The 114015-nt window shown below is 40.5% G+C and overlaps 3 protein-coding genes and 1 long non-coding RNA gene across 14 annotated transcripts; 3 read left to right on the top strand and 1 right to left on the bottom strand.

Annotated features, from left to right (window-relative positions):
• The first annotated feature begins 5266 nt into the window (after positions 1-5266).
• On the top strand, positions 5267-23876 carry c9orf72 (C9orf72-SMCR8 complex subunit). The gene is made up of 10 exons (XM_062995076.1): positions 5267-5344; positions 8328-8893; positions 10916-11011; positions 11091-11155; positions 12097-12169; positions 13512-13628; positions 14604-14836; positions 18323-18380; positions 18471-18580; positions 22258-23876. The coding sequence occupies exons 2-10, from the start codon at positions 8447-8449 to the stop codon at positions 22442-22444; spliced, it is 1386 nt and encodes a 461-aa protein (XP_062851146.1). The 5' UTR covers positions 5267-5344; positions 8328-8446; the 3' UTR covers positions 22445-23876.
• Positions 23877-26327: 2451 nt separating this feature from the next.
• Positions 26328-27243, top strand: LOC134315274 (phospholipase A and acyltransferase 3-like). Its single transcript, XM_062996360.1, is given in 3 exon segments — positions 26328-26460; positions 26695-26963; positions 27121-27243. Coding segments are annotated over 3 exon segments (525 nt in total).
• Positions 27244-32945: 5702 nt separating this feature from the next.
• On the top strand, positions 32946-103393 carry kiaa1109 (KIAA1109 ortholog). 11 transcript variants are annotated; one of them, XM_062996037.1, is made up of 87 exons: positions 32946-33024; positions 37365-37480; positions 38271-38387; positions 38475-38553; positions 38639-38703; positions 39669-39843; positions 40850-40931; positions 41125-41318; positions 42575-42654; positions 42745-42892; positions 42991-43147; positions 43238-43316; positions 43428-43519; positions 45117-45234; positions 45502-45657; positions 46689-46786; positions 46899-47080; positions 47170-47276; positions 47502-47692; positions 49808-50017; positions 50116-50253; positions 50342-50518; positions 50623-50751; positions 51393-51512; positions 51650-51930; positions 53638-53882; positions 54005-54200; positions 54430-55225; positions 55423-55493; positions 56554-56727; positions 56826-56946; positions 58152-58289; positions 58369-58490; positions 59514-59698; positions 59831-60052; positions 60157-60365; positions 60919-61070; positions 61165-61315; positions 61420-61572; positions 62893-63133; positions 63249-63394; positions 63483-63708; positions 64239-64403; positions 64503-64681; positions 65148-65323; positions 66366-67090; positions 68532-68777; positions 68866-68959; positions 69334-69384; positions 71628-71834; positions 72999-73234; positions 74132-74376; positions 75185-75290; positions 75403-75500; positions 76355-76540; positions 76627-76795; positions 77485-77696; positions 77801-77999; positions 78696-78755; positions 79754-79980; positions 80197-80424; positions 81307-81437; positions 83017-83140; positions 83221-83330; positions 83434-83521; positions 85435-85509; positions 87277-87512; positions 88390-88593; positions 88696-88876; positions 90194-90386; positions 92081-92242; positions 92339-92478; positions 93037-93235; positions 93326-93535; positions 94173-94349; positions 94473-94610; positions 94718-94936; positions 96366-96516; positions 96613-96770; positions 97122-97308; positions 97945-98162; positions 98601-98852; positions 99118-99321; positions 99451-99651; positions 100317-100451; positions 101062-101233; positions 102293-103393. In XM_062996037.1, the coding sequence occupies exons 2-87, from the start codon at positions 37390-37392 to the stop codon at positions 102510-102512; spliced, it is 15108 nt and encodes a 5035-aa protein (XP_062852107.1). In that variant the 5' UTR covers positions 32946-33024; positions 37365-37389; the 3' UTR covers positions 102513-103393. The 11 variants fall into 11 exon arrangements, with proteins under 11 accessions (XP_062852107.1, XP_062852113.1, XP_062852109.1 ...); XM_062996043.1 differs by having other exon boundaries at positions 90194-90290; XM_062996039.1 differs by having other exon boundaries at positions 58155-58289.
• Positions 86927-94225, bottom strand: LOC134315097 (uncharacterized). Its single transcript, XR_010012465.1, has 3 exons — positions 94151-94225; positions 92351-92497; positions 86927-87445 (listed from the first exon to the last, which is right to left on the bottom strand). It is a non-coding gene; the product is annotated as an uncharacterized LOC134315097 (long non-coding RNA).
• Positions 103394-114015: the final 10622 nt, after the last annotated feature.

The following is a 114015-nucleotide window of genomic DNA, read 5'->3' on the forward strand; positions in this document are numbered from 1 at the left end:
CCAAAATATTACTATTGAATGTATTTTAATAATAATTTCTACAAATCATAATTTTTTATTTTGCCAGGACTGTGATATCAAGTCTAGCATTTATGTTGCCTTCTTTAAAAGATAACAAGCTTTTTCTTCATTCAATGCTTTAACATTAGTGAAGAAACATCCTTTTGGTCCCAAGACCTTCCAGTACTGGAGTTTCTTTTAAATGTATTTGTTAACTTTTGCCATTCACAATTAAGATTCATTTAGTTATTATACTTTTTTGTCCTTTATTGAAGGTTATAGTCCTTGACCATATTTTGGTTGGTGGACTATTCTCAGTCCAGCAGTGACAGTGAGGTGTTTAAAAACTCCATCAGCGCTGCTGTGTTTTATCCACTCATACCAGCACAACACACACTAACACACCACCCCCATGTCAGTGTCACTGCAGTGCTGAGAATGATCCACCACCCAAATAATACCTACTCTGTGGTGGTCCTGTGGGGGTCCTGACCATTGAAGAACAGGGTGAAAGCAGGTTAAAAAGTATGTAGAGAAACAGATGGACTGCAGTCAGTAATTGTAGAACTACAAAGTGCTTCTAAATGGTAAGTAGAGCTGATAAAATGGACAGTAAGTGTAGAAACAAAGAGGTGGTTTTAATGTTATGGCTGATCAGTGTATATCGCTCTGTCTTCTTGTCACATGAACTGCTTTTCTTACATGTCCTCTGAAGACTATCACAGAAGATTACCACATGATCTTTAGCCTATTTAGTACATTTGGGACACATACAACATTGTGTCAATGTTGATATCCTTCAAGCACTGTAATTGTCACTCTGAATAACAAAACATTTTTTTCCTGTAAATGCGCTGCACAGCTGCCAGAGCATCACAAGTCAATTTAGTGGTGATGAATGTCTATTGCTTGTGTTCATACACTTTTTCAGAAGATATATTTACCACAGATGAAAAAATATATATTTCATTAGCTACTTATTTACTGTTATCAGAATAGAAGTATCTGAAATATCAAGAGGGTTGGGGGGTGGGGGGTATTTGTTTTATGTTGTTGTTTTGTGTTGTTGCATATTACTACCCAGTTGTTGAAGAGAGCTGTAAATTACACAATGACAATATAGTGACAATATAGCGAGAGAAAGAGACAAAACGAGAGACAGAGAGAGAGAGCCTAAATGGACCATTTCTCGTCTCGTCTACTCGCCTTTGCTTCAACTATTTGTCACGTCTTTAATAAAGTTGCAGTTGCGCAAGCCAGGAAGGGCACTGTATGTTAATGTAAGTAGATATCTAGCTTGTTTAATACTCTTTATTGCTGTCTGAGTTTCTGAATTACATTGTGTCAGCTGCTTATTAGTGAATCCTAACATGTGAATGCTAATTTCTAAGTTCTTTTTACCTCTTTTTGGGGATCCAAGTATCAGTTAGAAGGATCAGACCAACACCCCCTCCCCTACATGTAATTCAAACCATGCTCAGTCCATTCTATCAGTTTACTAAAGAGAAGCATTGGTTTGTGATTTGCTGGGCATTTAATTGGTGGACTGAGTAAGTAATGTTACTTACCAGTTCAACCTAGCTCTTCATGCCTACTACCTGGGGTTATTTATTTATTTATTTTTTTAATGCATTTTCTCCCCATTTTCCTCCCGATTTAGCACACTCAATTTTGTCTTCCGCTGCTGAGAGATACCAGATTGCATCCGAGGAGAGCACGTCGCTGTACACGCCTCCTCCTCCAATCAGGGTCCTTACACAGCATATGAAGACCCACCCACTCACACATAGTCCGGCCCCCACCCTGCAGATATGGTGGCCAATTAGTATCTGCTGCAGGCACTGCCAATTATGCCCGCCAGTTGGCGCCCAGCCAACCGGTGGCAACACTGAGTTTCGAACCGAGGAGTTCAGCAGAATATCCCGATGCGCCACCTTGGGGTTATTTTTTTAGTTTTTAGTTTCAGTAAAACAATTAGATTTTTTACTACAGTGTTTGTTTTCTCACCTTTCTGGTTAGAAGCCCATTTATCTATTTAGTGTTCCTTCTTGACACTCTATAGCATTGTATCCTGCCTTAGGTGCTTGGAATTAAACTTTTGCTTACAGTGAGTTTGAGCATTGTTTCGAATTCCAGCTTGGATGATAGAATTTTCTTTCTTTTAAAGTCATGCTATAACTTAGTTTTGTACTCTTTGTCTTCCTTTGTTCTGGTTCTTTTTAGCCACTGCACATGGATCCAGAATTAGATTGGTGGTGAGTCATCTTTTTCTTCACCTTTTCTACACATTTTCTCACCATTCTTGTTAGAGAAAGACTCAGCCAGTTATGAACCCAGGAGATCTGGATGGAATCAGGAAAGTCATGGAGTGGTAGGGTGCCGTTTTTGGGCAGCATGAGCATGTGCTCAACCAGATCCTGGACCAGCTGCAGACTCTGGTTTAGACCCACACTGCAGCACTATCAGTGAGTGCCTTACTCTACCATCCAGAGCCCCATTTGCCTACACCTGAACAATACGTTGGGAATTGAGCCATTGCAGGGGGTTCCTGTTACCGTGTTTACTGACATTTGAGCATTAGCCCTCATGCTCCCCCACTGTAGGGTCAACATTTTACATTTTCAGCATTTGGCAGACTCCTTTATCTAAAGCTACTTACAGTACTGTGACAGTATATTGTCTAGGGTGCCACATTCATAGTCACAAAAAGGAGGACATTACACCCCAAAAGGAGGACGTCATACCAGGAACAGGGGGACATGATACTGCAACACACAGAATGAAACCATAACCCATATGACAGAGTTTTTGACTAATTTAAGCAAGAATTCTATAACAAATTACTGTTTTACTCACCATGTTGTGTCTACTTTTGATATTTAAGTCTGTTCCTCACAAAAGTTTACTAATTGACTCAAGTAGAGGTGTGTGCAGAACAGAGCAAGCAGGCGAAATTCAACCACCCAATCACAGATTAGCATTTAGAGGGCGGACCTTCTGCGATTGGCCAGTGGTGGGCGAGCATTTGTTTTGACATGTACCTGAGCCAATGACAGATAATATTGATCAAAAATGTAACCACTTCACTCCAAAAGGAGGATTTTTAAGTGTCCGTCCTAGCGTTGCATGGGCGGAGGACTGGCAGCTGAAAAACCGGACTGTCCGACCTAAAGCCGGACGGCTGGCCACCCTAATATTGTCTAAGTATTTGAGAATTAAGGGCCTTGCTCAAGTGCCCAACATTGGCAACCTTGCCTGAACCAGCGACCTTTTGATTTTTAGTCCAGTACCTTAACCCCCAGGCTACAACTGCTCTGGGTCAAAGGTAGCTCTGCTAGCTTGGGCCACCAACATCTGAACAAACCGACCAGATCTGTGCTCATCTATTGACTGGTTCACCACAGAGCTATGACAGACCTTCAACTGCCCAGCTGGGGAGAAAGAGTCTACCTCCTCAGCTTGCTGTTTGGGAGATGCTTCAACCAAGTTGTCTGGTCCTTACAATTTAAAATTAAATCCTTATCAAAGTTACTTAGGTCTGTATGCTTGCTTATATATGCTTCATTTGACATGTGTACTACAAGCAACTACAACTAGCAGATCATTTATACAACCCCTGGCAAAAATTATGGAATCACCACTCTTGGAAGATGTTCTTTCAATTGTTTAATTTTGTAGAAAAAAAATAAATCACAGACATGCCACAAAACTATCATTTCTCAAACTGTCAACCCTCTGGCATTAAGAAACAATAAAAAAAGAAACAAATATAATAGTTGTGGTCAGTCACAATTGCTTTTTTTTTAGATCAAGTAGAGGAAAAAAATATGGAATCACTCAAATCTGAGGAAAAAATTATGGAATCATTAGAAAACACTGCACCATTATTACTTTGTTGCACCACCTCTGGCTTTTATAATGGTTTAAACTCTCTGAGGCATGGAGTTAACTAATGACAAACAGTATTCTTCATCAATCTGCCTTCAACTGTCTCTTGCTGTTGCCAGATCAGCTTTGCAGGTTGGAACCTTGTCATTGACCATTTTCTTCAATTTCCACCAGAGATTTTCAAATGGATTGAGATCCGGACTATTTGCAGGCCATGCCATTGACATTATATGTTTTCTTGAAGGAAAGTTTTCACGTCCTTTGCCCTATGGCAAGATGCATTATCATCTTGAAAAATGAAGTCATCATCACCAAACATCCTTTCAACTGATGGAATAAGAAAAGCGTCCAAAATTTCAATGTGGACTTTGCCATTTATTGAAGACCATCTCCCCTGTGCCTTTACCCGACATGCAGGCCCATATCATCAACAACTGTGGAAATTAACATGTTTTCTTTAGGCAGTTATCTTCATAAATTTCATTGGACAGACACCAAACAAAAGTTCCAGCATCATCACCTTGCCCAATGCAGATTCGCGATTCATCACTGAAGATCACTTTTATCCAGTCACCCACAGTCCACGATTGCTTTTCTTTAGCCTTCTTTTAAACACAGCTTACTGGGAACAACCAACATCTTTTGCGACATTCCACAATGATTTATCTTCTTGAAGGAGTTTTATAATCCTCTCATTTGTTTCAACTGACATATCTTGTGTTGGAACCATGATTCATGACAATCTGCTTTGTGCAACAGCTCTCCGAGGTGTAAGCACTCTTTTTAAACTGAAGAATAATTAGCAAATCTAATCTGCTGCAGATGTTTTGTTTTTAAACTGCAAATTACAGAGTGATTCCATAATTTTTTCCTCAGATTTGAGTGATTCCATATTTTTTTCCTCTACTTGATCTAAAAAAAAGCAATTGTGACTGACCACAACTATTATATTTGTTTCTTTTTTTTATTGTTTCTTAATGCCAGAAGGTTGACATTTTGAAAAATGATAGTTTTGTGGCATGTCTGTGATTTTTTTTTTTTCTACAAAATTAAACAATTGACAGAACATCTTCCAAGAGTGGTGATTCCATAATTTTTGCCAGGGGTTGTATATCCCAAAATGTAAAATGCCCAATTGTTACTGATACTGTTATGCACATTTTGAGTGATCCTAATGTTTTGGCTGGTGAGTGTAAGGGTATTAACAGCTTAACATAAAATAGTGGTTTATATAAACCTGGTAGGTGTGTATTATGTGTGTTTACGTAGCTTGGACTGTGATGTTCGACTTTAATTATTACAATTTCATGAATAAACGAAAACAGAAACTAACCACTAGAGGGGGGCAATGTTTTAACTTCATCAACTCCTACCTCTTCTTCACTAATGCTAGCAAAACAGGAAGAGCAGGGCATGAATTTGGTGTCTTTTTTTTTATAGGAGCGCACGATAACGGGTAAGAAATGTCTGGTTTTAAGATGTAGCACATGTAGAAAATGTAAATAATTGAAACATTAAGCAAAAAGTATCATTTTTAGACAAGAAACGTCTAATAAACATGTCAAACTAAAGCTGACGATAATGGTTACGTTCCAAACAGCACAGTATAGTTCTAAATAGTGTACTAAAGCAGCCCGACGCTAATAGGAAGCTAGCATACTGTGTAGTGTGGTAGCATGCGATTTGAGACACAGCACTAAAATGAGATCAATAGCTATTTAAGCATTATTGCTAAATAACCTAGCTAAGCGTAGCTTGAGATTTTCCTTTTAAATACTAGATTAAATGTTAAAGCACTATCAAAGCCAGCAGGTAGTATTGGTGCCGCACAGCTCAAAACCGTTAATACTGTGCGTCCAGTGTTTCATGGACGAACCGCGACCCTGATCCTGATGAAACGGTTACTTAAGATAAATAAACCAAGTTTTGGCTAAGCTCATTTTAATTTAGTTGAGAGAGAAAACGCATCAAACTGTTAAAACAGCCCTTTGTGTTGTTATTATGGGCTCACACGTTGGCCTTTCATAGTGGAATTCAACAGTAAGGTTTTAAGTAGGGTTGCCAACTTTCAGAAATGGAAATAAGGAACACCCTGTTTACCTGAGCGGGGGGGGGGGGGGGGATCTACTCAAACAGTGAAGTATTTATAGTGGTGGTAAATTCGGTTCATTAAACTCGGGTTAATCTGAGTCACTTAGTAATGTGATCCGGTTTACTTGGGTCACTTGAGTCAGTTGAGTCACTTGTCTTCCATGCACTCATCTTCTGTAAATAAATCCTTCTCTCTTAATTCTCTTGGGGGGGGGGGGGGGGTTAGGGGGGTTAGAGGGGTTAGAGAGGAGGGTGGACTCACCTACCAATCAGATGGGTATATTAATGGGTCAAGGGTTTAAAATTACCATGGGGGCTGTGATACTCCTTAAGCAGTACAGTGCTAAAGTAGCCTGTAAGCATTTGCATTTTAATAATAATATAATTATATTATGTTCTTTTGCTTACAAGAAAATATGCTGCATTACTAATCTATACCACTACTACTACTACTAATAATAATAATAATAATAATAATAATAATAATAATAATAGCATGTGCATAAAATCAGCCACATAACGAACACCAGTGTGTGTAATCGCTGTTTATTGGAATATTTAACTTATTACTTAGATTCATAGACTGGAGTGAAGCCGGTTCAGCCAAATCATCAGAGTCAGAGGTGTTTCCAGTGAGTCGGCTCACTCGCCTTGTATACTTAGCAGCAGCCAGTCAGAGGACTCGTAGGATTCGGGTTAATTAAGATTTCGGACTCGTGATTCCTGATTCAGTACAAAGATTCGAATCATTAACCCGGGTGATTCAGGAACCGCTCAACTCTAGTATTGACCAGTCTAATTATCTGCAGCGTTTCTCTCCCATTGATAAAAATACGGAACAAAGCGCGTCCCGTATCTGTTCAATACGGAACGCGACATTTAGTTTCCAAATACGGAACGATTCCGTATTTTACGGGACGGTTGGCAACCCTAGTTTTAAGGTAAAAATTGCATTTTTTGCCATATACACGTTTTTTCCTGGATTTAAAAACACTTTGGTGGTGGGTGGCTGGCAAGAGAGGGTTAATAGAGGTGCAATATGTCTCTCACACTTTAAAATCCTAGTTAAATAAAAACAACAAACCTAGCTTTCTACTAAACAAGTTACAGCTATTGATTCAGGCTTTAACCATTATTTTCTATACAGCTAAACTTCACATTATGCAATTAAACTAAAGACAGTAACTATTGCAATTAACCCCCCATTGTAGTAGTATCCAACCTATACTACTACAACCTATGACCTAGTGTAGAAACAGTGGGTGTTGCAATAGCAAACGTTAAGATGGTGTATTGGCCTACTTTGTAAAGGTGAAGGTATGTGACAAACATGCCCACATGTAACTTGTTTTAAATTTCTTATTTATCGTAGAGAAGATTGATTTGATAGGGCAGTGGTTCTTAACCAGGGGGGCCGCAGTAAGCTGAGAGGGGGGTTCAATTGAGAAGAGTAAAAAAGAATCACTTGTGATGGGACAGGAAAATCAATAGGCTTTGGCATATGACATATTGCCTACGTTGGTTGTTGGAGAATGGACACATTTGATTTGCTCACCACAAAAGTGCAAAGATCAACAGACAGTGAATACACAAGATTCCACTGTCATCCTTTCTGAAAGTGTAAGAATAATATCTTAACCTGTGTCAAGGGGGTCCCAGAATCTTTTTGAACACAGGGGAGTCCAAGAGCAAAAGGGCGGCACGGTGGCTAAGTGGGTAGCACTGTCGCCTCACAGAAAGAAGGTCCTGGGTTCGATCCCCACCTAGGGCGGTCTGGGTCCTTTCTGTGTGTTCTCCCTGTGTCCGCGTGGGTTTTTCTCCGGGTGCTCCAGTTTCCTCCCACGGTCCAAAGACATGCAAGTGAGGTGAATTGGAGACACAAATTATCCAAGACTGTGTTCGATATAACCTTGTGAACTGATGAATCTTGTGTAATGAGTAACTACCGTTTCTGTCATTAATGTAACCAAAAGTGTAAAACATGACATTAAAATCCTAATAAACAAACAAACAAACAAACTAAGAGAAAAAAGGTTGAGGATTGCTGTGATAGGGTTTTTTATAGTGAAGTGAAAAACGTTGAGGTGACTGGAAAAAACCCTCAATACAGAATTAGATCATTAGATTTTTAGGAGAATTTTAGAGGAGCATTTTGGCTCTAGTTATTACAAGGTAGGAAACATCTGCCTATTCAATCTTGAGATTCTTACCATTTAGCAAAGGAGTCTGGAATAGGGATGGTTGATTAAGCCAATATAGTCTCTGTACATGTAATTATTTATCATTGTATTTATCACTTATAGGAAAAAAAAAACCCATAGAAAATAATGTCTGTGGTCTTTGTGCAGGATTTCCCACAGGTGGCTAATAAAACACCAGTACACAGAGCTAATGGTCGGTCTGTCATTGCTGAATCTAATTGCTGCGTTGTAAGAGAGCCGCTGGGAGGAAATTGGATTGAGACATCATGTCTGCTGGTTGCCCACCACAATCTCCTGCTGTGGCTAAAACAGAAGTAGCATTGGAAGGATTGTGCCCTCTCCTGGCAGCCACCTTTGCGTACTGGGACAATATCTTGGGACCCCGTGTATGGCACATTTGGTCCCCGAAGGAACAAGATTCTTTGTTGCTCAGTGATGATGAGGTGACCTTTCTGGCAAACCACACGTTGAACGGCGAGATATTGCGGAGTGCAGAGAGCGGGGCTGTGGATGTGAAATTCTTTGTCTTGGCAGAGAAAGGTGTGATCATTGTATCACTTATTTTTGATGGAGAACTGAAAGGTGACAAGAATACCTGTGCACTGTCAATCATTCTGCCACAATCAGAGCTGGACTTCTACCTGCCATTGCACAGAGTGTGTGTGGAGAGGCTCAAGCATGTTGTCCGGAAAGGACGCATCTATATGCAGAAGGTTTGTAGTCTTATTCAGTATCAGTTGCTACATTATATATACTTACTCCAGAAACTAGCTTTTTTCAATATTATGCACATTTACCCAATAGTCACAATAATTTAAGCTCATACGGAGCTTCTTAGGCGTCACTAACGAGAAAAAATATGTTAAGAGCAAAATCTGTACCCACAGTTTAGTAATCTGTACTCTCAGTTTATAAACTGTACCCACGGATTTGTAAGCTGTACCCACAATTTAGCTAAACTTTACCCACAGATTTGTAAACTGTACCCACAATTTAGCAAAACTTTACCCACAGATTTGTAAACTGTACCCATGAATTTGTAAACTGCACCCTCAACTTAGATACCCCTGCACTAATCATACTGTTCTTTTTAAAACGTGTCACCAGTCCTAAGGTTCGCATGGTGGTTACAGTGAGTGACCTCACTGTCACTGCTGGACTGAGAATAGTCCACCAATCCTACATCCAAAAATATATCCAGCCAACTGCTCCCCATGGGCAGTGTCCTGTGACCACTGATGAAGGTCTAGAAGATGACCGACTCAAACACCAGCAATTGATGAGCGATCGTCTCTGACTTTACATCTACAAGGTGGACCAACTAGATAGGAGTGTCTAATAGAGTGGACAGTGAGTGGACACGGTATTAAAAAAAAAAGTCCAGCAGCGCTGCTGTGTCTTATCCACTCATACCAGCACAACACACACTAACACACCACCACCATGTTAGTGTCACTGCAGTGCTGAGAATGATCCACTGCCTAAATAATACCTGCTCTGTAGTGGTCCTGTGGGGGTCCTGACCATTGAAGAACAGGGTGAAAGCAGGCTAAAAATGTATGTAAAAAAATAGATGAACTACAGTCGGTAATTGTTCAACTTCAAAGTGCTTCTATATGGTAAGTGGAGCTGATAAAATGGACAGTAAGTGTTAAAACAAGGAGGTGGTTTTAATGTTATGGCTGATTATTATTATTATATTATAATTATTATATTATATTATTATTATTATACGTATGTATGTGGCCGCGGATGCACTGAAATCTTAGAAGAACCAGCTGTTTATGGTCACATATTTTAAATCTGAGAGTACGACTGACAAAACCGTGAGCACTGTTTTGCTAAGTTGAGGGTACAGTTTACAATCCATGGGTACAGTTTACAAATCTGTGGGTACAGTTTACAAATCTGTGTAGCGGTACGCTAGCTCACCAGAGTTGGGGTTTCGAAAACATCGTATCGTATCGAATCTCAGCTCTGCCTTTCCGACTAGGCTGGGTGGCAGTATGAACAGCGATTGGCTGTTGTTCAGGGTTAGAGGGTAAGGAAGTCGGATCATAGGTCCTCATAACTGGTGCGACTGCGGCCCCTGCTGGCTGACTGATGGCGCCTGCACGGGGCTGAGGAATAATGCTGATGGGGGTGCGGCCCTCCGTGCACAGTGCCCGTCAAGTATATGAACTCGACTCGTGCAGGTGAAAAATGGACTATCTGTACTGACTGTGCGTATCGGAGGGGGCGCATGTCAGTTGAGAGGCGTCCTCAGTCAGCAGTGAAGGGTCGAATCAGTATAGAGGACGCATTCAGGGTAATTGGACACGACTAGACTGGAGGATAAAAATTGGGGGGGAAAAAGAGGGGAGAAAATATTTAAAAAAATATATATATGACCTCTGCTGGCTGATTAATGGCACCTGCACAGAGTCGAGGAATAATTCTAATCAAGGTGTGGATCTCTGTGCACAAGGCTGATCCACATATGAACTCGTATCGTGCAGGTGAAAAGAGGCAGTCGGTACTGCACACGTGTCGGAGGGGGCATGTGTCAGTTGCGAAGCTCCTCAGTCAGCATTGGAGGGTTGTATTGGTAGAGGTGAAGCGTAACGCAGCCAGGGTAATTGGATACGACTAGATTAGGGGAGAAAATTAGGGGAAAAACCAGAGAAAAAGAGAAAAAAGGTGTGATAGTTACAGCTATGCTTTCTGATTTGGTGTGTGTGCTATGTGTACTGCAGGGTTGCAGCATTATCTCTGTGTTAACGTCTGAAATCGTTCCCATCATGAAGCTTCTCACCTCCATGAAAACACACAGCGTTCCGGAAGAAGTTCATGTAAGTACCGTCATCTTTTTTTCTTACTGGTTTTACCATCTTATCAAATGTGATACTTAAACGTTATCTTTTGCCACAGATTAAAGACACATTGTTGAATGATGATGATATTGGAGACAGCTGTAGTGAAGACTTTTTGCACAAGTAAGTGCTGAGAGACCCCTGACTGTCTGGGTGTTGAGAAATGCCACATAACTTCTGTTGACTCTACACACACTGCCCATGTAAACAGCTCCACTTACCATATAGAAGCACTTTGTAGTTCTACAATTACTGATTGTAGTCCATCTGTTTCTCTGCATGCTTTGTTAGCCTCCTTTCATGCTGTTCTTCAATGGTCAGGACCACTACAGAGCAGGTATTATTTGGGTGGTGGATCATTCTCAGCACTGCAGTGACACTGACATGGTGGTGGTGTGTTAGTGTGTGTTGTGCTGGTATGAGTGGATAAGACACAGCAGTGCTGATGGAGTTTTTAAACACCTCACTGTCACTGCTGGACTGTGTATAGTCCACCAACCAAAATATCCAGCCAACAGCACCCCGTGGTCAGTGTCCTTTGACCACTGATGAAGGTCTGGAAGATGACCAACTCAAACAGCAGCAATAGATGAGCGATCGTCTCTGACTTTACATCTACAAGGTGGACCAACTAGGTAGGAGTGTCTAATAGAGTGGACAGTGAGTGGACACAGTATTTAAAAACTCCAGCAGCGCTGCTGTGTCTGATCCACTCATACCAGCACAATACACACTAACACACCTCCACCATGTCATTGTCACTGCAGTGCTGAGAATGATCCACCACCTAAATAATACCTGCTCTGTGATGGCCCTGTGGGGGTCCTGACCATTAAAGAACAGGGTAAAAGCAGGTTTAAAAAGTATGTAGAGAAACGGATGGAACTGTAATTGTAGAACTACAAAGTGCTTCTATATGGTAAGTGGAGCTGATAAAATGGACAATGTGTGTAGAAACAAGGAGGTGGTTTTAATGTTATGGCTGATCGGTGTATATTCTTAACATTTGTCTGTGTAATGTTTAATATAAAAAATCTTCTCTACTTGTTTCTCGTATGTTTTAGAGCCATCAGCTCTCATTTACAGACATGCGGCTGCTCTGTTGTTGTTGGCAGCAATCCAGACAAAGTCAATAAGGTACACACACATTAGCATGCGCAGTACTACACTGTACAAAACTGGTTAAATTGTAGTTTAAATGGTATCAGCATTTAGCATTCATAACACTCATACAAGCAAAGCTGTGTGGGTTACAAAAGGCTTAAAGACTTGTTCTCTGTAAAGTCTTTAATTCTTTATTTATCTTACTCACCCTCATTTTTAACTCATTTCACCACTACTCACACAACACACACACACACACAAACACAAACACCCTCATTCACACACTGGGCATGTGCAATATCACTGATGGCTGTAAATATAGAGCTTATAATGGCGATAAAACACAAAAAACACAAAATCACTGTCATTTCACTTCAAATTACAGTTGGACTATAAGTTCTTCTATAGTATTATTTATCAGTCATGATAGAAATGGTTGCACAATAGCTGTTTAAATCTTAGTCATTGTTCACATTTAATAATAATAATTTTTGCACTTTTCAATGTTTAAATGTACGAGGGATCTTCAAAAAGTTTCCACACTTTTATATTTAGTTGGAAGCGATGAGGGTGGTAGGAGTAGTAATTGAGAGACTGAGAGAGAGCTTATAGTCCAGATCAGATTTTTACCTTTTTGTACACTTAAGTGGAAGAAGATTTTCATGTGATGATGATGTGAAAGCAGCAGTGCATCAGTAGCTACACGCTCAACCAAAAACATTTTTGTCTGATAGCATTAAAAAGTTGGTACAACGCTGGGAAAAATGCATCGGAAGGTGACTGTGTAGAAAAGTGATGTAATTTGTTTTTGAAATTCTTAATAAATAGAGTTTATAAAGTGCAGACAAGTGCATATATACAATTGTAGAGTTCTCAAGCCTCCCAAGACACATTTCAATGTACAATTGCTGCTAACATTTGTGCAAATGACCCTTGAAACTTGAACTTGTCAGTTTAGGATGTAACAAACATTTTAGGAAAATAAATGTAAAATTGCACATAAAGGTATAAGAATAGCGCATCAACTGTCTTTTATAATATTAGTCCACTGAGAACAGAGGCCTTTTTTAAGCTTGGGTCTACGTAAATACATTTAAGGCATTTAGCAGACTGAACAAATACAATGCAAGCAATTTGAGGTTAAGACCCTTGCTAATATGCCCAACAGAACTGGCAAATTGGCTGTCGTCTTGCTTGAACCAAAGACCTTCTTATCTATCTACATAAACTGCTGAGTTACCATATTACCATATTTGTAATAATGAATATGTTAATGAATGAATGCCTGTTGAAGCTACCCTTCACAGTGGTACCAAATAATGTTTCTTAGTTTTAACTGTCTATTGGTGTTAACTGGTTGGGTTTTGTGCTGTAGATCGTGCTGACGTTGTCTTTGTTCCTCACTCCAAACGAGAGGAAGTGCTCGCGACAGTGCCGAGCCGACGTCTCCTTTCAGTATGATACTGGCCTGTTTGTTCAGGGGCTGCTCAAGGTAAACAGCACCATTCTCCTGCTGCTGGTCTACCAAACAAAGTTTCCTTATGAATGAATAGCTGAATGTCCTGAACTCATGTAATCACATCGAAAATAGAAATGAAGACTAGAGGCACATGAAAAACTTTTTAGTTTTTGTTAACATTTAAAATTCATCTGAAATTACACTTAGAATAAATAAGGTATTACAGTAAAAAATTGGACTGTCTAAAAGTGTAACAGAAGTATAGTGGTACCTTGAAACTGGAGTTCATTTGGTTCTGGGAGTGGCGCTGAGTTTAAAGGTCATCGAGTTTCAAGGTATTTTCTTCCATGAGGATGTATGGGAAACCTGTTAATGCGTTCCATGGTTCCGTGGAACTGCATATATTATAGACTAATGTAAAATAATGGGGTTGTTTATGACATTTATACACTGAAAATAACACAAATATAATATGAAAACACTGAAATACAATTGAAAACAGTAAAAAAAATCAATAAAAATACAATAAAACCTGCACTTTATCATTACTTTATTGTTTCCTTGTTTCTTAATCATGGAGATGCTTGATCTTAGAATACCTTATTCCATTCAGTAAAGGCACATCCACATGAGAAGCAGCAAAAAAGCAGCTGTTCATTGTTAATTTGAAATGAAATAAATACTTTTTTTTTTTAAAGCGAGGAGTTTAAGGTAAGCGTTGAATTTAAGGGTACAAATGTCTCGACGAAGGGCATCGAGTTTCAAAGATCTTAAGTTTAAGAACGTCGAGTTACAAAGTACCACTCTACAATTTTATTGGTCAGCTGGTAATTATTGCAATTCATTTCTTAGTATTTCTGTTATTTAACATGTGTGGAGCTCAGTAAAACCCTCTAGTGAGGGGGCCCCAACCACCACCAGCATCCCGTAATCTAACAGCTGTGCTTGTATTTCTCAAGTGTTGCATTGTTTGATGTAAGTGGATTTGTGTCCCTTTTCTTCATGCAGGACTCCACAGGGAGCTTTGTGTTGCCTTACAAGCAGGTACTCTATTCTCCCTATCCATCCACTCACATTGATGTGGACATTAACACAGTGCAGCAGATGCCTCCCTGCCACGAACACATGTACCACCAGCACCGTTACATGCAGGCCGAGCTCAGCAAACTCTGGAAGACTGTTAGCGAGGATGACATCAGCCCTGAAAACCTCAACATCCAGGACTCCTTCACCCCAGACTTGTATGACCTTTTTTCAATTCTACAGTTACTACAGGGTGTCCGCGAGTTCTTAAAACTTCTTTTGTCTGAATGGCATTTTTCATAATTAAGGCCTTAAGAAGGATTAAATTGTTGCATGATCCTAAACTTTGACCTACAAAGATTTTTAATTGGTGTTATTTTCTTCTTATTTCACTGAAACAGACCAGGAGCGTGTTACACAGTGACTCACAAGGACAGTTTTGCATTTTACTCACAAGGTCATTTTTGGCATTTATAAGAAAAACATTGCTGCTGCTAATTGGATGTATTTTTTTTTTCTATTTTATTTATGCATTTCCTCCCATTTTCTCCCGATTTAGCGTAGTCAATTTGTCCTCCACTGCTGGGGATCCCTGATTTTCATTCGAGGAAGGTATATTTCCTGCTCACGCCTCCTCCGACCTGTGCACAGTTCTTAGCGGACCCTTTCTTTTTCACCCATGCCTCGGCACAGGCTCCTCTGTCTGCTAATCAGGGTCCTTGCACAGTGTTAGAAGACCCCACCCACATAGTCCAGTCATCCTGCCCTAGCAGACATGGTAGCTAATTAGATTCTTATTATGCCTGCTAGGTGGTACCCAGTCGAACCAAGGAGTTCAGAATCTCGGTGCTGGCGGTATATCTCGCTGCGCCACCTGGGCGCAATTGGATGTATTAGCAAATCCCTGGTATGACGAGGCAAAACAATTCATGGTCCCAACAACTTTAAGTTTATTGTATGTTTTCTTAATTGATGCTGGGTTTAAATAATGCATATAGCAGCATACTGTCGTCTGAGCATTTGTTTTTGCTTAATCTTATTTCATTCTTAATTCCTCATGTGATTATGATTGACTACAGCTGGTGACAGCTGTGTTCAAATAAAAAGTTCTAGTTTGACTACAACCCATACAAAGTACATCACATTATGGCAGATCATGTGGACAAAATCAACTTTTAAAAAAAGTAATCTTTCCAATGTTAACAATGAGAGTGTCTTATGGTTTGTAATGGGTGCAGTCAGACTAGCCCCATTTATTTGGGAATAGAAAATTTACTCTGAGTGAGTGCAGGTGCTAGACTGGTCTGTCTGCAGTCCAGACGCATCTCCCATTGCAAAAGTGTAAAGTGCAATATAAAACAACGTAGACTCAGAATTGTTAAGCAGCTAACCTGTAGGAAAAATAAACTTTCTTTTTTAAATATTTTACACCCAACCCTTTTCACCCTAAACTAGATGTTCGTTGCCTGGACAGGTCAATAGCACAGCTGGGATGGGCCGCTCAGGTGGCGCAGCGGTAAAAACGCAAGCTGGAACCAGAGCTGGGATCTCGAATACATCAATCGTATCGAATCTCAGCTCTGCCTACCGGCTAAGGCTGAGCGGCCACATGAACAACGATTGGCCTGTTGTTCAGATTTGGGCGGGACTAAGCCGGATGGGGTCTCTCTCCCATGACTGGTGCAATTACGACCTCTGCTGGCTGATTGATGGCACCTGCACAGAGATGAGAAAAGTGTGCTCTTCGGGTGTGTCTCTCCGTACACAACGCTGAGCTGCACGGTGATAAAATGCATATGGCATGCTACCCACATGTGGGAGGGGGCATGGGTTAGCTTCATTCTCCTCAATCAGAGCAGAGATCGGCATTGGTGGAGTGGAAGCATGACGCAATCTGGCAACTGGACGTGCTAAAAGGGAGAAAAAGGGGAGAAAATGCATAAACAAAGCTCAGGATGTCAGCAGTGGTGGGCTAACTCATTATACTGCTGAGCCACCCGAGCATCTACAACAGTTGGTGACTTAAAACAAATGATGTAACTCAGTGGTAAACATGTCCCCTTCCCAATATCTTTGGAAAGTGTTAGTCATAACATTTAAAATTAGCATTCATATACAAAATAAATATCTTGTATTTGCACTGTTTACTTCTGAACGAGCAAATTCAAGTTCCTCGGCGTCCACATAGCTGAGGATCTCACCTGGTCACTGATCACACGTTGTCAAAAAGGCACAACAGCATCTCCACTTTCTTTGAAGGCTGAGGAGAGTCAACCTGCCACAGCAGCTCCTCTGTAACTTCTACAGATCCACTGTGGAGAGTATCATGACAAGCTGCATCAAGGTCTGGTACGACAGTGCCACTGCTGCTGAACACAAGGCACTTCAGAGGGTGGTGAAAACTGCCCAGCACATCACAGCAACCGCACTCCCACCCATACTGCACATTTACAGCAAAAGATGTCTGAGAAAAGCCAGGAATATTTCCCCTGACCACACACACCCCAGCCACTTCCTGTTCCAGCCACTGCCATCTGGGAAGAGGTACCGGACCATCCGAGCCAGAAGCACCAGACTTAAGAGCAGTCTCTATCCACGAGCAGTTAAACTGGTCCCTCCTGCAATTCCAACCAGAACATAACATACACAATTCTGATACCTTCTCATTGCACTTGCACTTTAACTGGACTTTGTTTACTTAAACCTAAGCTGCTAATCCACTACCTCAGACCTGTCTATGCACCTATGCACCTTGTTTGCCTTGCACATTGTCATTTGTCGTAGAAAAACACGAGACCTAGTAACAAAGACTCAGAATAAAATCAGAACCACCCAGGATTAATGCAAAAGGTTTATTACACAAGATCTATTGCAATAGGACACATCTCATCAACAGTCAACCTGCAGTCCATCAGAGAATGTGCAATGAGACAAAGAAAAGTCACATTACTTATACCCACTTTAAGGTGTTGGCCGAAGCCTTATATGGCGATTTCTAGAACATTCTATCTCCGGGCAGATTTCAAAGCTAACTCAAGTTATTATTTATAAGGAGATGAAACTCTTTACATTGTCAAAAAAAACAGGAAGTACTGTCTAGTTTCAAAGCAGAACTTGTCTCAACAGCAGAGCTAGTCTCCAAAAATAACAGAAATTACAGACATACAGAATAGTTAACTTTTTGACCTCAGACGACTTGCACCAAAATGTTAAAGATTATAGAAAAATGTATCAATGTATTAAAACTTCTAACTTACTTAAAATATATTAAAATGTCCCTCACACATTGCACCTGTCTTTGTCTATGCACCTTATGTATGCACCTTTTTTCCCCCCCTCCCCTTCCCCCATCCCCTTTTGTCTGTGCACTATTGTCTTTCTTATGTCTGCACTGGAGACGCAGCCTGACAGTGTTTCGTTATATTGCCCAACCCTGTATTGTATAATGACAGTAGAGTTGAATTGAATTGAATACAAGCAAAAACGTGCAAATAGTTGCTCTTTCCTTTTAAATGCATTTTGCATATGTCCCGACCTGACACTGTCCCAACTGGGTTATGAAAATAAGTTATACAGTACATATAAATAAACAAGTTATCAGACACCAAACTATTGACACTAAACCTGTAATTTTGTGAATTTATTCATTGAGCACATAGTATTCATGCTGTGTATAGAATAATAATTCTGCTCTCTGTGTCTAGGAATATATTTCAGGATGTGATACACAAAGACACACTGGTAAAGAATTTTATAGATGAGGTAAGGGCTGCTTTCCCCTGATCTCTGACTTCGTACTGCAACACAGAACATAATCTAATAGCAGTGAATCTCTCCCTCTTGTGTGTGTAGGTTTTCCTCTTGAAGCCAGGCCTAAACCTGAGGAGTGTGTACTTGTCTCATTTCCTTCTCCTGCTGCACAGGAAGGCTCTGACACTGCTCAGATATATTGAGGATGATACGTAAGCACCATTATTCTTTTCTACATTAACACATTTGAACAGAGGTAAAAAGGAGGTTCACTTCTGAGTTTATATCCCAGTCCTGCTTCTACACAACACTGGCTTTATTTCTTCCACATTTCACCTGTACTAAAAACCTTTTTTTTGTGCTTTCCCCCATGAAAGTCCTGTAAAAAAAATCATAAACTTACCCACATAATGCTTTTCTATATTAACACATTTAACCCCAGTGTGCATGGTGGAACTACACATTAACATCATGTGCTTATTAAACATTTATGTAATGGTTTTACTTTTTTATCTGGGCGGCACGGTGGCTAAGTGGGTAGCACTGTCGCCTCACAGCAAGAAGGTCCTGGGTTCGATCCCCAGGTGGTGCGGTCCGGGTCCTTTCTGTGTGGAGTTTTCTTCCGGTTTCCTCCCACTGTCCAAAGACATGCAAGTGAGGTGAATTGGAGATACTAAATTGTCCATGACTGTGTTTGATACTAAACTTGTGAACTGATAAATCTTGTTTAATGAGTAACTACCGTTCCTGTCATGAATGTAACCAAAGTTTAAAACATGACATTAAAATAAACAAACAAACAAACTTTTTTATCTAATCCTCATTCACTGTAGCGCTAATCTCAAAACATTTCCCAGTACTGCTTAAAGCCACAGACATAATAGACCTACTTGATTACTAACAATTACACTTCCTTTTTGAGTGACTAATTATCTGTCTGTTGCCAATTTTACTCACCAGTTTATAATCCTAACAGAAAGATTATTATACTTCTTTAAATTAAATATACACACTTCCCTCTGAACTCTAAAAATATTCATTTTCCCAGTGCGCCTGAAAGCTTCTGCATTCGCTGTCTAGTTTACATTTCTTTAGAGCTGCCATGTTTATCCAAAAACCTTGTAAAATTAATGTAGGTGTAACGTTAATGTTTTGAGTTAGGGAAAAAGAAGGGGAGCGTTTTAAATTTATTTATATATTTTATTTCTAAAATACCTCACGGGTTGTTTCAAAAATGGTAATGGGGCCGCTCAGGTGACGCAGCGGTAAAATACGCTAGCACACCAGAGCTGGGATTTTGAATACATTGTATTGAATTTCAGCTCAGCCATTCGGCTGGGCTGGGTGGCTACATGGACAACGATTGGCTGTTGTTCACAGGGTGGGATTAGCCAGACCAGGGTTCCTCATAACTGGTGCTGCTGATCAGGGTGTGGCTCTTCGTACACAAGGCTGATCCGCATATGAACTCGCCTCGTGCAGATGAAAAGATGCAGTCGGTAGTGCACATGTGTCGGAGGGCACATGTGTCACTTGTGAAGCTCCTCAGTCAGCGGTGAAGGGTTGTATTGGTAGAGGTGAAGCATAACACAATCGGGGTAATTGGATACGACTAGGTTAAGGGGAGAAAATTTGGGGGAAAATGTTGGAGAAAAAGAGGAGAAATTTATATATACTGTATATATGGGCCGCAAATGGCCCACGGGCCGTAGTTTGGACATCCCTGCCTTAGGAGATTTTCAATTTCATCAATGACCCAACATAAATGTAAATTTCTTTATGTTATACAATATGGTTCTTGGTTGCCAGGAGTCAGAATTGAATTAATGGCACTTGTTATATAACAAACATCCTAGAATTAGACCATTGTAAGGGATTATTTTATAATAGCTGCTTTTATCCATGTTACCTTACCTTTCTGAAATTCAGAGGTAAAAAAGTGGTTTACTTTGGAATATACTGTATATCCCAGTCCTGCTTCTACACAACTATATTTGTTGTTATATGGCTATATTTTTTCCACATTTCTCCTGCACTACAAACCTTTTTTTTGCTTTCCCCCGAAAGTCCTGTAAAAATCATGCACTTACCCACATCAGTTTTTTTTTATAAGTCTTCTATCACTTATTGTTTACTACTTTCCGTCATCACAACAGGTACTTCTGTTTCCTTCCACTTGCCAAAATAAGGGTAGAAGAATTGGCTGGATTCAAAATTCCCCTTATGTGTTAGTAATGCTCTAGGATGAACTTGTATCATGTCCATAGTGCATTCCTGTCTTAGTGCTATATTTCCAAGATATATACACCATAAACAACACTAGTTGTTTTGATTAGTTTGCACAGATGACTAACCTAAAAAAACACCTTAGGGTTTTTTTTTTATTATTATTATATGTGAGTTTAAATAAGCAGCTAATTTTCTAACTACAAAGAATCTATTCCAAGGTGATGATGCTTGTGTTGTATTTGCTTATACACTATACGGACAAAAGTACTGGGACACACCTCTTAATCATTAAATTCAGGTGTTTCTTTCAGTTCTTTTCAGCATCTAGTAAAGCAGTGTGCCTTTACATTTACATTTTCAGCATATGCGTTTATTCAAAGCTACTTACAATTATGACTGAACACAATTTTTGAGCAATTAAGGGTTAAGGACCTTGCTCAGGGGCCCAACAGTGGCGACCTGGTGGTGGTGGGGCTTGAACCGGCAACCCTCTGATTACTAGTCCAGTCCCTTAACCACTGAGCTACCACTGCTCTTTACAAACAATTTTGAAAGATTGGGTCATTGTGAAGAGCTCACTAAATTTGAGAGTGGTACTTTAATAGGATGCCACTATTGCAAATCAGTTTGTGAAATTACTTTCGACTTAGATATTCCACAATCAATTTTGAGTGGTATTATTGAAAAGTGGAAGCATTTAGGAACCACAGCAGTGGCAGAGTGCTCTGCTGGCTCAATACTGCTCAAAAACAGTGAAAAAATATACATTTTCCCAGCACTCCTGAAATCTTCTGCATTTGCTGTCTAGTTTTTTGGAGCTGCCATGGTTATTCAAAAACTCTGTAACATTCATGTAGGTGTAACGTTAATGTTTTGAGTTGGGGAAAAGAAGATGGGGAGCGTTTTAGATTTGTTTTATGCAATAGCGACACCCAGAGTATAAACAGTTCAAGTATGCCAACTTTACACTCTGCTGGCTCAATAACTACAGAGTTCCAAACCTCCTCTAGCATTATCAGCAGCACAAAAGCTGTGTGTTTGACCTCACAAGTGCTCTTCTGAATGAATCCTCACACAGTCCAAAATCTTGTAGAAAGCCTTCCTAGAGGAGTGGAAGCTGTAATAGCTGTAACGATTGGACCAACTCTATATTAATGCTTATGGATTTAGAGTGGGATGTCATAAATACTCCTGTAAGTGTAAATGTGTAGGTGTTCCAATAGTTTTATTTCCCATATAGTTCATGTTTCAGATGTTGTAAGTAGAAATGATTCAAATTAGCTTCAAATGTTATAGAAGATGTGGCAGATTTAAATGGGGCGGCATGGTGGCTAAGTGGGTAGCATTGTCACCTCACAGCAAGAAGGTCCTGGGTTCGATCCCCAGGTGGGGCGGTCCGGGTCCTTTTTGTGTGGAGTTTGCATGTTCTCCTCATGTCCATATGAGTTTCCTCCCACAGTCAAAAGACATACAAGTGAGGTGAATTGGAGATACTAAATTATCCATGACTGTGTTTGATATAACCTTGTGAACTGATGAACCGTGTGTAATGATTGACTAAAGTTCCTGTCATGAATGTAACCAAAGTGTAAAACATGACGTTAAAATCCTAACAAACAAACAAACAAATTTAAATGTTTTTTTATTGTTGTTGTTGTAGGCAGAAGGGCAAAAAGCCGTTTAAGTCGCTGCGCAATCTGAAGATCGATCTTGACTTGACTGTGGAAGGAGACCTGAACATCATCATGGCAATGGCTGAGAAGCTGCGGGCAGGGCTTCATAACTTTGTATTTGGAAGGCCTTTTATCACCAGTGTACAGGAGCGTGACATTCTCGGGAACTTTTAAGCTGGTCTCAGCTCATGTCTAGAGATTTTCTGAAAATGTTTTGTGTATAAAGTACTGTGTATGTATAATGATTTACTGTAAAGCTATCTATCTGTGTAATTTTATTTAAATGTATAAAATATCTTGAACTTAAATACTAAGAAAATGTTATGCTGTGAAAGTCTTTCACTGTGTTTGGCATGAACTTGTTTTATAATGGTTGTAATACTACTGTTACATTTCTTTAAAAGCAAAGTCATCCATATCCTAAAATAAATCCTGGCCTAAAAATAAATAATTGATGCTAATGGTACAAACTTATTGTTATCTTTTTTTAAGTAGATTATTAATACACTTTAACTGGAAGTACCCTTGTGGTGGCCATACTGAAAAACACATTTACATTTTCAGCATATGCCTTTATCCAAAGCGGCTTAGGGTTAAGGGCCTTGCTCAAGGGCCAAGCAGCAGCAACCTGGCAGTGGTGGGGCTTGAACCAGCGACCTTCTAGTTACTAGTCCAGTACCTTAACCACTAGGCTACAGCTGCCCTTGCTTGCTATTAAACAATTGGATTAAGCAAGGATGACCTCCCTATAGTCACCACGTGTTATCGGAAGAGATGGGGAACTTACTATAAAAATTTTAGAAATCGTGCTTTTATTCATATTGGAATTTTGAGATTTTCTTTCAGCATCCTGGATCAATCTATTAAGAATCTGTAGGACAGGATTTCAAGAAAAGCTGTTCTTGAGGCGAACTGTAGCTCCTTATAAGATCTTTGACATTAATAAGTTGTTAAGGGTCTCCATTATTTTGTCCACCCTGTATACTCATGTAACACAAGTAAAAGCCAAGTCAACATTTCAGAGTAAGATGTGTTATTGTGGCCTCCAAGTTTCGTTTTTGGTTTCCTTGACGTGCTTTAGGGTTTTTTTTTGTTTCTCTGAGCCAATCACAGTTGATTATAATTATATAACAGATATCTGACTGGTTTACATGTCAGACTAACCTGACCTGTTTGTTTGGTTGGTTCTTAAAAGTTGGCGATGCCAGGGTGGAACATAATGTTATCTTTGTGTTCAGTAGCTTGGATTTTTATAAAGCACTGACATTCACCTGAAGAGTTTCTGCTGGCAAGTTTGTGTCTTCACTTGAGAGCTTCAACCATGTCACACAGAGGGGTACATTTTAAAATTACTTCATTGAAATGTATTTAGATTTTTATTTGTATTGTTTTTCATTGTTATTATGACAGAATTGAACTGTGCCGACTGACGAGGCTGAAGTTGAAGTTGAAGTTATTTAGCGGCTGAAGTTGGTTCCTTATTCATAAAGGGAGCGTTCGCCATGGATATTTGCTGCACACTTTATATTTTACCGACATAAATCAACTAAATGAAGACGTGAACATAATTTTTTTGGCTGATTCTCATCGTGATATTGTCAATGTAAAAATGTGATTCAAATATAATTAAAATATTTACTTTGTAAAATATTTTTTTCAATTCATTCTTTCAGGCTGCATTTCCACTGTAAGGAAAACCTATTTTTATTCAGAAGCATACTGGTGGCATAATTCATGTCGGGCCAGACAAATAACAAATCCATCATACAGAACTGGTCCCTCTTTGTAAGAAAAAGTTGATTTTAGACTGGCCCAAGTTCATTCTATACCTAAAATCTATAGCCAACATGGCACACTCAGCAATGGTGCACATGAAAATTGATTCAAAGGGGCAATTTCAGAAGCATACTGGTGGCATAATTCAAGTCGGGCCAGACAAATAACAAATCCATTATACTGAACTGGTCCCTCTCTGTAAGAAAAAGTTGATCGCGTTTTAAATCCGTTATCTGATATACAATCTAGCGCACTGTGTAGGGAACATAAATCAATTGTTTAATTCACTATCTAGTACACTATGTAGGGAACATAAATCCGTGATCTGATACACAATCTAGTGCACTATGTAGGGAACATTAATGTGTTTGTATCGCAAACAGTTCGCTTAATAGCCCAGTTAGCAGCTCCTAAGAGTTCTGTTATCACCCATATCCTTTGGTGTGTGTGAGAGTTTTTTATTTATTTTTTCCCTTCAGAGGTTCTTGCCTTTTTCTTCTTGTTGTTCTTACCTCCCTGAAATGAGTTTTTCAACTTGGGATGTCTGCGTTGTAGTGTTAAACTTTATATTCGTTGTGGAACTACTTTTTGGCGGAAGGTATTGTCAATATTAAAGCATATTTAATATGAAATTCAGGGCTTCTTTGATTTATTTTTTTTCTTTATTTTGTAAAAACTGTTGTATAAAAGCAATAGAACACTTGAGGTCGTGTGTTATCGCGAATAACATCACGGCGCTAATGATCTACGGCACTCGCCTTCGGCTCGTGCCTGCGACCGAATCACAGCCGTGATGTTATTCGTGATAACACACTCCCTCTCGTGTTCTATTGCTTAATTTTACAATGGCGGCTCAGCCAATCAGATTTTAGGACCGGAACTATCTGTTTTATGATAAATATTTTTGCAGTGCAGTGTTGCTGTTATGTTTTGTAGAGAACGATAAGGTCAGAAATACTGTAAAACTTGTGTGTGTGCTGATGTATTCTGATATAATCGTGTAGTGTGAACTTGGCATAAGCTGTTAACACTACCTCAGACCTGTCTAGGTACCTTGTTTTTCCCCATCCCTTCTTCCCTGTAGTCTATTGTCTTTGCACTATTGTCTTTGCACTATTGTCTTTCTTATGTCTGCACTGGAGATGTAGCCTGACAGTATTTCATTTTTCTCTACAACACTGTATTGATTTGAATAAGTACACTAATGCAAGTTCAAACTAAACTATGAACAAACCAACCTGCAATTCCATGTCACTAAATGAGTTTTATCTTCTTTACAATATTTGCACCCACAAGTCAAAGTTGAAGTAGAGCACTAAAAAAGTAAAGGATTTGAAAGTACTAGTTAATGCGTATGTCTTAGCAAACTTAAACATACATTAAGAACAGATATTGATTTTCAGATATGAGCTATAATCAAACACTTTTTGTAAACCAGTAACCTGGCCTACTCTATTTTGTTAATAAATAAAAATGTCTAATAAAATCGCTGGGGGTAAAATGTCTCTAAGATTAAGGCTAAAAGCTCTTGGAGTAAACCCATTACTCTCTTATGTGCATGAAAATGTGAACAACAGTGTTAAACTAAAAACATTGTAACTATAAATGTATAAATTCTTACTTTAAATGCCTGACTCTGGGAAATGAACTTTCACAACATTTGTCCTCAAAGTGAAACCAGCTAGCTCCAATTTTGTTCTGTGTTTAATTTGTGTTGTTTTTATTAAATAGGGTTAAAAATCAACATCATGACATCACCAGTCAATAACCCTTAGTTAATGTCACTTTCCAGAGGCTCTATATATTGTAAGATTATTAAATAGACAATGTAAAACTTGATTATGATACTTTAAAGAATGTTATGTACAAAGGGTTAAGCAAAGAATGGAGCAGATAAGTAGAAAAACAGTGTGTACGGGTCAGCTGACATGTATGCTGACTGCAGTAGAAAGAGACTGGACTATGCCTTAGTTGATTAAGACTTGATGAATTCAGTTTGAGAACAAAGAATGTGAGTACGCCCCCGGCATAGATAAGGGGACTATAAGAGTGTGTATGGAGAGACAATCTGGGCTCTTTTTTTTGCATGCGCCTGATATTAGGTAAAAAAGAGTCCTCGGCCGAGCTGTTGTACCCTTGACTTTCCTACAATTTGTAATAAACAAATTTGTTAACTTTTAACTGAAGTAAAGTGATCTTTCCAATTAAAAAACACAACAATACTCAGTAACGTCCAGAAACCCAGACTGTGACAGATTTGTTCTTTTTTCTATCAACAGAAATGTATGAAGTCAATTTTTTTTTTCTGTTCTAGAAACCAAATGTTGGCGACCTCATAGAGATCTTTCGTCCAGGGTATCAACACTGGGCAATATATGTTGGAGATGGCTATGTCATTCATCTTGCACCACCCTGTAAGTTAAAATAAGTAAGAAAACATGAGCGATTGTGTCCCTGTGTATAATCAACTCTGTAAATAAAATCCTCAGTAAATAAAAGGCTGCTCCTCCATTAAACAGTGTTGATTTTGTGCTTTATGCCTTATATACAGTATAACATTATTGCTGACTTAAACTGCACCACTGCAACAACTTCTTGTGACAATTTTGTTGCAGTGATCATAAAACTGATTATTCTTTTGTTATTAGCTGAGGTGGCGTGTGCTGGAGTCAACAGTGTGATGTCAGTGTTGAGTGATTATGCTGTGGTGAAGAAGGAGGAGCTCTGGGTCGTAGTTGGGAACGATAAATTCAAAGTGAACAACCTTTTGGATAATAAGTACAAGCCTCGTGATATTGCTCTGATTGTCAAAGAGGCTCACAGTCTTGTTGGTTCAACACAGCCTTATTGCCTCTTTAGCCAAAACTGTGAGCACTTTGTCACAGGTTTAAGATATGGAAAGCCACACTCACGCCAGGTGGGTCATACAATATTGAACATTTATTGTCTATTTTTTTTCTTATATATAACAAAATCATGCTGCCACACTGACTAAAAATAAGTAGAAAGAAATGATAATGGCCAAACTGTATGGTATGATGTTATTCATTTTTTCTCCTTTTTCTTTTTTTCAGGTCCAACAAACTACAATTGCTGTGGGTGTAGGAGTATTAGGAGGATTAGGAGTGTTAGGTCTTGTAGCAGGAATAACAGCATTTATGTCCAATTCAAAAAAAGAGAGAAATGACAAATACTGACTTACCGATAAATGAAGAATAGGTGTAAACTTAATGCTGTACTTTAAAATGAATTGCTATGCTTAATTACAGATCTACAGTGCTGTAAAAATGTCTTCATCTTTAGCTTATTCTGTCACAATTCTGTTTGAACTCTTCCAACTATTTAATATAGTAACATATATAAAATAGAAGATGAAGTTTTTAATCATCCTCTTTTTAATTCTGTCGCAATTCTGTTTAAACTCTTCCAACTATTTAATATAGTAACATATACAATAGAAGATGCACTTTTTAAATAATCATTCTCTTTTTAATTCTGTCACACTTCTGTTTTATTTATTTTAACTATTTAATGTTAACTATTTAATATTTAGTCAAAATCAATGGCAGTTAATTGAATTTTGATTCACTTTTCAATGCAAAATTGTTTTAATTTGGCTACAGTGGAGGGTTTTGATCATAAACTGTCCGTTGAAGATCTTGCAACAGCATCTCAATAGGATTCAATGCTTTAGAGCATTGTCCTGCACTTGAACTTCAGATCACAAACTGATGGCTGGACATTTTCCATCAAGATTTTCTGATAAAGAACAGAATTCATGGTTCTATCAGTTATGACAAGTCGTCCAGGTCCTGTGGAAACAAAGCTTCTCTGGTCTTATGAGACAAAAATTAAAGTCCTCTAGAAGAACAACAAGCAGTATGCCTAAAAACAGACAATAAACATCACTTTTGCGCAGTTCATCTTTCATAACACTGACCCAAAGCATACAACTAAAACAACTCTGGGGACAGCTTTGGCACAAGTCTCACGCAATGTTCTTGAGTGGCCTGGAAGATTGCACTTCACAGACTCTTGCCATCTTGATGGAGAAAGGATCTGCTGAAGAATGAAATAAAGCAACCAGTCCAGGTGTAGAAAGGTTATAGAGAAAGATCAGCAAATAATTGCAGCTGTGTAAGCTACCAAAGGGGCTTTTATGAAGTCTAAATAAAAAATCAGAATACTTTATTAAACTTGGGTGATTGGGTGGTCATCATGGATGATGAAATGTAAACTGATGTGTAAAAATGTTAATTATATCTGTTAAAAATCAAATTCACAACACAATAAAGTGTCCAGAAGAGCCACAGTCTGAATGTTTTGAGTAAGCTAATTAAGCTGCTAGTGTTTCTAAAGATTAATTTAAGTCTTATGCTGGCTAAGTAATGTATTAAGGATGGGCTTAACAATGAGCAAGATATTCAGGAGCTGAACTACAGTGGATTCAGAAAATAAATAATCAGACCCCTAAATCTTTTGCGCACCTTATTTTATAGTGGATTTGATTTTGAATGGATACAGTCATGGTTAGAGCTTCGGCCTATCAATCCTTGAGCAAGGCCCTTAGCCCTTTCAGCTCCAGGGGTGCTGTACAGTGGCTGATCCTGCGCTTTAAGTGCAGCAAGCTGGGAGAAGCAGAAAAAGTATTTCATTGTACTGTACAAGTTTATATGTATATAGGGCAAATAAAGGCATTCTTCTTCTTAATAGCACATCTTAATAATAATGTACTGTATGTTTCATATTCTAATTATTTATGATGATAAATAAAATGAAATGTGATTTATTTACTTTAATTGCATGGAGTTTGTTGTACGTACATCTGAATCTATTAAAACCCAGAAAATTTTATTATATTTTATATATTTAGAAACTCACTTTTTTTGCAGTGTACTGTACATATAAATTACACACTATGGATTTTTTTTTTTTTCTCCCCTTTTTAGCGCATCCAATTGTTCAATTAGCATCGTGCTTCCTCTCTGTCTATGCCGAACCCTGCCCTGACGGAGGTGATTGAAGCTAACCCGTATCCCCTCCGAAACACGAGCAGCAGCCAGATGCATCTTTGCCACCCACACATTGACGCCACCTAGCGTTGCATGCGGAGAGACACACCCTAAGGGCACCCTCTCCCATCTCTGTGTAAGCGCCTCCAATCAGCCGGCAGAGAACGCAATCGCATTCTGACAGAGAGAGACCCACATCCGGTTCTTTGTCCCACCCCCCGCATGAGCAACCGGCCAATCGTTGCTCATATAGCCACTCAGCTTCGAACCGGTAAAGCAAGGCTGGATTCGATATGACGCTTCTCAGAATCCAGCCCTGGTTGCAGCGCGTTTCTTTTTTTTACCGCTGCGCCACCTGAGCGGCTTCTAAATCCAAAATTAACAATAGATTATTTGAGGACACACTAGACTAGTTTGTAAACTGACCGATTTAGTGTCCTTTGTGTTTGAACATGTACAATGCTCAAAACATTCATTCAGTTGAAGTAAAAAAATTAAAACCCCAAACATACAGCCCTAAACAAACCCAATGTCTGGAAAATTTGGGATAATTTGTAAAATGAAATAAAAACAAGAATCTGTGATTTGTTACTTGTCCTGAATTTTTATTTTACTTACAATTTTGACAATATAAACAAAATCTGAATTTGATTGCTAACACTCAAAGTTGGACAAGTAAAAAAAAAGAGAGAAATGTTGATAAAATGTTTAAATTACATCATTTTGAACCATTTCACAATAAGCAGGTAAACTGGTAACAAGTAAATGTATTATCAAGGATTTAGCAAAGGCTTAGCCAAGGCTTAACTCATTTCATATATTCTGAAAGACAGTGTGAGTGTGTGCTGTGGTCAAATGAGTTCACGTTTCTGCTTGTTTTTTTCCCCCTTTTTCTCAGATTTTCCACCCACATTTTCTCCCCTAATCTAGTCGTATCCAATTACCGTGGTTGCGTTATGCTTTACCTCTACCGATACAACCCTCCACTGCTGACTGAGAAGCTTTGCAACTGACACACGCCTCCTCCGACACGTGAGCAATACCGATTGCCTCTTTTCACCTGCACAAGCTCATATGCGGATCAGCCTTGTGCACGGAGAGCCACACCCTGATCAGCATTATTCCCCAACTCTGCACAGGCACCATCAATCAGCCAGCAGCGGTTGTAACTGCACCAGTTATGAGGAACCCTGGTCCAACTCATCCCATACCTGAACAACAGCCAATCGTTGTTCATGTGGCCACTCAGCCCAGCCGGATGACAGCTGAGATTTAATACGATGTATACGAAATCCCAGCAAGCGGTCGTTTCTGCTTGTTTTTGTAAAAAATAAATGCAGTGTTCTCTGGTACAAGAACAAAAAGGACCATCAAGACTGTTATTAGCAAAAGATTCAAAAGCCAACATCTTTCATGATATGGGATGCATTAGTTCCAAGGCATGGATGACTTACATATGTGATGCAGAGATATATATGGGAATTTTATAGCAACATGTACTGCCATCAAAGCAATGTTTTTTCCCCAGTACGTCATGGTTATTTCAGCAAGACAGTGCCAGGCCTCATTCTGCACATGCTACAATAGTGTGATTTTGTAGACACAGAGTGTTGTGCTTGACTGAGTGCAGGCCAGATCTGCCTCCTATTAGTAATGTATGGTGCATAATCATCATCTGTTCTGCTTATCCATTCAGGGTCGCGGTGGCAAAAGTGCAAGCAAAAAGTCCCAAGCATCTCTCTCCCCTGCCGCTTCTACCAGCTCCTCTGGTGGGATCCCCAGGCATTCCCACGCCAGCTGGGAGATGTAATCCCTCCAGCGGGTCCTGGGTCGACCCCGGGGCCTCCTCCCAGTTGGCCGTGCCTGGTATACCTCCACAGGGAGGTGTCCAGGAGGCATTCTTATCAGATGCCCGAACCACCTCAACTGGCTCCTCTCCAAGCAAAGGAGCGACAGTTCTACTCCGAGCTCCTCCCATATTGCTGAGCTCCTCACCCGATCACGGAGAGTATGGCCAGCAACCCGCCGGAGAAAGCTCATTTTAGCCGCTTGTATCCACTTTCGGTCATTACACAAAGCTCGTAACCATAGGTGAGGATAGGGACATAGATCGACTGGTGCATAACGAGGAGGCGAATTAGACAACAAAGTTTTGTATCAAGTAAGACTGTGTGAGAAAACCACTTGCTAAACTGCAACTTAAAAAGTGTAGTTTATTGGAAAGAGGATGTAACACATTGGTAAGAATGCCTCTCTGTTACAGGCATTAAATTCTACATTTGTTTATGTACATTTTACAAAATGTTCTATTCGTTCTAGAAATGCTGTTTATACAATTTTAGGGGAAACAGGACCAGTGGGCTTAAAGTATATGATTACAGTCTGCACCAATTAAGGCATGAGGTACACTGTCAGAGGATTTAAGCCAAAATCTTGAGGACCCTTGGGGCCCTTTAATACACAATAAACGGATTGGGTAATTTCAAAAGCAAAAATATAAGCCATTAAAGTATACTGGGGCGGCACGTGAGTAGTACTGTCACCTCACAGCAAGAAGGTCCTGGGTTTGATTCCCAGGTGGAGCAGTCCGCATCCTTTCTGTGGGAGTTTGCATGTTCTACACAGTGGTTTTCTCAGGAAGCTCTGGTTTCCTCCCATAGTCCAAAGACATGCGGTCAGGGTAATTGGAGGTGCAAAATTGCCCTAGGTGTGTGTGCATGTGTGTATGTACACCGATCACGCATAACATTATGACCACCTCCTTGTTTCTACACTCAATGTCCATTTTATCAGCTCCATTTACCATATAGAAGCACTTTGTAGTTCTACAATTACTGACTGTAGTCCATCAGTTTTTCTACATACTTTTTTAGCCTGCTTTCACCCTGTTCTTCAATCGTCAGAACCCCCACAGAACCACTACAGAGTAGGTATTATTTGGGTGGTGGATCATTCTCAGCACTGCAGTGACACTGACATGGTGGTGGTGTGTTAGTGTGTGTTGTACTGGTATGAGTGGATAAGACACAGCAATGCTGATGGAGTTTTTAAACACCTCACTGTCACTGCTGGACTGAGAGTAGTCCACAAACCAAAAATATATCCAGCCAACAGCGCCCCGTGGGCAGTGTCCTGTGACCCATGACGAAGGTCTAGAAGATGACCAACTAAAACAGCAGCAATAGATGAGCGATCGTCCTTGACTTTACATATACAAGGTGGACCAACTAGGTAGGAGTGTCTAATAGAGTGGACAGTGAGTGGACACAGTATTTCAAAACTCCAGCAGCACTGCTGTGTCTGATCCACTCATACCAGCACAACACACATTAACACGCCACCACCATGTCAGTGTCACTGCAGGGCTGAGAAACATCAACCACCCAAATAATACCTGCTCTGTGGTGGTACTGTGGGGGGTCCTGACCATTGAAGAACAGGGTAAAAGCAGGCTAAAAAGGTATGTAGAGAAATAAATGGACTACAGTCAGTAATTGTAGAACTACAAAAGGCTTCTATATGGTAAGTGGAGCTGATAAAATAGACAGTGTGTAAAGAAACAAGGAGGTGGTTTTAATATTATGGCTGATTGGTGTATGTTGGCCCTGTGATGGACTGGCGACCTGTCCAGGGTGTTTCCTACCTTTCGCTTTGTGAATTGCACCCACCGCGACCCTGATCATGATAAAGCGGTGGGAAAACATCCAATGAATTAATGAATAAAGTATACTGTACAGTAAAGGTAAAACATGCAGCACTTTGACCATTATTACTGTGCGTGTTTTGATTGAGCTTCATTGGTTAAACCGTGCACGTGACCCAGAAACCAGGAAAATCTATGTCGAGAGTGTAAATATTCCGGAAACAGTGAGATGTGGGTGCCGTCAGCTAAGGGGAAAACAAGAAAGGGGCCTCTAAGGATTATTATGGTGACATGATAATTAATTCCTGACTTTGCAATACGTGGTGAGCTTCATTATTTTTTTAAACTTTCTTAGAGGGCGTGTTTACACCCGAGGCCTAGGTTACAGTAGTAAGCTTCGTTAGCTTAGCGTCTTGCTAGCTGCTTTACTGAGTGCTTTGCGATACGTACATTGCATTGCTTTGCTCATACATCACATACGCACATAAAACTGATGTAACAAAACCAAGTAACAATAATAAACTACTGTACAGTGGAATGTGTGCACTGGTGGAGGCTATACACACTGGCTTTATTAAGCTACCAAGTCTTAATTGTTTATCGACCCTGTATATGTTTAGGCACATTCAATAAGTACACCATACAAGAAAGGAGGCTAGGGTGTCAGCTGTGAGTAATAATAATCATTATTATTATGTAGTTATCATGCTAAACCCGTCGACAGTCAACAACCTAACAAAAAGGGGATCAGGCACGATGTAACTGGCATATATGAAGCCAATTTTTAAGAAATAAAGCCAGAGAAAATTGGATCAATGCCACCACTGTCTGTATCAAGAACCTATAGAACTCTATATTATGAAATGCCCAGCAAGTTCACTGTCAGGCATTAAAGTGTTAAAATAGTAGTTTTCTTAAAAGCTACAGCCCTGTATGGGTATACATAATTCTACATAAAGAGGTACTGATTAAATAAGCACCTCGACTAATTCTTATTTAACTAGGGAAATGAAATGAAAACTGCTGTGATCATCGACATTCTCTTACAATTGGACAAGCTGGTAGTGCTAGTAGTACCTCAAAAGTAACTGGAATCAATAAACAACTGTTGGTCTTGCTAAATGAGTGAAAAAGAAAAGTGAGGAAAAGAAGGGCTAAAACTGGGTCAATGTCATCACTGTGTCTGTATCAAGAACCTATAGAACTCTATATACAAGGCTTAAACGTGACATAATGCCATGGCTGATCACGAATTGCACAGCAAGTTCACTGTCAGGCATTTAAAAGCTCAAAAGTATTACTTTTTAAAAATGTAAAATAGTAGTTTCCTTAAAAGCTACAGCCCTTTATAGGCACACATCATTATACATAAAGAGGTACTGATTAAATACGCACCTCAACTCATTCTTATTTAACCAGGGAAATGAGGGTGGCACGGTGGCTCAGTGGGTAGCACTGTCGCCTCACAGCAAGAAGGTCCTAGGTTCAATCCCCAGGTGCGGTGGTCCGGGTCCTTTCTGTGTGGAGTTTGCATGTTCTTCCCGTTTCGGGGTGGGTTTCCTTTGCGAGCTCTGGTTTCCTCTCACAGTCTAAAGACATGCAATCAGGTTAATTGAAATACAAAATTGTTCATGACTGTGTTTGACATTACACTTGTGAACTGATGAATTTTGTGTAATGAGTAAACTGCTGTGGTCATTGGTATTCTGTTACAATTGGACCAGTTGGTAGTGCTAGTAGTACTTCAAAAGTAACTGGAATCAGTAAATAACTGTTGGCCTTGCCAGATGAGTGGAAAAGAAAAGTTTGAAGTGAGTAAAACAAGAGCTAAATTCTGGCTTTACTGGCAGAGGGATACAGTGAGCATCAGGTTACTTCCATCCTTAAAATGTTAAAGATTGCACTTCATTAGAACAAGGTCAGACAGCAGACACTGGGGACAACAAATCCACAAAAATGACTATCCACTGACTGAGATGACAGCAAACTCATTTACATTTACATTACATTTTCAGCATTTAGCAGACGCTTTTATCCAAAGCGACTTACACACTGAGCGGAACACAATGAGCAATTGAGGGTTAAGGGCCTTGCTCAGGGACCCAACAGTGGCAACTTGGTGGTGGCGGGGCTTGAACCGGCAACCTTCTGTTTACTAGTCCAGTACCTTAACCACTGAGCTATCACTGGCCCTGGTCATTTGAATGTCACTCAGCAACTGAAGGATAACATTAAGTAACTTACAAAAATGGTAAAGTGCACATTGAGGACGGTTTGAATCAGGCTTCTAAGGGCAAGGCTAAAGTCATGCAAAGCTAGAAAAAAGCTCTTCATTAATAAGAAACAAAGAAGAGCTGGTCTGAGGTCTGTACAAGCACTTAAGGATTAAATTGAAGAGGACTGTAGTAAGCTCATCATTTATGATGAGTCCTGTTATCAGCTTGGCCCAACACCTGGTCGTCTAATGTGAACACGGACACCCGGAGACGCCTAAAAGTTACAGTGGAATTTGATGGAGTATCATAGACTGTCAGGGGGTGCTTCAGCCAGGCTGAAGTCAGACAGATTTGTCTTTATAAAGAACACATTCCTTCCCCAACTCTGAGGATGTATTTCCAGCAGGGTAATGCTTTGTGCCATTATAGGTCTGAACCCAATTGAAAATTGTAATTTGATTAAGAAAAGATGGATGGTCACAGACCTTCAAACAAAGTTTTACACCAGCAGTAACATTGTCACCCAACAGCAATGTAAAACTTTGACTGGGGAAAAGCTGCTGCTGTAGTTGTACTGGCACCAGAATTATGCCCTGTGCAACTTTGACCAATACTTTCAGAAAGGTGGGGGCTGGTTTATTTTTGGTTTTATAAACAATAGTTTTAATACAGGCAGCTACTGACAGTGAGGGGACACACTAGCGGTCAAAGTGTAGGAGTGTATGTCAAAGGTGATAGCTGGTTATTATTTAGAACTACTCTTGCATTCTATGGTGTTGTAATTGCGTTCAGCTCCAGGAATTTACGTATATTAACTTGGTTATGCTTGGACTTGCCTTTGAGTGATGCGATGACATCCATGGAATGTCTACGAGTCCTGCTGAGATGCGAGTAGAAGGAAAGGGAGAGCACTAGCAATACTTACATGAAAATGTTAAGCAGCATGACCACATATTAATCCTTATAATCCTTATAGTATTATAATTTCAATTTACTGTGGCATGGGTAGTAATTCTCCATTTCCAGTCATGCTATATTGCATATTTCCCACATATAAACACTTTCAGAAATTAAAGCATACTATTGTATCATTATGTAGATTGTGAATCATTGTACCGGCTATGTGACACAGAGCAATATTGGTCCTGGGGGCCTTGGTTCAATTCTCAGCTCTGGTGCATATTGTTGGCATGTAGGTTCATGCAGGTACTCCAGTTTCCTCCAACCTCCACAAAAAACTTAAAGATGGCTTGACCACTCTAAAATACTGCTAGATGTGAGTTAGTGAGTACAGGGTGTGTTCTTGTTTCGTGCCCTGTGTTTTCCCTTGATTAGGATGTGTTTGGTGAAAATGGATAGATAAATGAATAAATTAATTAGGCCTAATCTTATGACACCGCCTTGAATATTAAATCACTCTCACTTACTGACTTTCTTAACCGCTTATACAATTAGGGTTGCGGGGGGTGCTGGAGCCTATCCCAGCTTTTTAATGGGTGCAAGGCACACAGTAACACCGTGGATGGGGCACCAGTCCATCACAGGGCAGACACACACAAACACACACGCACCCATTCACCTATACGGCAATTCAGTGTCTCCAATTAACCTGACTGCATGTTTTTGGATTGTGGGAGAAAACCGGAGCTACTGGAGGAAACCCACACAGACACGGGTAGAACATGCAGACTCCGCACAAAGGACCTGGACCGTTCCACCTGGGGATCAAACCCAGGACTTTCTTGCTGTGAGGTGACAGTGCTACCCACCGAGCCACTGTGCCGCCCTGATTATTAAATCAGTTCACCACATTTAAATGTTATAAACCATAAGCTTGAATTTAGCCAAATTAAATCAGCATGTCATTCTACGAAATTCAAGAAAGATTAAAAAAATTCCAATATATTAATTTAGAAAGGGTAGCAAAGTTGTGTATCATTTTAGGATGCCGCTGAACCACAGCAACACAGGTGAATCTACTACTAAGTGATGAGCCTGCTGTAAGGTTTTCAAAGGCTCATTAAATATGTATCCAAAAATCACAAATCATATATAAACACTAAAGGGAAATCAGATGTGTCTAGCCTTCACTAGTGTACTAGTGTATTTATGAGAACAAAGTACAAATGCTTTTTAGGAGAAACATCATTGCTCGTCTGACATTTGCAAAACAAACAAAAATGCACAGAAGACACTTTTTGGTTCAATGCTCTGAAGTATGATATATTGGTTATGTTGAGCTATTTAAATTGTTCTTCAATGCTCTGAAGTATGATATATTGGTTATGTTGAGCTATTTAAATTGTTCTTGTTTGATTGGTTTATTGCAAACAGCTTAACTTTTTCAGTGTAGATTTTGCTAATAAACCTAATTTGCAATGTGGTTTAATATTTTTTATTGTGTTTATATGTGCATTATTACATGTATTACTACTTTCTGAGAATAGGTTTCGTCCACAGAGAAGCCTAACCATGAACAGCAATTCTAACAACAGCCTGAGTCCAAATGCCTTGGACGACTACCTTGTTAAACACCAATCCAGTTTGATGTGGCTACTTGTAGGTAAGTCTACGTTTGGGACCTGTGCCAGTTATTATGGATTTGTCTCATTGTCAATATGTTCTTGATTAATATTAATATCACTGAATTGGGCTTTGTATTGTAATGCTAATTGTCAGATAAGGCTTTGAAAGTGTTATTTCAAACTGTGTTTTACTCAACAACAATGGAACTTAAATTATGTATAAGCTCTTGGAGTATTTCAGGTATATGTTTTATATATTTGTAAATTGCTTATACAACAGTGATGTATATGGCTAAAATGTGTATGTGTATTGTTTTTTTAGTATTTTATTATTTTATAAAATTTTATTTTTTTAGTATATAACACACACATGGGAGATCTTCAAAAAGTTTCTGCACTTTTATGTTTTGGTTGGAAATGGTGAGGGTGGGAGGAGTAGTAATTGGTCATGTCTGTGAGACTGAGAGAGAGCTTATAGTCAGGATTTAGTGTCATCTGATTTCCACCTTTTTGGACAGCTCAAAGAAACTTTAAGGGGAAGAAGATTTTCGTGTGATGATGTAAAAGCATTTATAACATTTATTGCTGATGGCATTAAAAAGTTGGTACGCTGCTGGGAAAAATGCATGCAAAGGTGGCTATGTACAAAAGTAATGTCATTAGTTTTTGAAATTCTTAATAAATAGAAGTAAAATGTATATAACATGAGGGCCGTAATGTCAACTTGAGAACTGTAACAAGCCCAATTATACCCAATAGATATTTTATTGCTACTTGTTGCTTGAAAAGAATCACATTTTAAGTGTTTGTTTTCTTTGTCTTTCACAGCCACTATTCTTTCCTGTGGATGGATTATATACTTAACATACTACAACTCTCGTAACATTGGACTCATCCTTACCCTTATTATTAACAGACTCTACAAAAATGGATACATTCATATCGGTCAGTAAATGTGTGAAACGATGGATATTATAAGTGCCATGCTTTTGTTAATTTACTGTATTAATTATGACTAATGTGTCCTTGCAGGCTCCTTCTCCTTTTCCGTGCTGTCTGGAAAGGTCATGTTCCGAGATGTTTACTACATCAACGAGGACATGTCCATTAGGTATGTCTGCAGATCTTCTACACATGTATCACTTAACATTTGTTGTTAGGTTTTTACTAACCATCTAATTAAATGATTTTCTCAGAATTCAAGATGGCTTTCTTATATTTCGCTGGTGGAAGATGTATAACCCTAAACAAAAGCAGCATGGTAAGGGAGGAAACAAGCACAGAAATCATGTGTGCACATTAAAACTTCTTATTTGTTTTATTATTATTATCTTGAGCCTGAATTAATAATTTTTAACTGAGTGTTTTACTTATTTAATTTTTTTCTAATGTATCTTGAGCCTTTACTATTTTTTCTGATGTACCTTGAGCTGTTGTAATACCTGACTTTCACTTTGGGATTAATAAAGTGATCTGTCTGTCTGTCTGTCTGTCTGTCTGTCTGTCTGTCTGTCTGTCTGTCTGTCATCTATCTATCTATCTATCTATCTATCTATCTATCTATCTATCTATCTATCTATCTATCTATCTATCTATCGTCTGTCTGTCTGTCTGTCTGTCTGTCCGTCTGTCTATCTATCTATCATCTGTTTGTCTATCTATCTATCTATCGTCTGTCTGTCTGTCTGTCTGTCTGTCTGTCTGTATGTCTGTCTGTCTGTCCGTCCGTCTATCTGTCTATCTATCTATCATCTGTTTGTCTATCTATCTATCTATCTATCTATCTATCTATCTATCTATCTATCTATCTATCTATCTATCATCTATTTGTCTGTCTGTCTGTCTGTCTGTCTGTCTGTCTGTCTGTCTGTCTGTCTGTCTGTCTGTCTGTCTATCTATCTATCATCTGTCTATCATCTATCTATCTATCTATCTATCTATCTATCTATCTATCTATCTATCTATCTATCTAATCTATCTATCTATCTATCTATCTATCTATCTATCTATCTATCTATCTATCTATCTATCTATCTATCTATCTATCTATCTATCTATCTATCTATCTTAATAAAGCCATATCTATGCACTTTGATTGTTGTTAATTAGTTTATTGTTGGATGGTGTTTTTAAATGTTTGTTAATCGTGCTATTCTAGATGATTGAGTATATGTTGATATGATGAAATACTGTATAGTTAATAATTTGCTTATATTTTCCTTAAAGACCCAAAGGCAGAGACACGGCTGTATGTCACAGTTAATGGCTTTGAATTCCACGTATACAATCGGACAGACCTGTATGCACGCTTGCAGGATATGTTTGGCTTGGAGCCCACTCTTATCCCTCCACGGCAAGATGGAGAGAAGGACAAAAAGGAGCAAAACAAAACGCTTGACAGGTAACGCTACATCTCTCACTGTTCCACACCTGCTACCTGTAGCAATGAATGTTAAAAGGACATTGATGGGCAAACTCTCTAGTGTTGTTTTACAATCCTGCTGCTGCAGTTCCTCTGTCCTGCAGATCTGGGTGATTTTTCTGTTTCCAGCACTCCTAATTAAACATCTTAACAGCCTACAAATCCAAACTGGGTGAACAGGGTGTGTGAGAATATTAGTAGACCGTGAGTCTTCCAGGATCAATGGCTGAATTTATTAACATTACTAAATTACCCAGACCTTTCAGACATAAGTGAGAAGTAGAATTTATCTTGTTCATGTTTTAGAAGACTTTGTCATCTCAGCAGTTGCTCTGATGTTCTTTGGTTTGATCTGCAAAGCAGTATCTTGGTCTCTACTGAGATTTCATCAGTTCACTTCACAGCTGTTTGCTATATTGTATCTATGAATTTGACGTCTGTCAAAGAATATCTTTGCCAGCCTGATAAAAAGTAAATTTTTTTTCTTTATTTACCTAAATAATTTTTATAATGCTGGGAGGGCCCTCCAGTCTTACAGCAGTACAGTATCCTAGTCCGCACCCGCTGGGATGCAGGGTTTGAATCCCCAACAGTGCCACTGGCCAGTCAGGCATTTTTATATAGATATGATTGGTCTGAGGGGGGATGGACAAAGCCTGGTGATGGATTGGTGTCCTGTTTGGGGTGTGTTACTGCATTGCACCCACTGAGTCTGTGGAAGTCGGACCAGGAAAAAGTGGTGTTAAAACATAAAAATGCAAAAAAAAAGAAAAAAGGATTTACAGTATATGTGTCATGCTAATAAAGGATTAATGTGCATATTAAACTATCCAAAATCATAACGATGATTATCATTATTATTAATTAATGTGATCAAGATAAATAATTTCAGATTTATTTCCGCCTTTAATGTGACCTATAATTAATATTAATATTTGTCATTAACAGCTTTAATAAGGTTTGTTTTGTGCACTTTTTTTTGAAGTGTTAACATCAAAGCTGAATCTCAGGATGTGGCTTCATCATGGAGGTCTCTCATACCTGTCATTAAAGTCAACATAAGCACAGTAAGTACAGCAACATGACAGAATTTTATCTGCATCTAAGACCAAACATCCCAAGATTTTTATTTCTACTGCACCTACAGCCTGATCCAGATATTGTGGATGTTTTATTATCAATTAATTCGTGAACAACTTGGTTGGTTAGTTTTGGTTGCAGTGGTACCAATCACTTTCTTCTTCTCTTTTTTTAAACAAGGGTCGAGTAGCATTTGGAAACAACTACCTTTCTCACACTCTGTGCATGCATTTTGATGATGCCCTCCTGACTTACACCACCAAGCCTCCCAGTAGCCATTTGGATCAGTTCATGCACATAGTAAAGGGCTCACTGGAAAATGTGCGTGTGATGCTAGTGCCCAGCCCCCGATACCTTGGTCTGCAGAATGATGAGTAAGTAAACCGACTAAACAGGACCTACTAACAATTGTGTTAAGTGTATGTGTGTATCCGTGTCCTTTCATGGACTTGCTACCTGTCCGGAGTGTTTGCAACCTTTTGCCCAGTAAATTGGACCCACCGTGACCCTGACCAGGATAAAACAGTGTAAAGTAAATACTTGCACAGATAAGACAACTGTAGACAGCAATGATTTAAACTCATCTATTACACATATTACATGTATTACTCTGTGTGGAGTTTGCAAATCAAAGTGTGTAAAACATGACGTTAAAAATCATATTGAAAAAAAAATGTTCTGGTTGTGGTAGGTCTTGTTTCCCTGGAATCGCTGGTTGCAGTGCAGTAACACACCTTGAGCAGTAGGCCAATCCATCATGAGCTTTACGATGGGGCCTTAACTGATAACTATGTCCTTATTTTTCCCCATGTGATCAGCAACTGACTTCAGCTGAGCATTAGAGTGCCAGTTTTGAAGCAGCAGCTTCTTTCTTGCGCAATAGCACATAGTGATGTAATGCTTGCACAACTATAAAGTTTTATACAGATCTTTTGTAAATATCCTGCTAGTCTTTTTATAGTGCCATAAAAATTGTCAGCTGAAATAACATACTGCAAGATATTTTTTTACTGAGTACAATTACGATTTTCAGTTATGTTTATTTCCAGTTAGATTACAGTTAATGCAAATTGTTAAGTTAGTGTTATATTACAGAGCAAATACTTCAATTCTTGGGTGCTTCCAAATTATAATAACAGTTTCCTAAACATATTGTTATTTGCTGTTAACAGCATTTTCAGGTTCAGTGGGTCATGTCAAGTGTATTAGAAATAGTGTAGTGTACTGTACATATACAGGTGTACAGTACAACAAAATTCTTTCCTCACATATCTCAGCTCGTTTGGAAGCTGGGGTCAGAGCGAAGGGTCAGCCATTGTACAATGCACCTGGAGCAGAGAAGGTTAAGGGCCTTGCTCAAGGGCCCCACAGTGGCCGCATGGCAAAGCTGGGATTCAAACTCTCAAACTTTCAATTGATAGTTCAAAGCTCTACCCAGCTCTACCCACTAGGCTGCCACTGTCCCTGAATCCCTGAAGATCTTGTATCTTTTACCCTCAGCTTTACCAACAACACGTATTTGTTTTACCATCCTTATTTCAGATCTTTTGGGAAAGACTATGAAACATAACAATTTGAATTAGAATGAACAAATACAACTATTGACATTGACACACAACTTTGTTTTCAGGCCACCTAGACTCATGGGAGAGGGGTTTGTTGTTATGCAGTCAAATGATGTTGACATCTACTATTACCAAGATGAACCAGGTATGTGTTTTCAATCATTATCTATACTGCTTCACTGGCTTTTTTCTTGTTTTACTTGACAATAAACTAAATTGTATGTATAACGTGTAGGTTTGGTCCCTGAGGAGTTAGAAAACGGGGATGCAGACGCTTCCTCCGAGGGTACTAAGTTGCAGGATCTGCCTCCATGCTGGGGCTTAGATATAGTATGTGGAAAAGGAACAGATTTTAATTATGGACCATGGGCTGACAGACAGAGGTATTTACACACAGTATAGTAAAATCCCTGCCTAATAGTATACTTCAGTTTATATAATAAGAATAGATATAAATATTTTCTTTATTCTGTCTTCACAGGGACAGTCTGTGGAAATTCTTTCTGCCTGCAGACTATCAGCCAATGAAAGTAAGCGATGTTGCCACTCCAGGAAAACCCAGGCAAATCCAGGCATTTGAACTGCGCATGAACATCATAGCAGATGCTACCATAGACCTGCTGTTTACCAAAAATAGGGTATGATTTCTTGTTCTCTTTGTTTCTTGTACTGTCTGTGCCAAGGAAACTGTATTAAAAAAAATTTTTCTGTCTCTCTTTTTTTCATAGGAGACAAATGCTATTCATGTCAATGTTGGTGCTGGTTCTTATTTGGAGGTCAACATTCCTATGACAGTAGGGGAAAATGGTATCCAAGCCTTATTGCTAACTTTTTGTTTAACCATGTAGTTAAACAAAAAACCTTTATATTACCAAGCTCAATATTTGTCACCTGACCCTCTTCCTCTTTCTCTATAAGGATATTCTCCTACTGTTAAAGGGCAGTTACTGCATGTGGACACCACCAGCAGCATGCAATACAGGACTCTACTGGAGGCTGAGATGCTGGCTGTAAGTATGTTGTTTGAATATACAGTGCCATCAGAAAGTATTCACACCCCTTCACTTTTTTCACATTTTGTTATGTTACAGACATATTTGAAAACCGATTTGAGTATAGTTTTCTTTTAAAAAATCTACATGAAATAGCCCATAATGACAAAGTGAAAACATGTTTTCAGACATTTTTGTAAATGTATTAAAAATGTAAACATTTAAACATAATAGGTACATAAGTATTCACACCCATGGCTTAATATTTTGTTGAAGCACCTTTGGCAGCAATCACAGCCTCAAGTCTTTTGGGTATGTCTGTACAAGCTTGGCACACCTGTTTTTGGGCATTTTCTCCCATTCTTCTCTGCAGATCCTCTCAAGCTCAGTCAGGTTGGATGGGCAGCGTCTCACAGACTGCTCCTGAAGCCAATCCTTTGTTATCTTGGCTGTGCTTTGGGTCATTGTCGTGTTGGAAGATGAATCGTTGCCCTAGTCTGAGTTCCAGAGCACTCTGGAGCAGGTTTTCTTGAAGAATCTCTCTATATTTGGCTGCTGTCATCTTACCCTCTATGAAAAACATCCCCTCAGCATGATGCTGCCACCACCATGCTTGACAGTAGGGATGGTGTTAGCCAGGCGATGAGCAGTGCCTGTTTTTCTCCAGACATGACGCTTGTAGTTCAGGCCAAAAAGTTCTATTTTGGTTTCATCAGATCAGAGAATTTAAATTCCTCTGGTCTGAGAATTCCTAAGGTGCTTTTGGCAAACTCCAAGCGGGCTGCCATGTGCCATCTGACCACTCTACCATAAAGGCCTGATTGGTGGAGTGTGTTAGCAATGGTTGACCTACTGGATGGTTGTCCTATCTCCACAAGGGAACACTGGAGCTCTGCCTTAGTGACCATTGGGTTCTTGGTCACCTCTCTGACCAAGGCCCTTCTTCCCCGATTACTCAGTTTGGTCGGGCCGGCCAGATCTAGGGAGGGTTCTGGTGGTTCCAAACTTCTTCCATTTCCAAATAATGGAGACCACAGTGCTTTTCGGGACCTTCAATGCTGCCAAAATTTTTTTGTATCCATCCCCAGATTTGTGCGTTGACATAATCCGGTCTCGGAGGTCTAAAGACAATTCCTTTGACTTCATTGCCTGGTTTCTGCTCTGATATGCACTGTCAACTGTGAGACCTTTTGTAGACAAGTGTGTGCCATTCCAAATTATGTTCAATCAACTGAATTTACCACAGGTGGTCTCCAATCAAGTTGTAGAAGCATCTCAAGGATGATCAGTGTAAACTGGATGCACCTGAGCTCAATTTTGAGCGTCATAGCAAAGGGTGTGAATACTTATGTACCTATTATGTTTAAATGTTTACATTTTTAAAAGATTTACAAAAATGTCTGAAACCATGTTTTCACTTTGTCATTATGGGCTATTTCGTGTAGATTTTTTAAAAGAAAACTATACTCAAATCGGATTTCGAATATGTCTGTAACGTAACAAAATGTGGAAAAAGTGAAGGGGTGTGAATACTTTCTGATGGCACTGTATATGAATATATAAAACGTGTGTGTGGGTGTGTTGTAATTAATTTTTGTTTATTTCTTCTGTTCAGTTCCATGTGATAGCCAGTTACCCACGTGTATGGAATATGCCCCAGTCCTGGCAGTGTGACATTGAAGTGTATAAAGCCACTTACCATTTCATCTATGCACAAAAAAACTTCTTCACAGGTAAAGACTTACATAAGGTTCACTTCCTAAGCTAATTACAATGCTGGTGTGAACTTGCAACCTAGTTGACACACATGCACAATGTACTAACACTGTATCTAATCAAGCAAACTGTAAGAGATGTTTAAGAAGTTAAACACTAATAATTAACCATAACACTGGAAAATTCATTATTAAATAAAGGTGCATGTGTCAGAACAGTGAGTTTGCTATCTTTATTATTTTTTACAAGCTGAATGAAAACCATTGCTGTTTTACTGTATACAGATCTAATCCAAGACTGGTCTAGTGATAGTGAGCCGGATATCTACTCATTTGTTCCATATTCCTGGAAGTTCAACGTGCATTTCCACCAGTTTGAAATGATATGGGCCTCCAATCAGCACAACTGGATTGACTGTTCAACAAAACAACAAGAGAATGGTATGGAAGGCAACCATGCTGGTCATCATAACAGCTAAAAACAGCTAAGAAGCATTAAAAGAAACCATGTCAGACATGTCAATGTTAACCATTTTTATATGTCATTACAAGTCGAGAAGTGTTACCATTTAAAATGGTAACATTTTATAATAGATAAAAGAGATGCAGTGTTTGCTAAATTAATTGAACTGATAACTGATCGTTGTTTGAAGCGTCGGCAGTTTGAAGCGACCCATAAAAATGAGGCACACATCCACACATTCTTTCAAAATAATTTAATCTAGTTGAATATAATTGCCTGCACAACGCAGGTTCACACAGGGATAAGTATTGAGTCACACAGTGCTCTCCATTATTCACCATCTCTGTTCAGACACCATCAACCAGCCAGTTAAGGTTGCAATTGGGATCCGCTGCTGGGGAATTCGAGGAGGGTATAATTGCCTGCTCCATGCCCCTTCTGACCAGTGTGCAGTCCCTCAATCCCTTCTTTTTCGCTTGTGTCTCAGTGGATTTGCACATGAGGCTCATCCACTTCTACCCAGGTGCCTCGGTTTGCTAACCAGGGTTCTTGCACAGCGTTTGAAGACCCCACCCACTTAGTCCGGTCTTTTCCTACCCAGCAGACTCTGTGGCCAATTTTGTCTGCTGCAGACACTGCCAGTTGTGCCTGCTAGATGGCATCCAGCCGACCCGTAGCAGAGCTGAGGTTCGAACGGGGGTGTTCAGAATCTCAGTGCTGGTGTGCTAGCGGAATATCCCACTGCACCACCTGGGTGCCTATCAGTTTTTTATCTTTAATGAATTTTCTAAAAAATGTGTTTTCACTTAGTCATTATCAGTGATTAAGTGTAGATTGATGCAGAAGCACAGCAAATAAAATTGAAATTAAAATCAACTCACCAACACAGAAAACACACAAAATGGTAATGAGTCCGAATACTTTCTGAATCCACTGCACCTCACCATTTGGTCTATTAAGAATTAACCGACTCATATGTGTAAAACATAATTTCTTCCTTAATCTCCAGTGTATCTTGCTGCCTGTGGAGAAACACTGAATATTGACTTCACTTTACCTTTTCACGAGTTTGTTCCTGTTACCTGTAACACATGTTTTTGTTTGAAAGTGAGTAAAGGCACACACATTTCCAAGCTTATTGCATGGAGTAGTCAATTCTAAAATAGATTTCAACATGACTGGCCAGGATTACTGAATATTCAGGATTTTGTTTTCTCAGGCAGAAGACACAGATATGAGGCTTTGTTTGCCTGACTGCCACCCTAGCCGATACCCCTTACTCACTCTTGCAAAGAACTATCAGTACACCAAGTGTCCACAAGACAATAGCATGCCAGCGGAGACCCATGGGGCGCCACCAAAAATCAACAAAACTCGCTGGAGAAACATGACCAATGCGGAGTAAGTAAGCTCTGGATTTCATATGATCTTTTTATGGTTTTCTCTAGAGCTTTTTATATTGCATGTTTATGATTTTTCTTTTGGATTAGGGCTGGATGGGTAGACTGCTGGAGTGTGCCAAATTTCCAGCTGATTATTGACTACACCTGGCATCCCATCTACCCTCAGAAATCTGACCAGCAGCTCAAACGATCCTGTAAGTTACTCAGCATTGCTCTTGCAAGTATAAATCATGTATATATTTGGTTGTGTATGCAAACATAGTTTTGCCCTCTACTACAGGTAGATTATTTAAACATGATGGACTTTATTTATTTTAATCTTCTCTCTTGCATATCTGTCAACAATGCTCAAAAACTCAGATGCTGAATTATTAAAGATACTTGATGTATCGGAATGTTAACATTTTCTCTGTGCACAGTTTCTGAGATGGAGGAGTCTATGCTGTCAGCCCTACGACCCCCACAGAACTCCGCCTCTGTTTCACCTCCTCGTGTGCCATCAGACCCCAGCCTGCTTCCCCCTGACAAGCTGCATGTAGAGATGGAGCTCAGCCCTGACTCTCACATCATCCTCTATGGCCCCCTGCTCAGAGCCCTGCTTTCTATCAAGGTATGAAAGCCCTCTCTCTCAGGTCTAGTTCACCTTTTAATCCTAGAATCTCTGTACCACTCTCACTACATTACTTAATTGGTTGTAACTAGTAGTCTTGTCTTCATAAGGAAATGCAAAGTCTGATCACTAAATTCCAAATATAACATACATTATTTAGGCACACTGTGAAAGCAAGAGGTAAGATAAACCTTTATTAGTCCCACAGTGGGGAAATTCACAGTGTTGCAGCAGCAAAGGGATAGCAAGGCACTCAGTAAACAAATTAACAGTTTAAAGTATACAATATATAATATAGACAATTATCAATAAGAAACTCTGGAAAATAATATTTAAAAATAATTGCACAATTACTTTAAAAATTGCACATGAAGAATGTTGCACATTGTATTGATTAGTTCAAAGTGTGTGTGTGTACACGATCTGTCTGGAGCAGTGCTGGTTGTAAAGTCTAACAGCAGCAGGAGGGGAGGACCTGCGATACTGCTCCTTCACACATTTTGGGTGAAGCAGCCCGTCACTGAAGGAGCTACCCAGTGCTGCCAGACTCTCATGCATGGGGTGGGAGTCATTCTCCAGCATGGATGCCAGCTTGGCTTACAGCCTCCTGTCTCCCACCACCTGCACTGGGTCTAAGGGGCTCCCCAGGACAGAGCCGGCCCTCTTAATGAGTTTGTCTAGTCTCTTCCTGTCCGCTGTAGAGATGCTGCTGCCCCAACATACCACTCCATAAAAGATGGCTGATGCCACCACTGTGTCAAAGAACGTCCTCAGGAGTGCCTTCCGCACTCCAAATGTCTCCTCAGTAGGTAGAGTCTGCTCTGTAAGCATTCAAAAGGAGGTATTTAATAGTATCCGCAGTATTTGCTACTTCACCAAGGGTGGGGGGGTGGATGGGTGCTGCATAATTGATTTACACTCACAAAAATTTTTAGCGGCAATAGAATACCTACAGTGAGAGCTGCAGCTATATGTAGAGGCTGTTTTTCTCTTTTTTAACTGCCACCTGGCCTCCCTTTTTTTGTTCTGAGTTATCATGCACCAGTAGACTGAGTAACTAGTGTTATAATAATCCCCGTTTTCACTTCTGTTCTTTTTTTTCCTGTTCTTATTTCTTCCTACTTGGTTCTCCTCTGTGGTTGTGTGTTGGGGGGGGGGGGGGGGGGGGGGGGTGTTGGAGATGTCCCTGTGGTGCGAGCGCATGGCCACTTGAGTTTCCAGATGTATGCTGTCTTGTGTTCCTATGGGGTGAACATCTGTCTTCTTTTCTGGCAAGCGTATAGAGTGTGATATTCCCTACTCCACTGTGCTCGTCTATGTGTTCTATTGCATCTTTCAATAATTTTGGCCACCCATTATTTTTGTAGCTTTATTTTTGTTCATGGCTCTTTATCCACAAGTCTCAATCTACCTTGGTTAAGCTTCCTACCCATTCTCACAGGCACTGTGCTACCCCTACTACTTCAGGTGAGGCATGTCCTGCCCCATTACAAGATATTTAAAAAGATGTACAATGGGCTCCCAGGTGGTACAGCGGAATAATCCGCTAGCACACCTGCACTGGGATTCTAACTTTCCGGAGTTCGAATCTCAGCTCTGCTCCCGGGCGGCTGGGCGCCCTCTAGCAGGCACACTTGGCAAATTGGCCTTTAGTCTGCTGCATGGAAAAAGACCGGACCAATAATAGGTGGGGTTATCAATGCCTTGGGCACCTGTATAGAGGTGGAGGAGAGCAGAGATTAGGGCGCAGAAACCGACCTCACATGCAAATCCACCGAAGTATGAGAGAATAAGAAGGGATTGGTGGACTATGCACGAATATACACCCTCCCTGGATGCCATCGGGAGTCCAACTGATGCAATTGTGAGATAAGGGGGAAAATGCATTTAAAAAATAATCATAATGTACAATAATAAAATAAGCCCTTCATTTATAATTTGTCAACACATACAATTAAACAATACCATCATTTAAATATATGTGTAACATTAGTTAATACATACAATTATACATTGATAAATATCATTTTTGATTGGTAGAAAAGATACAGATTTTTGACCATAACTCAATGCATGCGAATGGACTTAAAGTTAGGGTAATACTATATGTTGTAGGAAAATTACTTTGGGGAGGATGACATGTACAGAGACTTTGAGGAGTCTTTGTCCAGCCCAGGACTAAGCTCATTCTCCTCATCATCTGGCTGGACTGGAGTGGGTCTGGAAGAAAGCAAGCACAAAGACAATTCCAACCCTCTATCACTGCGCCCCTGGGAGATCACTGTTCTTATTAACTTGCACAAGGTCCACGGACGCCTGCCTATGGTCAGTAAAAGGCTCTCATGGATTTGTCATAAGATTGTTTGTGATCAGCAGTGGACCAATAATTGAAACCTGTGGTTTACCTTGTCTTTGTATGACAGCACTGTAGCAGTGACAATCCGGAGGGTCCGACAGGATATCTGGAGCGGCTGTGTTTCGAGATGAAGAAAGGATACAAAGAAACCATGTTGCAGCTAATTCTTTCACCGCTGCATGTGTTTGTCAGTGATAGTTACCAGGTAGGCCGGATGCATCCTTGTCCCTATTTTGTTCAAAATTCAGATTTTATATCCTTCCTTAACCTTTGCTACTTTTTTATTCACATAGCGACCTGCAGTGGATGGGGTGTTGCGTGATGGGCATCTCAGCCTCTCGGGTCTACAGATGCGAGCCCATGCCATGTTCTCAGCCGAAGGTTTACCAGCTGGTAGTGACACAATTGAATATGCCTGGCTCATTGATGTACAGACCGGGGCTCTCACAGGCAAAGTTACTTTGCCACAGGTGTGTTTCCAAAAAAAATAAAGAAGTGTTAACCATCAGCAGATTCAAATAAGTTACTTTGGAGTCGAAGAATGAAAGTGTTAACTGTTGTGTTTGCATTTTAGTGTGCCTCACTGCTGGAATGGGGAGAGACGTTTTTATTTCACGTAGTGTCACGTGAGTTCCAGCTAGAGCAGCCTAAATCATCGGTCACCTGTCAGCATGGAGTCGACCAGAGAACCTGTGATGCCAAGGTAGACAAACACCTATTCGTCAAAAATTCTGACCAGACACAACAAATAGATTATCTTTTGGTCAAACCACACCACTTCAAACTTTAACTATTACACTGTCGAGTCACATTATTATGACCATTAGCTAATATCAATTTTAGTGTAGCCAAGCCGCTGCTGTGTGCACAATTCACAAATTCCTTATTATTCACCCATACTTTGGTGGATTTGCACGTGAGGTCGGCTTTGTGTACAGAGAGCCATGTCCCAATCTCTGCGCTCCTCCACCTCTGTACAGGTGCCCTGGGCAACCAAGGTCCTTACACAGCGTTGATAACCCCACCACTTAGTCTTTCCCAACCAGAAGACTGGAAGCCAGTTTTGTCTGCTGCAGGCACTGGCCAATTTTGCCGACTAGCCAACTGGTAGCAGAGCTGAGATTCGAACCTGGAAGCTTAGAATCTCAGCCCTGGTGTGCTAGATTATTTTACACATGTTTATGAGTCATGTCATTAAAAGTTTTAATTCCACCGCTTTATTGGGCCGTTCACATAGTATCTTATTGCGCTTAGCCCTGTTTTCAGTGTGACCAAGCAGAGCCACATGTTGTGACTTGGTGTTAATATGAACATTCACTAATGTCTAAATATTAATGTGTCTAGTATGCAGCCTTGCCTGGACCTTGTCGGACGTCTGAGGACTTGAAGTACACCATGACTCGGCTGACGGTGGATGGAGCCCAGATTTTCATTGTGGAGCATGGCTGTGCAGCTAACATTAAGGTTAGTGGTAGTGCTCCCAAGGGCACTTTCTGTCAAACTGCTAAAATAAACACAGACTTCAGTCTATGACCTGGAATTGTTTAATGCCAGCGGTGAAATAAAACTGACCCTCAGGGTATGTTTATTTTCTCTCCCAGACGGGTGCTTTGCGGTTGGCTACCTGTAACCTGCACACCCCTGCAGTAGGTGAGGGCATCAGCGCTGTTCTTCAGGATGTTGTTATTGCCCAGTTCATTGAGCAGCAAGAAGTGGCAAGGCTTGGCCTGCCTCCTCCCATTCTGCGCAGATCTAATTGGCTAGAAGCGGGTTCTGTGACCTTTAACCTCATCACTGCTGACGTGGCGTTAGCTGCTGACCATCCCGTCAAATATGAAGTGCAAAGACACTTCCTGGAACTGCATGACATGCGAACAAAGAGGTAAGGTAACTTTTACTGTAGCTTTGATGTATGGTGGGGTCATAGAGACAAAACACATTACAGAAGCACCCACACACCACATTCGGGGGATGGGAAGGATGAGCCCTGTACAAGTCCGGGTTTTTGATAAGAATTTCTGGTGTTAAGAAGCAGCCGGTAGATTTAACCATAGTGATACTCTTATTTACATTACATTTAGATTACATTTACATTAAGAGCGTTAGTTATACTTGTTAGTTCTCAGCTTAAATGCTTAGTGAAGAGGTGATGAAGGTTTTTAATCATCTTTTGAAGACGCTGAGAGACGTTCAGACTTGGGTGCAAGTACAGAAAAGAGCCTTGATGCTCGTCTTCCTCAAGTTCTGGGTAATGGATCAAGGAGAGCGAGACTAGTGGCTCTCTAAGGTAGTTTGAAGCTGGTCGATTTTTGACTTTGTAGGCGAGCCTAATTGTTTTAAACTGAATGCGGGCAGCTACAGGAAGCCAGTGAAGAGAACATGCAGTTCAATCTTTTTTTGCCAGACATAGCGCTTGTTCTTTTGGCTGTAGAGATCACTTTTTTCTCTTTAAACCAGATGATCTTTTTCCTCATACTGCCTTTACATTTACATTGTCCTTTACTTGCCATTTAGCAAACTCCAAGCAGGCTGTCATGCCTTTTATTTAACAGTCTCCTCCATCTTGCCACTCTGCAGTAAAGATCTTTATGACCCAGATCAAATTGCAACAGGTGGAATTTGATTAAGCTGTTATTTCTGTTTGACAGTCTGGTCTCGTCCATCCACTTAGGGACTGTTGAATGGGAAATCACAAGGCTCTTATGCAGACTCCGTGCTATGCAGATTTTTTGTTTATAGAATTGGGCCGCATGGTGGCTCAGCGGGTAGCACTGTCGCCTCACAGCAAGAAGGTCCTGGGTTTGATTCCCAGGTGAAGCGGTCCGGGTCCTTTCTGTGTGTGCATGTTCTCCCCGTGTCTGTGTGGGTTTCCTCTGTGAGCTTTGGTTTCCTCCCGCAGTCCAAAGGCATGCAAGAGAGGTTAATTGGAGATACAGAATTGTCCTTGACGGTGTTTGATATTGAACTTGAACTGATGAATCTTGTGTAACGAGTAACTATCTGTCCTGTCATGTAACCAAAGTGTGTAGAACATGACGTTATAATCCTAATAAAATTTTCAAAAATAAATAAATAAAGAGTTCAATTTTTTGCCAGACATAGTGCTCCTCTGCCAATAGAGTTCACTTTTATCCTCTTTAGAACATGCAAACTCCACTTTCCTCATATTGCCTTTACATTTACATTGTCTTGTACATGCCATTTAGTAAACTCCAAGCAGGCTGTCATATGCTTTTTACTCAACAGTGGCTTCCATCTTTCTGTTCTGCAATAAATGCCATTATGACCTAGATGTTTCTTTACAGACCATGTCCAATCAGATCAAATTGCAACAGGTGGATTTCAAGTGAGCTGTTATTTTTGTTTGACAGCCTGGTCTCGTCCATCCACTTAGGGGTTGTTAAATGGAAAATCACAAGGCTCTAATGCAGACGTTCTTGTTTATATGTATTAGAACACTACCAAAAGACATTGTTTCTACATTATAAGTAAAATGTACAGTACATTAGAAGAAAAAAAGGATTGAAATTTGTTTCTTTTTACTTTATATTTGGATAAATTACATATCTGTATGTTTATGTTCTATCAGGCTGTGGTTCTTGTGGCCAGAGGAAACTTACAAACGAAGCAGAAACCGGTGCGGATGTTTGGGTGGATGTCGTTTCTTTGGTGGATCGACGGGTAGTCTGGACTTCTTTCGGCTAGACGAAATGACCCCCTCATCAAGCTCCGCTTTCTCGACTGTCAATGCTGAGATTGACATGAGCTATGGCCAGTCACTTTTACAGCCTGGGGAGTGGATAGTCACCAAGGAACCACCTAAAATTCCTGAGAGTATGTTACAAAGGCTTTTCCAGTGCTTTGCCATATTCTGCCTTATTTTAATTTGATTTTGTTAAATCTGGATAAGTTTAATGGTTAATGTTGGTTAAATTTACCATATATGCTTTATACAGCTAAAGGTGCAGGAATGCGTAGGGAGACGTGTTCTCCCGCTCCAGCGCCTGACATGGAAAGGCGTGGTCAGCATCTCAGTCTACAGGTACCTCAGCGTTCTCACAGCTCTGCGTCTTCTTCTGAGGAAAACTCCTCCTGCAGTGCTGCCCTGCCACTTCTAGCAAACGAGCGAGAAAGCCCTTCCCCCTGTGCCGAGTGAGTATTTATATTATAGCAGTTGTGGTACTTCACTCTCTCTACATCAATGCATTGTTGGATTTATTTTTCTTGTAAAACACACTAAGTACACAGAATTGTACCCTACACCACATTTGATATTAACTCTATTGCAAATGAAAGTCATGAATTTATTTTCATTTATGTACAATATCACACATCTAAGATCTTATTTAAAGCTGTATTGTGTGTGTGTGTATTTACACAGGTTAATGAATGTAACAACTGATGGTCCTGTCCCCGAAGCCCCACCACTTCGATCTCCTCTGCGCTCACCCCTCAAGCGCCAGTCCTCTGTCCATTCGGCACGCCTAGGTAGCACCAAAAGCCTATCGGCCGCCGTCTTTGCGGAGAAAGTCCCGCCCCCTGCTGGTGTGCAGTTTAGCAGTGACGTGTCCCGAAGTGATGAGAATGTTTTGGACTCGCCGAGACAGCGCAGGAGCTACGGCTCTTTTCCCTTTACTCCCTCAGCAGATTCCAGCACTTTCCATCAGTACCGCTCGATGGACTCCACCATGTCTGTCGCAGATAGCGAGGCTTACTTCAGTGCCAATGAGGAATTTGAACCAATTAGCAGTGATGAGGGGCCTGGTACATACCCAGGGAGGAAACGCAGGCGAAGACAGCAAGGACAGCTTCATATCGAACACAGTCGCACCTCAATCTACCACAGTGTAGAAGGACCCATGTCGATCTCCGAGTGCCGCCCCACTCTACTGCCTAGCCACACCTCTCAGGCCTCTTTTGTCTCTGCACTCGGATTGGAGGAAGAGGGTTCCATAGAAGCAGAGAGACCCGAGCCTGGCCTGCTAACAACACAGCCTCATTTAATGGCTTGTTACAGTAATTATCTTGCACATTATCATGTGTCAAACTGGTCTGTCAAGCAGCCAACCAATAAGAGGACATCAAAGTCATCCCTGCACCGCCCTCTTGACCTGGACACACCCACAAGTGAAGAAAGCTCTGCATCTTTTGATCAGTTGTCCATTCCTGCTTTTAAGGTCAGTGTGTGTTACTGTTAATGCTCTCTCTCTCTCTATCTATTATAGACAGCGCTATACCAATACATTTTGATTGAAAATATTGTGGCAGTTTGGACAGAAATCAAATATACTAACTTAACCAGTACATGTTTGCTTATGGTTTAGGACTGTAAGCATTTATTAATAAGTTGGATGCGCTATGTTTTTTACTGCAGATTGTGAAGGCAGGTCTCTCTGCCAGCTCTTTGTTGGACAGAGGGATTCAGCTCATGGGAGATATAAACAGGTACTGTGACATGATGCAAGTGATGATGGTAACAAATGTGAATAGCAAATCCAGTCTCAACCATTCTCTCTACTTTAGCAAGAGCAAAAATACCACAATTTTTATGCACTATATTAGGCAGACGTTTAATTAGGTAAACTTATTTAGTTTATTGTTATTGACATTACTAAGTTACTCTGCCAGTGGGGGTATCGGTATTTATGAACTCTTTAGTTACAAAAGAAATTGAACTGTTTGGGCATTTTTACAGTTTGTTGGTGTCACACAATTTTATAGACAAAGACTTAAATAGAAGAAAAATAAAATTTCTCCATTCTGTTCAATTTCTACAATGTAACAGTGTGGTGTCAGTTGAATGGCTTTGTGGTAACAGTTTAATACAAATACTTGTACAAAACAGTTGATTAATGCCAACCTTTGTTTTGGTACATTAAGTACCATGGCAGTACTTTTGGAAAACATGACTTGTGGATGGGTAATGGCAAAAATATTTTCTAATACCTGAAAACATTTCCAGGATACATTACTTAGTATACGGGTGGCACGGTGGCTCAGTGGGTAGCACTGTCGCCTCACAGCAAGAAGGTCCTGGGTTCGATCCCCAGGTGGGGCGGTCCAGGTCCTTTCTGTGTGGAGTTTGCATGTTCTCCCCATGTCTGTGTGGGTTTTCTCCGGGAATTCTGGTTTTCTCCCACAAAAACATGCAAGTGAGGTAAACTTGGAGATACAAAATTGCCCATGACTGTGTTTGACGTTAAAACTTGAATCTTGTGTAATGAGTAACTACTGTTTCTATCATGAATGTAATGAAGGAGTGTAAAACATGACATTAAAATCCCAATAAACAAACAAACAACCATTAATTGGTATACCATATTGTTTTCTACTGAGCTGATGTTTTCTAAAGTACAGCTAGGCAAACTTTAAGGATTTAAACAGCTTTTTATGTTGAACAACAATGGCATTACTGAGGCTCTGACACAGAATGATACCCACAGTACTTCCTGTGATGCCCATAGTACTCCTTAATACTGTGCATTTTTTGTATGCTTGCATGTAGCACCCCTTACACACCACTTGACAAGCGGGCAATGGAAAACACAGACGAGGACACAAATACAGAGGACTGGTCAATGGATCAGCCACTGACACAGACCAGGACCACTGCTATTGTGGAGGTTAAAGGAGCGATTAACGTGGTTCTTACTCCTCTAGTGGCTGAAGCTCTGGACAGGTAGGTGTCCATTAGTAAAGCTTAGCCAGATCTGTGATTTTAATGGATGTCATTGTGGGTTAATGTATACATTTATAAAATGCTCCTCTTTATTGTAGGTACATTGAGTCAATGGTGCATTTTGCCAGTATCCGTCACCCAGCTTCCATCCTGGATGATCTTCATGCTAAAGTTCTGAATGAAGCTTATCAGATCAGCAAGTCCACCGTACCTGAGTCTGTAAGTAAACCTCGACCTATTGATCATATATGAAATTAGTGTGAAACTTTTCAGCTTGTGATATTGCACGACAGCTACTTCATTGTAAATGAGCTAAAACCAAGGTAAAACAACATATTATTCCACATACACTATATAGCCAAAAGTATTTTGCCATATAGTTAATTCAGTAACATGGAAAGCATGGTGTAAGATTCTCTTGGCATCATTTCGTCATTTTTTTGCACCATCATCCCTTACCCCTTTTCCACCGACGCGGCACGGAGCCCGTTCCGGTTCCCGTTCCCGAACTTGATTTTGAACCAGTTCCGCGTGTTTCCACCGGAAAAAAGAGGTTCCAGACAGTGAACTAGCGGGCCAATCTGGCACCACAGAATACTTGGTTTTTCAGCCCGAACCGTGACGTCCGTCAGTGGGCGTGTCATGTTGTACAGCATAGCACGTTAGCAACAATGCCGTCCGCTGGAGTCTCATATGGAGCTTAATGCTGCATTTTTATCTTTTAAAGTTCACCTGATTACATTTTGAACCAGTTTGCTGCTTATATTTTCAAAGCGCCTTTAAAAAGGTGAATTGTGTGATATTACAAGATAAAAGTGACCCGGACAGAACGAACACCGCTTAACGTGAAAAATAAAGCATGAAGCTTTTTCAACTTCCCGAGCTGCATAAACACACATGAAGTAAATCCAGTTAAACACAGATACATGTGGTATTTAAGAGTGGATTTGATGTTTATTTCACACAGATTAATGTTCATGTTGTGGAACTTTAATGATGTTTCACCGCTCGAGTCGAGCACTGAGCAAATCGACTATTTGCGCCAAAGCGCAAAACTCCTCTCACGTCAATAAACTAAAGGAAACAACAACTGAGACAAACAAGTCACGTCTTCTTATCACCGATAGTTAGATCGCTGCTTTTTACATAAAAACAAACATCTGTAACAGCAGCACAAATGCTCGCACATAATCCACACACTCCGCCATGATATTACTGCTCTTAACTCTTAGTAAGTAACACCCACCGATGATGATGCTGCATGGTTCTCAAAAAATGGTGGAAATGCGCGTCGGTTCTCTACAGAACACCAAAGTTCAGAGAAACCTGAACAGAACCGGTTCAAGAACCACGTTTTTTTTGGTGGAAAAGGGGTATCTTTGATGCCAGAACATTGGTTTTATTTCATGTTCATGTGTGTTTAGCAGAGTGCTGGAAAGCCAGAACATAAGATCTCTAAGACTGAAGGGCCACTGAACACACCTCACGGACAGACCGACCTGTCAGTCAAACCTGACAATGTCAAAATAAAGGGCTTGCAAGCCAATGTTACCATTCCAAAGGTATGTAGCATGCATGAGAGAGTGATGAAAAGATGCATTAAGTAAGGAAAAGACATTATATTGGCGTTCTCTCTTGCAGGTGAACCTGTGTGTGCTGCAGGCTTCGGTTGAAGAGGGCTCTTCCACTAATAAGAACATCACACACACCTCTCTTGTGGCCCTTTGCTTTGATAGAATTGCAACTCAACTTCGAATGAACAGGTTACATTTGCTTAAGTTCTTTAGTTTTTTTTTTCACTCTACAAGTATTTGTAGAGTAGAGGATGTGTATTGTAAGAATGTCAGGAATAAAGGTAAATGGAGATTTTAAAGCTGTGGGAAACCTAAACACAGCTTAACTTCTAACAGCTTTTGATAAGACCTTGTGCTCCTATTACCAAGTTACTAGAAGCACCGAAATAAAATAAAGAGCATATACAGCATTTTAGGAACCCTGGTTAAAGCTCCAGTTAACAGAAACTGCCCTACTCTTAAGAATGTGTTCATTTCTGCATTCACAAACACTTGCTCTGACTGTGCCATTGTTTTCTGTGCAGTGAAGTGGTGCTGCTTTGTCACTGGGCTTAAAATTCAATCGGCTTGAACTTGGACCTGTTTGCCTCTGGCCTTTTGAAAGTGCAGCCACTGAGACAAATTTTTTATATGATGTAGACAGAAGCGAAGCACAGATTCTAACAGTTTCACCAAACCCTGGACCTTTATATTCCACTTTAAATTAGAGCTATGGCACTGTGAGGAGTAAAATATATAGGATGGTAATTAACGGGCTGTGAAAATGGGAGACCGGCCTTGCATTTTAGATTTAGAGTTTTCTCATCCTGGAATCTCTTGTCAAGGCTTGAGTACTCTTCAGTGTGATTTAATAACGCCCTTAGGTTAACAAAGTTTCACTTTATTCATTTGCTTCTTTATTTTCTTGTTTTTCCCCATAAAATACATTTCATATAAAACTGCATGTAAATAAACTGTCAATATTCCTGGTTCAAATTTTAGCGGTTCCTTGTCTGTCGTTAACGTCTACACATACATGATTAGGTATGTCTGAGGGATGGGGGTGTTCGACTTCCAGAAATGGATTGGTGCTCTGTCTAGGATATTTCTGCCTTGCACCCAGTCTTTCCTGGTAGAACCAGACCCACTGTGATCCTGACCTGAATAGAGCACTGGTTAAGAGCTACACTTCCTGGGACTTCAAATGTATTTTGTAATGTTTGTTGTATACAGGGGAATCGTAGAGGACCCAGAGAAATCCTCTGTAATGATGGAGAAGTTCTCATCAGCCTCTAAGATGGCACCTCAGTCCAGTGGCTCTCTACGCTCAAATGCAGGGGTGGAAAAGGGCAAAGAGATTGCAGCCCGGCTCAACATCCACCGCATACACAGCCAACTTCGTGGCCTTGATTCATCAGGTACACACACCCACCGAATGACTGCACATAACATCTGCTCTCCATTAATTAATATGTTTAGAAAAAATGCTTAGTCGAATTATTTGTTTGATTTGACCGATGTTTTGTGTTTGTGACTTGTTTGTGTTACAGATCTTGGTGTCTGCGCTATAACTGCAATCCCATTTGAGAAATCCAAAGTCCTGTTCAGTTTAGAGGAGACTGATGACTTCGCATTGGTGGACGAGACAGAACCACCACATTCTACAGATCATATTCAGGACCACACCTCTGACCCTGCAAGATCTGGAGCAAGCTCTGAGAAATGGGGCTGGATCATGTTTGAGTGTGGGATTGAGAACCTTACCGTCAAAGGTACTGTTCATGCAACCCATTCACCTGATTGCATTCGTTTTAATAGTTGCACTTGAGCTGTCCGAGATGCTTAACATGCTGCATTTACATTCACTTTTGTCCAGGAGGCCGCCAGTCAGGGGCAGTTCTCTACAGTGCATTCGGGGTGATGGGTGGAGCTGACACAGCTGTTAAGGGAGGAGTTTCAAAATCAAACGGTTCCAGTGGTTCTCAGACAGGAAGCGGTTATAGCACTGATGTATCCGATGACAACCTGCCAAATGATGCTCACAGTCCTGCTTCTGAGCCCAACAACTCTGACTCTGATGAGCAGGTACTGACATGCTTTTAAGAGTGTGTTTACATGTAGTGATCTGTTACCAGAAATGTTAGACAATAATCAGGGATTTAGTTAATCTACATCTAAACCTATTATTATTACCTTTTATGATTATGCACCTGTTCTTATGAGGAATTTATTCATCACTAATTAGTTTATTTTTCTTTATTTGATTGCAATTTTGCACACATGCCCTGTCGAAAAAGTTTACACTGACAGTATGCAGTTGAAGTCAAACGTTTACATACAGGTTTAAGGGATACTTTTTGCATATACATTTACATTTTCGGCATTGAGCAGACACTTTTATCCAAAGCAACTTACAGTACTGTAACAGCATACTGTCTAAGCACTTGAGGGTTAAAAGCAGTTGCAGATATCATTGGAATCCCAAAACAGCTATAAAGTTGATCAATCATAGTATGTTGTTTACATGATTGCCTGAATAATAACCACCTTATTGATTATGTAAAACCATTTATTGTTAACTGGTCTCTTCTGATTGACCATTTATAGCTGATTATGGTTTGAATGATTATGTTTGCAGGATGAAGGAGTGGAATCTGATGATCTCAAAAAGGACCTTCCATTACTGCCCCCTCCACCCGACTCCAGCAGCATGAAACTTACCATAAAAGAAATCTGGTTCAGTTTTGCTGCGCCAACTAATATACGTTCTCAAACGCAGGCCATGTCCAGGTATATACATGCGTGTAGTAAAGAAGTTTATTTAACTCCATACAAACTTTCAATACATGCAACTCATCCACAACTACTGGCTTTGTTTCTGCAGGCAGCTGAATTTATTAAGCACAGCAACCCCTGCCGTTGGTGCATGGCTGTTACCCATTGACCAACTGAAGTCCACTTTACAGAAGCTGGACATGGAGGCTACGCTGCGTGTGTGCGCTGTTATGGGCTGCATCATGACCGAGGCCCTGGAGGTAAAAAAAAACAAAAACAAACATATTTTATACATATATATTTATAGGTTGCTGATGAAATGTTAATATGATACCACTGATTAAATGTGTGCTTTTTACAACAGAAAAAAAGCATTCATATTCCATTCCGGAGCAAATATAACCGAGTGACAAAGCGAGCACGCTATCTGCATGAAAATCCGTCCTGTTTACTGTGCAATATTTTACACCGCTACCTTCAACAAGCAGACTACAGCATTATAGAGGAGGCTACTATGGTAAGAGTGTATGCATGCACATTATAAACATGTGTATATGTGGTGGATTTAGTTGTAATACTTTTAATTTGCATTTATTTATTTAGCAGATGCTTTTATTCAAAGTGACATACACTTATCACAAGGGCCCTACTAAATTCACAGGAAAATGTGGTTTATTTCCATGGACCTTGTTTTTCAAAAATCACAGATTTCACAGATTTTACAGATTTTTACAGAAAAGCGCCAGATTTCACGGTAGTCATTAAATAACACTCATACATTGAATGATAGAGTAAATGGTAGCTACAAAACACAGCACAGCCTACCTTAATAGTTGAATGTAAACCTAGAACGTTCGACGTTCGTAGACGAAGACTGTGTCCAAGAAAATACTGTGTCCAAAAAGTTGGTTGGGAGTTTTCCAAACTCAGCACCTTGGACATTTTGGCCAACTGATTGCTAACTCAATTGCCACAGGATTGCTTGTACCGCCTCATAGTGCAAATTAACCAGTAAACATGAGACACTTCAATGAAAAATGTAAAATCACTAAACACAAACTTTAAATTTAGAATTTCACAGCAAATTGCATATTAAACAGGAAAACAGTCCGTGGCACGATTTTTACGGAGGTGAATTAGATAGAGCCTTACATATCACTGAGTACAGTTCAAGCAGTTAAGGGTTAAGGGCCTTCTCAGTTTAGAAGTATCTCCCTCGGAGTATCTTCTAAACTCAGCCCCATTACATTTACATTTGTGGCATTTAACAGAAGCTTTTATCCAAAATGACTTACAGTTATCACTGATTACAATTTGAGGGTTAAGTGCCTTGCTCAGGGTTCAACAGTGTCACCTTGGTTGGTGATGATGGGGCTTGAACCAGCAACCTTTTGATTACTAGTCCAGTACCCTAATCGCTTTGTTACCGCAATCTGTGCAAAACAGTGTAAACAGACCTCACTTTGTGCATGGCAACACAAGCATGCTAACAGCACCTTTTTTAGACTTCGAATGTTTGTAAGCTCACAGTTCTTGAGAATGCCACTGTTTTAGCGTTATCATGTTCTTTAATGAATTTAGGCCCAGTCCAAACCATGAAAAACATCCCCAAGCCAATATCCTTCCAAAAACTATGGTAACCAACACTAGCATTCTCTTTGCTTCTGTCAAACCCAGATTTATCTGTTAGCTCTTCAGATAATAACCAAACTGGAACACACATTACTTGTTGGCTAAATAAGGCTTTTTGTGCTTTTTTGTGGTTGTTTTTGCCGTGCTAGTATGTAATTATATTTTATTTTACGAATGTATCTTTATTTCTCTATCTTGTCATCAGAATGATGGCCTGCCTGCTCTGGTCACACTGAAAAAAGGCCTGGTCGCACTTGCACGCCAGTGGATGATGTTCATTGTCGTTACTCAGGCATTTAAGGGAGTAGGTTTGCTACAGCCTAATCAGCTGCCAAAACCCAAAGAGCCAGTTGAGAACGATCCTGACCCTGCTCAGGGTGTGGACAGTGGAGGTGCCATTCAGAGCGACACCAGTGCCGATGGAGCAGAGTTTGAGTATGATGCAGGTAATATACTCTACATACCTATACAAAAGAACACTACAAACACTTTACAGCTTATAATGCACATAGTACTTGACTTATCCAATCTTGTCTTTGCACTTGTGTTTTGTGAGTTTAGGCACAGTCAGTGAACACACAATGCTTTTGGAGGGTGTGTGTAGCCGACCGGCCCCCACTGGAAACTCTGCCCCTGTGAGTGGTGTTGAGATCATGAGGAAACTCTCTAAGTCACACACACACAACGAGTCGGGTCTCAGGATCAGGGTACGTACACCTGTCTGCTAGTTTGTTTTTTTTTTCTTTGCATTTTCTTTGGATATTTGTGTAACTGTAAATCTGCTGCTGCTTTCAGGGTTCCCATCCGTACCAGTCTCTGAGCTATACAAGTGGAGACACCGCAGCTGATTCGCCAGCTCATGTGAGTCGGACAGGGCTACAGTCTAACAACAGCCCACGAAAGGAGTCGTTGCTGAGCTACCTGACAGGAAGCTTCCCCAGTTTACATAATCTTCTGGAAGCTACCCCTTCTCGCAATAGTGAACAAGTGGCAGCCAAAAGCAGCTCTCTAACTCGCACAGGTATGTGTCTGTGTTTAAAGATATGCATGTATACTAACATTTTAAAACAGAGATCTTGTCTCTATATATACAGTATATACGTATATATTTAGATATAACTGTTTATATCTAACTGTTTCTTTAACTGTTTCTTAAAACATTGTTTTGCCCACTTTACTCTCACTAAGTTTTTCTTATTACACAACAGCTACCAACTTGGAAGGGTGAGGGCTAACATGTGCTTTGCCTCAAATGAGCAGTCTGTAGACTGACAGACTGAATAGACAGACACACACAAACACTTTGTTTCCTATGGAAATTCAGGTGCAACAGTTTAAAAACATCAGTGACAATATGAACTCACAATAAATACATATATACTCAAAATATATACATATATACACTTCACATATTTACACAGCCCAGTCCCTTATTTCAGAATTACATTTTCAAAAATGCAGTAATTTTAATGCAGTACCAAAAAATGTGCCCTTTATGACACAGTCTAGTATGTTTAAATACATATTAATGTTCTATTATGGCTTACTTAGGTAATAGCCTGGGAACAGACATGCTGACCGAGCATCCTCTCTTGTCTGAGCCGCCTTCAGTCAGCTTCTACAACTGGATGTCCAACGCTGTAGGAAATCGCACAGGGGGCAAAGTCCAGGAGTCTCCCCTCAACCGCTCTCAGCACAACAGCCTGCAGACTGGGGGTGTGTATTCATGTGCTGCAGTTGGAATTTAATTTGAAGTGCGAATTTCTGTGCGTGCACATGCATGTACAATTATAAGTGATATGTTGTCGCTTCTAGGCATGCTTCCAACCATCCCTTCAGCATCAGACTTTAACACAGTTTTGTCAAGTGATCAAAACACCATGGACACACACTCTCAGCACACCCACTCCCAACAAAGCAACAGCCAAGATGACCTGCTTGAGCAGGACGAGATCAACCTCTGCCCTGCTGCTGTTCAGCTGGCTGATGCACAGGTACAGTGCATGCTGAAGCTTTCGTCCTTTCAATTTTCAGACCTCATGCACACTGCGTTAAAATGTTGCTCAGTTAGGTAGCAATTAGGCTCAAGTGTACAAGTAATCCCCACAGGTACATTGACTCTCCAGAGTAGAAATGAAAAGGTTTAAGCTTCATCATTTGATCAAGGTACAACCTTATAACACTGTTTCCACACACATGTTTAATTCAGAAGAACAACTGATTTAAGACTTTAGCTAATCGCACCAATATTTTACTTAAATGTTGTAATTAATTCAGGATATGAAGTGATCAGAGCAATTGTTCAGCTTAAAATTAGATCAAGGAATGCAGTTGCCAGTGCTTGTAACGTAGTGTGTATGAGTTTTTTTGGACTGTGTACAGAAAGACTACAATTCCTCAGAAAACACTCAAGCTCTTTTTGTGCTATAATGACTAAACTTCTCTGCTTGTGTTCCGTAGGTGGTGTTTAAACCTCTGCTCAGTCACACTGGGATCCAATCTCAGGATTCTCCTCCACTCAGCTATAAGATGTATTTTGGGGAGCATCTGTCATTTAGCGGTACACTGGAGTGCTTGAGGGCAGACATTGTGGACTCGGACACCAGCAAATACAGGAAGAGCAAAAAAGCTCGCAGGTAGACATGCAGTTTTGGCTTGTCTGTAGTACTTAGTCATTTTACCACTGGGTGCCTTTTCAAACAGTATCAGTGGATGCAATTGCCAATGCTTTGTCTGTAGAGTTCTGATCATTTGTGGTTGAACTGGAATTATTAAAAGGTTTGCATTGCTGAATTGGTAAAAGAAAATGACTAAACATTAACTTACATGAGCTTGGCTCATATAATTATCTAGTTGCATCAATATGTTGCAAGACAGCATTTTTTTATCTACCCTGTTTTCTGGGGCGGCCCGGTGGCTAAGTGGGTAGCACTGTCGCCTCACGGCAAGAAGGTCCTGGGTTCGATTCCTAGGTGGGTCCTTTCTGTGTGGAGTTTGCATGTCCTCCTCGTGTCTGCGTGGGTTTCCTCCGGGTGCTTTGGTTTCCTCCCACAGTCCAAAGACATGCGAGTGAGGTGAATTGGAGATACTAAATTGTCCAAGACTGTTGAATCTTGTGTAATGAGTAACTACCGTTCCTGTCATGAATGTAACCACAGTGTAAAATATGACGTTAAAATCCTAATAAACAAACATCCTCTGGTGGAAACAAACTTAAGTATGGCATTTTCTGCACATTTATTGCACAATAGCTAAAAAAAGAATAACTATATAGTTTGCACATGCCACATTTTGTTTGGTTTTTGCAGTTTAGTAAATAAATAGTAATTGTCTATAAGAATGTGCACAATTAAAGCATACCAACTCAACAAAACATGGAGGTGTCTGCCACTTACTTAATTGCTGCACTGCCCTGAGCTTGCCACTGTACTCAGAGTTAAATTTGATTGAACTTTGGCCCAGTTTGCTGCTGACCTTTTCATAACGCTGTCAGAAAGACAAATTGTTTGTGTGATGTAGTCGGAAATAAAGCACAGACATGACAGAGAGAAACTGATTCTCACTGTTTCACAAAACCTTGAACTGTTGTGTTCAACATGACATTGTGAGAAAAATACCACATGGCAAATAGTAAACTGTGAAACAAGGAGACCATATTTGTTTGTGTGTGTGTTACAGACAGGGCACAGTGAATCTGCCGCCACTGGAGTTTAAGCCAGCATTGATGATTGAGACGTTTAGTGTGAATGCAGTGGTGCTGGAGAAGTGTATGTCGTCGACATGGGCCTCGTCAGCTAGCGCACTCTCCTTCCACGAGCTGAGCCGTCGCCCACAGGTCAGCGTCCACTGCCACTTCACCCTGGCCTGTCAGGCTATCCGGCAGCACGTGGACATGGCCCTAGTGCGGCTTATCCATCAGTTCAGCACCATGATTGATGACATCAAGGCCACACAGACAGACATCAAGCTGAGCCGCTACACTGCAGGTTCAGCCTCCCCCACGCCCGCCTTTAAGGCACGACCACACGGGACCATACGCTCCTCGGACTTTAGTCGCAGCTCCCGGGGGAGCCTGAATGGCGCCACCCGCATCAGCACACAAAAGAGCAAAAGGGCAGCTGCAGGGCCTGGCACAGACACGCTGACCAGAAACAGAGAGCCACGTGTCAGGACTTCGCTGGCCAAGTCGGAAAGGCGCACATCCAGAGTGTCACGCAAGGGCTCACGTGATGCTGCTGATCACATGACTATCCAGATGGACGACTCAGATTCCATCACAGTCTCGGAGCAGAGCGAACCTTCGGCAGAGTGTTGGCAGAACATGTACAAACTGCTCAACTTCTACTCGCTGATATCCGACCCCACAGGGATCCTAGAGAAGAGCCAGGAAAATGTCCCCTCAGGTGGGCATGTCTGTTTTTAGGATGTTCTCATTTTTTAAGTGTATATATTTTTTTCTATGATATTACTTTTAGTATTTAAGTATACAGTGGACATTTGATTTAGACCCTTTTTTCTGAAATAAACATAGAGTGAAATAAGGTGGTGCAGTGGTCTAACATGCTAGCACACCAGTGTGGCAAGTTTGAATCTCAGCAAAGCCATCAACCTGGGTGGGCATCCCAACAAACACAGTTGGTCATGTTTGAGGGAGGGAGGGAGGGTCATCCTACTGTCCCTGCTATGCGATCTCCAAGACTGGTCTGGGGGCCTGCACAAGTAAAGTGTGGGGGGGGTCACATTGCCTCTCCATACACAATAAAGTTCTGTGTGGGAACTCATCAGTGGTGGGTGATAAGAGGCGGTGGCAGATTGGATACGTGTTAGATGGGCATGTGGTGATCTGGCTCTCTTTGATCAGATTGGGGGTTGTGTAAGCGACATTGGAGTCACAATTCTGAATTGTAAATGACTAGATTGGGATATAACGAAAGAAAATCCATAACGAATATTTAAATGTTTAATTTCTAAACAACAAGGAGTTGTAGGCTAGTGGTTAAGGTACTGGAGTAGTAATCCAAAGGTCGCTGGTTCAAGCCAGGTTGAGCAAGGCCCTTAACCCTCAATTGCTTAGACAGTATACTGTCCCAGTACTGTAAGTCGCTTTGGATAAAAGCGTCTGCTAAATACTGAAAATGTAAAATGTAAACAAGGTGTGTCTGCTGTCTTTCCTTCCTTTATTTTGTATTCACCAGGGTATGGTGCTGCGTGGTTAGGGTTTAAGAAATTCAGCTAAACACCTTAAGTTTCATTCTTACTTTTTATTAATTAATTAATTTAATATTAATTAATGTATGTCTTGTTACTTCTGAGGGCAGTCCTGTTTGAAACTACAGCCAGCCAACATTATAGCCTATATCAGGCTAAGTACATTATGTATATTTTATATAACTGATGTCATACACATGTTATCCATGGTTGGCTGGAACACTTGGAACTGATCATTATTTTTGTGATTGGTCATTTTGATGACCCACTAAGTCTATTCCTAGAGTATTGTAAATATACAAGATACAAGTGTGGGTTCTGCACTGTGTCAGTGTTTGTGGTGAGTAAATTGGTTGTTTCAAATTGCCCATAGGTATAAGTGGGTGAGTAAAAGAATAAGCTGTAGTCCTGTGATAGATTTGCTAGCCTATACATGGTGTATTTTTTTTTTCTTGCACTCAGTGTTCCCAGGCTTTGGACACACAGCAGAAATTAATGAAAAAATAATGCCTAGTCAAGACTTCTAAAGAATGTGATATACGTATATGCTAATAATCAGGAGACCAATTTAGTGAAATAGCCAGTTGTAACTGCTAAACAGAACATGACTTTATTTTCTTTACATCCATTTTACAGATGGTGGAAGAAGCCCTGCGGAGCCTCCGTGTCGGTTGACGTTTGAGTCTGAGACAGAGTCGCCACCGAATAGGCAGGGTCGTAGACGGAGCTTGGTGAGTTCAGAGCCTCAACATGTGACTCTGATAGTGTTTGGTGTAGGTATGGTAAACCGTACACACCTGGAGGCAGATATTGGAGGCCTGACTATGGAGGCTGAATTAAAGAAAATCCACGGCAGCTTTACGCTGAAAGAGAAAATGAAAGGTAGTGTGATACTTCTTATTGACTGTAAATACTTGCAATATTTATTTATAGACTGTACATCTGTTATAATAGACTCATTATGTTGTAGATATTCTTCATCAGAAGATGACAGAGACATGTGCATCAGCCCATATTGGTGGTGTGAACATTGTGCTGTTGGAGGGCATTACACCAGACATCCAGTCAGTATACCTTTACAGATACCTTTTCCATCCAATCCTACAATTATTATATAACAGTGGAATTGTTTACATGCATAATTTATTCTCTTTTACCCTTCTTCATCTCTATATGCACTTCTAACTCCTTACACCCTTTTTCTACCACTGCAGCTATTAATTATGCTTTAATTATGATTAATAATTTATTTGCTGTAATGCAAAGATTTAATGCTGCATCTTTAGTCATTGTACCTGTTTTATTTATTTTCCAGCTTACAGAGTTATCTTGGGTGCATTTGGGTTATTCTAAAATTATTTATTTCTCTCTTTTTTGCTTTTTATTCTCTGTTATGTTCTGTTCTTTCTATTATTTTCCCTGCCTTTCTGGTTGGCAGACTGGAGGATTTCCCAACCTCCCCTACCAGCACAGCCAAGCAAGAGTTTCTGTAGGTTAATGTTTTCTCTACACCCGTCTATCACATTAATGTACCCCCTGTAATGTAACCCTTCATAACAATTCTCATGACTTCATGTCATCAGTTTCATATGCTTTTTTTATGTCCAGTTCTCTAATAATAATTCCCTTACACATCATATAAGGATTGTTTGTTGCTTTTGACCTTGTGTGTCCCTAATTCTACTAAAAAAATCACCCTGGTGTTCGTCGACGTATTCTGCTTTGTCTGTGATCTGTCCATGTGTAGTGCTTGGGTTTGTAACTTTGTGTATATACACCTGTAAGGAGTAATGCTAGTCGTGCTGCCCAGTTTTTATGACAATTATTTGCACATGCAATTTTTCATTGTAACATAATGCATTGAAAATGGGTCTCTTTTGCCATGCTAGGAAAGAAAACTCAACCTACCCTGAGATTAAACTTGTCCAAGTGGTTGTCCTGATCACTGGCTGATCACATGTGCAAAGGAAAATGAGGAGATATCTATGGTCATATTAAACTAAGACTGAGTTGTTTGGGCACAGTAATTAGTTTGGAGGTGAAAAGATAAAGCTATAAAACCCAGCAACGTCGTCAGGCATGGTAGTAGTACAATTTGGAGCACAGTAGTAGTAGAATTTGAAATTGTTTTGCTACCGGTGGAACTGGTTCATTTCAGAAAGTGGACAGTATGACGTATTCTGGATGTTATGTTATGCATTGGGATGATGTCCCCAAAATGGTTTTAGGATGACTGAATCAGGCAAAAAATGAAGTCCTATAAACCATGTATATAAGGGTGCATTCAGGGTATAAACCCTGCTATGTAAGTGTTATATAAATTGTTACAACCATACCATTTAGCCCTCAAAGCCCTTCATCCGGATCCTCAACTTTTCACGTCCACTGCACAGAGATTGACTACGTTAAATAGCCTAATGGAAGTGCTAATATTTTCTTTATTGTGGTTATTCATTCTGTAAAAATGACTAATACAGCTGGCCTGTTTAAAAGCATATTAAAAAATAGAGTATTAAGCTACATCTTGATATCCAAATCCCTGATGTGTCTTCAAGAAAAAAAGCAATGTTTATGCAGACCTTTTAACGAGAAGGTTAAATGAAAAGTAGGGAACCTTAAAACTTTGATAGTAGGTATAATATTTTAAATTGTTTTTTGTCAATTTACATTTTAGGGATTTAGCAGACACTTTTATGCAGTCTAAGCAATTGAGGGTTAGGGGCCTTGCTCAGGGGCCCAACAGTGGCAACAGTGGTGAGGTTTGAACCAGCGACTTTCTGCTTACTGGTCCAGTACCCTAACAGCTAGGGTACAACTGCTCTAAAACTGCGCTTTACATGACCACATTGTTTAGGTAGGTTATTTAGGGCAGCACACCATATGATTTGTTATGCAAAAGCAGTCCCCGCTATTTATCATCATCCTCCCGGACTCTTGTGTCAGAATAATTGCCAGTTTGCAAAGCAAGGCAGTCCTCCTTTTGATTTAATGATTTAATGTATTTAATTTTAATCACATAAGCTGTTAGTTCATTTAATAGATAGATTTTGTTGCAGCAGCCTTGACAGGGTGCTTAAATCTTTTAAGACGTAATGAAACTAAAGAGGGTTCTGTGTTTTTTGGTCAGGTTTTTTTATGTTTCCTCATTATATTCTAAAAGCTGACAGTAAAATACCTGTTCATGAGGAACCAATTATGACCATCTTGGGCTCTGTAAAAATCAAATTAAAAAAAATGCAACCAGCCAGCACATTTTTAGTTTAAGACAATCACTTTCTTACAAATCACCAGTGTTCTCCTTAACACTTTCAGAAAAAATGATTATGCTGTACATATAAATGACTTTTGTGAGATCAGACAGTTGAGAACTATTGGCATTTGGATGTATTTTTTACCAGGGGGTCGGGTGGCAAGGGTTCTCTGAACCATTTGCAGTTCTAGCACATTTTGTGCTTAGCAGTTGTGCTAATTAAAGTAAATGGTTCACATGGTGTGCAAATGACTCATTTCCATCCTGTATTCGAAAGACCACCGTGGTCTCATCTCACTTTTTTGTGTCCACTTGTATGGGTCCATGCTGGCAAACAGTGCTAACTGACTGCTACAGGTCATAAGTCATCAGCCCATCAAGATATATGGGGGATGTTTTCAGACGTGTATACCTTAAATTTGTGAGTGTATCTTTGGTTGTGTGTTAATCGTGAATTTTGCCTTGTGTGTTCTGTGTTTTAGGACTGTGGTGAAGTGTAACATTGCTAAGTCTCAGGCTCTGTACAGTGCTCAGCGTGGACTCAAGACTAATAATGCTGCAGTGTTTAAAGTGGGTGCCATTATGATCAACATCCCACAACACCCTGCAACACTGCATAGCATGATGGTCCGCAGCTCCCATCAGCTATCTAAACAGATTTCGGACCTTATCCGCCAGCCATCCAACCCGTGAGTCAAACGCAAACCTTAAATATTCTCTCTACACTGTCTACTCACTGCCTTTCTTACATTTTTGGTCAGCGACTTTAATCCTAACCCTAACCACAACCATAGACCAACCTGTGGGATTGTTTTAGTTTAGTAATGTAAGGAACTTAATGTTTCAAACAATTTTAGCAAACCACTTTGTCATCTCTAACTGCTGATTGCTTGCCTGATCTTATGCATTTCTCAGTTTTTAAACTTGTATTTTCTATTTGTACTTATAAATAAAAGGCTGTAAGAGCTATTATCATTTCAATCATTTTGCAATATTCAGGGAGAATTACTTACCCTTTTATCAAAACGAATCCTTTCATTTGATTGTTTTTACAAATGCTTTATTCTGGTCAGAGTTGCCCTGGTTCTGGCTATCCCAGAATCATTGGGCGCAATGCAGTAACACACCCCAGACAGTACACTAATCCATTCTGGGGCTGATCATGTCTATATGTAGACACCCCCCAACTGATAGCACTCCTGGTGATTCAAACCTTGGATCCCAGTGGTAGTGTAATTTACCGCTGTGCCACCTGAGCACCTAAAATAAATCCTATGAGCACAATACTGATTTTACACAGATCCTAATCTCCTCTTAATTGCCCACATGTGTAAAAAGGGCTTCTATACAAACATGATTGGCGGCACAGTGGGTAGCACTGTCACCTCATAGCAAGAAGGTCCTGGGTTTGATTCCAAGGTGGAGCGGTCCGGGGTCCTTTCTTTGTGGAGTTTGCATGTTCTCCCCGTGTCTTTGTGGGTTTCCTCTGGTAGCTCTGGTCTCCTCCCACAGTCCAAAGACATGCAAGTTTGGTGAATTGGAGATACCAAATTGTCCATGACTGTTTGACATTTAAACCTTGAACCTATGAATCATGTGTAACCAGTAACTACCTGTCCTGTCATTAATGTAACCAAAGTGTGTAAAACATGACGTTAAAATCCTAATAAATAAATACAAACGTGATTGGCTATATCTGAGCAAGAGGTTGGCCAAAGCCCTGCGATGGATCTTGCCTTGCACCCAGTGTTTCACAGTGAAACTGACCTACTGTGACCCTGACCAGGATAAAGGGGTTAATAAAATTGAAATATATTGTATTGTTAATACTAATTTAGATTTGTTTATTTTAGTCCACCCCCAAGCAGGGAAGAAACACCCACCCCACAGCCATCTGAAAAAGCCTCAAGTATCAACCAAACTCCAGTCGAGGCCAACGTGTTTCCACAGCTGCCTGAAGGACTGGAGAAGAAGCCCATCGTCCTAAAGTTTAGCGCTATGCTGGACGGGATCACTATTGGTGCAGCCTTGCTGCCCTCGCTCAAGGCAGAGTACAAAATGGGAAGAATGAAGAGCCATGGAATGACAGGTACTGAAAATTTCAGCATGATCCAAATATTTGAGTGTATTGAATTTGCCACACCTTTAGATTAGTTTAAGACTTTTTTTTAAATATTGAACATGTTGTACAGACATAACTATACACTGATGAGTCAAAACATTAGGGACACCTCCTAAAAATGAGCACGGCAATTCCTTTCTGGTAATAATTGGAAAAGTCATGCTAAGGGACCTGAGTAACTTTGACAAGTGCCAAATTCTTATGGCCAGACAACTGGGTTAAAGCGTATGGAACGGCAAAATCGTGCTCTCAGGTAGCCGTGGTGAGTACCCACCAAGGTCAGAGGCGGTATAGGCCACAAACCCACTGACTGGTTGTTGAGCAGTCAGGACTATAACCAACAGGGAAGCTACTGTTGCTTAAATTGCACATACTAATAATGGTGAAGTAGTGAAAGTGTCTCAACACACAGCATTGAATCATTCTGTGTATAGGGGTTTTGTGGTTGCAGGCCAGTCAAGGTGCTCATGCTAAATGCTGTCCAGCATCAAAAGCACATACGGTGGTTGAACAGACATCAAAATAGGACATCTCAGCAGTAGGTCATCATCTGATTTTATTTAAAATATGTGCACTGCTGGGCACATGTGCATAGTTTACCTACGAAAAAGATGGCACATGTGTGCACTATGGCAAAATTCACCTCACAATGTACAGAAGTCGAAAGACCTGCTGGTACTGTCCCGGTACGAGATATCACAGGACTCCATCAGATTTCTCTTAGAATCAATGTCTCTGCGGGTCAGAGCAGTTTTAAAAGCATAAAAGGGGGGTGGCCCAAATGTTTTGGCTCATCTGCATAAGTTTTAGTTATAGCACAAAAAAGTGTTAATGAATGCACTTATATTGTGTGTTGCTTTGCAGGTGCCCAGACAAGGTTTACATTTGAGCTACCCAGTCATAAGCTGTGTTTCCAGTCTAAACTGTCCCCAGTGGATGTGTCATCCGTTCCTCCCTCAGCCAGTTTGACCCTGCCGCCAGTTATTATGTCTGGAGAGTACATCATTCAAGAACACGAGGGTCACAGTGAAACGGGCTGGGCCCATGACGACATGCCCACCAAACAGGGCAACTATCTGCAGGGCAACTACCTGCGCTGTATTGCTGAGGTGAGTTAGTTTATCCAGAGAATAAATTCTTGCATATATGTCTGTGATGATGATTATAGTCCTTAATTGTATTAAAATGTCTAGTAATACGAGGTTCAGATCACCAGAACAGCCAAAATAGAGTGCATATAGACACCTAGAATTCCTGTTTTAAAGTTTAATATCCACTTTTTGAACTGTATTGCCCTTTTAAGATTTTATTTCATTCACAGTATAAATATAAATAAACTAAAAGTCAAGTAATTAAAAGTAGGCATTTAGGTGGTGCAGTGGTAGAACACACTAGCACACCAGAGCTGACGTCTCACACTTGCGAGTTCAAATCTTAGCTATGCTACCGTCGGACTGGGTGCCTATACGGGCAATGATTGGCTTGTCCAAAGGGTGGGATTGCCAGAGAGGATTCATCATAACTGCTGCTGTTACAACCTCTGCTGGCTGGTCGATGGCATCGTCACAGAGATAGGGGATAGTGAAGATTGGTACGTGACTCTCTGTGCACGTTAAGGATCTCCATATGAACCAACCTTAAGCAGGTGAATAAGAAGAGGTCGGCTGCAGCACATGAGTCCGAGGGGGCGTGTGTTGGTGCGGCCCTCCTTGGTCAGGAGAGGTGAAATACAATTGGGTAATTGGATACTACTAGTTTGGGAGGAAAATTGGGTGAAAATGCATTTAAAAAATCTGACTTTACATTTTTCAATCATACAAGAAATTTAAGTTAGACTTTGTCAGTGATTTCAATTTGCAGCAGTGACAAATCTTTAAGATTACAATGTATTGATTAAATGCATGCCTGATCCCTCAGGTTGGCTCATTCGAGCACAGCCTGACCACAGACCTGCTCAATCACCTGGTCTTCCTACAGAAGGTCTTCATGAAAGAGGTCAATGAGGTCATCCAGAAAGTCTCAGGTATGCAGTCAAAAGAATTTAGTGATGGACACTTTTATTATTACAAAAATATACCTTCCTAGATGTATGTACAATGTTTACACATATGTCTCTCTCTCTTGTGTTTGTGTAGGAGGCGAGCAGCCCATTCCCTTGTGGAATGAGCATGATCTGTCAACTGATGGAGACAAACCTAAAATCTTGCTATACTCCCTCAACCTCATGTTTAAGGTACCTTGAACCTGAATACAGCATTTTACGATGGGTTATTTCTATACAATGCAGATATTTTGACCGTAGATATTCGTCCATTACTCCAGCTAAGCATTCCTATGAATGTTTGATTGATAGTTACATCCACAAGAACTTTCACAATGCAGATAATGCCCCATTGAACCAAAGACAATGTTCATTTGTAACGACTTGTATAAAATCTGCAGAAACAGGCTCAAGAAGAGCAATGCCAGAGTTTTTTTTTTGCAGCCCTTGATGTTTAGGCACCGTTATTGGCAGCGGTGTTGTGCTTTAGCAAACATGTTAAATAAGCTGTCACTTTTTACTAAGGGACATCGAATGTTTTTGAAGTGATTTAAAACAAAAGAAATATTCACATATGCACAGTTCACACAGCAAACTGTCTAAGAGGAAATTAAAGGCAACTAATTAATTGCCTGTACCAATTAAACAAAAAAAGTATGAAGTTGACTTTTTTCACATTCATATCCACTGTCAACTGATAGCTGATAGGGCAGTGGTAGTTTAGTAGTAAAAGTACTGGAATAGTAATCAGATATTTGCTGGTTCATTACCTGCCACTGTTGGGCACTTAAGCAAGACATATAACCATAAATTGCTTGCATTGTATATGGGCACACTTGTAAGTCGCTTTGAATAAAAGCCTCTGCTAAACTCCATAAATGTAAATGTCATCTGTTTCATAATTTAGGGAGCTGTTTAATTTATCTAAATATACTTTATTTTGTCAGTGCACTAAATATAAAGTGTTTCTGTGTTATAAAATAAAGTAGTGTGCTTTATTTTTTTATTTTCATTGTGACTTAACATGATATATTCCTGTATTGCAGGGTATTCAGGTGACAGCCACCACTCCATCTATGAGAGCGGTGCGTTTTGAGACTGGTTTGATCGAACTGGAACTCTCCAACAGAATTCAGTGCCAGTCTACACCAACCGGAAGCAGCTACCTAAAGCTCTTTGGGAAATGTCAAGTAGATTTAAACCTAGCTCTAGGACAAATTGTAAAACACCAGGTAATATTTAACACCACTCTTGACCATATGCAGCTAATTAAATTGCAGAAATTGTTTATAAATTTTTTTTTATTGATTTGTGTTAGGTCTATGAGGAGGCTGGGTCGGATTTCCATCAGGTTGCATATTTCCGCACACGCATTGGCTTACGCAATGCTTTGCAAGAGGAGATTAGTGGCTGCTCTGACAAAGAAGCTGTTCTTATTACACTCAACAGGCCGATAGTATTTGCCCAGCCAGTGGCCTTTGACAGAGGTAGACCTTTTACTAGCAATATGAGGTGTTTTTTGTGTAATGGGATAAGCAGGGTTAGAGAGCATCACCATGGCTCTTAATGGACTTGTTATGGAGAAGCAGAAATATCAAGTGAAGCAGTGTGTTGGCTGTAAAAATCACACCATAATACAAATCCACTGTCCTACATAATCTCAACTCTGACAAAATTTACAACAATGTATTAAATCATGGATATGTGAGGTTGTAGGGTATAAAGTTGTTCGATTTGATAGCAAAACAGATGCTAAAATGTTATTCAAAGCCATTTACTGTGACAGTATACAATGCAATCAGTTAAAGGTTAAGGCCCTTGCACAGGTGCCCAACAGTGGCAACATGGTGGTGTCGGGGTTTGAACCAGCAACCTTTTAATCAGTAGTCCAGTACCTTAAACACTAAGCTACCACTGCCATTTTAGATTTTTGTACATTTAATCTATTAGTCTAGTTTAGTCTGCTGTTTGTGATTTGGGTTAAATCCCCTAACAGTTTACTTGATTGAAATGTATGCAGTTGTCATTTTAGTTGTTCTCTTAAAAATAAGATGATGTTCTTTATTCATAATGTTATTCTGCTATTTTTTGTTCATTTAATAGGTTCATCATTCACAGAAACAGCAACGTGTGTTGCTGAATCACATATTGACATATTTTGTTGTGTGTATTTTAGCCGTGCTGTTCTGGCTGAACTACAAGGCAGCATATGATAACTGGAAAGAGCAGCGGCTGGCATTGAACTCTGATATCCACATGGCCACTAAAGAAGTTGTGGACAAACTACCAGCGATCCAGCAGACCAGCGTGCAGGCCTTCAGCACTCTCTTTCTCCAGCTCACAGTCAATGACCTGGGCATCTGCCTACCTATCACCAGCGCATCACAGGTAAGCCACAGATCCATTAAGTTTTTTAACGTAATAGCTTTGCTTTAAGATTGACTAATGAGGTATTTAAGTAATGCTTTATTACTGTTTCTGTTGTCCTGTAGGCCAATCTCAATTTGGACTTTGATGCAGGCTCAGCATTGGTGCTGACCATAGAGAGTACTCTGATCACAGCTTGCTCTTCTGAGTCTCTGGTCAGTAAAGGTCACTTTAAGAACTTTTGTATCCGTTTTGCTGAGGGCTTTGAGACCTCCTGGGACGACTGGAAACCTGATCTTAGAGGAGACCTGGTTATGAATGCATGTAAGTAACAATGGAGCAGACAGTCAACAGTGATGTCAGTTTTTCTGTGAGGTTTTGCGATGGAAGAAAAATTAGGAACCCAAGCAGTGCTATTGGCCGGTTGGGCATCTACATACAAACATGATTGACTAAGTCTAAGTCTGGCCAAGACCACAAAATGGGTTGACATCCTAATGAAGTTAGGTTACTGCAGTGCCCCCAGTGATTTTTGGGCAACCAGACCCACCACAACTCGACCAAGAAACACAGTGGTAAAACATAACAATGAATGTTAGTGTAACATGGACCCCCTAATATCAGGAGAAAAACATTTTAAGAAATGAAACTTTAACATCAACAACCAATGCCACTCAAAAATAGAATTAAAATAAAGTCTGCTTTGTTTGTGCTATTACTTGTGCTATTTTCTTTTTTAAACTTTTTATTTGAGCACCCAGCATTCCTAATGGTTAATAGGTTAAAAAACAATAAATGACCCATTTAGAAGCCTGAAGACCCAAACAGAATATCTATATGATTGCCATGCGACTTCACAGTCCTTAATAATAATAATAATAATAATAATAATAATAAAAATAATAATGTATATGTAATAATCAGTTTTTTCACTATATTAACATGCATTACCGAACCCAAAACCATATAATAGTAGAAAACAGATTCACCTACATTTTAATTATTTCTATATATTTTTAGGTGTTGTTCCAGATGGTACCTATGAAGTTTGCTCTAGAACTACAGGCCAGGCCTCAGCAGGTATGTTTTTACCTACACTGAGAGATGTACTGACACACTCAGAATCTACTAAAATGGCTGAGCTTTTTCCAACAAAAAACCTGAGCATGTGGGTGCATGAGTAACATTGCATTGTAGTATTAAGTAATGTCTATGACAGCCAACAAACCAGCCACAATCTGACCAGGATAGAGTGATTTACTAAAAATAAAGAAAGAAAGAAATTAATAAACTTTTAAATAAGTCTTACAAGCGCTTGGGTGGCGCTGTCGTCTATTACGCTAGCCCACCTCCACCCTAGTTCGGATCTCAGTAGTGCTATCGGCTGGCTGGGGGTCTACAACATGTTTGACTATGTCTGGGGTTTCCAAAGTGATGTAATTAATTGGCATTATCCTTGCTTAAATCTGACCCACCTCAACCCAGACCAGGACTCGTACCCAAAATGTGGGTTTGTATATCATTATCCACGTTTTTCTCCAAGCAGTTTTAACTCATTCACTCACTCTTGTAAAAAGTTCAAAATTGTTCATTATAGATTATAAAGAGGATAAGTAAAGGGGTGCTAAGGTGGTACAGCGGTCTAATATGCTTGTTCTCCACTGCTGGGATCCCAAGCTCTCAAGTTTGAATTGACCGGCTTGGCATGTCACACATGTGTGTCTGTAGCGGGACGACAGTGGTAATCTCTGCAGCAATCAGGACCTCTGCTGGCTGGTCGAGGTGCCTGCACAGGAGGCGGCTGATAAGGGATGGCAATGAGAGGCTCACCATATAGCGTTACTGAGATCTGTTAGACCATGCCCATGGCTGGTGAAAAGTAGCGGTCAGTGGCTGCACGAATTTTGGAGGGGGCATGTGACGAGAGAGAGATATGCTCCAACTAGACATTACTGGAGTGAGAAAAGGGAAAAATTAATAAATAGAAGATATAAATTGGATGAATAAAAATAAAGATGAGGTACTAGATAGTTTAGAATAATATGTTTTTAAAAACAGTCAGTCTATTTATCTTATAGAAAGCAACAGTGCAGGAACATGGACGCTGAACGTCCTGTGGAAAATGTGTGGGATAGATGTCCACATGGACCCCAATATTGGCAAGCGTCTCAACGCTCTTGGAAACACCCTAACCTCGCTGACTGGTGAAGAAGACATTGATGATATTGCTGACCTTAACTCTGAACACAACGATGATCTGTCCGATGAAGATGAGAGTGATGACATGTCCCCCACTGTACACATGGTTAGTGCTTGTTTCACTGGATGTTTTATGTTCATGGCTTTTTTCTTTCTTAAATAAGAGCTTTGATGTTACTTGTGTATATGTTCTGTGTTTTCTTCTGGCTCTCTGTGTTCTTATGTGTAGTACCAAATGCAGGAAAATGTATTGCCTTAATGTATTTGTATATTTGTGGCAAGTGTATTTTGGTCTAGCTGTGTATGTGGCCATTGTTTACAGTGTGTGGATGGGGATCTCAGCCCCAGAGTCTCATTCAGGAAGCGGCTGGTGAACAGTATTCTTGGTATTAGCCCTACGTCGTCCCCCCACTCACCTCCGGCATCCTCAGAGTATCGGGAGGTTTCCAGTGCGAGCTCGATCACTCGCGCCAAGTCGAGAAGCGTTCGCCTGCCTCCTTCTGCCTGTGCACAAACGTCTAGACACCCTAGACCCCTGTCATGGGGCTGTGTATGTACTGTGGAGTTCCCCTGGCTCTCTTTTTTTGTTTTTCCTTTGGTTTCTTACTCTGCATCTTTACTATCTGCATCTGTGCTGCTCTTGGTTGGAATCGTGTGAAAACGTAATTTAACAATCAAAACTGCATAGATGTTTATTATACAAACTTCCTATAAATCAGTGACAACCATGTGTGCGTAGAACTTCTCCTTAATTAAATACTAGTATCTACTATTCCTGATTTCCATGAAGAGTTTTGTCTTTTTCTAAAACCTCTTGATCAATGGTTGTGTTTAAAATGGCATACTATGCATACTATGCTCCAAGACAGTATGCAGTACACAGAATGTGTACTCCATATATATTTTCACCATACAATGGGGTCTTTTAAGCAAACTGCATTCAACAAACTGCATTTAACTAAACTATATGTCCAAAAGAATGTGGACAAAATGGTAGTTTTATGTATTACACACCTCTATGCTAGTAAACAATAGACATTACATATAGTGGGAGTAGTATGATGGCAGTATGTTGTTTCAAAACACAGCCATTGTCTGAGTTGTTTTTTTTTTTAGTAAAGATTGGGTTCCCTAGCTCACTTCAATCCCCCTTTACCCCCCATCCCAAAGGGACCAAAGGGTATGTTTCTGTGTGAGTGTGTAAAAATGGACTATGCTGTAGCAATGTGTGTGTAAAACAGGATGGTGTTTTGATTTCACGCTATGGTGTAATAAGTGTGTGGCAACTCCTCATGTGGCATGCACTTAATAGCATTGTGTACTGCCCTGGGTTTCTGGTTTTTGGCTTTGCTTTACAGGTATGCATGCACTAGCGAGTGGTTAACCCATAATATTGACCTTGACTTCTAATTTACTGTACTTGCTTTTCCAGGAGTCTGTTGACCTACGCAGGCAGGTTGCTATAAATAATCAGATTGTTGATGCTCGAGGACGCAAGTTCACCAAGCGCCTAGTGGACATCAGAGAGCTCAACGAACAAGCCAGAGTCATCGATGACCTCAAGTAAGAGATCTGAGATATAGGGCTGTGGACACCTGTCTTAATTATTGAGCTCAAGTTTTTAAGCCACGCATATTGCTAACAGATCTATAAAAGCAAATATATAAAATCAGTGATATGCATTCAAGTCTAAGGCGACTGCACAAAGCATGTTCTATAAAGACATGGTTTGTCCAGTGGTGCTAAGCTCAAGTCACCTTCAGAAGACTTTACTTCAACACCATTAAACAATCTTAGGTTGACACTTAAACAAATACTCAACTAGTGATTTTAATATTCTTAAATATTGAACAGTAATCTATACACATACTTACTAGGGAGAGCGCAATAACAGATTTGTGCCATACAAGTAACTGTAATGAAGGTGGCAAAAGTTCACAAGTACAAATACTACTTCGATATAATACTACTGTCAAAGTTGACAATGTAATTATAATGAATTTATCTAAGTAAAGGATTATAAGAACTTGCCTGGAAAGTGTTCCACTTATTTTTTTCAGTTTTGAAAACATTACTCAAAGGGCTTTCAGGTGGCATAGCAGTAAAACACGAACTTGTTTGAATCTCAGCTCTGCTACCGACAGGCTGGGCGCCTACACGAAAAATGATTTGTTTGTTCGTAGGAAGGGTTCCTCATAACTGATGCAATTACGACCTCTGCTGGCTGATTGATGGCACATGCACAGAGACGAGGGATAATGGCATAAGTGTGTGACTCTGTGTGCGCAAAGCTGATCCACATATGAACCCACCTCATGCAGGTTAAAGGATGCAGTCGGCACTGCACGTGTCAGGGTTGACATGTGTTAGTCATGGCTCTCCTCAGTCAGGAGTGGAGGTCAACATCAGTAGAGAGGAAGCATTATGCAATTGGGTAATTGGACACGACTAGATTGGGAGTAAAATTAGGGGAAAAACATTACTCAATTGTGCAATTCGGCTCCAAGCATAAGCTTTATCAGCTTTGTGTGGAACTTTGTCTACAACTTTGTGCAGAATGCTGGTGCAGTGAAGTAGGTCTGTTCACTAAACATAGACATTTTACAATAACAAATTAAAAAAAATCGATGTCACTGTGAAAAAACATATCCCATATAGATATTAAGGTTTTTACTATTTCACTAACATTCCCCATAATGTTATTTTACATTTTTCGTAATTGTTCTGCCTTGTGGGGCCAGATGTGATCTCGTAATGGCAACATAAATTCCAGAAAAAGAATTGCCAAAAGAAAGTATTTGCAAAGAGTCATTAAGTACCTCATTAATTTTGCTCAAACTTAAGTGAAAAAAGTTATTTATAAAAACTTGTTTTTTTTTTTGGTTTTTTTTATATTTATGCTATTTTTAAATGATATTTTAAGCATATTTAAAAAATTTTATAATTACACTAAATAAAAAATACTTTTTTAATAGATTGTGTTGCGGGGATATAAAAAAGCATCCTTAAATATCACTTATTTATGAGTTTTATGACAGTTTTAACACTCCTGATCCGCAGCAGAATCTGTAGTCAAGTTAAGGCATACCATTTTTGCTGTTTTCCCGATTCCTCACTATATCTGTCTTTGTTTCTCTTCAAGAAAATTGGGAGCGAGTGAAGGCACTATAAATCAGGAAATTCAGAGGTATCAGCAGCTGGAGTCGGTTGCAGTGAACGATATCCGCCGTGATGTGCGCAAGAAACTCCGCCGCTCAAGCATGAGGGTAAGGAAGCGTTTAGCATCTGTCTTTACTCTGGTGCTATACTTTCAAAAGATTTAACATCAGCCATGTGTGTTTTTTAGGCAGCGTCTCTGAAGGATAAATGGGGTCTGGGATACAAACCCAGCTACAACAGGTCAAAAAGCATTTCAGCCACAGGTAGACCAGCATTGAAAAGGATAGAGAGACAGAGGTAGGTGCCCACAATGTAATGTAAGTAATAGATTGCTCTAATCAATCTCTTTTAACTTGATGTGGGAGTGGGTCTGGATTTGTGTTTGTGTTTTATATGTTAGTTCCAGACTGGGAGATATGGATGACCTGCCAGATATTAAAGTGGACGTTGCTTCTCCAGGGCCAAGAGTGACATTCAATATTGACACGGTATTGTGTGTGTGTGTGTGTGTGTGTGTGTGTGTGTGTGTGTGTGTGTGTGTGTGTATGTATGTTTGTGTGTGTGTGTGTGTTTGTGTCTCGGTGGTGTGATGATGTTTGTGCTAGGGCTGTCAAATTACTTTTTAAATTGTACTTACATTAATCTTTCACATTTGTAGTTAAATGAGCCTATAATTTGCCACAAAAGGAAATTAGTAGTGCTTCACTTTATCATCCCATAAACACGCACTATTTGTCTTTAATCTTTAACTTGTCTTTAAACTTGTACTTGATTTGGTGTACTTCCAGTGCACAGATTCACATTGTCATTTACACACAGTGTCTTTTGGTAATGTACTTATAGATATGAACAAAAACTATGTGTCTGCAGACATGTTTAAATATAATTTATATTATTAATAGGGCTGTCAAACGATTAAAAATTTTAATCGCGATTAATCTCAGAATTTCATATAGTTAATCGCGATTAATCGCATTAAAAAAAATCTGTGTAAATGTTATAGAAAACAAGGATTTTTAAGTGAAATGTTACAATTAAAATGGTGAACACATATTATGCTAAATGTACTGATGTTAAAAACTGCTGGGACAAGAGAAAACTGTAAGGGAGTTTTATTCACTCACATACTAGGCAGTAAATGTCAGATTGTAGTTTAGAATTTCTCCATCAGCAAACATTGTAGATCAGCGGTGCTTTAGGTGGGATAAGGCATAGTTATTGTATCAGACTTGTCTGTGGTTGTATCGTGACGATGGTTTGATGGCCGTTTCTACACGAAGTGAGTGTGTTTTGACCCTTTGGGGCTTCCATAGTTCATGAACTAACGTGCTCGACTCAGCTTTCCGGTATTCGGTACAGAAGAAGAAGTTAATTAAGTGTAATAAAGTGTTCTGCTCCCGACAACTTGTGAATATAGCGTGTATTTATTTCTTTATTATGCAAGTGCATCACTACCACGATCGGTTACATTATGTTAACAAACCGCAAATGAAAAACGGTGGCAAGTCCGACATTAAAACGTTTGTTCTACCAGTCAAGTGTCAACATGAACTAGAATTTGCGTTAATGGCACTAATTTTTTTAATCGCGTTAAATTGAGGTCGCGTTAATGCGTTATTATCGCGTTAACTTCGACAGCCCTAATTATTAATATTAAATTATAAATTATAAATTATTTCTTATTATACAGCAGTTAGTTATGACCAAGGACAGGTTAATTGGACAAGAAGCATTAGTCATGGCATGGTGGCTCGGTGGGAAGCACTGTCACCTCACAGCAAGAAGGTCCCAGGTTCAATTCCCAGATTGAGTCCTTTCTGTGTAGGGTTTGCATGTTCTCCCCGTGTCTGTGTGGCTTTTCTCTGGGAGCTCCGGTTTCCTCCCACAGTCCAAAGACATGCAAGTTAGGTAAAGTGGAAAGACAAAATTGCCCAATAAATCATGTGCGTCCTGTCATGAATGTAACTTAAATGTAAAATCCTAATACATAAATACATAACTACACATTTAAATAGATAAATGCATTTAGCTAATAGTTAAATATCAACATTGCATCCTAAACATACAAATGTGGATTTTCTGGGCCCAGGTGTGCAAAGTGAATATGTTTAAATAGCACATAAACAGTGACATTTGTTCTGACAGCTCTAGTGTGTGTGTGTGCGTGTGTGCGCGTGTGTGTGTGTCGTTTTGACACTACAACATCACATTTTATTATCTCTTCATGATGTACTTTTTTGTTTATTACATACATTTTCACACACTTGAGTAATTGTATTGTTTTTTTTGTTAACCTATGAGTGTACTTTGTTTACCTACCACTTTACTGTCAACACACACACTAAAACACACACCCTCTTTGATTTCGGATGGGATTTTTATCCATGTATTTATGTTTAAGATGAGTAATGTGGCAGCGGACACCCTACAAACTCCGCACTCACCCCCACAGAGTCCAGCCAGCTCTGTCTTCAAGGTACTGCCCTAATGTGAAAATCTAATACTTCTGGATAATCCATTCTACCATTTCAAAACCCAATCAAACATCTTGGGTGAACAAAGTTGCAGTATGTCTGCTTTGGCCTCTGATTCACTCCTGCCTTTCTTGCATCTGCACAAACTAAACCATGGTGGTTGTCTTCACTTTTTCACACACTCACACAGACAAGTCTGTGGTGTTATCCTGCATAGCATCTTTCCGGCCGACGATTGTTTTCTCTTCAGCTCCTGACATGAATGTACATCTGTTGCATTGCTCTGTTGTCGGTGTTCAGTATAGCTTCCTTTTCAGATTTTCTGCTGTCTGTCTTTTCATCGCATCATCTCTCATCCGTCTCTCCTCCACTGGGTTTTGAGAAGTGCATGCATTGGGAAAGGAGAGAATTGAGAAATATTCTCTCAAAAGTAGTGAACAGTATGAGAGTTTGGTCAACAGATTTAGTTGGTATTAGAGATGGGCATGTGGAATCTGTTTTTGATCTTTAAAAATTAAGAGAAGCAGGTAGCAGTTTTTTAGTAGATGTCAAAAAAGTGACATTCTGATTAATCTGTAAGTAAATGTCACCTGCAAATGTCTGTCCTTATTATTGAATTTTGCTCTTGATTAAAAAAAGAAATATCATATCTTTGGATGCTTTGCACTATTCTGGACTATTTTGGTCCTTGTTGTGCCCCCTGATTTAGTTTATTTACCAAAAAATGCAGTTTTTTATTTGTATGTTATATTTGTATTGACAACTAAAAGCAACTTTATCAACTTTGCTCTTTTCTTTAAAAGGATGCTTCTTTTGTATCCTCTTTAGGTGCTTTGCACTATGAATGAGCTAAAATTTAGCGCACAGCTAATTCTAAAGTAAAATATAATAATAAAAATATTAAATAGATCAAATACGCACCAAATAGTGCTGTTTGTTTTCTCTCCTAAGCAGTCGATCTGTCAAAATAAGCAAAATGCCCATCCCTAATTGCCATCAGCACTTACTTTTTATAGGATTATCTGGATGAGTTAAGATGATATGGAAAGGATTTATATGATGGTGGAGACTTGGGCTGCAAAACATGTTTAAAAAAAAAAAACTTTAACCACTTTAACTTCTTCGTAAACTTAATTGCCACCCAGTTTGTTCTATTTTTAAATGTATTATGGTTTCAGTTATATTTATTATGGAAACCAGAGGCATTCCCCTAATCACTTAATTTGCTATAGCTACTTAACAAACGAAAAGCCTAGCGGAGTAGTGACCTGGAGTAATGTTCAGGTTTTGCTACCTGCTTTAAAGCGCTGAAGTGATATTGTCGGCCTCACTTTAATAACAAACTGCTGATTAGAAATCATTAGAAACCAGTATAGTTTGATTTTGATTTTTACCTAGACACAAGTCTTTTATTGATCACTTGGCTTAGTGCTGTAGTGGACTCCTTGTTGTGCTGTTTTTTAAAGCAATCATTTATTTGTTGCAGCCCTGGTTGACACTTGGATATAATAGATAGATGCGTTTTAGTGCATATATACAGGTTATTCAAGTTTTTTAGACAGCTTTTAATTTATTATGCTAGGTAAGAAACAATTGGCTCAGCATATACTACCAGGTGAAACCTTATGGAAAGATCTGTAAATTACAGCTGGATCAGTAAAACAGACTTGACAAAATTCCTAAAAATCATTAGATAGTAGATATACAGATAGATAGACTGAGATGTGTAGATAAATTCTCTAACTGTTGACTCTCACTGGCTGTTAAAGTTCCCAGAGGAGACAGAGGTGGACTTGTTGTCTGTCAGCATTGATGATCATGCTCCCCATTGCCCATCATGCTCAGTGTTCAGTGCACCTGGCACACCTGAAGTCTTCTCACCCAGCATTCCCTTCCAGCCTGATGACGGTCGCCGTGATGACCTGTCCACCTCTTCTTCTGAGGACACAGACAAAGAAGAAGAGATTGACCGTGAGAGAGCACCTGGTTTTACCCGCCGGACAGGGTGAGAGGCATACTTCACACAGATTTTCTACACACAGTGAGGCAAAATCATGATCCCAGATCCAGATCTCATTGTACCCTTTTTGTATTGGGATGTACAGTTGGAATTGTACTTAAAACTATACCATTTCTACAACACGAAAGCCATTTCTTGGATGGTAGAAATGGATTGGTATTAGAATTAAAATACTGAGGATACTGAAACAAGACATCAGGTTTTGGGGCAGCGTCATACATCAACTTTTCTAGCTGCTGAATTATTTTTTTAGAATTAAAATAGGCGAGCAGTGTGTTTTAAGTAAGTTTTAAAGATGCAAGTGTCATCATTCAGGAATCCAGTGTCTTGACTTCCTTTGATTGTTGTGTTTACATGTATGCATATGCAGTTTTAGAACTGGCTCAGAAAAATACGTACACCAAAAACTGTATTATGGCATTTAATTTGTCATTTATATGAATCTTGGTGCTTGGGTGGCACAGCAGGAAAAAACACTAACAAATTACCTTTAAGACCCGGGGTTTAAATTCCAGCCATGCTACTGGCCGGTCAGGCATCTACACTGACATAATTGGCTATGTTTAGTGGTAAGGGGGTTGGCCGTACAGCCTAGCCATTGGCAGGTGCGTATGTCGGTGCGTTCTTAGTGCTAGTCCCAAGTATTAGGCAGTGTACTGTATACTGTGTACGCAGTTAAGGGTTAAGGTCTTGCTCAAGGACCCAACAGTGACAACCTGGCAAGGGTGGGGCTTAAACCAACGACCTTTTGATTACTAGTCCAGTACCTTAACCACTATTATTTAGACACTGTTGTACATGACAAAATGCTTCCACAAAGTCAATGTTCCACAAACTATGTGCATGTGTCTGTGTTTCTCAGAACATCTCAGAGGAAGTCTATAGGATTAGCAGCCTTATTTAGTGAGCGCTGGCCGGGCACGCCTTCACAGCGTGGAGCAGTGATTCCGCCCAGTGAGCGGAACATTGACTTTGAGTTGGACGTCCGTGTAGAGATCGACAGTGGCAAGTGTGTGCTACACCCCAGCACCCAGCTGTCAGAGAATGAGGAGCTTGCATCACGCAGGTACAATCACACACATACAAACATGGACATGCATTGTTCTGGTATACATTTTTTCGATTGGTGGTTTCATAGCACATTTGACTTCTTCCCTCTTTCCTGTAGAAGTTGTGATCGAAGCTCGCGGAGTTTGGATCAGGATTCTCCCCCAAAGAGGCGAAAGCTGCAGCCCAGCTTTACCTCCAGCTCGAACATGCTAAACTCCAAGAGAGTGCCTTCCTCCCTCCAGAGCAAGAGCAGTGACACAGAGAACACAGTCTTCTACATCCCTGGAGTGGACGTCAAGGTCTGCAGCTGAACAGTATAGTATATTTAGATGGGCTAGTAGAAGCACTTGTGACTTACAGAAGTGCTTCCTTAGTTCCTTACTCAAGTCTAACTTCATAAATCTGCTAAAACCTCTTTAGAAAAACATAGGTAGGAGTACAGATTGTTTTTAAACAAGGAGACATAGTGAATGCAGGCTTAGCGTCCATTAAAGTTCTTAGTGAAGAGGTGGGTCTGTTTAAACAACTGAATCTCTCATGAAATGACTAGACAGAGAAGACAGACATTCATTCCATCACCTGGCTGCTAATACACAGATGTGTATAAGCATATAAATGCACACACTATACTTGTACAGCAGACGACTACACGAAAGGTAGAAATAGCAATGAGTTTGTTTTAGGTTTCTGCTTTCACTTAATTTAAGATTCATGTTGAGTTGTGAATATCCATCAAATCTGTCTCTGGCTTTGGAAACGTGAAGCTAAATAACATTTGCTGGGCCAATTACAACTGACTGTGAAAACACCACAATAGTGTAACATGTAAGATGTTTTAATCTTGTGGAAAATGTTCTGCTTTGAACTCCTCAATACTCTTTAATGTACTGTCATGTTTCCATGTCTGAAAAATTAGGTAAGAGATGATTAGAGTTTATAATGCATTTAATCTTAGGCGACGGTCAAATCTCTGTAAATAGGTTATCAGTATAGAAGTGATTAAGAAGAAGCTGACACTACTTGTCAGAGCTCGACTATTCTCAGCATCTGAACAGAATTTAAGAAGTCAGCAGTGCTGTGGTACAAAATTATAATTGGCACAGTTTTTTCTCTCAGTTTAGGCAAAAACTTTCTTTGTGGCACCACCAGGCATTGTAAACAGGAGTAAAAAAAAAAAAAAACAGCCATGATGTAGATGGCAAAATTAACCAATCAGCGCTGTAAGGTGTTCTGCAGGTCTGTCTTTGCTGCATACATGGTTTGGAGAAAACACCAAACTAAGCAATTAATTAGGTTTTCAAACCGTTAGCTTTAGCTTCCTTATACTCTCGTATTCTAACTTGTTTGCTACATTAGATTTTTTTTTTTACTAAAGGTGATCGTTATTTGACCATGCTTGGAATTAGCTGATTAATTCCTAATGAAACACTGTTAAGATCTCTTTTGGTCCTTCAGCAATAGATGGCTTTGTTAGCTTTTGGATTTGAACTTGTAAATGCTTTAAGATAGGATGAAAACATTACTGTTGCACCATATGTGTTCCCTATATGTATATGTATACTAAAAGACCTCCATTCAGTCTTTTAACTCATTTAATATTGTGTGTGTCTCCACAGTTGCACTACAACTCCAAGATTCTGAGGACTGACTCGCCCAACACCTCACGTGGCTCTTCTTTACCCAGAACTCTCTCCAAAGAGTCCAAGCTGTATGGTATGAAAGACTTGCCCAGCCCAGTGGCCATGGCACCTGGCAAGACTAACACCCTCCTGTCCCCTCCTCCCCAACCCCCTCCTCCTCTAACCTCAGGTATACACACTTTCTGTATCTATGTCTGTCTGTGTGTGTGCTCCAGTTGGCTTTCTGCATGCTTCCAGCAGAGCCAGCATGCCCAGAGCGCTGCCAGCCATACAGCACGGCTTCTTCACTGCATGCTCATCTGTTTGGAACCTTCTTTTTCAGCTTGTGGTTTCTTATACTTGTCTATATAAGTTAGTATTGTGTTATGTCAGTATGTGTGCAGCTCAGCATGATTACCTAATGTCCTTCCAGAGACTTTATTTACAGCCGGTCATTTCATGTCTCAAGTATCAGGATTATATTCGGGTTTTATCCACATAACATGCACTGCAAATGAGTAATTCAACTAGCTCATCACTGCTTAGTGTTTGAAATTACAAGTGTGAATTTCATCAGTGCTACCAACCTGGCCGGGCAGCCAATGGAGACAATTGGCTGTGTCTAAGAAAAAGAATGTCAGATGGGGTGTCTCCTCGAAGCTGTTGTGATATGCCAGTTCTGGGAATTTTGTAGACCGGCCTCTGGTGGTGGGGAAATCACACAGGGCTTAGCATGTCTCTCCTTATGCAGTACGGCTCTGTGTGATCACTGTGATGGCAGGTGATTGTCTGAGGCTGCCGCTCTACTTGGCAAGAATGGGGATGGTGCAAGCAGTAGTGGAACTTCAGTGGGGAGCTCGAAATGACTAGACTGAGAGACAAAGGGGAAAATGCAAAAATAATGTTTCGGGCAGTGGTGGCTCATTAGTTAATGTCCTGTGCTTGTAATCAGAAGGTTGCTGGTTTATGCCCCACCACTATCAGGTGGCCACTGTTGTGCCCATTAACAGGGCTCCTAACCCTCAACTGCTTTGATTGTATTTAGATTAAATTTGATTTAGATAAAAGCTCCTAAATGTCTTAAATGTCATGTCTACAAGCAAACGTGATTACTACTTAGACTCTTAAGATCTATTTTGGTCCCCCAGCAATAGATGGCTCTCGTATCTTCCAGATTTGAGCTTGTAAATGCTTTAAGATAGGATGAAAACATCAGTGTTGCACCATATGTGTGCCCTATATGTGAATACCCATGCAGTCCACATTACTGACAGTGTCCAACCTGATGCATGCTATGACCACAACCACTGTTGCTGGTGTATTTTTCAATTTACATAGATGTCTTCTTTATGAGGCTAACTGCCACCCAAGCAATTTTTCTTTAAATTTAGAACTTTTAAAAAAGGACCAGCTTTGCATAGGACAACTAAAAATCAAGAACAGTGCATAGTATGTGTATTACCAGAAATCAATTTCCTATGTATATGAAGATCCAGTTGATTTCGATGTGGTTAGTTTTCAGGATCTAATACAGATACAAGACTCATGAAACAAAAGGTGTAAATAAGGTCTTTTATCACTATTACATTTGCTCACCAACTGAAAATTGTCCTGGTAATGTATTTTTATATAAGGGCAAAGACATTGCTAAATTGTGGCATGTTTATTTCTTAATAGTGTTTATTTTATTCTTTTTGCATGTAGACTTTGTACTACCTGCTTTAAGGTTTCTGGCTACAATGCAAATGTGCATTAATAGCTTGCCCTGCAGACACAACATTTTAAAGCTGACTGTGTGTGTGAGGATCATGGATAAGTAATAATATCTGTCCTTATTATGTCTATTACGAAGGTTTCTTACTGCATGTGTGTTCGTGTGTGTAGCTAAAGGTAAGCCGAGTGTCGGGGTAAAGACAGCTAAGCTTTATGCATGGGTGGCCCTCCAGACGCTTCCAGAAGAAATGGTGATTAGTCCCTGTCTGCTGGACTTTCTTGAGAAAGCCTTAGAGACCATCCCTATTACCCCAGTGGACAGGAACTATACAAGTATGTGTCTGTGCACTAACATATTTTTAAAATTATTCAGTCTATAAGGAAAGAAACTAGACTAGATGTTTATTTGTTATGTTTATGTATGCGTAGCACTGAGTGCACCTGAGGAGGACGTCGGACATTTCGACTCTGTAGATCCACTGGAGGAGTCTCAGGTCTCTTTGGTGTCGTCCTCGACCTCTTCATATTCGTCATTCCCCGTGGATGTCGTTGTCTATGTCCGGGTTCAGGTATTACACAAAGCATCTCCTGTTGTTAAACAGAAATGTATCTGGATATGATATATGGTAATTGATATCTAGATTTTTCAAAACTGGTTTTCTTCCCCTCTAAATGCATTTGGCTGCTGCCATGTGTAGGGGTCACCAGAACAAATAATTCTGGTCTGCATACCTTATGTGGCACCGTTTTTACGCAGGATACCCTTACTGGCACAACCCTCTTATTTTATCTGCTTTGGATCGGCACTGAGAGCGCCCTCCTAATGGATAGGCTGTTTGGCCATGTCCACCCCACAGACAGACAATCCTGTTTGTATAGATGACCGGCCAAGATCACCCTGAGATCTAAACCCCGAATCTCAGCACCACCCAAGTGCCCCGATTTGTAATTGGTTAATATATACTTCTTATATTAATATATACTTTTAATATATACAAAGAAATGCACCTTTCATGCTCTAACAAAACAAAAGTTAATTGGCAGCTGTCCTGTTTTGTTTCATACAGGCAGATAGTTTATGTGCATGTTGTAAAGTAGGATTTTTTTTTTTTTTTTTTTTTTTTTAGCCATCTCAGATACGCTTCAGCTGTCTGCCCATGTCCCGTGTGGAGTGCATGCTAAAACTGCCCTCTCTGGACCTCGTCTTCTCCTCCAATAGAGGTGAGCTGGAACCCCCTAGCGCCACCCACCCGGCAGACAACCAGCACACACCTTCTTCTACACCCCCGTCTGTGCACAGTGCTTTCAAAATACCTGGCAGCAAAGGTAGGAAGGATCTGATTTACGGATTTATCTGTGTGATGCTTTAAAGTTGTATTTTTGTAGCAAACTTTGGCCAATTAAATCGTTTTTCAGGTCCACCCTCCGGTTTCGGTAGTCCTCTGGGGCGGAGCCGACATAGCAGCAGTCAGTCTGATTTGACTGGCCCAGCCACCAACTCCTCAGGGCTGAGCTTTACAGCGTGTATGTCTGATTTCTCTCTCTACGTGTTTCATCCATACGGCGCTGGTAAACAGTCTGCTAAGTCTGCTGTAACTGGCCTGCCACCCGGCCCAGGACCTCTGGGTAAGACATAAAGTTTATTTATTGATGCTTCAACACAACCCACGTATATTATTTATTGATGCTTTAACACAACCTACGTATAGTGCACTGTGGCTGTGACTTTTTACCTGGTTACAAAGTAATTGTGTCAGATTTAGCAAAGTGCGTGAGAAATTAAAGTATGCTTGAGTTTTACTGAGTGACTAAATGTTCAAACTGAAATGAATTCAACTGATATGATTTTAAAAATATTAATGTTTTGGGTACCTGGGTGGCATTAATACGGAGTGGTTCCCAGGGAGGTTGGGTCCCTGCTGAGTCTGGTTCCTCTCAAGATTTCTTCCTGTAATTTTAAGTAAGTTTAAGTAAGTAAGGAAGAAGCTTGAGAAGGAAAGGGTGGTGGGGGAATTACATAGGGCTTAGTGTGTCGTTCTGTACGTGGTACAGCTCTGTGTCTGCTTTTCGTCTAGAGTGGGGGTGGTGATACATTAGGGAATTGGAAATATTCGAAGCAAGTAGCTAAACTAAACGTAAGCATGTATATTATTCGGAAATGTGATGTAAATGTACACTGAATGTTTATTTAAATAAATAAAAACTCTGAAAAACAAGAACAGTGAGCAGTTGATGTCTTACATGCTTTTACATACTGATTCAGGAGCAGTGGAGGAGGAGAGCACCTCAGTGACAGGCAGAAAGGATTCTCTCTCTATTAACCTGGAGTTTGTTAAAGTCAGTCTGTCCAGGATGAGGCGGACGGGATGCGTCTCCTTTTTTGACACCTCTACAATCGGCAAAGGAGGCAAGATGGACACCACACTCATTAACATCTCAGGTGCGTGAACACCCTTCAGTTCTTCAATACTAACACAGCAGTAAATAACCTTTTAATGCTAATCTGGACATCTGGCACATTTTGGATTTGATGAAGGCTGTCTATGTGTGTCTTCTCATTTAGCTGTGTGTGATATCGGCTCGGCTTCCTTAAAGTATGACATGAGACGCCTCAGTGAGATCTTGGCCTTCCCAAGAGCCTGGTACCGTCGCAGTATTGCTAGGAGATTGTTTTTAGGAGACCAGACCATCAACCTACCAGGTTGGTCATGCTGACCTTGTTCTTTTTTTTTTTTTTTTTTTTTTTTTTTTTTTGCTGACCTTGCTAATGCCATGCTTGTGTCTTATGTTGTGTCTTACGTGTTTCAGCATCAGGTCCAGCCACCCCAGACTCAGCTGAGAGTGTAGCCCAGCACCTGTCTCCTGAGTCCTCCCGAAAAGCCTACTGGAGGACGTGGGACAGTCAGTCAGCCCAGCATACTTCGTCTAGCGTATTTAATGATTCCACCCCACCCAGCCACACACACCTTAAATCCCCGGCTATGGGACGCTCACGCAGTGTGTCAGACTCATCCGCACCCCGCAGAGGTACATAAAAATACCCAGGGTTTTATTTTATTTTTTCCCTATAAAGAAACATTGAATTAACTATTTTATTTATTTAAACTTTATTTTGCTGTTTGGGAGAAAATTGGCTGTAAATTGCCATGTTTCACATTAAGCATCAAATATGCTTTTTTTTCTTTTTTAAAACAAACATCGGTTAATAAGTTGTAACCAGTAAAAATAAGTCCTTAGGATTCAAATCAACTGATTTGGCCAGCTGCAGTTCAAGACAAATGCAGGTTATCCAAAATAGTCAGCAATAGTCTTATACACCGATAAGGCATAACATTATGACCACCATCCTAATATTGTGTTGGTCCCCCTTTTGCTGCCAAAACAGCCCTGCAACTGTGAGGCACTGTGTATTCTAACACCTTTCTATCAGAACCAGGATTAACTTCTTCAGCAATTTGAGCTACAGTAGCTCGTCTGTTGGATCGGACCACACAAGCCAGCCTTCGCTCCCCATGTGCATCAATGAGCCCTGGCCGCCCATGACCCTGTTGCCGGTTTACCACTGTTCTTTCCTTGGACCACTTTTAATAGATATTGACCACTGTAGACCGGGAACACCCCACAAGAGCTGCAGTTTTGGAGATGTTCTGACCCAGTTGTTAAGCTTTCACAACTTGGCCCTTGTCAAACTTGCTCAAATCCTTATGCTTGCCCATTTTTCCTGCTTCCAACACATCAACATTGAGAATAAAATGTTCACTTGCTGCCTAATATATCCCACCCACTAACAGTTGCCGTGATGAAGAGATAATCAGTCTTATTCACTTCACCTGTCAGCGGTCATAATGTTATGCTTGGTCTGTGTGTATTTGTTGTGTTGTTTTTTTACATTTACATTTTCAGCATTTAGCATTCACTTCTATCCAGAGCGACTTACATAAGTGCTTCTGTAGTGATATTTAGTGATTAGTTTTATTAATCATAAGGGCACCAAGCAACAAAAAAGCTAATTTAACTTGAAGCTTAACTTTTTCCCCTCTACATGTCATCCTATATGCACACCCACATAAGATATATATATATTTACATTTTCAGCATTTAGCAGATGCTTTTATTTAAAGCAACTTGCAGTACTGTGACAGTATATTGTCTGAGCAATTGAGGGTTAGGGGCCTTGTTCAAGGGCCCAACAGTGGAAACCTGGCAGTGGTGGGACTTAAACCAGAGACCTTTTGATTACTAGTTCAGTACCTTAACCACTAGGCTACAACTGCCCTTGTTTTCACTGTTAAGACAAAGTTTTAATTAAATCATGTTGAAAGTGTAAAACATGATTCAGAATTATATTTAAACGTACAGATCATTTTAGACAGATATTAGTATTTACAACAATTTCCAATATTTACAACAAGAGATGCATGTCTGACGTTTGCTAACAGTATTGTCTTCTCTATAGATTCTGTGACCAAGACGTCCACCCCAGCCGCCCGCAATAACAAGGCATCAGCACAACAGGGATCACCATGGGAGACACTGGTGGTGTTTGCCATCAACCTCAAACAGCTCACCGTTCAAATGAACATGAGCAATGTCATGGGCAACAACACGTACGACACACTACATGTTTTACCACATGATTAATTCATCATTCAAATAGTTCATTTCTTTTTAAAGTGTGTTTATGTGTTTGTGGGTTTGCGAAGATGGACTACAAGTGGTTTAAAGAGTCAGGGGCGTCTGTCTGTGGGCAGTAACAGAGATCGAGAGATCAGCATGTCTGTGGGACTGGGCCGCTCCAAACTGGACTCTAAAGGAGGAGTGGTGGGAGGAAACATAGACGTCAACACACTCGAGATGGTCTGTAAGTAGCATCTTGGGAACTTTAAAATGCATACATCAGGTCCTTGCTAAAATGACCACTGGGAAATTTCCTATTTAATGCCTTTAATACAATCCGATGTCAAAGCTTTGAATGCTGGCCAAGCTTTACTGATAGTGGTCTGTTACTGATATCCTCACAGTAAATGATGTAAAGGTAACAGGTTCAGCCTGTCATATCATAAAATACTGGACATACAGCAAGACAGGTCAGTGGCATGATCATAAAAAAAAGCCAATCCGATTTGATGCTGGTCAGTAGCAGAGTGGCATAGACCTACTGGAAAACACTGCTGGTAACGTGTTCTTTTATGTGTTTTCTGGTTTCTTTTAGCCCACATCTCAGAACATCCCAACCAGCAACCCAGCCATAAGATTCAGATTACCATGGGTTCAACAGAGGCTCGACTGGACTACATGGGCTCGAGCATCCTGATGGGGGTCTTCAGCAATGCTGACCTGCAGCTCCAGGATGAGTGGAAGGTCAATCTTTGCACTGAGGCTGGTCTGTCAGAGAAAAGGTAGGAAGTTCAGAAGTATACAGTCAGCTCCATCACAGAATAGGAAATAACTGGCACCATAGTTCCCACCGATGCCTGATAAGTAAACCAGTAAGCTTTTTCCCTAGAAACACTGTTAGAGTAGTGGTACCATTATATAGTCAATGGTTATGAGATTTCATTCTATAATGTTTTGTAACTGTGTGAGCTTTTTTACTTTGATTTTTTTATTTTGAATAGTGCAAACAATATTAAAGAGAGCACTTTTAATCTAGTCTAATGTGCTAGCTCACCACCGGTAAGATCTCAAGAGTGCTATTGCCCAACTGGACCCCCACACAGACATGATTTTGTCATAGATAGTAGTGTGTGACACTTTGTATGCAATACTGCATTCTGAGAGACCCCATTTCTGGAAGGTAAAAAGAAGCTGTCAGCGACTTCATGTAGTGAAAGTCTGTGGCGCTCCCCATATCAGGGTGGAGGTGTGCAGCAGTTGGGGGAATTGAATACAACTATAATATGAAGAAAAGGGAGACAATGCCAAAACCTGTACATGTAGCTGTATGGCCCATAATAAGTATGTGTTTAGATGTCACAATCATGGTCACTTTATGATCCCTACATTTCTTAATTGTGATTGTATGTGCTTTATAGTGAGATCTTTGTGCATGGAGACCTGCAGTGGGATATCTTTCAGGTGATTATCTCTCGTTCCACCACCCCTGATCTTATCAAGATCGGCATGAAGCTGCAGGAGTTCTTTACTCAGCAGTTTGACACCAGCAAGCGCGCCCTGTCCACCTGGGGACCAGGGCCCTACCTGCCCCCAAAAACACCTGTACCTAATGTGGATAAAGGAGTTGCTGAACTATGTGAGTGTCTATATGTGTCTGTGTCACAAAACTGTTCTATGTGTCTTATGTGAAGATTTTGACACTCTGTGCCCAAAGTAAATTTAAGTGAACACGACATCTACAGAAAACAAATATACTGGACTTTTTAATGCAATGGTTGATTGACCAAATGTGGCATATTCACATTTAATTATGTTTGCAGACAAGTTCCATATGTAACTTTGTTTCCTGTAAAATATGTATTCATTATTTTTACTTAGAAAATAAACAACACATGGAATTTGACCAGAGTTGTCCAGACATTTACACTGTATATGACTACCATTCACTACCATTAACTACACTGGATCATTAGCTTGAATTTAGTCTGCAAAATAAAAAAAAAGGTTACCAGGCCTCTATAAGAACCAGAATCTAATTTTGAGTTTTAATAAATATATAATTTTTCTGTTTCAGATATGGATGCGGCTCATCATCGCCATTGGCCAGCTGTACTAAAAATGGTGGCTGGCTGTCACATCTCACTCTTTCAGATGCCACTGCCTGAAGATGCTGTGCAACTAGGTGGCTCAATGAGTCTCCATGGAAACCACATGACTTTGGCTTGTTTCCATGGGCCAAACTTTCGCTCCAAGTCATGGGTTTTGTTTCACCTAGAGGAGCCAAACATTGCCTTCTGGACGGAGGCACAGAAGATCTGGGAGGATGGTACTAAAGCTTTATATTTTTTAGACCTGTGTAAGGTGATACTGATGTACAACAATAATTTATGGCACATTGGTCTAAAATTCAGAGCAAATGTGTCATTTAAGCTACATGTCTTCCACCCAAAAGGGTTTGTCCAGAAAACAAAAATATGCAAGAATGTGGTTATGTTTTGAGAGTTGCTCACTCATAACCAGACTGTTAACAACCACGTCATATTTTTAAAATTCTAACCAACAAGCTTCTCTCTTTTTTTCTCTCTCCTCAGGTTCAAGTGATGACTCAACCTACATTGTGCAGACTTTAGACTTTCACCTTGGACACAATACCATGGTGACTAAGCCATGTGGTGCACTGGAGAGTCCCATGGCAACCATCACAAAGGTTACCCGCCGCCGCCACGAGAACCCACCCCACGGAGTGGCCACAGTCAAGGAGTGGTTCAGCTATGTCACTGCGATGAGGAATGAAGGTAAAAAACACACACACACACACCATAATCTCTAACCTATGCTTTGTTTTATTATCTTTACTCCTCACTTCCTCCTCACTGTACTTTATTTATGTTATTTCTTAATCTCTTTCTTTCTGTTTCCCTTAGAGCTGAATCTGCTGCGCAATGTGGATGCTAATAACTCAGAGAGTGGTGCTGCAGCTAAGAGCTCCAGCCTGCTTAGTGGTTTCCGAGGCTCCTCCAGCTACAACCATGAGACTGAGACCATCTTTGCTCTGCCCAGGATGCAGCTTGACTTCAAATCTATCCATGTGCAGGACCCTGAGGAGCCCTCTTTGAGTGGTACAGGCAAATGATTTTCCTTTCTTTATCTCCCAATCCAGTCATTTCCAACTCCTGATTGTGAAATTGCTGCTGCTAGCATGACCCCTGATCTGATCAGTGATCCCCTCATGACCCACTTCTTATTACCTGCTAGTGTTTGGTTCCCACAGAGAGCCACATTGCAAATGTAGAGCCATGATAAGACTCCCCACCCTGACTTGTGCACTTTCCCTTTCTCAAACACGACCAATTGTGTTTGTGTGGATGCCCGGCCAGGTCAGTGGCTCTGCTGAGATTCGTACGTGCGAGTTCAAACACTCAGCAGTTGTGTGCTAGCATGATATAGCAATGGTCAAGCATTCAAAATTAATGTGTTTAGAATAAAACATTTTAGACACCCTAAATTGTTTAATGTACTACATTACATTCGGCAATTCTCAGAAAAGCGTATGCATAAGGATCGTGGTTTTTGCTGCAGTGTTGCTTTTTTGGCAGACTCCAAGCCTAAAACAGGCTCAATAATTTTATTGGTGTAATTACTGGATTTTTCTTCTCTGGGATTTGAGGTGTAGAAACAGCTTTATTTGCTATTAAAATAGCTTCTTAATCATGCTGTTCTTTTTTTGAAAGATAAGGTAATGTCACTGGTGTATGGTTCTGTGTTTAGACATTGTGTGTTTGTGTTACAGACCCCAGCAGCAAGCCCAAAGTGGAGTGCAGTGTGGTGACCGAGTTCACCGATCATATCTGTGTTACCATGGATGCCGAGCTTATTATGTTCCTGCATGATTTGGTGTCTGCCTACCTAAAGGAGAAGGAAAAGGGTAAAACATCTCGATTTAGCAACCACATTATATCCTAAAGCATTTCAATGTCAAACAAATTACCAAGGGCCATGCTAACAACTTAATTAGTCCTGTCCTGTGCAGTGGACATTTGACATTTTCATTTTCAGCACCTAGCAGACGCCTTTACCAAAGCAACTTACAATTGAGATGGTATATATAGTGTATATTAAGATTGTATAATTGTATATATTGCAAGCAATTGAGGGTTTAGGGCTTTGCTCAAGGGCCCAACAGTGGCAGCCTGGCAGATGTGGGGCTTAAACCAGTGACCTTCTAGTTACTAGTCCTGTACTTTAACCGCTAAGCTACCACTGCCAAGAGGAGGGAGAGCCTATTGGAATAATAGCTGCTACCAGGTTTTAGTATTAAGAAAACGATCTGAATATTTTTGAAAGAGATTTTTTCAGTTTTTAATTTTTAATTTATTTAAAAACTCTAAAACGTGTTTTCACTTTGTCATTATAAATTATTAAGTGTAGGTTAGTAAGTAAACATGACAGTTCTATTAATTATATCAACTATTAAATCCACAACACAATTGTGTGCAAAAAGTCATTGTATATTGTGTTTCTTCTAATCTTTGCAGCCCTGTTTGCCCCACGTTTATCTGCATCACGGCCGGGTCAGAAGAGCCCCACGGCGCAGCAGGATGACAGCACAGCCGACAAAGAGAAACCCAAAGAGGATGGAGTAAACTACACCACGGTGGACTGGAGAGAGTTTCTCTGCAACACTTGGCACCTTGAGCCCACACTGAGGTAGGAACTTTTATACATATTACCTAAAACCCAGCAGAACAAATTCTACAATACAAACTACAAGAAAATCTTCACCATAGCAAAAAAAAAAAAAGCTGAAATTCTTAGAACTTCATATAAGATATGGAAAACCAAACAGAAGGACAGAATCTATTATTCAGCCATGATGAGAATCAAACCAACAGACATTCAGAAACTAGGCAGTTGTTAGCTTACCTCTACTGTACTTTCACACATGTAGACTTCACACTAATGTACTGCTGACTTAAATTACCCCGCGATTTTGGGTGGTTGTTTGTATTGTACGCTTCTGTCAACATGACATGACGACTAAACCCGTCAGTGAAACCATTTATAGCGATGCCATACGGCTTTAGTTTATTGTACGATTCCATATGCCATAAGGTGTTGGGGCCTCGATTGAAGTATTGGTGACGACGCAGACGCCGATCGCACCGGTGGCGCACAGTTTATTGCAAAGCCATTTCAGCGTCCTTAAGCTAATAACAAACTGGTGCTGATCTGCCAGGAGATTGGGTTTTTTTTACTTGTGAAACCGATACGAAAGTATAAGTTTACCAAATCATAAACATACCTCATTTTAACACAAGGAGGTTGCTATGACCATAATATTTCGACTTTAATCTCGAAATCATTTTGACTTTAATCTAAAATTATTTTAACTTTACTCTCAAAATTAATACTTATATCACTTTATTCTCGAAATCGAAACTTAAAAATATATTTTTTTACAGTGGCCCTAATACGCCGTCGTATAGACCCAGTGGTTTGTTTTTAAAATCATATTATTAAAATGAAATAAAAAAAAATTCAAAACCTACGTGAACTTTCTAGCTAACCATTTCTTGCAAGCTTGCCAACTCCTCAAACACAGCCAGTGAAGTACAATCGTTACAGCATTTAATCCAGACTCCTGACTGATTTACAACTTTTTACCTGCTTTTATAGGGCAGTTTACTGTTAGGCTGGAAAATATTACAGGCTTGGATGTTCCAAAAATAAACTCTAATTAATGCTGCAATGCTGTAAACGTTTCAGGTTGATTTCGTGGACAGGCCGGAAAATTGACCCGGTGGGAGTGGACTACATTCTGCAAAAGCTGGGCTTTCATCACGCAAGAACTACGATTCCTAAGTGGCTGCAAAGAGGAGTGATGGACCCACTGGATAAAGTTCTGTCTGTTCTCATAAAGAAATTAGGAAATGCACTGCAGGATGAAAAGGAAAAGAAAGGACTACGAGATAAGGAGGAACATTAATGCACTTTCAGTTTCATTCCCCCTCTCTCACTCAACTCAACTCGCTCCCTAAATGTGAGCCCTTAATCACTACACCTACCATAAGCTCATGTGAAACACTGGATTTGTTACTCATACTGTGCAGTTTGCTTACTCTCTTACACACACTGTACCAGTATAGGCATTAATGTTTACTAGGGTGCAATGTGGCAATTTTGCTTGGAATGTGCTCTCTTTATTATGGTAAATTTGGCTCTAATGTCATCAGTATGTAACTTGCTGCTAAATGCCAGCTGGATTTTGTTACATGAATTACAGGCACTTATTAATTTGAGGGTTTTAAAGACTTTATTACTGCTAACTGCTGGTGAGACCTGAGCCTTCATAAGTGTTTTTATTGTATTTTTTTTTTAAGTTGTGCATTTTAATCCTAAAATGTACTACTTGTAAAGTCTACAGCATGTTGTAGTAATAGTGTCCCAAGTGTGACTAAAATTCCAATCATATTTAATTTTTATACTAATATTTTTATTATTTTCAGAAACGGGACACACATTGTCCTGTTGAATATTTTTCTACCAGTGTGTGGGAGCATGTGTTCTTAAACCGTTTATTTAAAAGTGACCAAATGCTATAAAACTAATTCTGAGCTACACTGGGCTAGAATCAGTTGCAAGTTTTAACAAGATCAAATCTCTGATTGTATTTGATAATGTGAATCTTTCTAATATTGTATGCGATTTATATTCCCATGCACTGCAAAATATTTTAATATCTTGTAACCCATAACTTGTTAGGCCTGTGGTGATTTTATTTTTTATTTTTTAATGTATTGTGCAATAGACTACTGTAAATACAGATGTTCAGTGTGCTTTACCTGAATAAAATGATTGCAACTGTGATTCCTTTCTTAGTACATTATATTGTACATTAAAACATGATAATCAAGGCTTGGTGTCAATGATATAAAATAAATAAGTTCAGTATCATACTTGATTCACGATTACAGTTTAATTGTGGGTTTATGTAGTTCTGACACTGCAGAAACGTTTAGTGGTGGTAAATTCGGTTCATTTTATGCACTCAGGTTAATCTGATTAACTCAGTAATGTAATCCGGTTCACTTGGGTCAGTTGAGTCATTTGTACTGACATTCTGATTGATTTACTGCATGAAAATGCATCCAAATATCACTTGTGTTCTGTGCACTCATCTTCTGTGAATAAATCCTTCTCTCTTAATTCTCTTGGCACCTCACATTTCTCTTGTCAGCATGGGCGGCTCGTTCCTTAGGGCGGTCGGGCGACACACCACAGGGCGAAAGGGAAGAAATTTTTCTATCACATTCAACCAGTGTTAAACTAGCTATGACTGTTCTGACTAGTGATGGGTCGGTCGCGAACGATCCGGCTCCAAGAGCCGGCTCTTTAAAGTGAACGACGGGATCGTTTTTTTCCGGGGGGTTTTTTCTGTCAAAACCGCACGTGATTGGTCAAGATACGTGGTGACGTTTGTGTAATTACACTGAGCAGGAGGGGAGGGGTTACACACACACACACACACACACACACACACACACACACAGACAGCGTGCACATGAACAGGAGGGAGAGAGAACTCAGCGCTTTACACAGCCAGACATTACACGCTGGAAAGGTGAGGAAAATGAGTGAGAGGAAACAGTAAAGTTTGGACACGAGAAGCCCCTTTATGGCGTCACATCAATGTCAAAACTATCGCGCGCAACTTTTAACATTTCGCGTGTGTAAATATCCCTCTCGCGAGCACAAAAAGAGGAATTGCGTGCACACTGATCATAAAATCGCTCTCAAACTGTCTTTTTCACTCTCGAATGTTGTTTTTCTGCTCGATTTCATTGTTGTGCGCGCGCGCGAAAGCAAATTGCGCTCGGCTGCTCTTTCTGCGCGAGAGAAGATTTTGCGCTCGCGTTTTCAAAGGGGCGGTTTTGACAGTTTGGGGGCGGAGTCAGGGCCGGCTCTATGCACGCCTTACTTCCGGGTTCTCGTGTACGGGACAGATCAACTTCCGGTATTCAGACGCCGGTTGTCAACAAGCAGATATTGTGGCTCTCTCTTTTACACTTGTTCTCTTCAAGATTAACCTCGTCTGACGGTGAACGATTTTAAATGTACAACACCAGCTACATTGACAAATATGAAGGTAAGTACGTTTGCAAGCATTTCCTTATAACCATGCAGGTAGGCTAGTTGTAAACTGGTTAGTGGTTGTTTTGCTAGACTAGACAAACATTACATCTAGCTTGACAGACCAGTATTGAGATTTATGTTTTAGTTAGCTTTGAAGCATACATTACAATTTAATTTTGATGCATCTTCTCCTTGCACAGTGTCAGGTATATATATATATATATATATAATGTATGTGTGTGTGATTAATTCCCAGGTGGAGTGGTCTGGGTTCTTTCTGTGTGGAGTTTGCATGTTCTCCCTGTATCCATGTGGGTTTCCTCCGGGTGCTCCTCCGTGTTTCCTCCCACAGTCCAGAAGTGTGTAAGTGAGGTGAATTGGAGACACTAAATTGTCCATGACTGTTTGATATTAATTATTTATTATATTAATATAATTTATATTAATTAATTGATATTGATGAATTGAACTGATGAATCTTGTGTAATGAGTAACTACCGTTTCTGTCATGAATGTAACCAAAGTGTAAAACATGACTTTAAATTCCTAATAAAACAAACTTAACATATCTGACTGAATATATTACCAATTTACCCTCAATCTTTTCATTAAGTGTAAAAAGTTTTGTTTGCCAATATATTAATGAGTTATCTTTTATTTATTATCAAATGTTATGTCAGACCTTTAAATTTTCATGTCATTTAATTAATTTGATGTTACAGTATTAACATGTCTTTCTCCAAAAAAAACATTTTTGTAGTAAATGTGAGGGTGAACTTGATTTTTTATTTTTTTTTATGTTTCTTACGGCAGGTTATCAAGACATAATCATTACAGAATTTATCAGTGTCAAGCTGGCAGCAATATGCTGTTCAATTCAAAACCTTGTATCATGTTACAAAAGAGAAAAAACTGACTTTCATTTAAAGTTAAATGTAAAAAGATTTTATTTCAAGTCTTTAACACCATTCAAGTGGTCTATTCATCATGAAATAAATGCTAAACAACTGCCAGATTCACAAAACGTGGGAAACGGCAAAGGTGGAGATAAACTGTTTTACACACTCAATATGGACAAGTATTGAAACACCAGCTCATTTATTGTTTCTTCTGATATCGATCCATCCATCCATCTATCACTGATCAGCCATAACATTAAAACCACCTCCTTGTTTCTACACTCACTGTCCATTTTATCAGCTCCACTTACCATATAGAAGCACTTTGTAGTTCTACAATTACTGACTGTAATCTGTTTCTTTGCATGCATTGTTAGCCCCCCTTTCACCCTGTTCTTAATAATCAGGACCCCCACAGAGCAGGTATTACAGGTCCTTCTCAAAAAATTAGCATATTGTGATAAAGTTCATTATTTTCCATAATGTAATGATAAAAATTAAACTTTCATATATTTTACATTCATTGCACACCAACTGAAATATTTCAGGTCTTTTATTGTTTTAATACTGATGATTTTGGCATACAGCTCATGAAAACCCAAAATTCCTATCTCAAAAAATTAGCATATTTCATCCGACCAATAAAAGAAAAGTGTTTTTAATACAAAAAGTCAACCTTCAAATAATTATGTTCAGTTATGCACTCAATACTTGGTCGGGAATCCTTTTGCAGAAATGACTGCTTCAATGCGGCGTGGCATGGAGGCAATCAGCCTGTGGCACTGCTGAGGTGTTATGGAGGCCCAGGATGCTTCGATAGCGGCCTTAAGCTCATCCAGAGTGTTGGGTCTTGTGTCTCTCAACTTTCTCTTCACAATATCACACAGATTCTCTATGGGGTTCAGGTCAGGAGAGTTGGCAGGCCAATTGAGCACAGTAATACCATGGTCAGTAAACCATTCACCAGTGGTTTTGGCACTGTGAGCAGGTGCCAGGTCGTGCTGAAAAATGAAATCTTCATCTCCATAAAGCTTTTCAGCAGATGGAAGCATGAAGTGCTCCAAAATCTCCTGATAGCTAGCTGCATTGACCCTGCCCTTGATAAAACACAGTGGACCAACACCAGCAGCTGACATGGCACCCCAGACCATCACTGACTGTGGGTACTTGACACTGGACTTCAGGCATTTTGGCATTTCCTTCTCCCCAGTCTTCCTCCAGACTCTGGCACCTTGATTTCCGAATGACATGCAAAATTTGCTTTCATCCGAAAACAGTACTTTGGACCACTGAGCAACAGTCCAGTGCTGCTGTTTCTGGTTCAAAAGTGGCTTGACCTGGGGAATGCGGCACCTGTAGCCCATTTCCTGCACACGCCTGTGCACGGTGGCTCTGGATGTTTCTACTCCAGACTCAGTCCACTGCTTCCGCAGGTCCCCCAAGGTCTGGAATCGGCCCTTCTCCACAATCTTCCTCAGGGTCCGGTCACCTCTTCTCGTTGTGCAGCGTTTTCTGCCACACTTTTTCCTTCCCACAGACTTCCCACTGAGGTGCCTTGATACAGCACTCTGGGAACAGCCTATTCGTTTAGAAATTTATTTCTGTGTCTTACCCTCTTGCTTGAGGGTGTCAATGATGGCCTTCTGGACAGCAGTCAGGTCGGCAGTCTTACCCATGATTGCAGTTTTGAGTAATGAACCAGGCTGGGAGTTTTTAAAAGCCTCAGGAATCTTTTGCAGGTGTTTAGAGTTAATTCGTTGATTCAGATGATTAGGTTAATAGCTCGTTTAGAGAACCTTTTCATGATATGCTAATTTTTTGAGATAGGAATTTTGGGTTTTCATGAGCTGTATGCCAAAATCATCAGTATTAAAACAATAAAAGACCTGAAATATTTCAGTTGGTGTGCAATGAATCTAAAATATATGAAAGTTTAATTTTTATCATTACATTATGGAAAATAATGAACTTTATCACAATATGCTAATTTTTTGAGAAGGACCTGTATTTAGGTGGTGGATCATTCTCAGCACTGCAGTGACACTGACATGGTGGTGGTGTGTTAGTGTGTGTTGTGCTGGTATGAGTAAATAAGACGATAAATACAGCGCCCGGTGGGCAGCGTCCTGTGACCACTGATGAAGGTCTAGAAGATGACCAACTCAAACAGCAGCAATAGATGAGCGAAGGTGGACCAACTAGGTAGAAGTGTCTAATAAAGTGGACAGTAAGTGGACATGATATTAAAAAACTCCAGCAGCGCTGCTGTATCTGATCCACTCATACCAGCACAACACACACTAACACACCACCACCATGGCAGTGTCACGGCAGTGCTGAGAATCATCCACCACCTAAATAATACCTGCTCTGTGGGGGTCCTGATTATTAAGAACAGAAAGGAGGCTAACACAGTATAGAGAGAAACAGATGAACTACAGTCTGTAATTGTAGAACTGATAAAATAATCAAAGAGTGTAGATATAAAAGATGTTTACATAATAAAGAGGCTTTTGTTGGTTTTTATGCTTTTGTTTAACACAGAAATAGAGTATAAACTATAATATATATTTACAATATTTAAATGTACACGTTATTAAAAAAAGAAAATTGCAGATAAAGGCGAGTGTTTAGCTTTATGCCTTGTCAAGTGGTCCAATCCGATAGTTCACATGCAGGTAAAACACAGTAAACAGAAATGGACATAGCGATCACCATGTCGAACAACTTATGCTCTTTTACCCGTCGAATGCAGCGTTCAACATGAACCCTGAGAATGTTCCGATCCACCTCGATCTTGTGTTTGAAAACGCAAACTCTACATATTCACCGCTATACGACATGTTGTGTTTAGAACTTTGCTGGGGGTTCTCACAAAACAGAAGCTAGACTGTCCGACTAAGGCTAAACGGAAACACGTCACAGAGCTTGCATGCATAGAGCCAATAGCATTCGCTGATAGAGCCGGCCCTGACTCCGCCCCCAAACTGTCAAAACCGCCCCTTTGAAAACGCGAGCGCAAAATCTTCTCTCGCGCAGAAAGAGCAGCCGAGCGCAATTTGCTTTCGCGCGCGCGCACAACAATGAAATCGAGCAGAAAAACAACATTCGAGAGTGAAAAAGACAGTTTGAGAGCGATTTTATGATCAGTGTGCACGCAATTCCTCTTTTTGTGCTCGCGAGAGGGATATTTACACACGCGAAATGTTAAAAGTTGCGCGCGATAGTTTTGACATTGATGTGACGCCATACCCCTTTTACAGAGAAGTGCAGATCCACTGAACCAAGTGTTCACTGGGAGACCAAGTGTTCAGTCTACCCACATCTTATACATGTGATGGCACATAGACTGTGTATCTGTCCCCTCAGAGAGAATCTTTTTTACCAGGGCAGATCATAACAGAAAGGAGAAACAGGATCAAACCCTCAAAGATGAGCTCCTTGGTTTCTCTGAATACCAATCTTCACTAAATACTTACAAATACTGTCACCTGGATGCTGCGTTAATTTTTATGAATTAGTGGATGACTTTGCAAGAAAGAAGAGTAGAACGAAACTTATATAAAATTGATTCTTGTGTTAGGATTAGTTATTGACAGGTTGTTTAATGTATTAATTTATTTATGTTTTTGGAGGGGGGGGGGGCGCACGGGGTGGGGGTGGGGGTGGGGGGATGGGGACCTGGGCAACTCTTTGCCAAGGGGCCCAGACTATTCTAAATCCGTCCTTGGTGCCATACGTTGCGTCTCGTAGAGGAGAGCCCCCTGTGCGGTCCGGGCGAGCTTCTGGCCCTCTCTTCTCCCTGTAAGCCTAAAAAACCACTTATGTTCTCCGGTTCACTTTGAAAATATTGACCCCTAACAGTAATCTTTTTTTTTACTTCGAGCTAGGAGGACGGGGACAGTGCCATACGGTGCGTCTCGTAGAGGAGAGCCCCCTGTGCGGTCCGGGCGAGCTTCTGGCCTTTCATTCGCGCTATAACCCTAAAAAAACATTTGTGATCTCCTGGTCACTTTGAAAATCTTGACCCCTAACAGTTACTTCTTAAAACTTTGAGCTAGGAGGACGGTGTGGACTGTGTGGTCCGGGCGAGCTTCTGGCCTTTTGTTCGCGCTGTAACCCTAAAAAACCACTTATGTTCTCCGGGTCACTTTGAAAATCTTGACCCCTAACAGTTACTTCTTAAAACTTTGAGCTAGGAGGACGGGGACAGTGCCATACGGTGCGTCTCGTAGAGGAGAGGCTCCTGTGCGGTCCGGGCGAGCTTCTGGCCTTTTGTTCGCGCTGTAACCCTAAAAAACCACTTGTGATCTCCGGGTCACTTTGAAAATCTTGACCCCTAACAGTTACTTCTTAAAACTTTGAGCTAGGAGGACGAGGACAGTGCCATACGTTGCGTCTCGTAGAGTTGAGCCCCCTGTGCGGTCCGGGCGAGCTTCTAGCCTTTCATTCGCGCTATAACCCTAAAAAAACATTTGTGATCTCCGGGTCACTTTGAAAATCTTGACCCCTAACAGTAATCTTTTTTTTTACTTTGAGCTAGAAGGACGGGGACAGGGGCATACGGTGCGTCTTGTAGAGGAGAGGCTCCTGTGCGGTCCGGGCGAGCTTCTGGCTCTCTCTTCTCCCTGTAAGCCTAAAAAACCACTTATGTTCTCCGGGTCACTTTGAAAATCTTGACCCCTAACATTAATCTTTTTTTACTTCGAGCTAGGAGGACGGGGACAGTGCCATACGTTGCGTCTCGTAGAGGAGAGGCTCCTGTGCGGTCCGGGCGAGCTTCTGGCCCTCTCTTCTCTCTGTAAGCCTAAAAAACCACTTATGTTCTCCGGTTCACTTTGAAAATATTGACCCCTAACAGTAATCTTTTTTTTTTACTTCGAGCTAGGAGGACGGGGACAGTGCCATACGGTGCGTCTCGTAGAGGAGAGCCCCCTGTGCGGTCCGGGCGAGCTTCTGGCCTTTCATTCGCGCTATAACCCTAAAAAAACATTTGTGATCTCCTGGTCACTTTGAAAATCTTGACCCCTAACAGTTACTTCTTAAAACTTTGAGCTAGGAGGACGGTGTGGACTGTGTGGTCCGGGCGAGCTTCTGGCCTTTTGTTCGCGCTGTAACCCTAAAAAACCACTTATGTTCTCCGGGTCACTTTGAAAATCTTGACCCCTAACAGTTACTTCTTAAAACTTTGAGCTAGGAGGACGGGGAGAGTGCCATACGTTGCGTCTCGTAGAGGAGAGGCTCCTGTGCGGTCCGGGCGAGCTTCTGGCCTTTTGTTCGCACTGTAACCCTAAAAAACCACTTGTGATCTCCGGGTCACTTTGAAAATCTTGACCCCTAACAGTAATCTTTTTTTTTACTTCGAGCTAGGAGGACGGGGACAGTGCCATAAGGTGTGTCTCGTAGAGGAGAGGCTCCTGTGCGGTCCGGGCGAGCTTCTGGCTCTCTCTTCTCCCTGTAAGCCTAAAAAACCACTTATGTTCTCCGGGTCACTTAGGAAAATATTGACCCCTAACAGTAATCTTTTTTTTTACTTCGAGCTAGGAGGACGGGGACAGTGCCATACGGTGCGTCTCAGAGAGGAGAGGCTCCTGTGCGGTCCGGGCGAGCTTCTGGCCTTTCATTCGTGCTATAACCCTAAAAAAACATTTGTGATCTCCGGGTCACTTTGAAAATATTGACCCCTAACATTAATCTTTTTTTACTTCGAGCTAGGAGGACGGGGACAGTGCCATACGGTGCGTCTCGTAGAGTTCAGCCCCCTGTGCGGTCCGGGCGAGCTTCTGGCCTTTTGTTCGCGCTGTAACCCTAAAAAACCACTTATGTTCTCCGGGTCACTTTGAAAATCTTGACCCCTAACAGTTACTTCTTAAAACTTTGAGCTAGGAGGACGGGGACAGTGCCATGAGGTGCGTCTCGTAGAGGAGAGCCCCCTGTGCGGTCCGGGCGAGCTTCTGGCCTTTTGTTCGCGCTGTAACCCTAAAAAACCACTTATGTTCTCCGGTTCACTTTGAAAATATTGACCCCTAACAGTAATCTTTTTTTTTACTTTGAGCTAGAAGGACGGGGACAGGGGCATACGGTGCGTCTTGTAGAGGAGAGGCTCCTGTGCGGTCCGGGCGAGCTTCTGGCCCTCTCTTCTCCCTGTAAGCCTAAAAAACCACTTATGTTCTCCGGGTCACTTTGAAAATCTTGACCCCTAACATTAATCTTTTTTTACTTCGAGCTAGGAGGACGGGGACAGTGCCATACGTTGCGTCTCGTAGAGGAGAGGCTCCTGTGCGGTCCGGGCGAGCTTCTGGCTCTCTCTTCTCCCTGTAAGCCTAAAAAACCACTTATGTTCTCCGGTTCACTTTGAAAATATTGACCCCTAACAGTAATCTTTTTTTTTTTACTTCGAGCTAGGAGGACGGGGACAGTGCCATACGGTGCGTCTCGTAGAGGAGAGCCCCCTGTGCGGTCCGGGCGAGCTTCTGGCCTTTCATTCGCGCTATAACCCTAAAAAAACATTTGTGATCTCCTGGTCACTTTGAAAATCTTGACCCCTAACAGTTACTTCTTAAAACTTTGAGCTAGGAGGACGGTGTGGACTGTGTGGTCCGGGCGAGCTTCTGGCCTTTTGTTCGCGCTGTAACCCTAAAAAACCACTTATGTTCTCCGGGTCACTTTGAAAATATTGACCCCTAACAGTTACTTCTTAAAACTTTGAGCTAGGAGGACGAGGACAGTGCCATACGTTGCGTCTCGTAGAGGAGATTGCATTTCTTACGCCGATTGAGGAGGGCCCATCTCAGTCCACCCATCCTCACCACTTTCTACAGAGGCACAATAGAGAGTGTTTTAACCAGCAGCATCTCTCTCTGGTATGAGAGTTGTAACATCTCAGAAAAAAAGGCCCTCAGGAGAGTGGTTAGGACAGCAGAAAAGACCATAGGGGCCAGACTTCCACCTATTGAGGATCTGGCTCAAAAGCACCTCTTGTCAAAAGCCAGGAGCATCATTAGTGACTCCACTCACCCCTGTCACAGACTGTTCACCCTTCTGCCCTCGGGTAAAAGGTACAGTAGTCTACGCTGCAACACGGACCGGTTCAGAAGAAGTTTCTACCCAACTGCCATCAGACTTCTGAACAGAACAAATTAACCCAAATCTGATAAATATTTTCATCTATGGGTATAACATGTGCAATATCCTTAAATCTTAACAAGCAGTAACAAAATGTGCAATAACAAAATGTGCAATAATTATCATTATGTATAACCACTGTGAATTTTTCTGCATGTGCAATACTTTAACTACAATGTGCAATTTTCGTAATGTCAGTATTATTAGTAGTAGTATTATTTAACTTTACTATTCTATTACTATTCTATATATATTTCTTATTTTTTAAACCTGTGGTGTTTTTAACGTGAACCAATGCACGTAATCTCGTTTTTTCTGTACACTTCGGTGTACAGTAAAATGACAATAAAGTAAATCTTGAATCTTGAATCTTGAATCTTGAGGAGAGGCTCCTGTGCGGTCCGGGCGAGCTTCTGGCCTTTTGTTCGCGCTGTAACCCTAAAAAACCACTTGTGATCTCTGGGTCACTTTGAAAATCTTGACCCCTGACATTAATCTTTTTTTACTTTGAGCTAGGAGGATGGGGACAGTGCCATACGGTGCGTCTCGTAGAGTTCAGCCCCCTGTGCGGTCCGGACGAGCTTCTGGCCTTTTGTTCGCGCTGTAACCCTAAAAAACCACTTATGTTCTCCGGGTCACTTTGAAAATCTTGACCCCTAACAGTTACTTCTTAAAACTTTGAGCTAGGAGGACGGGGAGAGTGCCATACGTTGCGTCTCGTAGAGGAGAGGCTCCTGTGCGGTCCGGGCGAGCTTCTGGCCTTTTGTTCGCGCTGTAACCCTAAAAACCCACTTGTGATCTCCGGGTCACTTTGAAAATCTTGACCCCTAACAGTAATCTTTTTTTTTACTTCGAGCTAGGAGGACGGGGACAGTGCCATAAGGTGTGTCTCGTAGAGGAGAGGCTCCTGTGCGGTCCGGGCGAGCTTCTGGCCCTCTCTTCTCCCTGTAAGCCTAAAAAACCACTTATGTTCTCCGGGTCACTTAGGAAAATATTGACCCCTAACAGTAATCTTTTTTTTTACTTCGAGCTAGGAGGACGGGGACAGTGCCATACGGTGCGTCTCATAGAGTTGAGCCCCCTGTGCGGTCCGGGCGAGCTTCTGGCCTTTCATTCGCGCTATAACCCTAAAAAACCATTTGTGATCTCCGGGTCACTTTGAAAATATTGACCCCTGACATTAATCTTTTTTTACTTCGAGCTAGGAGGACGGGGACAGTGCCATACGGTGCGTCTCGTAGAGTTCAGCCCCCTGTGCGGTCCGGACGAGCTTCTGGCCTTTTGTTCGCGCTGTAACCCTAAAAAACCACTTATGTTCTCCGGGTCACTTTG

The sequence above is a fragment of the Trichomycterus rosablanca genome, chromosome 5 (assembly GCF_030014385.1).
Source record: "Trichomycterus rosablanca isolate fTriRos1 chromosome 5, fTriRos1.hap1, whole genome shotgun sequence".
NCBI classification, from domain to species: Eukaryota; Metazoa; Chordata; class Actinopteri; order Siluriformes; family Trichomycteridae; genus Trichomycterus; species Trichomycterus rosablanca.

Coding starts and splice junctions, on each gene's coding strand:
- c9orf72 (XM_062995076.1), top strand. CDS start 8,447: ATGTCTGCTGGTTGCCCACCACAATCTCCTGCTGTGGCTAAAACAGAA. Junction 12,170..13,511: donor ATCCAGACAAAGTCAATAAG/GTACACACACAT, acceptor TTTGTGCTGTAG/ATCGTGCTGACGTTGTCTTT. Junction 18,381..18,470: donor TAAAGAATTTTATAGATGAG/GTAAGGGCTGCT, acceptor TTGTGTGTGTAG/GTTTTCCTCTTGAAGCCAGG.
- kiaa1109 (XM_062996037.1), top strand. CDS start 37,390: ATGAACAGCAATTCTAACAACAGCCTGAGTCCAAATGCCTTGGACGAC. Junction 45,235..45,501: donor ACAAAAAAACTTCTTCACAG/GTAAAGACTTAC, acceptor TACTGTATACAG/ATCTAATCCAAGACTGGTCT. Junction 61,316..61,419: donor TCATGACCGAGGCCCTGGAG/GTAAAAAAAAAC, acceptor TTTTTACAACAG/AAAAAAAGCATTCATATTCC.